This window comes from Cydia amplana, chromosome 8, assembly GCF_948474715.1.
Source record: "Cydia amplana chromosome 8, ilCydAmpl1.1, whole genome shotgun sequence".
Taxonomy (NCBI): Eukaryota; Metazoa; Arthropoda; class Insecta; order Lepidoptera; family Tortricidae; genus Cydia; species Cydia amplana.
The window spans coordinates 7,891,500-8,021,948 of NC_086076.1; the positions used below are offsets into that span (position 1 = coordinate 7,891,500).

A 130,449-nucleotide genomic window follows, 5' to 3' on the forward strand; every position below is an offset into this window, starting at 1 on the left:
TAAAAAATGATTTTTAAAATTCAGGTAACTTTGAATTTAATTCCCTTCCCGATGAATGAATCTTAAGATGTTATAGACAGTTAGACAGGTTCGACGCTCGAAATTATAATATAATTATTTCGTTGTAATTTAATTTGAAAGCTCTTGATGAGCTGCAAGAGTGGTCCCAAAAATAAAATATGAAATTTAATGAAAATTCAAATTATGAGGTGAAATTCAACAATAAGAAAAGCGCCCATTATCTGATATTAATCTCCTCAAGGGGATTAAATTAATTTTCGCGTTTTCACTCTTGTGAGTGGATGGTGCTTGAAAGAGTAAACCGTTTGGGCTCTGTATGAAAAGCAATTAGAATAATGATCTTCAAGGACCTAGGGCGGACCGCCAGTATACAAAGAACTTCAGAAGCATCTTAAGCCGTTGTTGTGCAAAGTCTTGTTAGAGCAGTCGGGCCAGGAGGTCCCGTTTTTTGCAGAGGCCCTCCCTTTAGCGAGTGTTAAGATTTTCGCGTCCGCAATCGTTTTAGCGGTGAAGTGTCTTTTGTAGTTATCTCTGGAGGTTTTTGGAAATACGTTTTTTGGACAGGTGGCATTGTTGGTGCGCACAATAGAGTGCTGTTGCATTTGACGTAGCTCTGAGGAGGGAAAATAGAGTTTTTCGGGAATGTTTTCCGTTCTATTGACGAAGGCGGAAAATAGGTATTTGTTTAATAAGAATAAAATGTTTACTGAAATGCCATTGATAAAGTGCTTCTATTTCTTTTCATTTTATTTTTGGTTTGAATGGTTGTACTTTTGATAATCTGGATAACTCGACGTAAGTATCTAATACTTAAAAAAGCCGTTCCGTCTCTCTAAATTTCTTTTTGGCGTCTACCTTTGTCCCAAATACACTAAGTATAATTTTAAATGATTTAGTCTTTTTTGTTTAATTTTGGTACGGAACCATAAAACCGACTAAAGCCTGTAAGAAACATGGCACCATCGAATCCTTAAAACTCTACAATGACATCGCCTAAACATGGTGTTTTCCCAATTAAGCCCGTGAATTGCTCTCCCGCCGAGGGTCGAACCAATTAGCAAAAGGTGACGGCCAATACACATCGAGAGCCCAGACCGGAGCACACCCGAATAGCCAATTAAAATGCTTTACTCTTGTTCTACTTGCTGTCGGAAATATCGTTAACTGGATCTATTCTCAAGACAGAATAATTTTTAGGTTGCTAGTTAAAAGTTAACAGATTTCTAGCCATTTTAAAAGTAGCCAGAAATAACACGGGGTGAGGCTAGAATCGATTGCTTGTTAATTCTACAATAAACGTAAAATCATTGATCAACATGATGGAATCAACAAAAAAATACCAAATTGCCAATGACTGTCGACAGTCATCCCCTACATTTATCTTCCTAATTACTTAAGCCAGACCAGACGGAAGCTGTCTAAAGTCCATTAAAAACCCAGTAACAATTACCAAACTCTTAACCAGACTCCCTGCGATCCGAAATCTCAATACCCCCCCATAAATTGATACAATTGATCCCACCGGCCCCCCCTATTAGCATAAATATCCGCTTACTAAGCCGAACGCATGCCATGTCCTCCGCTTAACGAAAGAAGGTTTTTTAAGCAGTTTCTGGGGTAGACTGCGAAAAAACGTTTAATTTGTTTTTGTACCCGCGCGAATGAGGCACTAGGGGAATATTCTTAAAAGGCAAAGGGTACGAATTTCTAAGAAATTTAATCTCAAGTAAATACAGTTACTTACCGTACTGCATCATTTCTAGAATCCCCATGCCGTAAGTAAGATACTTACCTGTGAAAAAAGTAAAAAAATATTAAATGAAATCGCTATGTAGGAAAAATTGTCCTGAAAATTGTTCTATGTACCTTGGATAGTTAACGAAGTTTTCAACTAACCAGAATGATTTTTTTCGATCTAGGAAATCGTTCAGTGTGACCTACAAGTACCTATTCATCATCCCAAAAAGACCAAAGTGCGTGTCGTGTTGGACCATAGACAATGGAAGGTTAGTGCTTGCACATACGTCCTTTTAATAAGGAGGTCATTTTCACAAGTCTAGAATGTTTTTGAGCTGTGCTGTATTTAGCCGAATTGTATGACAGAACCTTTTGACATTGATAAAATACTTAGCCGATTTGCCTTAATAGTACGGTAAGTATCCTAAATAATATTACATATTTTCACCATTGAAATTGATCGAATATATATATATATATGTAATATGTGTAACCATTTCCAACAGACTATTAAAATCGAAACGTAGTTAATGATATAGATTATATCCCTTTTTTCAAAATCATGTTCAAGTAAAGTAACATACCTACATACACGTCAGCCAAAGTTACGGGATAATCCGTAGGGCGGCGCGTAACGGTAAACCTCCGACCAATCTTTCCGGAAAATACATTTATCATGGACTCAGTAAAACTTCCATCATCGTAACGTTTACGGCGTACGTTTTATTATTTCATCTCGACATTGGCCTGGTATGGTGTTGCTGGTGTTAAAAACGTAAATTGAAATAAAATTGTAAAATATACCTACTTTTGTAATCTAAGTATCAAAATAATATGAGTGCCGTATCGCTTCAGGGCGGCCTATTGTCCTACACTACCAAAACGTAATATCTAGAATATCAGTGACATTGAATTTGAACTTTAATACTATGACGATACCGGTTGTTTTTCAATATGAATGTTGTACTGGCACGTGCTAAGTCGGGAGCTAGCGGCTTTGCGATAATAGAGACAATGGCCTTTGTTTGAAAGATTAAGGTTCGAAGCGAAAAGTTCACCTGAGAAGAGCCGTACTATACTCGTAGATATGTCGTTCATTTTTAATTATCTGCACAACCGCAAAATGCTAAAACGCAACCACGTAGACCGAAATTGAAATCTCTTTGTAGCGTATAGCAAATGAATCCCCAAAACTCCGGGAGTTTCGTGAGCGTGGCAACATCGCAGCGACATGGCCGGTAAGCCTGATCACTGGGCAATATAAGCTGATTTGATTGCTCCAAGCTGCTGCTGGCAACATGGCTAGCCAACATACGAGTAGGTATACAGGGTGTCTCATTTAAATCGGTCGGTGCGGGCAAATATGATAGCACGAAGGTTTGCGGGTTGCTCCGGGGGGGTAAAGATCACTCTCTTTAGAGCGTTCTGTACTTCCCTGTATACCTGCAGCCTTTGGGTTCAGTATTCGCAACGGACCTATAGGGCCCTTCGAGTCCAATATAATAACGCGTTCCGGGTGATGATGGGACTGCCTCGCTTCTGTAGCGCATCAGGGAAGTTTGCTGAGGCGGGCGTCGATAGTTTTCAGGCGACCTTGCGTGGGCGCGCCGCATCCCTGATGCGCCGGGTGAGGGACAGTCCCAACACCATCTTGAGAATGATAGCGGAGAAACCAGACTGTCCCATAATACTCCACTGTGAGGGACTACATTCCCCTACAAGTGTGATACAGTGGTAGCAAAAATTGAGAGTTTGGCTGCCACTGTATTACTTATATCTATGTGTCAATTCTAATGTGTATATGTTGTGTTTATGTGTAATTCTTGTATGTTTATTGTTGTATATAGCTATGTGTGTAAATCACATGAAATAAATAATTTTGTAATATGAATTTGAAATCGGTCAGTATGGGAAAGTCTGAAACTATAAGACTTACGAAGATCTTTTCTTAGGAACCATGTCATCGATTTTAATAACAAGAAAAACTGCATTCATACATTAAAAAAACCTGTACTCAAAATAATAAAATTACTAAAACAAATTTAAAAATATGAAAACAATGCATTTTATTCATTTTAGACATCATGTTTCATAGTAAAATTTACTGCTTAAGACCTACACAGTCGATATCTAAATAGAAATAGTTTTAGTTTTATTTTTCAAAACGGTCCGGGTTCGATTCCCGAGCTGAGTACAGGTTTTTTTTTTCAAATGTATGAATGCAGTTTTTCTTGTTATTAAAATCGATGACATGGTTCCTAAGAACAGATCTTGGTAAGTCTTATAGTTTCAGACTTTCCCATACTGACCGATTTAAATGAGACACCCTGTATTACGTACAAATGCAATCCTTGTAGATTTCAAGGGTATAGCCCCAAGCTTCTCTAAATGTTTTACTTTGGTAAATAATTTGTGAAGTTCTATGAGCTAGGCTTAGTGATAACTAAATTAACATAATGCGGGGCCTTAGAGCATTTAATAACCGGATTCGCCTTTAAGAGCTTACCCCTCTGCCGAAAACCTTGCACAATTTCATTGTGACTACTTTTGTATGAACTGACATTTATCTGACATGGCTATTTTACGTTACTGAGTTATTTATCAGTGCAACTGGCCGGGTTTTTTTTCCTATTTTTCTCCGTCACGTCGACCCAAAAACCAAATTACTTCCTTCAAAAACACTAACATAGTTGTGGGCGCCCATTGATCGCCAACCTTTTTTCGGGTTCCCGAAACCCGTGCGAACCCATTATCGCAGGGAACCCGCACGCTCGATTCGCCGGCTCATTTCCCCTATCTCGCACCTGCCTATTTACATGCGAAACACCGATATTTTCATATCAGAAGCTTTTTATATGAACACTCCAAAAACAACTAATATTCAACTTTATAGAGGTAGTCATTACAGCTTTTTTGCAATGACCAGACCGGCTGATCTGTAAAAGCAAGTGCAACTACCAAAAATAAACCGTAAAAATAAGAACGTTAGGTGGCTTTTGAAATGATAGGTCATGTGTAAATATTAAAGGCTCAGCTGAAACCAGTAAGTTGCATAGAAGGCAATCAGGAAAATAACTTGTGAAATAAATTGATCCGATCGGATAAATATAGGGTTTTAAAAGAGCATTTTGTTTTGGGGAAATGCTATTTTAAGCAATAAAATTAAGGTTAACCTTAAAAAAAACCACAATTCCATAGTTTATCGTTTAAACACTAAAACACCTCCGGAAATCAATTACCTAGTTAGTAAGCGTGGAATCAAATGCACACTCTTCTGTTTAGTAAATGTATGTGAAAACAATGAATAAGAAGCGCCTTTATTCAAGAACCCATTCCATCCCTCACCCCCATCTTAAAAGCCGGCAACGCACTTACAACCCCTTTGGTGTTACGGGTGTCTATAGGCGATGGTAATCGCTTACCATCAGGCGATTCCTCTACCCGTTTGCCTCCTATATTATAAAAAAATACAATATATCACAAAAAAACGTTAATCTTTTGTTGCATCCCTCTTTTAATCAAAAAGTTAATAAAACAGTTTAATCGAAACGCAGCAATAACTCTCCTACGTAGTGTTTTCTAAGATAAAACGTTTTATTACAAATTCAAGATTAATTTGATTAAGATATCCTACAGATAACCATATATGTAAGTTTAATCAGAACCTTCATTAGTTACCCAACCCAACAAACGTTCACAGATAAATTAAACAACACGTAACAAGTCCGTAGCGTTCATAATCGCCTGTCAATATGTCAGCGTCGACGCTACAAAGTGAATGCTTTAACCTGCCGAGTTGTCACGCCATTTTCGATCTAAAGTATCGGGCATTAAACTGATGCATGAGGTCCATCTACGTCCGCCGTGAATTGTGCTGGCTGCACTAACTGGATGGGTCGACAACATTTGGCGATTGTTTTTATTATTTTGTTTATTGCTCCCATTTATTCTGGCCTCTGCGCTCGCAATAAATATAAAGATCTATAAATAGAAGAATACAAAAACAAACAGTAAAATAAGACAAAAGAAACAGTTCCTAAAATTAAAAAGCAATAGTTTTTTTCGTATTTGAACATTAGCGTTAAGTAGTTGTTTTGTTTGCAAAGCATTTAAATATAATGTATGTAAATAGATCAAAGTACCTACCTATTTTGCTGACCAATCATGTCATTATTGTTCTATTAGATAGGTAATTAAATAAATTTATAAATAAATAAATATTTTTATTTATAGGATATTCTTACCCAGATTGACTCAGTCCCACGGTAAGCTCAAGAAGGCTTATGTTGTGGGACTTGTGGGTACTCAGACAACGATATATAATATACAAATACATAAATAGGTACTTAGAAAACACCCAAGACTCAGGAACAAATATCTGTGCTCACACAAATAAATGCCCTTACCGCCGATTCGAATCCATCAGGACCGCGGCTTCACAGGCAGGGTCACTACCCACTAGGCCAGACTAGTCGTCAGTCGTCGTAATTATGTAAATAGATGTCAAATACTAGGTGCACAATTTTATTTAAAAAAAATGCATTCGTCCCAAAGTTACCGACCCCTGCCATTCAGTATGCAGCTCAGTAATTCGCGCCATCGCTTACCCGCATTGCACGTCTTAACAGCTTAATAAAGTTCGCCTTATTAACTCTGGCCGGCGCTCGAATGCGCTAGCTTTCGTAAATACTCTATCGAATGTCAAATAACTGGTTCCAAATGTCGACTAACGTGTGACATTTGTGTGTACCTAAGTTATACTAAGATTTAGCCGGATTATGGCGATTTCGTACAGTTTATTACGTCTACACGAAGCAATTCCAACATAAACTCCGCAGACTTAGCGACATTAGACGAATCTCGGTCAAGCTATCACATTTCTTTCCGATTAGATGGTATTGAGATTCACACCTCTACTCTACACACGTATGATAACTGATAAAGGTAGTTAATCATTGTGAGGAAAAACGTCAACAATTTAATTTATATGTAAAAATGTTATTTATATATGTAATAAAAACTACCCAGGCTCCTTTTTTATTGCTAGCATTTAATTTTATAAGGATATAAGGTAACAGGCATTAATTACTTTTGACATACCTAAGTAGTGTCGAGGTGTCATCTGGATTAGGTACTACCTAGTTATCATGAAATGATTGAGTAGGTAGGTACTTTGTTCTACTAGTCCTGAAGAAAGTGAAAGCCAAAAATATACTCCGCCTAGTCTAGCGGAATAAGTAGGTGCCGATTCGCTACTGCTGCCTAAATAATGGATATTAATTTTCCTAAGAAAAATAGCGGCAAAATAAGCCAAGCGTACAGATACACAAGTTCGCACCCATACCCATAACCCACTTCCTAGATAACGCTGCTCGCACGTGACGAGATGTGACGTCATCAGTCACCGCCCACCCGCTCAGTATGTTCAAGGGGGCAATTTGCTCCCTTCCGCACTCCGCGTGATGGCTCTATTTTATAGTGACTCAGGATGGAATATGTTCAAAAATATATTTGAAGTTACACAAGGAATTGATATTGCGAGGCGATTTCGTCCGTCAAGTTTCGAAGGTTTTATGTCGATTTGCGATAATATTCTACATGCATTGGTTGGGATGATTTAGCTTTATAGGTTAGCACGAGTCGACTTTTGGCCGACAGTTTAGGGACTATTGGGCGTAAACCTGGCTACATTATTAGCCGAGCGAATTATTCGAGACACAGATCGATGTAGTAAAGTCACCAAGATTGAAGGCGACTCAGTTGCATGCGAATGCGAATAGTAAAAGTTATTTTTAAAGGTTGATTTTTGCAAAAGTCTTCAGACAAGAAAAGCCTTGTCAACCTTAGTTTGAAGGCTTCTCAGAGTTCTCAGTATGTACTTACAGTTGTACTAATTATAATGTTAATTTTATTACAGCCGGCACAGTCCCAAGTTTTCAGGAAATAATTAGAGGTATTCTAAATACTCAAGATAATTCTATATCTTCAGGCCATTAAAACTGTACAGCAATTAAAATAAATCTTTCGTTAATGGGGAAACAAAAGGAATCGCGTTGGTGTCCAATTAACAAGGAGATGGTTCAGATAGTCTGGACATCACGCGAGGCTACTGGGTGGGCACAGATTCGATGCTCGATATAATGTAAGAGCATATTTTGCACACTTGTAAAAATTGCACCCATTGTATTACTCCTGAGTTGTGACTTTGTGACTTAACATAAGTCTCACACCAAGGCGCTCTCCATTACTTTTTGCACTCTTCAAAATGTTTTGGGAAAATGGCGGACCAATACTCCTACTTCCAATCCTTTTCGTTTTAATTAATATTTATTTAAACCTCAAACTGAATTGATATCCTTGATAGAGTTCGCCAAATATTATAATTGTACACTGGAGTCATAGCCCTCTTTCTCACGACTTCGGTATCATAATTGCACAAGAACTGGTTGTATCACTTGTTAATGAAAAACATTAATGTTTCACGTCGTTACGAGTCAGTTTAACAACAATCATCAGTGAATTTTACATGACCAACTCAATCAAACTTTGTCAAATTATTGGCAAAAACTAATAAAAACAAGCCTAATTTCTCATTTTAATGCCAAAGCCGAAATTGATTGTGGCAAAACAGATGTTGTACGAAGTTGCCTAATTGCCCAACTTGCCGACATAACCGATAGGATTCGGAGCGATAAATGGATCGTTGTAAGGGCATTCGGTCACGAGGTATGATTAATAAATATTAATCAGATTTTAAGTCTCACTCAGTCGTTTACTACTAAGTTGATTCTCTGGTGAAATTTTATAAAGGCGTTACATTTCGTAGGCCACAGCCTATCCTACGCAATTTTTTTGTCATATTAATTTTGTATGTTTTGGAACTGGTTGATTCATAAGTATTTACAAACGTCAAAATATAATATTTGTACAGAAAGTTACTCGACATAATGCAATAATAAATGAAAATCGTTGAGGTCAATTTTAATCCCCTCTAAATTTGTAACACCGACATCGAAACTAAAATTTGATATTATAAATCACATAGGCACAGTTGAACAGAAGTTCAGAATTTTTTTGTTCAAACTTTGCAAAGTTATAATCAACTAAGCAATATTTCTAGAAATCCAACAGAATAGTTACTAGACATTTTCTACACAAGTCACACTTAGTAAGCGTAGTTTAGTGAAACTGCAAGCTGCGCAATATTTCTCGCATATAAATAACGAGGTACAGTCACCAGCAAAAATATATGACTGTGGGCAGCCGTGCAAAAATATCAGATGCTCCATTGGAGGCATAAGTATATGACGACACTACCGCTTGATGCCATACATATTTCATAATTTCGTGTCAGATATATAGGCGGCCCGTCTGCCATCCCATATATTTGCATTCACAGTGGAGAGATATTTATGCCAGATGAGAGTAATCACATAATTTTGATTTTTATGAGTCGTCAAATATTTTTAAGCGACCCGATCCGATATTTATGCGGATACAGACTAACGATATTTTTTCCGGCCACAAAGCATCACATATTTTTACCGAGGTAGTGTCGTCATATACTTATGCCTCCAATGGAGCATCAGACATTTTTGCACGGCTGCCCACAGTCATATATTTATGCTGGTGACTGTACGACTGCTACGAGTAACAATATGCACAATGCCGACCCAGTGGACGACAGCCCTAACAACGGAGTGCCGCGGGACACGGGAGTTTTCATATCTTTATTCGCATTGTTGAATAGATTGCTTTTGTTGAGCCAAATATTGAGTTTTAAATCTGATACCTATATTTAAGCTTACTATATTTGAGATTTGCGAAGTAGTATTCTAGTTATCTGATTGCTGTTTTTTGGCCATAGTTATATATTGACTAGCGTACATAATAACCAAATACCTTACATTTTCAAAAACAGTTTTTAGGGTTCCGTACCGAAAGGGTAAAAACGGGACTCTTTTACTAAGACTCCTCTGTTCGTCTGTCCGTATGTCTGTCCGTCCGTCTGTCTGTTGCAAGGCTGTATCTCATGAACTGTGATAGCTAGACAGTTTAAATTTTATTTCTGTTGCCGCTATAAAAACAAATACTAAAAAGTACGGAACCCTCGGTGGGCGAGTCCGACTGACGTCACTGACGTTGTGGCTCTTACTTACTCCATATCTCCGTCATTACTGGACCGATTTTGAAAATTCTTTTTTTGATTGTACGTATATGGATACAGATTGGTCCCATTTTTGTCAAAACTCAGTTCAGATGATGGGATCCACGAGGAATCGAGGGAACTCCTCAAATCTTAAAGGCATACATATAGTGATTATTGTGTTTTTATCAACAAATCAAGCATATACATTCAAAAAAGTGACATTTGATGAAATGGAACTGCTGATGATGATCAGAACGGAACTCTTCAACGCCGCATAGTACACGTTTGACGATTTGTCCTCTTCGTTATGTTTGTTAAGCAAGTTAAGTTTTTAAGCCACATTTTTGTCAAGCTCGAGTTCTGATGATGGGATCCATGAGGAATCGAGGGAACTCCTCAAATCTTAAAGGCATGCGTATAGAGATTTTGTATTTTCATCAAAAAATTAAGCATTTTCATTAAAAACTGTCGCATTTGATGCAGTGGAACTGCTGATGATGATCAGAACGGAACTCTTCAACGACGCATAATTCACGTTTGGCGATTTGTCCTCTTCGTTATGTTTGTTAAGCAAGTTAAGTTTTTAAGCCACATTTTTGTCAAGCTCGAGTTCTGATGATGGGATCTACGAGGAATCGAGGGAACTCCTCCAATCTTAAAGGCATGCGTATAGAGATTTTTGTATTTCCATCAGAAAATCGAGCATTTTCATTAAGAACTGTCGCATTTGATGAATTGTAACTGCTGATGATGATCATAAACGGAACTCTTCAACGATGCATAGCTCGCATTTGGCGATTTGTCCTTTTCGTTATGTTTGTTAAGCACGTTAGGTTTTTAGGCACATTTATGTCAATCTCAAGTCCTGAACATGGGATCCATAAGGAATCGAGGGAACTCCTCAAATATTAAAGGCATACGTATATAATTTTATATATTTTCATTAGAAAATCAAGCATTTACATTAAAAACTGTGGCATTTGATGAAGTGGAACTGCTGATGATGATCAGAACAGAACTCTTCAACGTGATTTTGAATTTCGATTTTGACTTGGACTGTACCCGTACTCGGACTCGGACCCGGACTCGGATCCGGACCCGAACCCGGACCTTGACCCGGAAAACCACTATGATACCTAAACTAAATAAACCACTATGATGACCATAAAATGTATAAGTACATATTACCAAATAAAGTATAAGCGCCGAAGTGGGTTATAGTTAGAGAAGTCGGGTTTTTTCTATTAAAAATTATTCTTTAGAACCTTAGAAGAGCTGTGAATAAGTAGTTAATTTAATTTAATCAGTAAATATTCACCGATATAAAGCTGCCACATCACCGGGCAGGTTATATGCAAATTCAGTACCATCTCTGTTCCCGTTTCACTCACCGCCTTGTTGCTTTGTTTCTCGCGGATGGACGTGTGAATGCGCGTCGCTCGCATTGTTCGGCCCAATTACAGGCTCCGAGTGAAGAAACGTCGGGCTGATGAATAAATTGTATGAGAATACTGCTTTATTATCATGTGTATGTATTATATAAGTTTTGCTTTTATATCAGCCAGGGTATTATGTAATTTATATATAAATGTGTATTTATGTACTTAATAAAATAGAGCACCTAAACAAAGTTTCATACAAAATCAACTAAAAATTTCCCAGCGCTTACTTTCGCCCACACATAACATAACATAACATCGCCTTTAGATGCCGATCCGGTGTATGGGAACCGCATCCATCAGGGGACATAGCCATATAATATAGAGCGCTATCTCGCTCAGATACCGGATCGGCATGCAGATCCGCATCAGTGTGTAAAACCACGTTAGTACGTAAAACGCGTGATCAATACGCTTTCGTAGGATAAAAAAGTAGTTAGAAGGTTAATGTTTGTATGGAAAATTTTGACTTTTTTTTCCTTTGCAAACGTAATGGCTTACACATACACAAATACTTGAACTTCGCTCGAAAGAAAATCGAATTACGAATTAAAAATATCGACCTTAAGTGGTCCTTTTTACATAAGACCTGATTTTGTGGTCAACACACATAAACCCAAGACTTTATTACTGTACAAAATAGCATCGTAAAGAACAAAGTTTGTCTCATAAAGTCTTGGTATATCCACTCTGCTACCTAATATCAAACTAGTATACAGTATCTAAGTTGTCTTTGCTCATCGTTCGACTGAATACTTGTTGACTATAACATTTATAGTACTGCTCACACATATATTTTTAGTATTGACAAATCTGTCGTTTGATCATCTTTTTTAAAAGATATTACATTCTTTTCAATGCTTTTCGAACTCTTACACAAACTTACAAATAGATAAAATGTGAAATAATGGTCCGAATCTAAAAACATTTAAACATGTTTTTCGTAGGCATATTCCTACTTACGGTTATTGTTTTACTTTCCCATCGCCACATATGCGTAATAATTGCCTTTGTCCACTTGGTCACGTCCTAATACAACCGTCTGAACCAGAGGGCGGAGTTCAGCCCTAATTTTGTTTGCAAAATCCGGAAAGGGTCCCTCGTGAAAAATTATAACACGAAAGCGCGTTTTGCTAAAAAATATGTTTCCCTTTGTGTTTGAGTCGCGATATTTTACCGTCACCCGACGCTTTTCAGAGTGAAACGGAATATTTATGTTTTTTTTTTTTCATATATTCAACTGTAATTGATGTGTTGTGATTTATACGAACTTATATGTACATATATATATACTTATTCGACGAGGGCACCGTAACGCTGATTTTGCCGCGGTCACTACGATTTTATGCAAGTAAAATGTCTTCACGAGACGTTCCATCTTTCCATACTTACTTATTTTAGGGCTGACAGCGTATATTTGCAGTCTAAGAATTCTTTGTTGAATTTGAGATGCACTGTATGGAATGTATGTGACTGGTAGAAAGACCGCGTCCGTTTGACATCTAACAACAAAGTAAAATTACTATTCTAGGGAGATCAAAATATTTATTTCTGAGAGTAAGATTGAGTAAAATTGCATGTCTTAGATGGATAGAATATAAAATATACTCAAAATGAAAATCTTTCCGTTCAAAATATTGTGAAAAATGGCAGGTAATGTCGGCATTTTTCCACAGCGGCGAGTTCTAAATGAATTATATTCGTTTCAAATCAAATAAGCCCCAAGTCGAGCCACAATGGGCTCATCAATGAAATTAAGCGACATAATTATTCTTTTCTGGAATAAAAGAAGTTCTGGCGGAGGAAAACAATAATTCAAGTTTCTTTTGCGGTCCGTGTGGAAAACGACTTTAAATTTCTACGTTGTCTTATGTTTTTAGCGCTTGGCTAGACGAGCATTCGTTTATCGGATTTTCTAAAGATCCGTGCAATCATTTATAACACTCAGGAGTGTTTCTTCTCATCATCATTTATTTATATATTTCGGGGATTTCGGAAACGGCTGTAACGATTTCGATGAAATTTACTATATGGGCGTTTTCGGGGGCCAAAAATCGATCTAGCTAGGTCTTGTCTCTGGGAAAACGCACGTTTTCGGGTTTTTATATGTTTTCCGAGCAAAGCTCGGTCTCCCAGATATTTTTATACTAAACTACAAAGATTCTTGTGTTATTGTTTCATTGTTGGTGCTAATTCGAGTTGTTTATCAATATTTGTAACTAGTAACCAGACAATTACACCAGAATATATAACTGAAATGTTTCGGTAAGTAATTAAACAATAGCATTAACAGGACAAAAATAGCTGCACTAAGAAAGTTTGCTCATGAAATCGGTCGTAACCCCAGAAGTCTACCTTCCCAGCCTCTAATAGTAATTTCTCCAGAAACATTCACTGGCCCAAGTTTTGATTAGTTTTTGTGGTTGTCTTTTCTTTTATTCTGATTTCATTGCTTACTATCCGTAGTAACTTAAATGATATTTTTTTAACTGGCCAATATAATACCTAATTAGAAATGACAGGGTTAAGTATGTAGCGTACGGTTTGTTAAATATGTAGTGATTTATTTAGCCAATGTATCTTGATAAATCATACATTCCACAGTTATTATAGTTCCCGCATCTAAGCAAAAAAAATCCAATGAAATGTCTCTATTTTCACGACAGTCCGATAAAATTCTTATTGTCTCCAGCGACGAACTCAACTCATTCCCGATTTAACTCAAATCTCTAAAATAAACAATTTTATTATTACAACGTACATAAAGAAATCTACTTTTCTCCAGCGCAATCTTGTCTCAGCTGCCCTAGGCTCCAATAGAAGCCTTAAATAGATCAGAAAGAGGAAAGTCGGGCAATTCAATATCTTACCTTCTGTTTGAGGGAGATACGTTAATCGTAAAACTTTGCAGTGGGAAATTGTGACAATACATCTGGAGGAACATTGTTATGAGTTTTCGGATTTTCACACAAATCACTGGGAAAGTGTTATTTATGAAAGACAGGTTATCGTCTTAAAATGTGTCTTTATTAGGAAAGCTGCGCAGATTTGATTAAAAAGACAGGAACTTTTTAACGATGATATGTAGGTATATTAATCCATCCTTTCTTTTACCTACTGTCCGAGAGAGAGAGAGAGGGTGATCGAGAATAAAAAGGCAGTATGTTGCAATTGTTGCATTAGTCTAATTTATTATGAGTCTAATTTAGTAAATAGTTGTTGCAACATGATTTAAAACTATGTACTAATACTATGAGTTACAAGTTACCTAACGAAATTAAGTTTACTAAGATTAATTAATGGCAAGAAAGACTTAATTTAAATTCAAATTAATACAAAATGTATTCTGATTTATTTATCAGCAGAACTATTTGCGTTGATTGCGCACCGCATAAAATTACAATTCGATTAGGGTTGGCATCTCTCATTTGCATCATTGATGTCTACGGCGTTCGGGAAAAACGAGCATCTTCCAACCCTACAGTAACAAGGACTATAATTCTAATAAGATGTGGCATATGCTTACATTGCTCATTATGTTTTTTCCAAATAACAGCGGATTAAATATTTGAGAAAAACACAAATTGCTAACCGAACAGCCATTTGAATTGAGGCAACTTTGAATTTATTAAAAATTAAGTATAAAAATGATATTTAATAAATATTTTTAAAATTGGTTTTTATTTAAAATAAAGGTTAGTGATGGTTTTATTCGAATTCATAAATTTAATCATGTACAGTGAAAAAAGTTATATAAATGGTTGTATTTGTTATATAAAAAAGTGTGCAAAGTTCATGCATGAAACATTAAACATATGTCATACAAATAGTTTAACCTTTAGGTAAGTATATTTTCTTTACATCCTTTACATTTATTACGTCATACAAGTGCCATATCCATTGCAGCGTACATCCTACATTCATACATATTCAAGGACAAGTCCTTTCCGTATAGTGTCGTACGTACCGACTTAATATCCCAAAATGTATATTTGATGATGTCCTCAAGTGTAGTCGTGTAAAAGGATCCTTGGGTACACTGGTGAGCCATACCTACATTTCTATGGAACTGGGTCAAAGGCTCAAGAATTCAACTAACAAGATGTTTGAAGTGGATGGGAAATGCGACTACCTAACATGATTTAATATGATAGAATTGAATTGTAAGTTTCTTACTAAAAGCAGGTTAATTTATTCTACCAGGAGTATTAAATATTGAAATACATATTTTATTTTAATTTTTACATTTACCAACTGTTAAAATTTAATAAAGACCGAAAATATGTCGAAAGCGTTTCACAATTATAAATTGAATTAAGAATGATGTGTAGGTACGCCACTACTAAGCTAAAACAAAGGAGTTTGTTATTTTATTCAGATCTGGCGACGAATCAGCGAAGACAGCGGAATTAGCCTTTTTACGGCGGCAGCCATTACCGCGCTCGATAAAACCATAACTTTCCTCATCTGGCTGCAGTTAAGAGCGAGTCGCATCTCATCTCAAAAACGAGTTCCGTACATGTGTCTGTTTTCATACTCACGGGCTTACGTTTCGTTTGACTTTCAGACCAGAATACACTGCATGCGTAATGCAGCAAGACTCCGACTCCCTCTGAGTAGGTAGGTATAGGTACTTAATACCTGAAATACTTGCATTGCGTACCTGCTCTTAAAGCCCCCTCCAGACTATGTGCGTGAATCGCGTCGCAAAGCCGCGAACGCGAGTGTGGAAGGGGCTTATGCGTGGGCATATCCATTCAATAGATTATAAACATTTCAACCATCATCGTAATATTTGTCTATTTGTATATTTTTAAATAGCCAGAGGCGTTTTTTTGTTATCGCTTATAAGCACCTTACACAATGAGTAGCAGTGGCGCGAAAATACTTGTTTTGTTTGCAGTGATAGAAAAAGAGCTCTTTATAATAATAAAATAACATGAAATTAGAGTTATAAATAAAATAAGTAAGTATTTACAAAACAAAAAGTTAAAATGTTTCCCATTAGCGTTAAACATTTTTGCTGATATTCTCTCCACCGTTTTTTGCCAATACTTTTTTCACTTCTCCCTTGCTAAAAAGGTTTTCCACTTAGACACTGAACCATAAACAAAAAAGTTTATTTTTAAAAATGGCGGCAACTCAGGCAACTGGGTCAATATGCGGGCGCGAGTGGGACCGTTTACCTATTGTGTTTCTTCTGAACTAGGGACGGGGGACTGGGGGCTGGTGATACTTTTTTATTTCCTTTACGAAGTTTGAGTTAGTGAAATTAAAATGATTGAAGTCTTGTTAAAAAGAAGTTAAACTGGTTGGAGATAGAAAATTACTGAAAATGCAGACTGTCGCATTGCAAGAAACAAAAATAAATAAGCTTATTCTTCTATAAGTATTCTATTTAAAACTTTAGAATTTGCAGTACCTATTTGTTTGCATTGCATCCCATGCTTTGTTTGTCATAACTTCTATATGTTGTACTAGTACTTATCGTCTATGTATTATTCACCGTTATTCGTGCGACTAAGTAAGGGGAGTTAGAAAAACAGTTAGAGAAACCTTTCACATCAAGATTTTTTAATCCTTTCCTTGCTTTCAAATAATATAATTGGCATAATAGGCAATGTAATATAATCAATATTAATATTATATTAGTATACCTTATTAAAGACCTACATACAGAACAGATAACGTTCATACTTTCTTTGTAACGGTTTTAGATTGATGTATAATGGAAGTTTTATTATTATCATCAAAATAACGGTTAATGTCCCTTAATATCTTTCGCATTTTCAATTTAAACGAAATTTCCACATGCTTCTTAAAATCACATACAACAACGTCGCAAAAACGCAATTTTTTAATTTCGACATCCAATCAGCGGACTTAAAAAGCATAATGGACACTTCGAACATCATTTAAGCAGTTACAATGAATTCAATTAGTAGTGCAAACAAGGGGACCCTGTCTAAAGTAGTATTGTTTAACGTAGGGCTGGACTGCGTTTGGAGATTAACGTGGTCATACATACATACATATTTTATGTACATACATTTATGTATACTGACGTTTGTGAAGTACTTACCTAATACAAAGCTCTCTAACAATATAGTATACTTTTTCTAAAAAACATTTAACGGCATTTTTCTTTTGTGTGAACAAGTGAAATTAATCAAATATGTGAAAGAGTTGTTTACATGATGATAAATTCTTATTTTTTATAAGCTCGACTCAATTGAATGATTTGTATTTCAGTTAGGTTCGCTATATACCTATTTAAAGTATAACAGTGACAAAAATAATAATATTTGAGCCAGTTTTGAGCACGAGTTTTATCATAAATGTATGACTAAAGTCTATTTTTTTATTCGGTAGACTAAAATGAGATTTCATAATATTAACATAAAATAACATTTCATAATATGAAATGTCATTTTAGTCTACCGAATAAAAAAATAGACTACGTAGAAATAAGGAGATAAGTACCTGCTTAAGGATAAACAACAACCAACGGGAGAAAGTTACCTACTTAATAACATAAAGTAATTGAAGAAATTCAAACACACATTATGCTAAAGTCGAGAACTGTTTCAGTCGAAGTATTCGAGGCTACATTCGAGTTATACTCGAATCGCGTGGAGTTCTGTTGCGGCTGCGAGTGTCACTCGGGTCTCCAGCATTTGGAACTTACTCGGACTTTGTATTGATTTTGAAAAATTTCCAGTCTTCTTTTTAAAAACATGATCACAATAGTCATTTGTAGACTTTATTATACTTAATAGGTATCGTAAATAATCGGTGGTAGTCGATGAGGCAATATTATGGCCAATCCAGTTATTTTTAGCAGGGATGTTACGGAGCTCCGTTTCCGCTTCCGTTAAGGCGGAACTTCCGTTTGGTATTCTGGTTCCGTTTCTGTTCCGGTTCCGTTACTTTTGAAACGGAAGTATATCGGATGTCAATGCTTAGCGCGGCGGCGGGACATGAGCGGCGTACATCAAAAACAAACAGGTTTATACCAGTCATTCGCTCATCACCCCGCTTGCCACGACGTGCTGCACTAATTTGTTTGTATTATTCGTGTTATTGAAATTAAAACTACCTATTCATATGTGTTGTGTAATGTGTACCTACGGACAGTACACTACAGACTACTAGACTGCACAACTTCGGCACCTTCATTGAATCTAAAGCACAGACTGCGGCCAGAAAGCTGGGCGTCCTAAATAAGGTGAAGCGATACTTCACACCTGGACAGCTTCTAACACTTTATAAAGCTCAAGTCCGATCGTGTATGGAGTATTGCAGCCACCTGTGGGACGGCTCAGCTAAATACCAACTCGCTGCTTTAGACTCAGTGGAGCGCAGAGCCAGGAGGATGATTGGTGACAAGAAGCTAACGGGTAAGCTTCAGTCTTTGGCCCATCGGCGGAAAGTCGCCAGTCTGTCGGTGTTCTACAGATTGCACTTCGGGGAGTGTGCTCAAGAGCTACACGAGCTTATTCCACCGTCCCCATTCTACCATCGGACTTTTAGACGCACGGCCGGTTTCCATCCTTACTTGGTAGATATTCCACGAATCCGCACGAAGCGCTTTGCTTCCTCTTTCCTTATGCGCACTGCCAAGGAATGGAATTCCTTGCCGGCGTCTATATTTCCGAGCTCATATAACCCGGCAACCTTCAAATCAAGGGTGAACAGGCACCTTCTGGGCAGACTCGCTCCATCGTAGGCCACGTCTTCGCCCCGGCTAGTCTGTGGCCATGAGTAAGCCCATTTTTAATAAAAAAAAAAAAAAAGAGTCTAGTACTATTATTTATTCTGTGATCTTAGTGAGGTTAAATATTTCGAGTTAACGAGGATTTCGCCTTATTTAGATCGACGCAACTAGGAACCAAAAAAACTTTTGTTTCTCTGAAATCCACGCTGCATGTACTGTAGAACGATCGCTAGTTGCATGGTCTCTCCGACCGCCAAGCGAGTACCGCTGAGCGATTTTATCGTTGATAGTTTTTATCGCTGCGAGTAAAGAGTGTAAAGAGAGTCCTCGCCGGCGGTGTGAACAGCCAGCGATCAACTATTAATATAGGTACCTCTCTCTTTTACCGACACGGAATCTCTATCTTTTGTTTATTTCTTGAGCGAAAAAATAGTCGATAGCTTATCGCTTACTCGCCCTTGGTGGACTAGTGCCTCAGGTTCCGATTCAGGGGGCCTAACGCTAAAACTGAAATTCGCAAATTGCGGGGATCTTTCTCTTTTACTCTCATTAAGACGTAATTAAAGTGACAGAGAAAAATGCCCGCAATAGACGGACTTCGATTTTCGCGGTTATAGCTCTGGTTCCGGTTCCGTTTTCGGTTCCGTTTCCGGTTCCGTTTCTGATTCCGTTAAACTAAATTGAAAACATCTGTTTCCGTTTCCGGTTCCGATAAACCCACATCCGTTACATCCCTGATTTTTAGTATGTTCAGTAGGTGAGGCTGATCTGGGTAAGATTATCGCCAAATATTTATGAATGATTTTTTGTTAATTCTCTTTTCTGATGTAAATATATATATAATAGAAGGCAACTCTCTCATCTGGTGTCAAATCGCGAGGTAACCCCAAGCGTGACGCTCGGCGTGAACAAGTTAGCGGCAACTTTAATGTTGTGAGGATTCTCAGGCACCTGTTCGCCGCGAGTTCCTAACTTCAGAAGGTAATAAATCTTCTATCGTTTATTTTAGTCTCGGTTCATTTAAATGAGTGACAAGCTTTACGCGGGCGGATTTTCTCGCGTTACAAATTCTCGGAGATCATATTATCGATCAATAACATAAGCCTCAGTTCATGTCGCGTGTCACATATGCAGTCGCCAAATTTAATATAATCTAAGATGAGTTGAATAAGATGGAATTGGTTATTGATGAGATGAGCAGAGTTGCAAACAAAATATGTACAAAGGTTTGTTTAAAAAATTGTACATCGGGGATAAGAACAAAACTTTCGTATTCCATCGATAATACTGCAGTAAAACGGTACCAATAAGTAAAAATATCTTTTAAAAACTTTTTCAACAAATAAAGTCTAGGGGACTTGTACTCTAATGTCCCAACCTCGTCATTCGAGGAATTACGGTACGATTCACAGCAAAACCTCGTAAAATTTTACTATTTATACCACTGGCGAAATCTTAGGGATTGTATTAAAAACTTTGAGGAAATATTACAATGTGTAAATATTACTAACCTTAGCACAGCACCAATATCGTTGAAACAACACCTTCTGGACTTGGTGACACGGTACAGCGGTCGAAAAATACAAGCGTTCCACGCAAACACTAATGATTGTCTCTCGAGTAGGTACCGACCTTACCTTCCTACTTGCTCGAACACAGCACTTTACACAATTTAATGTAACAAATAGCATTCTAGTTAATTAAAACACCACACACACTAGGGACACATTTTGTATTTAGGCTTTTCTCACAAATCAAAATCTTGTAGATTTTTATTCTGGTTTGACATTAAAGACATGTCATATCGTCATGTCATGTGGAATGCGTTCCAGTTTCGAGACACAAGTCACACAATTATTGTTAAATCCATTACATCCTTGGAGGATATAATCAAACGGAGACGCCATTTCTGTAATTTTCTGTACAAAACAGTTTGCCGATTTTTGCGGGGGAGGGGAACGTCAAATGTATGCGTAACGTAAAAATAGCCATGTCAGATAAACGTCAGTCCATACATTGTGTATGACCGTTGGCCGCCTATTTTCGACAGAGGGGAAAGCCTGTTAATGGCTACTCCGTTTAGTTGTATCCTCCAAGATTACATCAAATATATTAAAAATAAAAGCCAAATAAAAATAATTGGAGCGTCGTTAATAATAAGAGGGTAAGCACCAACCGCCATAAGGTACCTTTTTCGTGGAACGCCACATATTTTCTCATGATTTAAGATACTGATTTATAGTTGGTCAAACCAATTTGTCAGTAAATAACAACAAAAAAACTATACTCATCCTTTTCTTTCGGGTGCTAGTCCTAGTGTAAGACAAAGATAGTGTCTATGTTTGAAATGAGACAGTCCTTTGTCAAACTATAGCACTTAAACTACGTCGATGTTTTAATAAAGGTACCTACGCGAATTGGAATGCAGCTATAGAACGATTGCGTTTTTGACGGTTTTGACGCCCAAAATTGACGCTTTGAATTGACGTAAGGATATTTTATAATATATACATGTATGATTCTCTTTGATTTATCGATTATTTATTTTGTGCTGGCGGACAACTGAAAATATGCTATACATACCTACCTACGACGGGGAATCTGCATAACACTGCGACTGCGGCTGCGACACTGCAGCTAATAACTTGTTGCGAAATCCGGTATGATGAAATCCTCTTATTCTCTGTGACCTCCCCGTTTGGTTGATCTGCTTTGAAAAATATGGTCTAATGTTGAATATGATTTCTGACATGCCGCTTCCTACTTGTCTCGCCACTGTACTTACTCGTCAAGTATGATCCATCAGGCATGTACTATCAATATACAAATGGCGTTCCTTGTTGATATCAATTTAATAAAATAATAATATACCAATAGGTCAGATTCCATCTGAGAACTCCTCTTTACAATACATGAATATGTTGTCAGACTCGTTATTTGTTTGTCGGTTTGCACAAACAGGTGCTTCGGAAGTTTCGAGTTCCAACTCGGAACTTCGGCGAGTGCGAGGAGTTCAAAATTGAAATACCTACAGCTACACTTTGAGGTTTCAGGAGGAACTAATGAATTTAGAATGATTGTGTAATAACTAATAATGATGTAGATTGTAGACGATAGAAAACCGAACAAGTACGTGTCGGACCACGCTTGGTTCCATACATTCATACAAAGATAGGAACCAGCATAAAAGGGCGATTACGTTTGACAACCGACTAAACCAATAAAGCAGTTCATATTTGGTAACAAGTATAATAATTATGTATAACAAGTATTTATCTTATTTAATATTTTGATTTGTGTTTTTTAAGTACTTAGTCCTATAAAACTCGTCGCAGACAAAATAAGTCCTATTCTTGCCAGATTGATTAATTTATCTGTCAAACATCATAAATTCCCTAGTAAGCTAAAAGAAGCTATAATTCGTCCAATTTACAAAAAAGGAGATCGTAAATCTTTTTCTAATTATAGACCCATTGCAATATTATCCAGTATTGATAAAATTATGGAAAAATGTATAACCGACCAGCTTAGTACCTATCTTAGTAAAAATGATGTTTTAACTCCCAGTCAACACGGTTTTCAAAGAGGAAAAAGTACCTCAACTTTATTGTCAAATTTCACAGATGAAATTAATAACTACCTGAATGATAAAAAAATTGTATTAGCCGTATTCTTTGATTTCAAAAAGGCGTTCGATACTTTAGAATCGAACACCTTATTGAAGGCCATGCACGAGTGCGGAGTGAGCGAGCCGCTGAACACATGGTTCCGCGACTATCTCGCCTCGCGCTCCTACAAGGTCAGGGTCGGGAACTCCTATAGTCGTGAGTGCGCCGTGGAGTGTGGGGTGCCTCAAGGTTCGGGCTGTGGTCCTGTCTGCTACTTGATGCACGTTAACAGCTTGTGCGGTGTGCTGCAGCATTGCTCAGCGCACATGTTCGCAAACGACCTATGCGCCTTGCGCGCGGGCACTGACCTTGAGGACACTTTCCGTCTAGTTCAGCAAGACATTAACTCGGTCATTAAGTGGTCTCACGACAATGGAATAGTTCTCAACTCCAATAAAACCAAGTTCTTGCTAATTCATTCACCGTACTTACCAATTAAGAATATCCCTTCCAAACTATATGCCCATACTTTCCATTGCTTTCACCTTAACAACTATAACTGTAACTGTGAACCTATTCAACAAGTAGAATGTATTACTTACCTTGGAATCAAAGTAGACGAGCACCTATCCTGGTCGTATCATGTTAATTTTATTTATGAAAAACTTAGAGTCTTATTAGGTAAGTTCTATCACTTAAAATTCAAAGTTCCTATTAGCACACTTAGATGTATATACATGTCACTTGTAGATTCAATATTGAGTTATGCTCTTGACAGCTATGGGCTCACAACTAAGACCAATATCGATAAACTAGAGACTATGCAGATCAGATTTTTAAAATTACTTGTCAACCATAAAATTAAACTCAAATGTAAAGGTAACTACAGACTACTATTTAAAATTTGCAATATTTTACCAGTTAGTTTAAAACATAAATACTTACTCGCGATCAATAACCATAGCTACCAAGAGTCTAACTCAGCGGATTCCTTAACACCAGTTAATCATACATACATCACAAAGGCTGTGACTACAGGCAAACTATCCGTTCCTAGAATTAATAACTACTACGGGGATAGAACACTTAGAAAAAGAATTCCATACTTACTCAATAGTTTGCCTGAAGCTATAAGACGCGAAAACAAGAAGTCCAAATTTAAATCTATGTTAAAAAAACATTACCATGACACATTGTAGTAATTAATTTACCTACTTTAAGTTACATTAAGTTACATATTAACCAGAGACTGATGACCCCACAGTCAAACTCATTGTTGAGTTTTGCGGGGCTATGATTATAGTTAAGAATATCACTGTACTTTATTAATTAAATAAATAAATAAATATTATAAATTATAAACTGAAACATATGTCATATGCTACATAAAAAGTGACCAAGCCGTCCAGTGGCGGAGGCCGGATTAACCTCGTATCGTAAAAACGTTTGTCTCAATTACATCTTACAACGGAATAATCAACAAAAATGTTTCAGTGCCTAGAAGCGTGGCGTGAGCCGCGTGAGCTGACAAGGTCCAGGGTGTTATGTGACAACAACATACAATTCACCCTACAGTCATAAAAGGTAAAGCCAACTGTGTCGTAATACTTGCACTAGCTAGCTCTCATAAAGATTGACGGCTCAACATTCGTGTCTCAGGTTAGGTGCCTGTTTTACGAAAAGTTTATAAATGTAAAATATACCTATCATGAAACCTGTTTTTGTCCCGATTAAAAACTACAAATTTTATTAATTTTAGCGAAATTCCGAAAAAATATTAAAGACAAGCGAAAACAATTTCCCGTGGAGTACCGAAAAAGCCGTCACTTTTTTCCGTAAAACATTGTTATGACGTCCTCAGACAAAAACTAACCATAGCCGGCAGGTGGGGGCTTGAAATATGTAACAAAGTGCACCGCGTGCTGTGAGCAACGCGCTTGTCAAACTGTCTGCCGGACTTGTGCGGACACAGAGGCATAAAGACAGGCTAGCATAGCGATAAGTTTAGACCTACACGGCCTTGTAATAGAAATTTAAAGTTTTAATACTCTTGTTTTAATGCCAAGTGTAGGCGCCAGCGATAAACTCTCGGTTACATTAATGGTACTAATGCAATAAGGTAGAATATGTACTATTACGGATACAACAACCGGACTACTTTGTAGTTTCGGCAATAATACTAAACAAAGTCTCTGGGCCCGATTCGGATTTTGTAATAGATATCTATTAGACATCGCCAAGATACGATAACGATATGTTTAAGATCTAACCTGTCAAATTTGACATTTCCGCGATTCTGGAGATACTTTTGAACGATTTCCACAAGATATTACTTAGAGATCTAATTCACATCTAATAGATATCTAACACGATCTATCGTAAAAGTGACATTGGTTGCCCGAATTGCGCTCCAAAAGAGAACTAGTTGAAATCTAAACTATAACGTATCTAGAATGGATCTAGTACGTGTCGTCTCTTGTGAATATCTTGAAGTTCGAATACGGCAGTCTCTCTCTATCTAATGCATTTTAGCGGCAATCCCAGCAGCATCATTCATTAGTTATTGTTGTCGGGAATCGAGAATGAAATCTCATTAATATCTTACTAATTGAAAGGATGTTTTGAAATTAATTGACACAAAACCATCACACAACCTAGTTTGATTTTCTCCTAGAAATCCTTCGACACCTAGCATCTGCAATTGAAGCCCTCTTACCGTAGGTATTTTAGAGTTGAATGCTCGCCAGCAAGTTCAACAACACCCGTCGGCGTGTGTCGCTCGGGAGCACGTACTCGTACCTGCGCGTGACAGGTTCTCGTTGCAGCCGATATTTTTCTACCCCCACCTGGGGGTACCCGAACTGACGCTAGTCGGATACACTTCAAACTGTGATGGAATTTGAGCTGAACCATTTTTCTGGAAACTTCCGAGTCGGAATCGTCTGAGGTGTTAGGTTAGCTTTCCTATTGGTTTTGGCTGTACTTTTTTTTTTTTTGTTGTACGAAGTTTGTTCGAAAAGTATCTAAATCCAACTAGTAACAACTCCAGCCCAGGGGTCTAATGACAATGTTATTTATAACTTTTCTCTATTTTTTACACAGCTTTTGTAAGTTTCCTATTTATATTTTATAAAAAGTATTGTATTCTTATTTTTGGACGCTAATTATTCTTAGTTTCAATCAATATCAACTCATCAATCAATAGAACTGAACGAAAACGGACTAGAATGCATGGAATTTAGATGCATGTACTCGTAGTTATTGCTGTTCTAACAATTTTAACTCTAATTAAAAGCGTTTCTACTCTTGTGATGAATCTCGACTTTTTTATTTTAAAAATTTACAGAAATATCCGCCAAATCTTTAAAACTAAGTACCTACACATTTTGAGATTTCCACTCGCGAATTCTACTTGACCTCTTGATTTGGTAAAAATAAAGCCTAAAAACTTATGACTTTGATTTCCCATCTTGTACTGTCATGGCGCGCCGTTCTAATGCCTTTGCCATAAGTTGTATTTTCCTTCAAACTGTATTTGGAAGCCCAAAAGATTTTAGTTCAATACGTAGCCAAGTTATTAATGCGAGTGCATTTATCTTATTACCTTTGTATTAAGGTTAATAATCGGGTGTGTGGCGTATTGTCTCGACAGAGGCAGAAGCAGGGACAAGTGCCAAGCACGTAGATTCAGTTTCACGGCGTTTGTGGTCACGTGGTTTCGTCGTTGGAATTTATTTTCAACGGTGAACCATCTAGAGCCGGTGCCCTCTTGTTTGACGAGAATTTAGCCGAGAACTTTGTATCTCGGCGTGGTGGTTAGGAATTTCGTACAAGTACACTAAGATAATGGTTTTACTATACAGTAAGTGTGCAGGCTGTTGTTTTATAACATTCTGATGACTCCCAAAATATTATTGAATCGGGTGTCATGGTCATTGTATGTTGCACAATATCACAAGGTTTTTTTGTGTCCATCACCACCATCATATTAAGCTATCAATAAAAATCTTTAATTACGAGTATTTTCGTCCTGAAAAGGCATCGACCTAGAAGAAACGTCGCTTTATAAGTTCAGCAATTCAAACCTCAATGACTTAAAACTATCCAATTTGGACGATATTCAGTAGCTCTAAAGGAAGCACAAAATTTCTATCACGTTTTCGACCAAAACAACTTCGGTTAACCCTAGAGCCTAGACCAATGATTTGCTACAGATTCCACTGGCGGAAAAGCCCGCATTTATCTATTACACTTCCTGTTGCGAGTGCAGCAGGAAAACATCTAGCAGGAGGTATTTTATTCGTCGGAGACACGCGAAGCGCTCTGCTTTATGGCAGAAATGCGAAAGTAGCTTGACGCACGTATTAGCGGCCTCTGGCACGGATTTTGGAGAGCGTGAATATTGCAGTGTTTAGTGATAGGGACGGGTTGTCAATAAAACCTTTGAACTTTAGTAAAATTTCAATATTGTCAGGTATACCTATGACATAATAAGTATATGACATACTTTCTTCCAAGAATTGTTATAAAACATTATTTTTATGATTGTACGACGTAAGTGCTATCGAGGCACAGCTAATGTTAGATTGCGGTACCTTTATTTTGACGGTGTACACCTAGCTAGATAATGCTTCCTAAGTGCTCAACAAGACAAAGCTATATCAAGAATACATACCTACCATACGTAATACCTACACGTAGGTAACAATTCGTACCTATTTCCGTATGTGATACCTAACGCGATTAAAATTCTAAGCTTCAGCTATTTGCAATTGGTAGTCGGGAGTTGCGTGTTTACTATTACTAGTAACTCACGATAAGCTGTGCGTATATTAGGTACGTTTATTTGCAAAACGATTGCAAACAGTAGGGTGAGGCGATTGCAGTTTTATCCGAGACGGCTAATTGCATGTGCGAGGCAAAGTGCTACCTACTCTCCTCCTTTATTTACAATGTACTTTCTATCAAATTGCGCAATCTCGTATCTATACAAGCGTTTGCAGGTCCTGCTAATAGAAGCACGCATATTCCAGGGTGCCTGAGGGCCTACCGCGAACCACGTTCGACGTGTTGCCTCTCTGTCGCACTTGTAAATTCGTACGTAAGTGTGACAGGGAGGCAACACGTCGAACATGGTTCGCGGTAGGCGCTCTGGCCAAGTTGCCAATCGTTAGCGCTACGACAACGAAACGCTATCTGTCTCTGTGTGTTTATAATACATATGTATGCCAGATTTAAGGTATTTATGTATAGGCCACTAGTTATCTAAAATAAAGATTTCATTCATTCATTCTATCGCACTAATGTGTAAGAGTGATAGAGAGACAGAAAGCGTTTCGTTGTCGTAGACCTCTGCAAAAAAGTAAACTTCTTTTGTGTTTAACATCTGCTTCATCTTAATTTGTCAAGAGCGTTGCCTTTATTATCTCTAATTGTACATGTCTTATGTAATCGTCAGTAATTATATACTGTAACCTTCTTTTTACACCAATTCGCTTCTTCCGCGGGGGTCCCTTTGATAAATTCCCTATTGTACGTAGAGCATTTAACAGCCTCATCAAATTAACATTGTTTTTGTTAACCAACTTGTTTAAGCTGCCATTAAAAGATTCGGCCACATTATTAGTTCTATGACGTTCTCCAAAAACGGTTATAAACTTTTTTATTATTCTTTTGTTTAACCAAACGCGATTCATATATCTGACGAACTTCTTCATTTTCAAAAATTTTAAAGCAACTAGCTCACTTTTTATGTTTCCAAGCCTCAGTAATGTTTTCGGCTGGAAGTAGCGGCAGTACGGCACACATTCCTATAATTCTTTTTTCTGGTTTGGACTTGTTATGTCCTAATTTCTTAGCGGTTTTCCATATATTTTTGGAAAAATGCATATAGCAGCCCTTTATATCAACGTTCGGGAAATCTTCTAAAAATGCGTTGATAGCTGCGGCTTCATAAAAAATAAAAATAAATAAAAAATTTGTCATAGTCGCAATGATATTTTTTAAGCTGCCATGTTGGAAGTGCTGACTTGATGATATTAATCATTGTCAAATACGTGCTTTTCTTTTTACTAGTCAGTAACGCATATATTAAAGGAACAACATTTGTAGTTCCGTTGTCACTCCCAATGTCTCCGTGCAAGACAAATAATTGTACGAATGGATGCGGGCAACTTTTAAACGTTCCATTCCATCGGCCAAATATTCATCAATATTTTGAACCATATTTTTTACGTCTGGGGTGCAAAATATAATTATTCTTTTATCGCTATCACAATAATCACCCAGAATGAAATCAACATACTGGTCCGGAACGACCACTTCTTGTGCAGCTGAGTAAACAGATTTTGCTACTCCCATTGATTTAATGCCTTGCGTTATATAAAGAGTGTTTAATGTTGTCAAAATGTGTTATGCTATATCTATCAAATGAAAACCTTTATCTATTAATTTTGCCTCGTGTTTTTTGTAAAGTTGTGGAATCGGGATATCTATGCTTGATGCTTTGTTTTTCAAATCCATAAGAGTTTCAGCTACTTAATTTTTTTCGTAATTAGGTTGACAAGAGTGCTCTTTTCCTTGAATTATTTGCGTGTCCTGTAGCCAAAATTTTAGATAAATAGGATAAATTCATTTATAGGTTTAGGTAAGAAAAGTACGAACGATGTAATAAAGTTATTTTATTTACCAGTAATTAACAATTGTTAACTTGGCATATGACATTTTGTACCGAAAAGTTTATCGAGTGTATTACTGCCTTAAAAATGTCTTCGTTAAACTGACTAACATTATGCGAAGCTGCAGACAACGCCTTCCAATTTCCCTCTTTTAAATGCGTAGGACACACGTTACACCTTGGAGGTACATATTATAGGTAAAAAGGTGAATTAGGTACATATAAAATAACCACCAACATACCTTAATGGTAACGGATCCAGTACATTTTTCTTATAGAACACCGCCAATATGATCCGCGAGACTTTTCTTTTAAAGATTTCACTCTGTAGAACTGCCATCCGTAAAATAATAGAACACGTCCGCCTTTTCTCTGAATTATTATATAATCGCAATTTTCTGCCAATTCTTACATTTATCCGTATTCACAGCAAACTAACTAATGCAAGCTTTGACACCGGTGTCAATTTCTAATCGTCATCGAAACAAGGTTGCAATCAATTGCAGTTTTACACAATAATAGATAGGTAACTAAGATAACCTTTTTGCCTTTATGTGAGTTGGTCCATGGGTAAACGTGCGTTTCCGCGGTGCAACGACGGGTAAAAATTTTTTTTAGTGTTAGACTACCTATAAACTTAGTGTCCCGTGGTCCAACCGATTGGACCACAAAACAATTGGCATCTTATAGTTTGGTCTCCAGCCCCGAACACCAAACGGAGCATGCAATCGGGGCACTAGTTCTAAAATGTTACTATACCTATGTATACATTTTTTAAATAGTTAGGTACAGTCTGTGTATGGGCTCAGAGGGATTCCTCGTGCAAAGGAGCTTGCGCACAAATTATTTACAGATCAAAATCACTACATAGATCTAAAATTAATTCGACAGTTAATAGTTAGTATAAGAAGTGACATAAGGGTGACTAATGATACTGAAATCAACACAACCACCAGCCATGAGTCCCATGAGTCATGACCCACGAATACTTACATTTTTGGACATACAATAAAATGTTGTCTGCTCTTAGAATCTATAATACTTCATCTCAAATGATATTATAAATTTTTCCATTTCCAAAAACCCGTACTAAACAACCCATGAAGTATACCTACGAAGCAAGAAGTCCCGGGTTCGAATCCTGGTAAGAGCATGTTTGTTTATCAATGATATTTTTTCCTGTACATGGAACATTTTCTATGTAAGTATTTATCGGTATATAATATAGTCGTCTTATAGTTATACCTACCCACAACTCAAGCCTTATTGAGCTTGCTTCGGGACGAGGTCAATTTGCGTAAGATAGTCCCATAATATTTATTTATTTATATCACAGATTTGGCTTTTTCAGTGCTCAACTAAAAATGATTAGCTATGTTAGTCAATGGTGTGCGTCTAGCCAATGCTTCCGTAGCGCCGCCGGCTCGCGTGTCTCGACTGTCTCGTTAGCTACTTGTTGACAGCTCTCGCAATATTTATAGGAACCGTCAACGCTTCCAGCTACAACTTACTCATACCATATTTCGTGCCACTACTTTAATTTCTTCAAAGACCGGCTGTAAAAATATGTAAACTAAGTGCTTTATAAAGGTTCTTACGCCAGCAAGTACGCAATCTAATTATCTTTATCTAATTACACGGCTTCCCGTTTGTAAATCAGTTTTCAAAAACGGTTCCAACGTATTCAATTAAAATTATAATATACTTAGGCGCTATGGAGGCCAAATAATTTAAACAGGGGTAAATTTCCGGAAAAATTCATTTTCAGAAAGTTATAAATGCGTATTTATAAGATACGATATGATAGCGCTCAAATGATGTGCTTACAATAAATAAAATATAAAGATATTCTATATTTAGTAACTGGTTTGAATGGTAACATGAGCAAGAAAATAAGTTCTTATTTCATAACTCACCTAGGTATGTAGATTTATTCCCTGTTTTACATAACTACAACACTAAGTTTTGTTATTATTCTATTGACAACCTGTTACCAGGTCATAATTAGTTTCAGAATGGTAGTTGTTTTCTGTAAATGTCCATTAATAAAATCCCAATTAACTATAATGATGACTGTATTACCCTTCAATTTCAGTTACCTCACTACAAAAATCCAGAGTCAACCAAAAGGAAAAATCCTAATAGAAAATTAGAAAGAAAAGTGAATCATTACAGCAAAAACTATTATTGGGAACAGCATATAAATGAAAGCTGTCGGGCCTGATTGGTCACAATCAATCCGGAGGGAGGCCGGGCAAAAAATTAATGATGGGAAATCGGGGAGATAAGGGAAAGTGATCAGTCTCGGGCCGAGGGAGGCGCGGGTAATATTGATACTAAATTCAGTGGATAAGCGAGGCGGAACTGAATTTTTTCGAGCTTTTTAGAAATTGTATTTGATTTTTCTTTGATAGATGGGAAAAGTAGGTTAACGAAAGCGAAAAAATAATTGAAATGTTATCTGTAGGTATATAGGTATTATTAAGAATGCTAACTAGTTTATTCTGCTCACAACACTCTAGACTCACTGAGTCGGATGATGTAGTTTTAACGACACGACATTACATTTCATGTAGTTACATACATATTATAATTAAAATTGTACATAATGCTACAAAAGTTACAAAACTGCTTTAGCTTCATGAATTTCAAACTCCACTTACTTATTCCAAGTCCTTTAAATCCTTGTCGCATCGTAGTTACATTTAAAGTACATTATCGCACAACACATGTACGGCACTCGGGTGCATTGTAGCAAAGTTAGCGAAACGTCATAATGGCCTCGTAACTCAGGGATTACGGGAGTTTGCACGAGCAGCATATTCACACTCTGGAGCATATGAAAACGTTGATAGCTGACCTAATTGTTGGTAGTTATACCTAAGTAGTAATTGGTACCGCACCAAAAGGTACCAAGTTTAAAACCTGTTTTGAAAATTCCAAACAAATAAACGTTATTTCGAGATACAACTGGGTTGCATGCTGGTTTATGATATTTTAATATTATAATCGAAGGTGTCGAGCTGTATACTTAATAATACGGTATTGTGTGTACGATGTACCTACTAGGTATATCTATTTATGAACCTAGACTGCCCGATGACTCCGCAAAAGCTTTCTTTTATTCTCCCTCAACCTCCTCGAATGCCAATTTTTAGCAGTTTCGCCCCAGTATTTGTTAACCCTTAAATACATGATTTTTTCGTTTTGCCCGAAATTAATATATATATCAGATAATTGTTTGCCGTTTCTAGGAAAAATAGTAAAAAAAATTATATCATCGATTTTCACTGGGAAATCAGTGTTAAAAGTTGCATAGTCTAAATCATATTTTTGGAAATATATAGCTATTAGTAAGGGGTATAGGAAAAATCTTAACTGCCAACAGAAAGGTACACTATTTGTGATGTTCCTATGATAAAATTTGTAAATATAAAATAATTACAAACCCCGAAAAATCTGCCCAAAATCACATACTAAAAATCATCAACTTCCAGGTTTTTCCAAGTTTTCCAACATTTTGTCTATAAACAAATGTAACTTTTATAAATTAAAATACTGCGTAAATTTATGTAATAATTCGGAAAATTTATTAGTTTTACTATTGAAATAATATACAAGAACAAATAGAATTTGTTTAATAATGCATAACATTTGATGTTTATGTTGTGTGTATAAATGCATCACTATGCATTTAAGGGTTAAGAGTGCTATTACATTTCGGGGATGAGCGATTTTAGGTATTTTACGCGCTGCGGCAGGCCCCGCGAACTCAGGTCGCCGATCCCTTCCACCGCATTTTCCCTCGGTCGCACTACAATGATGGATTAAAGATTCTTGATCCGATCGTGAAGCATATTGAAATTGAAATATTGAAATCAATCAAGCTTCAAAATCGTACTGACTACGGGTACATTTTATGGGGCCTAATTACTGTCTGTCTATTACCTACAGGTCATCTGGAATGGCCACTATGATCTAAAATCTGGAAACAAACATTGCAGTAATATCTCTCTTATATAGTTTATAGTCACGTTATAGTTCAAGTAAATTAAACACACCAATAAGTATCATGTCCATGTTACATATTTCAACATGTTGAACAAGTTAAGCATTAAGCAAGTCATGCCGACTTGAAGAAACGAGTACCTAGTAGTATCCCTGAAAAGATGGTATACATAAGCAATGCCAGCATATCACTACATAGTATAAAACAAACTCGCTTTCCGTTGTCTGTCTGTCTGTATGTATGCTTAGATCTTTAAAACTACGCAACGGATTTTGATGCGGTTTTTTTTTAATACAGTAATTCAAGAGGAAGGTTTTTGTATAATTTGTTAACCCGTGCGAAGCCGGGGCGGGTCGCTAGTATTAAATAAATATACAATATATATATATACATTAGTAAGGTTTACAGGCACCGAAGCATATGTTTGTTTATCACTAGTCTCTCAGCTGGCGGACTTCCGGCGTGTCCCCTCGACGGCGCATCCGGCGTTTCCGGCCGTGACGTCACAATTAATCTTGCGCCCATCTTCCGGTTGCGGTTTTTTCAGTTAGCTTACCGCTACAGCAACAACAAACTTTAAAACATTTCATATACTATATCCTAGAGGATAACGTTCATGTAAAGTGTAACCTATAAAGGTTAGTATATGTTTTGTTACAACATATATACATAAGCGACAAACTAATTTTAACGCTATAACTGAGATAAGTTTGACAGGCGCTTATAAATTTTGTTTTAAGGCACAAAATCCCAAGATGTCGATTGAAAACCCCTGTTTACCTTCATGGCGTGGGGTGTCTGTGATCTTCTTCGCCTTAAAGTTATCTTTACAATTATGGGTCCGTTGGTGACAGATCAAGACCGCTTTTGGCATTTTGCCTATAAAGTTTAAAAACTGCTTTCAAATGAAGCCATCCGTTTGGAAAGTGCGATATACACAGCAGACATGGGCGTCAAACTCGTAGCACCCCATTTTCCCGTCGAGCTTTGGCTTTATGAATGGACCTAATGGAAGTCCCCGTCATTTCTCTAACAAGTGTTTGACATTCGGAAATAGAATCATGACGAACTTTAAAACTTGACGTAGACTTGAAGATGGATTTAATCATTTAAACCAAATTTTTAATCTAAGTATTGAACAATTAAGTACCTAGTCATAACGCTAAATAAAAATGGTTACAAAATAAATAAATAAAATCATTTATTAACATAGGCAATTAATTATACAGAGGTACTACAATACAAATACTAACTTAAATTAATAACTAGCTTAAGTCATTGTACTAGCTTGAGGCATTGTACCTACCAAGGATAATAAATAAAAAACATCTTTTAAATAAAGCTATGTTTCTATAGTCGCTTTTATGAAATCTACCTATTTATTCCAGTAACACCTTTGTGATGTTGCCATGTAAAATGCGAACAGTGAATTCCTAACTCCAAAACTTCCATTCGTCATAATTATCGTCCGGCTGGCTGCTCCCGCTCGTATCAACTGCAACTCTACTTTAAAATTACAAACAGTCCGAGAAGTTTTACAAAACTCATCCTTGTTCTGCGTGTGGGGTGCCGGGGATGTAGAACTGTCGTAGCTTGAAGTGGCTCGATTATGCAAGGTTTTGAAGTCGTCGCCCGCGATGTGAATATATAGGCAGGCCATATACTGCACAACTTAACTGTGAGATCAACCCTGATATCGCGTTGTCTGTCTGTTTTAAAAGAAGCGCCTTATTAAAGTACCACTTTTATCCGTAACTGGATAAAATAGTTTTAATTTGTTAATTCGCGTACCTATAACACGTCGAAAACATTAAAGCCAAATAGTTAATTTAACTTTTAACGAGCAAAGCGGTAGAAATTAGACAGGTTCCAGTGGAATATCAAAAATACTCCAAATTTTCTCAAATGTCCCGTGATTGGTGCCATTGCAATGCCGTTACCATAATCGTTCGCAGCTTTACTCCTGTTTACCATTTTCATAGCCAGGCAATAACTATAAAAGTTGTAATGCAACACTATCTAGTCTACAAGTTACTTTTAGGTACGTAGGGAAAATGTGTCATCTGTTGGAACCTAGCGTTCTTAGGTATTACAGTTACTGGTCTGAAACGCGACGAAGCCAATTGGCCGCACAGCGGGACAGGAGCTAAGTACTTGTAGACACGATCAAAGCCAACGACCAGAACGAATTTTCTCTTTTGCCGCCGTCCAATTTCATAACATTTTCTTGTGTTTAATTATAGGTAAATTGATATTGATTAATTTTCAAGGATCTTAATACCTAGAGTTTTAACCAAGTAGATGGAAATTCAAAATAAATAAAACAACCCTTCAATTGAAAGAAATCGCCTGAAACTATTGACTTTAAAAAACAAAAACCCATTAAAAATTAATCCTAAATTCATAATAAATGAAGACCAAACAACCATTAGCGCGAAGCAATCTCTTCTGAGCCAGTGAGCTATGGATGATAATGATAATGTTAATGAAATCACTTGGCTCCGCTTATCACCTGTCAATGTCACCGCTATCGGCGCCCCTCGACAAGCGCCACTCCGTGGTAAAAGCTTGTGTAAAGATTACTTGACTTTTTACTGCCCTTATTGTTTACCCATTTATTTGATAGTGTAATTGGGGACATAAGAAACTCAGCTGTCGTTAAATATTCAGGATACAGATACATATTAGGTTAGATACAGATTGAAAACAAACTGCCATGTGGATGGGTACATGTCTCGCGCAGGGGCGTAAAATAGCAAGCGGAGTAACATTTCGCTTCCTATATTCGTTTAACCAAGTTTGTTTTAAACAGTACCTACGTATTTCATAAGATATCATTCACATCCACCAATATTGCGTCTCTAGTCCGGCTTGTCGTAAACTCTACTCTACATGACTCTACTCAGCTGTCTACTAAGTCAGTATATTGTGTGGAATGTCTGATTAAATTATCTCGACTGAATAGGTAGTTAGATATTCATTTCCATCAAGTCCAAGATTCATTCCAGGCCCTTCCAGACATCTTCATCCATGTCCCTGCATTTTGTAGTACTTCGCACATGAAGTTTCGCGATTTAGATGCGAGTAATATGTGAAAACAATGGGGGAAGCACGGCGTATTAGACCAATGGCACGAAACGTAACGCTTTACGAATAGGTACTCGTAACGTGACTTGCGTCTGAAATTCTGTGAGTTGCTCCATGAAAATTAATAGGTACTACGATCTAATCAGAAATTAGATTTTTATAGCTACAAAAAAAAGCTACGTATTTATTGGTAAGTACATAAATTGGATTTGGTTTTCTTCGCTAAATGCATCCCCTTGTGTTATGCTTGATACAAAGTCTCAAACAAACTTAATATGTTATGTTATAAAATACCCCCGTTCACTACGTTAATCCAGTAACTGAATCCAGGCATGCACTGTAGTGCGAACCCACACCTCATAACTCATCTCCACTTCCGTCTTGGTGATGACCACAGCCCTCTCGCTCTGGCTCTACGAAAACATACACGCGAGAAAGAGAAAGTTGCAATTTTAATAACCCTGTACACGACGTCTGATAAGCCAGGCTTTGATTTATGCGGCTTAGACATGGACCGTTAGAAGGTTGAAATTGATATTTCTAGGCTACTACTAAGGCAGGTTTTCAACGAAATCATAAGCACTACTTACCTACTTATTCCAATATGTTGCTAAAAAAGTTGCGCGGTGATTTAGGTAGTAGCTGAATTTTGGGACTAAAACAAGTTTATATATACATGTATTACATTTTAACATAAATCAAAATAGTGTTATAATGTCTAATTATGATGTTAAACGGTAGACCTAGTAGATGTTATGCTATAATAAAAATCTCTTCTTAATTTGTGCGTTGTCAAATCAAAATCAAGTCAAGATGAGATTCTTATAAGTACGGTACCTACATATCTTTTCATTCATCCAAAACCCCCGAACCCCAAAAAGAGACCCGTTTTATGTCATTTTACGGGTAAACAATGATTGTTTAAACAAATGCGAGTGCGAATGATTGTTAAAACGAACACAAATCGGAATATGTAAAGCCTCGCAGAGAAAGAAATTCTTTGAAAAATTGCAACCTCCGACTGTGGAAAAACATTTTGTTCCGAGTCCGTAAGCTATGCACATAATTCCCTATGTAAATTGTATAAAGTTCTCAATCCTTTGCCAACTATTTAGAGTCTAAGTTGTTGGAGATCACAAGTTTTCCCATATAAATGGTAATGAGGAGGAATTTCGTTTTTATCGCGTGTTTTTTCAATCTTCCCGCACTGATTGTAGTCGGGAAGTTGGCTCGTTTAGATAGTCTGCACTCTGCGGGAATGCATTGGCCTTTCACTCGGCTAGCTTGAGTGGAAATTTAAAAGCGATTAAATGGCCTGTCCTCATAACGCTATTAATTTGTAGAGAATATTTTGAGTATATATACTGGTTATTAAATGTTCGTGTTTTTTTTAAGTCAATTTCTGCTATTGAATGAATGAATGAATGTTTCTTTATTCAGGCAATAGACCCATTACATAATTTTAAGATAAAAATACAATAAATTTAAAAATAAAAATATATAAAAATAAAAATAAAAAGGAAAGAAATGTAAAAATAAAATAAAACTAAAACTACTTACGGTTCGGTTGCTGATGCGCGGACAACGGACAACCAATGCAGGAAGAATACATTTTGGTAAATGTTATCATTTACAGTCGTAATTAGCCTATTATTATAAATGCGTACCCTGTCCCAGAATGACGCTATTCGATTTCTAATAATGGCAAAGAAGTCAGGTACCCTGGCTTCAACAAACATCGCTGACGCACTGCATTATATCTACCTATTATCTAATGTGTATAACACTATCAACTTAAACAATTTTGCACGAATTACGACAACATTTAGCCTTGTCTTCTTTCTTAGAGAAGTAGAGAAAAAAAGATAATTTTATTTAAATTACAAATAGGTACCTATTTAGGACATATAGTTAATTTTAGAAACGCTCATAGGCTAATCGTTGTCATAAATCGTTGTAAAAATTAATTGTACATATACCTACTGCGGGAAAATTATCAGAATCAGAGCTAGAAAATGAATGCGAAGAAAAGCCCTTAAACACATTCATTTGAACACAAACAGACCCAATTCGCAACAGATCTACCAATCTAACCCGAAGACAGCCCGATACAATCAAACGCATAACCCCCCATTTTTCATACGGACACGGAATAGCGTGCCGCACGCGAACCAACACGTACCCAGCTCACTTAGGAACGTCTTATGTGAATAATTAACCATACACTGTTACGTCATTTTTAATTTGTTACAATGGTTGGTGATAATGCTAATCTTCGCCGTTATGAAGTTATCCGTAAAGCGCGAACAACGGAAAGGAAGGTGATATTTGTAAACGAATCTTTTTGCAAGAAAATTTAATGCAGGCCAAAGAAAATACATTATAGTTTTCCTTGCATATATTATATGGAAAGCTAAATTCGTACAAAATAGAGTTCGACCAAGCTAAGTTGGCAGCGATTTTGCTAACCCAGATGGTGCAAGTGTTATTTAAACGTCTTAATCTCAAAGAAGTTTGACGTTTAAAATAACACTTGCACCGTCTGGGCTATCAAAATCACTGCCAACTTAGCTTGGTCTAACTCTATACGGCTTCCCTTAAACTGACGATTCATCGAAACAAATAACATCTTAATTCAAACTAGACAGCTTAACACAGCCATAACCTGGCGAATTATTCCAATTATTCATACAAATTCGGAGAAACTATGTGAAACCGAGCGTTAACGGGAGTTGCCAACTTACCCGCAAAACAAGACCATTATGGATATTCGCTGGGATTCTACGATTGAGAATATAATATATCGGGTTTGTCCGTCTAGTTGGTGGTAGAGTCTGTGCGGAAAGAGAAGAGTCGTGGAATGTATGGGGCCCAATACATTCCACGACTCTTCTCTTTCCGCTTTTAAATACCTACACAGATAAAAAAGATCTCTTGAAATATAGATATAGGGAACCTCGAATATGTCTTCGTCCAAGAAATAAAATGTCTTGTATTATAGATCCTGGGCCAGGAACTATTTTATTATATCAAATAACAAATTATCAAACAAAAAAGGTCAGTTGTTGATTCCATGTTTAACCTAAGCCCTGCAAATGAAGACTGCCAGTTTTCGGATATAACCGAGGGTAGGTACACGCCAGATCATGTATATAGCTTTTCTCGGAATATAAGTAAAATGATTCTGAGTGTACATATATAGGTACCCTACCTACTCCTCCACTCGAACATCTGCTAATTAGCAAAACTGCCCATTAATAGTTAATTATAAATCTAAAGTACCTAACATTTTACTTCCACCCTGCTAGGCTAGATTTGTAATCCCCTGAAAATATAAATTATATTTATTGTTTTGGAACTCCCAACTACCAGTTTTAACGAGGAAAGTTGTCACTAGTTCCGGAAACAATAGATGCAGCGCCGCAAGCTTCATGCGAATTTGAACCTTATCACATTTTGTTAAGGAATATTGAAATAGTTAAAAGTGAAAACAAAAATGAGGGCGTAATGGACTTTGCTAACTTTTATTAGAAAAGGCCACCAACAGTCCAACAAATAACAATAGAGCAACGGTTTTTAAAGTGAAACATTAATAAACATTTAAAAAATACATAGTTATAGTATTTTTTCTACTCCCGTACTTTCATTTGTCATTTAAATGGTCGTGTACACACCTTTATGGTGGTTCGATTTTCATACAAAATTCAATCGACTTTCATTAAGTAACTACACGCTATTACTACATAAATATTTCCGCGTTTATCTTCTTTCGAATATTCATTATCGCGAAATTAATAGGAAAACAATGTTTCATACAGAAATCATGCAAAAATCATGCAAAAATCATAGTTAATTTTTCATCAATTTTACGTACGTGTGCGTCACAAATGTCGTGTACGGATACATTTCCGCCGTTGCCGGGCTGACCACGGCGCGAATTTGAAGTGCCGTCATGTTTAGTGCAATTTTGTTGACACTGATACTTGACAGGTACTTAATTGACCGAAGCGAATTCTCGCTCAATTCAAGTACCCGAAGTTCGTCAGCTTAGCTAAGAAGTATCATAGTGTGTTTTGTAACCAGTCGCTTTTTTGCTTACAAACGGAAGGTTCCCGGTTCTATCCCCAGTCATTGTATGCTGGGACATAACTTTTTGTATTTTTTTTACACCTTTTCGTATTGTTTTTTTATTTTTATTTAATTTTTCTTATTTTCAATAATCGATTGATTAAGAGTATGGGCTAAGCGTATTCGTTCAATTTTTACAAAGATAATTAGAAATTATACTCTATTCTCTTTGATTTTTATAATCAGGAATCAGGACATCCTCACTGCAATAAAAAACCGGCCAAGAACGAGTCGGACTCGCGCACGGAGGGTTCCGCACCATCAACAAAAAATAGAGCAAAAAAATCGTGTTTGTTGTATGGGAGCCCCCCTTAAATATTTATTTTATTTTATTTCTAGTATTTGTTATTATAGTGGCAACAGAGATACATCATTTGTGAAAATTTCAACGTTCTAGCTATCGCGGTTCATGAGATACAGCCTGGTCAATCTATGCGTCCAAAGTTAAAACGGCCGTTTTGTTTTGAGTTTATAGATTGACGAATCCAGCAACATAGAAACTAGTTTGATGTATTCAAAAGGTACTTTAATACAAGATACAGTACGTAGCGGCCCCCTTTTTTTAAATGTCTTTCGTTAAATTAAAATAATCACGATTATTTAGCAGTGACGCTAGTGTGCACGTTGATGGGCTCTTAGAGGTGTGTGCACGACCCTTTAAATGACAATATAATAGTACGGGAGTAGAAAAAGGTCTTAATGGAATCTCAATATGTATGTCCAGATTTCATGGGACTACGAGAATCATTCATATATTGATACAATACAATATCGGATATTCAATATATGGATGATTGTCGTAGGCCCATGAAATCTCATTTATTACATAACACACCAGATACCTAAAATTTACCTACTTAAGTATTTCATTCTTGCCCAAACCAAACCAACCCAAATTGAAACAGAAACGCTTCGTGCTCGCTTGGTATATTAAGACTTTAGGAGTTAGGTATAACATAATTAATGCATTTATAAGTAAATTCTGCCAGCCAATATAAGAAAACAACTCAAATTTTGCATTTGATTACTTTGCCTCACATCACATGTGAATAAAATGCAACTAGGCTATAAGTTTTTGAACAATCAAAAGAGCCTTTACCAGTTGGTGTGGTGAAAAAATTATTATTTGAATCAAAATTGAATCTGAATCCATTCCTATTTTCATAATAAAGGTAAATGTAAAGGAAAATTAGCATTTGCGCCATCTATCTCAACGCTTGGACACCCCATGATACCGACCGCTACTTTCTATTTACCATGGAACGATAAACTTAGTACGTAAGGCTTCTTATAGATGGCGCAAAACGCAATGGCTGGTATCGTGTAAAATTAGCCTAATAACAAAGCAATTTAATTCAATTTTCGGCTACTCGGCGTGACAAATCACAATGAATTTAATTAAGATGGCTTAATAGATAATGATTACTTCCCGGACAATTAACGAATAAGACTTTTCCGTTAATCAATCTTAATCAAATTTCAAAACAAGTTCCTTTTAAATACCAAAAAAAATATATGGTATTATAATATCTATATATATATATATATATATACAATATACATATAGCTGGTCAACCAAATCTTGTCAGTAAAAAAAGGCGACAAATTCAAATTTTCTATGGGACGATATCCCTTCGCGCCTACAATTTTCAAATTTGCCGCCTTTTTCTACTGTCAAGATCTGGTTGACCAAGTATATAACTATTATAGCCGGTAAAACAACTTGGTCAGTAGAAAAAGGCGCGACATTCAAATTTTCTATGGGACGGTAACCCTTCGCGCCTACAATATTTATTACTGCTTTTTTTCTATTGACGGAACGGAAATGGCTTGTCAGACTTTAGATATATTATTCTGTCCAATTAAAATTATTAAATAAATAAGCCATAATTTAAAATAAAAAGTAAATTAGCAAAGCGAAAAAGCGATCGAATTTTAAATCAATTTTTATTTTCTGCAACAGATAGTGATGTGAAATTACTTATTTTCATAGTCGAAAATCGATTCAACGTTGATACGATTTATGAAGTGAAAACTTCTTTAGCGGCGCTGGGCACTTTTTGAGGTGGGGAAAAAATGATAAACTCGAGACAGCGTAAGGCGATCACGTGACCGTAAGGGGCGTAAGACGATCACGTAAGGTTTAGATGGCCACTCATAATATAGATGGCATTTAAATCAATAAAAAAAAATGTTATTTGACATTTATGTTGCGGACTCCTTTTCAAGACTCTTTACCTATGTTCAAATAATTTGACGTTGTCATGGCAGTATGTAAATAAACATGTCAATGAAAAAGTGTGATCTTATTTGAGAATGATAATAAGTAATATATAATAAATAAATAGAATACCTCCGCTAAACGTATGTATCGTGTTACCGGGTGTCGGTAATATAGTGAGGTGAGTTTTCACTTCTATCGGCACTCCCGGAGTGCAACCGTTGTTGCTTGTTTTTAATGTTATATTACTACAGCACATACTATTAACTGACTTCAGACCAATACGAGAACTAATAAAATTTTAAGCATTATTTATCATCAAAACCAATTTGTTCAAAGAGTTACTTACCCAATTTAATTCGAGGACTTATTCAATCAAAAAGCAACGGTCATATTGATCTCTAGTACCATTAACAAAGTAATTTAGATTGGATGGATTAGCGGAGATATAATAACTAAACCGAAGTCTTGTAATATAATTTCAGTTATTTAAGTTCTGCTGTTTAAGGGCGGCCAGATATGAGAAAGGGGCGGCTAGTGCTTACTACAGGGCCCGGGGCCTAGGGCGGCAAGCACTGTAAATCCGCCACTGAAGTTCTGAATAAGTTATTGGCAGCCCATCCGGATTCGAAACCAGTGTGGTAGCTGTACTAACCAAACTGAGCCACTGCTGCTCTGCTAGGTACGATTTTGTGTCATTAGCTCATTGACAAACTAGCATATTGATACGATTGTACCTAAGTATCTATACCATACTATACTACTACATACTAAGTAGGGTTTAAGTTTACTGATTCAGTATCTCTGACAAGAAAGCATAGTATCCCAGCTGGTTGACTTGACTGTTTCTGGCGCAGGGGCACTTTTTTGGAGCGAACATGCTTCAAATATGTGGACCCCGAGTTGAAGGCAGGTTGCCCGTGTCAGGCGAAGGCAACCTCGAAGATTCCTTTCATCGGACGCCGTAAATTAAAAACACCTACGAACAATGTTTACTTGAATTAAATGTTTGGTTGGACATTGTCGAATTGCAAAATTATTATATTTTATGGGTAACTTTATTTTTGTTTTCATTTAATAAGCAGATAAATAAGGTAAAATACACTGGAATTCGAGAATTTATCTAAATATTAAAATAAATCTTTCTTTATACCAAAATCAAACTGTATATATATATAAGATATCCTACTCTACATAAACCTTAATCCCCAGCTACTACGCTGATGCATTATTCAATTACCGTGATATCACTTAAGATGATTACTTCAATATTGTACCTAATGTCTTGTTTCCGAGACAGCGGCAGCGCGTGGGCACGCGAGAAATGACCGGTATGACTCTAACCGAACTGAGGTCAAACATTTAAAAAAATAAGTTTTTCAATACATAGTAGAAATTGTACCAATATTTAAATAAGAACTTACTCTCATAATATACTTCAAAAACTATAAGTAATTACCCGGATGGTTTATTCATTTTCAAGGATAGGAACTGGACAAGGATAGGGGTGGGGTATATAAAAATTATTTTGTGCTTTTCAGTGGGTTGGTTTTTTGAAGGCGGTTCCCTTTTTTTTAAAAGAAATAATATTACGTTATTTCGTTTTGTTTTTTTATTATTATTATTTATTCTTTTTTGCTTTTTATTTATTTTTTACTTTATAGTGATATTTTAGTAGATTTATTTTAGGTTGTGACCTAAAATACTAGTTCGTTTATAGTTAGTAGTCTCCATTTAGTTTTGTGCTAATAATAGTGTTGGCGACGGCAAACCTACACCCAGGGTTCAGCATCAGCTGTATCTTGGGTACTGCAAGTGCTCATCAAGATGTGTCGGATGACCAAAACAGCGTGTGCCTATGTTGGAACAAACCTGAGTTCCACTAGGTACAGCCAGGGAATCAGCTCTATCGCACATAATGCTTTACTCGTACCGTAATCGTAAATATAATAATACTCAAACTGCATGTGTTTAGCGTTATATTCAATTAAAATTATTTTTAATAGTTGACGATGATTCTTATGTCATTATCTCATTATGCAGCCGTGCGATGGCCAAGTCATTATACGTATTAAATTAATGATATCTTATTGATACGGTTTTAACTTTAACACCCCCCGAAACTGACTACAACAATCGACTCGGTTTCACGTTACATCTCAAACCTTTTTTGTACTTAGTAGAAAAATTGCGTTGCGAGACCTGCATATTTTTACATGTAATGTTTTTGATGGGATTAACTTTTACGTCAAGATAAATGTGATCAAATATCTTAAAATTGGCAAGACGATACAAATCGAGTTCATTGGACGCCCATTACCTATCGTATATTTAAGGAGTGTAAATTGCTTAAGATTCGACTTGCCCAATTGCGAAATCATAGTAGGTACTTAACCGGCAAGTGCTTGTCTTGTTCGGATGACACATATAAAGCGTTAGTCTGACGACAACTTATATACCTACCTTTAACGTTTTAACCCTGCCACCGCTGTCTGTCAATACATCTTAGATATGAGCGCCGATAGGCATATAGCCGGCGGCGGCGCGCCGGTCAAAATTGGTCGGCGGCGGCGGCGAATCGGCGGCGTGGCCTTGAAATACCTTCGATTAATGAAAAAAGAATTCAAAGCAAAATTTTACCGAAAAAACATGTTTTTGCTGTAAGAAAGTTACGAAATAAATGCATTTTTTATTTTCAAGGATAATTTATTGAATAATGGTACGAAAAAAATAGATATCGTATAAACTGTGGATAAGCGGTATCGCGCGGCATCAGAGGCGGTCTTAATCATGGCGAGGCTTTGGCCGGAAGATCTTAGCGAGGCCCTTATCTTTTGTACTAAGTTAAAAATTGCGGATTGACTGTATCAGGGAAACGTCTTGTCGACAGTAAAAAAAAAACGAGCTCCGTCATTAACCAATATCGACCAAACAAAACCGATTTATGTCAAAAAGTAAGGCCCAATGCCGAGCTTCATATAACACCGAAGACTTGATTTCGACGCCTCCCAATGCGAGGCCAGAGGATGAGCTGCAAGTAAGCATACAGCTAAGAATCGAACGCCAAGTGTAAGCTTGGCTGACGGCTGAACGCCTGGAGCATTGAGCTGCGAGAGAGCAAAGCTTGAAATTTCAACAGTGGCCAAGTTTAATTGAGACCCGATTCCGACGCCCTTCCGTGTGAAGCCAACGGCCCGGACATTTGGACGTGAAAACGCTTAAAATCTCAAAATTAACCCCATTTTATACCTTTTAAAGACGTTTAACCATGCTTGCAATGGTTAAATTCGCGGTAAATGACGGATGGTTAGCTGGCAAAATTAGTTATGCATTGGATCGGTAATCCAAAGATGTGGGTTCGAGTCTCACGTTAGCCAGAGTTGATCACAGTAAATTTTTTCATTGTGATTGACATGTCTAGTGTATATATACAATCTATAAATTGTAATGTGGAACGTTCCACAATAAAACTGGAAGGTAATCAGTATGTTTATTACAAGCATATTGATGTTAAAATTGATATTAAATAATTTCGTTTCCCCAAGACTAGTAGCGCGGTTACTAGACAGATAAGTTTGCATTTGCATTCGATATTTTTGAATTATATGGGCCTACAATACCTTTTCAATGCCTATAAACTATTCGAAGTGGCGCCGTTAATGATCTAAACTCGATTAAAAATATATTATCTGATTCTGAAAGTAGTAGTAACTACCAAGGTCACGCCGATGCCACGCCGATAGCGCAACGTCGGCGGCGGCGGCGCGAAAATTTTGTCGGCGGCGGCGGCGCGCCGGCGCGGCGCTCATATCTAATACATCTACATTTAGTATGTACTTGGAATTATTTTAGTTGAATAAAATTGAATAGAACAAAGAGTAAATACTAAAAATAAGTCGAACGGTTTTGCACCAATTAACCTTACCCATAATTTTACATAACTACCTATTCCGTATATGAGATCTGGTTCAGTCCAGTATTAAGATATTTTACTTAAACTTTAACAAAGTGCAACATAATTGAAAAACGGGAGCCGAAGGGTCGGGAGCTAGTCCATTAGTTTAATTAGACAAATAACTATAATTATCATCCCCAGCACATGCTATTTATTAATAATCACCCCAGTAATTTCCAACTACCAATTTAAATTTTGTCTATCCATTGAAAGCGACAAAAAATATATCCTAATACTCGAAGGGATACGGCAGTTGAGTGTTAGCTTAATAAACGATTTAATTAAGAGAGCGTTGGGCTCGGCGAGGGCGCAGTGTGATGTTCGCGCGCGTCCAGGCACCATGCTGACGCTCGCGCTTGCGGTGCTCATGATCGCGGCCGCGGAGGCACAACCCTTCAATATCACTCACTTCATCGTACCACACAACGTCCCTCCGGGCCAAGACGAAGTCATCATCGAATGCAGATACGATGCCAACTTTACCATGCTTAGCTGGTTTAAAGGGCCGACGGAGTTTTTCCGCTACAAACCTGGCAAAACACCAAGCACCATGTCATTTCCAATCCTCGGAGTTGGTAAAGTGGATTTGGTTTCCTGTGGACCGACAGTCTGCAGTCTCAAGCTTGGCGCTTTGACCGAAGACGCATCCGGTTTATATAGATGTGACATTGAAAGGAGTTCCCCGCCGTACTTATTCGAAACTCGATCCTCTTACATGGAGGTCCATGGTCACAAGCACAAAAGACCTTTGCTGGAAGGTCTTGCAGAAGAGTTTGGTGAAGGAGATGAGATACTAGCGTATTGCAGAGGTGCAAGGGATTCAGAATTTCGCTGGTACATTAACGGGCGAGAGGTGGAGGAAATGAAGGGATCGCAAACTTTGAGAAAAACCAGTTCTAGACTGATATTTTCAGGAGTGCCGCCAACAGTGACAGTGCAGTGCGCAGAGTTCCGTCACGGAAAACTGCTCGGCTCTAAAGAAGTAAAAGCTCGCTGGCGAAAATCCGTCCATCAAGATCAAAAACCTCTAGAACAAAGAAATAATGGTTCATCCGTTAATAAAAATATTGCTTTTCTGACTATCCTACTGTTACTTTCAATTTTCAATGAAAAATAATAAGGCATCTATTACTTTTAAAGCTAAAAATTACCTGTTATTTTTTTGCCAAAGACATTGTTCCTCATAGTTTATTTAAATAAAGATATATGGATTGGAGATGTTTTATATGTATAAATAGAAAGGTAGTACGTCCAATAAGTATTAGTTTACATATATATTTATAATAGGTACTTACCTACATTTATGTTACACAATTTACAAGTAGGTACCTATATACACATGGACTTTCGTTCGCTGCCATAATTACTTATTCACTCTTCATTTAAATTATTTTCCTAAATGTGTATAAAAACAAAATGCATGTTAGTTAAATCGAAAACATTTTTGAGCATGGAACTAACAGATAGATTATATATTATAATCAGTATTATAATACAGTGGAACCTCGTTAAGGCGAAATCCTTGTTAACACGAAATAAAATGCCATTCCCTTCCCTTCAAAGCCCAAAACATACATAACTCGAAATGCTTAAGGCTTCGTCACACAAGCGCATTATCCGGCCGCGGCGTGAGCGGGGCGTGACTCACGCCGCGTGAGCGTTTTATATGTACAAGCGGCACGTCCCGCTCACGCTCCGCCCGGAAATAGCGCCTGTGTGACGAAGCCTTTAACCTTAATGAGGTAATCAACGATTCCCTTCACCGTTATCCAGTACAATTTCTACCTCTAAGACTCGAAAAATGAAATTTTACTTTGTTAGTTTGAATAATTGACAAAATATTGTTTTATCACCTCTACAACCCGAATTCCATGCTCATTAAACAGTTTCTGATCGTCTTATATTTTGTTTCTCGAGAACACAATACATGCCTCAACTTGCCTTTATTTATGTATGTAGGTACTTAATTATATGTGTGTATTATAAGTATAATTCTTATGTACTTACATTCCCAGAAAGTATTTGTTGATTATATTTTAATAATATTCTCCCTAATCTCATATCGGGCCTACCCGTTCACTGTTGTGTGTTATTAGTTTCCTGCTACCCAAAGGTTGACTACGTTTTTAGCGTTGTTACTTAAGAATATTATAAAGAATATTTTCTTACTTAATACACTCGCAAATTTTGACCCAAAATAACCCATCTCGTTTGTTGTAGGTAAGTAATTGTCAGTAACTAAAGTCTATTTTTTTTATTCGGTAGACTAAAATGACATTTCATAATATGAAATGACACATGATGTTCATACTATGAAACGTCATTTTAGTCTACCGAATAAAAAAATAGACTATAGGTACCTACCGTCATATTTATGTAGTTAAAAACTATATAGGTAATAGGTATATAGGTATATAGGTAATTTAATTACAATATTAGCTTGAAATAGAGTTTTATTGTACTGGGGAGTTTAAATCAGAAAAACCTTAGGTACATCTCGTTTATATTATATCCATTCTCTAGAACATCTTATATTTATTACCATCATCATCATACACTCCATCAATGTTATTTAAGAAATCGTACAAACCCTACGGATTCAACCGCCTGTAGGTACCTAGTACCTACCTAGATATCCTTCGCGGGAACGCGGTCTAGCTAAGGTGACGATCGTTTGCGCTTCGCCATCGAATCGCTTTGTTTATCTCTATTACGCTATTCACTCTTCCACATTAGTGCGACAGTGACAGTTGCGTTTCGATCGCTACGGAGCGTTAGCGATTGGCACGTTGGCTACGCCGGGCGGCTGGCCAGGAGCATCATCGTCAATCATCGCCTCCCGACTGACACTTTGTCAGATGATAGTTTAGATCAGCGGTTCTTAACCTTTTTCCATCCACGGACCCCTAGGAAATCAAGCACAAGTCCAAGGACCCTTAGTAAGCGTAGCGATTACGAGACTTGGTGGCTTTTATTTATTATTGTTAAGTGGTCCATAATAGGTGAGACTGCGGCGGACCCTTAACCTGTGGACCGCGGACCACAGGTTAAGTAACACTGGTTTAGATGCTAGTATCATGAATTTAAAAAATAGTTAGCCCGTTGTATCGCGGTTCAAAGACCGTCCTGAAGTCCACGAGGGTTCATCATACACCACTATACCTCTATACCGAGTTATCGCCCGGGAGCTGATTGGTCATGGAAATCTGTTCCAGGCTCGTGGTCTAGAACCTTACATTACCTTACCATTATAAATAAATACACCTACCTACCCACGCAACGTTTACAACAAACCATTGCACAAATAATATAAATAACGTGCTATGAGTGTCTGACTCACGCATTCTCATTCATCGTCATCGTCAAGAATGATAAACGAATTACAAAATGTTGTTTTAATTATGAAATAGGTTTTTTTTTAACATCACGTTTTTAAATGAAGTATAAACGTTGTACAATAGGTATAGACGGTCAACCAAATCTTGTCAGTAGAAAAAGGCGCGAAATTCAAATTTTCTATGGGACGATATCCCTTCGCGCCTACATTTTTCAAATTTGCCTCCTTTTTCTAGAAAATTTGAATTTCGCGCCTTTTTTTACTGACAAGATTTGGTTGACCAGCTATATATATATATATACCTATTTCCAAATCGCATAAAAGGGGTTAAAAATAGACTAATAAGTATAATACAAACACATTCTGAAGATTAAAGTATAAGTGTATTTTACCCACCGGCGCGCTCTTTCTGTTTTCTGTGATTTTACCATTAGGTTAATAAAATATTTCACCACGTTATTTAAATCCAGTCGTTTAGTCGAAATTGTCGATTTTCTTTTGAAGGAGGACGTCACTGGCTGATGTCAGAATTCGCAGAAAATGTTACCATACATAAAAGAATATCAAAATAAGCGGGAAAATGACCTGTGTCTTCAACTCGTAGACATTTCTACAACAAAAAGAATCCCAAAATGCAGATGACATGTTAAATTCCCAAAAAATGTGTTTAGCATATACATATTAAAGACAGAAGCAATAGTTCGTGATGACTGGTGATATCGTAAGTATGTTATTAATTAAAATTTGTTGTTAATAATCTGATTTTGATTTATTATTCTGGCAACACTTAAATCCAAAATGGTGGCTTTAAATGACAGCTAGCCAACCAGACAGCGCATTGCGCAAAGCAGTGGAGTTGAGTGTGCATGTTACACGGTTAAACATGTTAAAAAGTTTTTCTGAAATTTTAGTTTTATGTTGCATTCGGTGCCCGAATCATTCTATAAGAACTGATATATTGAACTGTTCTCCGTCTTGATTAAGTGGGAAAGTTAGAAAATTATTTAGTGAATATAATTTAGTTTCATTTTAAGTCAGACAACAGCTTTGTGTAAAACCTACACCATGCCGAAAGGAAAGAAAAAAGGCAAATACGGTGAGTCTATCCCGTTGGTTCTCAAATATGTGTGGAAGCTTATTGTTAAAATAACATATGGAGCAGGAAATTAGCTCGGGAATGCAATCACGCGGTGACCTTGTGCTCGCGGACTTTCCGCACCGCGTCCACGTATTTGACTTCGGTCGTTATACTTGAGGCATTACCTTTTAGTCAGGTAGCATATGTTACGCAGACACAAAAGCTTGGCACTAGCAAAAGCCACTAATTTCGCAAGCCAAGTGCCTGCGCGGATTGGTTGGCGCAAGAATTACTTTCACGATTTCATAACATGTGCCAATCTCAATGTTTTTATTCACACGTTCATTGTAATCTAAACAACAACATCAATACAAAACACTTCGCATACAAACAACCGAAACAAATCTTGGTTTATTTAGCTTTTTACAATCAAAATATATGACCTTGTAGGCTAAAAACCTCAATTATGTAATTCGAGATGATAATTTTCATATTTGTAACGCAACAGTGGCAGTAACTGCTTACATTCTTTAAGATAAACTTGATTACATCAGTAGGTAACCCACATAGTAGTATGTATTACAATGAAATAGCAACTTTACGCTATGAGAGTATTAAATAAAGGTAACTGGAATAGTAATACAACTATTGTTCTAGCTTAGAAAGTGAATCTTTATTGTTAGTACTAATACCTGTAATGGTATACTAAGCAAGTATAAATGACTGCCTATCTTATGAATCTGCTATGACCTTTAACATTCTTGAAAATGTTCCAGAATATGACATAACTGTACAATGTCACACAGGAATATTTAGCTGCCTACCTAAATAATCCTGTTTGACATTATGGCTTTTAAAAGATTGGACGGAGTAAACAGCCTTTGTACTGGACCTAGTATGGTTTTGAATTTAGGGAATTTCTCATACTTTCCATTATTGAGATCTACACCAAGCGTAATGTATCTAGTTGAGTTAATGATCAGTCTACTTTGGCAATCTCTAATTATAGGCCCTAGCCCCTCAAACATGAATTTATGATTTGATATTTGTAAGAATGACTTAGGGTGGTATTCCATCTGTCCAATATCTTGGTCCAATGTGCATTGTGTCTCACTCTCTCACTAAGCAAAATGTGAGATGCAAATACACATTGGACCAAGATATTGGACAGATGGAATACAATCCTAAGGAAGGTACATACATATAATGTTGCACAACATTGTTCAAGGGACATTGACTGGGTTTTTCCCTGGGTGTGGATATTATAGCTTATGCTGTTATTAAAGAACACTCAGTACTTTGTTGATACCTACTTATATTACTTATACAGGTTGCTTCCTGTAACAGGAACAATAATTTAAACTAAAGGCTGTACTCCTCAAACTGACCAACATTTGTTCAGCAACTTTTAAAAATTATGAATCTTTTAGACTTCCTTTTTTTCATACAAAATAAATATTGCCTTCAATATACGCTGACATCAGTGTGTTTGACGTTGCTTATCACGCTTTAAACATAATGAAATTTTGCAATACATTGAATCTTAGAATAAACTTAAAAGTGTAATAAAAATCAAAACATGAGTTATTTTCAAAAGTTGCTGAACAAATGTTGGTCAGTTTGAGGAGTACAGCTTACAGTTTAATTTATTGCTCCTGTTACAGGAAGCACCCTGTATATGAGTATAATATTTTTAATGTATACAAAAGATTAGCAATTTGGAATTATACTACTTATTTAGTTTGGTGTTTGTGGGTGAATCAACTCTTTCTTCCCACTTGTTGCCATAGTTACATTCACTTTTAAAATCCGGGTTATATGGTAATTATATATATATATAATCTATAAACATGCTTTTTTGTGGTAGTTAAAAGCCATTTCCATAATAGGCCATCTACTAAGCATGTAAGTAAAATGTGGTACAGCTAGTGATGTGCCGCCGAGAAATTACGCACTTACCGTAATTCTCATTAGTGAAAATTACCGTAAATTACCGAGAATTTACGGTAACTTACCCATGAAGTATATTAAATTAGGATTGAATTTTGCGTACAAGTTTTGTGGTTTTAAAGTATTTAAATGTTTTTTACATTATTATTATTCTGTGTTATTATTATTTTTATGTTATCTGACATCTGGTTGATTGGTATAATAATTTCTAGTCTTATTTCTCCTTATATTAGTCCCACCTCTATCTGGGTTTATATGTACGGCGGCGGAGACAAACCGCTTTATTCTGGGTTACCAATGTTACCATAGGGTTTAAGTTCTGGGCTTTCATCTCCCTCTTGATATTGAACTACCATGTGCCGGGAGGTCTTCGTCTTCCCAGGAATGTTGTGAGGATATTGTATTGTATTGTAGCACGGGCAGATTTCCGTAACTCGACGACGGGCGCCTTTTTTTCATGACGGGGGGTGGGGGCTAGTCCAGCCAACCCAACCCCTCAAGAGGAATGGTCACCCTTCCTCCTGCTGGATCCTGAAAGAGCGACTTCGTGAGTCTTTCATTGATACCAGGCATGGCCTTTCGGCCTCCAGCCTGGTTTAGCCAGTGTGCTGTTTCTTTGTACGTTCTAGCAGCAGTGAGCGTACCTTGCTAAAGTGGATCGGGAGAATCGTTTCCGGGCCAATCGCCTCCGCACCTAATGCGGTTTGATGTAATTATATGGCTCAGGGCGATTAAGAGTGCTCTACTGTCGGATAGCATGTGGATGGAGGATCCTTCTACCCTCCTTGCAGTGATGGCAGCCGCCGCATTGATGATGCCCATTCACTCAGCTTGGAATATGAGTTATGGGCTCCTAGCGGATTGGTAATGGACACGTTCAGGTCTTCTGAGAAGGTTCCAGAGTCCGACTCACTGTCTGTTTGGGGATGTCCGCTGAGGGTGATGGCCTCTTGCTGTATGTGTAGGTGAAGCGATGGAAGGTTTAGCATGCCCTGAAGGGCATGAATGGCTGCAGACTGTGAGGACTTCGTGTTTTGTAGGGATGTTTAAGAGATTTAACTGGCAAACTATCAAACGTTTCATGTGGCCGGACCGGACCATCCTAAGCCTTCTTTTAGTTTGTCATAAATAAAGGACCACTCTGAAAGATCCTCTTACGTGCTCATTGCGCTATCGAGACAAGTAACAGGACATAGAAAAGTCGAGCGCTATAAATGCAGGATCTTGAGGGCCATCAGGAACTATTTTAATCCGTTAGTACCCACACAGTACAAAAATGCACTTTCCACGTGTTTTATTTTTACTGCGGTAACTGGGTACATTAAATAAATATATAAGAATTGCTCGTTTAAAGGTATAAGATATGTTTTTTTAGATTACACAACATTTTGAATTAGGTATTTAAAATCACTGTCATAACTATGAGATGAATTTTATACATTTAAGCTATAATAATAAAGAACTCACTTTATTTTTCGTTATGCAAGTTTGATTCAACCTACTTTCATTAAAAACACTTAATTCGCACATCAAATGAAACTTATTAAACATTAGTAAAATAATGTAATATTATTGTGTATTTAATCTCTAACATCTAATTACATACATCATTGAATTCATTGATAAAAGTTAAAATTTCTCTTAGAAAAATTACCCGAGAACATTCGCGGGGAAGATTGCCTGTAATTTACGGCGGTAATTTACGGTAATTTTGGTAATAAACTAGTTCCTCTTGCCAGATTATTTTGAAAATTTCTATACAGATTGTATTACCTAAATAAGAATCAATTCTGTAAAAAAAAGTTAAAAAAAATTTAAACTTAGACCACTTTCTCGATAATTACCCGTACGGAGAACGTTACCGCGAAAGTTACCCGACGATTCTCTCTGTTCTCGTAATTTACGGTAACGGCACATCACTAGGTACAGCATTTATTCTAACAAACTGTGCTACTATTTCTGTGCGACTAGACTGCCTGTTTACCTCTGCTTGTGTTTCTGTTTTCTTTTTGTATTGTTTTCTTTTATTGAGGTGTGCAATAAAGAGTATTTGTATTGTATTGTACTATTGTATCCAGCAGAATAACAACAAAAAATAGTTGATCCACCCAACAGACAATCAAATACATCTTTTTTGTTTGTTTTTTTATGTATTGGTATGACTGGGATTATTATTGCTATCTATCTATTGTATAGTCAGCATCAAGCTGCTATAAATAGTATGTTTGTCATAGACATATAACCCTATAACAGGACAGCCTTCACTGCAGTAAAGCTGTGTGCAAGGTTTATTGATTATTTGCCTTTTCTGGTATTTCTTAGCGTAATTACATTGTTATTTGGCACAGAATGGCACTGGCACAGAATGTTTATGGGTCACTATTCCAGCTATATCGTTGCGTTCTCACATTAATGACCCATCTTTACAGTATTGCCGCGATCTACACTTGTGTTCAATCTACGCGCCACCGGGCCCCTCATTGGCAAATAGTATTACTAACATAAATTCTATGCTCGAAAAGGTGTTCTCTGAATCACCAAACGCGTATTTATTTGTAGCAGGAGATTTTAATTTGCCTCATATTAAATGGAGTAGCGATACACTGCCAGTGTTTGAGAGACGTGGAGCTGTAGAAGTCCAAAATGCCGCATCCTTATTGGTTGAAAGTCTGCTTTTTGCTAACGTAGAACAACATAATTTCACACTTAACTGCAGTAATAATACTTTAGATCTAGTCTTTGCCAATTTCTCGTCAGAGGTTTTAATTTCTGATTTTCCTCTAGTCACCGCAGATAAATACCATCCTCCTCTTGAAATAACTATAAGCGACATTTTTTGCGGCCCTTTAAAAGACACTCCAGTACCAAAATTTAAATTTCGAAAAGGTAATTATACTCACATCAATAATAGCCTTAATGACATTGACTGGCACGCTTACCTTTCTTCAGATTCAATGGATCATGGGCTGTCCAAGTTTTATAATGCGCTTAATGAGGTAATTGCTAAGCATGTACCGCTTGATTCCCGCCCTAATAAACGTAAGTATCCCGTTTGGTACAGCGCCTGCTTAATAAAGGTTATAAAGGAAAAGAATAACATGCACACTAAATGGAAAAAATATAGCAATCCTCTTGATTACGATAGTTTTGCAATATTACGCAAACGTCAAAAACAGCTGCAAGAATTGTGCTGGAAGCGTTATCTCCTCTCTGTCCAAAATGGGATAAAAAGTAATCCGAAGCAGCTCTGGTCTTTTATAAAAGCTCGACGGGGCGGTTCTGCATATCCTAAATCCTTTGAATACCAAGGTCAAACTTTAGATGATAACGCTCAGATTTGTGAAGGTTTTAATAATTTTTTTCACTCCGTATTCAGCTTGCCTCTCACGGTTTATCCTGACACGCATCTTGCGCCACCGTATTGTAACAGTGAGCAGATTGTCTCGGCAGTAAATATTTCGCCTGTTGAAATAGAAAATTTACTATCTAAATTAAATCCCAATGGCGGTGCTGGCAGCGATGGGATCCCCCCCTTTTTTATTAAACAATGTGCATCGAGCCTGAGTCATCCACTTGCTATATTATTTAAAAAGTCTTTATCTGAGGGTTTATTTCCGGAAAAATGGAAAGAGGCTTTAATTGTTCCTATTCACAAGAAAGGACCCAAATCTAAAATAATAAATTATCGCCCTATATCAATTTTAAATCAATTCGCTAAAACGTTTGAGAAAATTATATTAAATAATATTTACGATGTAGTTAACAAAGGTATTCCCCCTCAGCAACATGGGTTTCTCAGGAATCGCTCTACGATATCGAATTTGATAGATTTTACAAACTTCGTGATTAAAAATATGGATAAAAGAAAGCAGGTTGACGTGATCTACACAGATTTCGAAAAAGCATTTGACAGAGTGGATCACGTCATCTTGCTTCGCAAGCTACACTGGCTGGGTCTCCGTGGTGATGTCTTCAGATGGGTTACGTCATACGTGTCGAACAGGCGGCAAGCGGTTGTACTCGGTGGATGCAGGTCAAACTTTGTGAATGTCCCTTCTGGTGTCCCCCAGGGGTCGCACCTCGGTCCGTTGCTTTACAACGCATATCTCTTTGATATTTACTCTGTATTTGGATCTTCGAAGTTTCTTATGTATGCTGATGACAAAAAAATCTTCGCGGATGTTAGTAGTTTGAGTGACTGTCAACAGCTGCAGGGGGATCTGGACCGTTTATCTCAGTATTACATTAACAATCGTATAACTGTTAACATTACAAAATGCGCCCAGATCTCCTTCACCCGTAGTCCGTGTCCAATTAAATTTCAGTATAGCATCGGAGGTGAAGCTATTGAGCGTGTATACTCAGTGAGGGACCTTGGGGTGACCCTTGATTCTAAATTAACATATGTTCAACATATCGACGATATTGTGAACCGTGCTTATAAAAATCTGGGTTTCGTGTTACGCGTCTGTGGTGACTTTGAAGATGTCGGATGCATCAAAGTAGTATACTATGCCTATGTCCGTAGCGTCCTTGAATACGCTAGCTGCGTTTGGTCTCCCCAGTATATTATCCATAAAGAAAAAATAGAAAAAATTCAGCGCTCCTTCTTGCGCCACCTGGGCTTCCGTATCAGACAATGGGATTCCGATTACGAGTCCAGATGTATTCGTCACCGCTTACTAAGTCTCCAGGACAGAAGAGTTTTATTAGACATTTCTGTATTGTACGATATACTCTCGGGGCGCATTGACAGTTCTCCTTTGCTATCGGAGATCAAATTATCAGTGCCGTCAATCAGAACGCGGAATGCAGAGCGTTGCCTGTTTAGTCTACCCAGAACTCATACCAATTATGCTCAAAATTCGTCTATCAATCGTATCCTTAAACTATATAATAAACAATTTAGTAGCATCGACTTGTTCGACTGCACAAAATCAACCTTAAAAAATCGTGTTCGATCACTGTTACTGAAATCAAAAAGAGCGACAACTTGAATAAATATAACTAGGTAAGTAAATCATACACCTCATTCGTCTCACATCATACACACTATCACAGACACATACACACATACACAAACACAATCACACAAAGTAAACACACACACACACACACACACACACGTTACGCAAGCCCACACCTTCTTTGTATATTTTTTTTTTCTCTCCCTTCATTTTTCCTAAAGATGTTTATATTATTGCCACTTGTTATTGCATGTTAGCTGTATTATTGTGGGCATCTGTTACTGGCTTTGTTTTCTGTTCATTGTGCTATGTATCATGTACTTTTTGTATTGCTGTTGATGCCCCAAATAAATAAAATAATAAAAAAAAAAAAAATTTGTTACTACTGCAGCAATTTCACATGCAGATGATGTAAACATGACCTTACCTGACCAATAATGGCATCTAGTACAAGGAGCTCAGCAAATTCACTGCTTAATAGTCCTAACTAAGTTCTGTGTATATACTGTATATATCCTCTAGCCGCCCAGAGACCTATAAAAAGGTCTCCTGTTCCATTCTAATTTGAACTTTGTGATGACAAAATAAAATTTCATTTTACTTGGCAAGGTTTGACGTATGACGTGACGGCTAGAGGATATTCCTAACTATCATCATACTAAAATGACAAATCAGTTGTCCAAATTGAAGCAATCCAACTGTAAGTTTAATATGTACATAAAATACTAAAACCAGTTTTATATAGCTGAACTTATTATAGCTCTACCAATAATTGTAACATTTTTCAATATTTCCTTTTGCAGAGCACAAGAGGACAGAGCAGGCCTACTCCTCAGATGAGGATGCCGGCATCGACATGACTATCGACAACATGTCTGAGACCTCAGGGCAGTCCGACCTGAGGAGCATTCACGATGAAGCAGGTATGTAAACTATGTAACTATCCAGGGATGATGTGATATACCCGCAGACAAGACATCCTCTAGACTGAGCATAGTAACGCTACCCCTCTGCCACTATATACGGTAGTTTTACTCCATCTTCGAGTCAAAGTGTCAGAATCCCGTCAGGGGGGTTTCACTCCGCAGTTTAGGTACATTTGGCCGGCGCGCCCACCGGACAGGCGTATAGCAGTGGGCTGCCGCTCGGCGCGCACGATAGTCGTGTCACATGGCGCTCGCGCAAAATTGAAAATACACAATGGCTTCGAAACTTACTTCCACGAGAATCAGACATGCTTTCTCGGATAAAAAATGTATGTTTACATAATCAACGTTTGTAATTCCTACATATTTATCTTAAAAACAATAAATCAGTGGGTATAGGTATAAAAACTTGTCAAGTGATAACCCCGTGCCGACACTCACAGCTCGGTCATAAAACTGCGGCGCGCAAAGGAGATTCACGGTTCGTGCGCGGTTATAAGTTTAAATTTTGCTTGCAGGCGGCGATATAGGTGTAATTTTATACCTAAACCTGACTTTTGTGAAGGAGTGAATTTTCTGTACGGTAGTACTATTAGTTATTCTGTGATCCCGTGCCGTGATTGGTCCGTGTCTTTGAACGGACCAATCACGGCACGGGATTCGCTCACCTCGTCCCCCCGCACCCCCTGTATTTTTGGCAGCATCGGTTTCATGAAATAATTGCTCTAAACTCCGTCTAGAGGAGTAGTCTATGGATATACCTTACTTTCAGTGGCAGGATGTGTCGAACATAACTGTTGGGTAAGCATAAGCAAGGCCAGAGCTCATTGAAATATTTGTGTCGATTGTTTACAATAACAGTCTAGATAAAATTAGTCAGCTTTGTGACCACTCAGATTACACCATGGCAGGAATGTAGTTGGCAATTGCTATGAAATCTGATGTTATCTTCCTGTTTATACAGCAGCATTTGTTCTGTTACCTTACATATACTTACCTTAGGGAAAGTTACTAACGAGATATGTCTGTAGAGTCGAGTCTAAGCCATATTGAATGAGTACTAGGTAATTATTCAACTGATAAAGTCATAAATTATGCAAACCAATTAAACGTCATATGGAAAATTGAACATCGCCGCATTTGTTCAGGTGGTTACCTAAATGAAAAGTGATATTTTTACCTAGCCTTATAAATTTGACGTCACCAGACCCATTTTCTTTCTAGTCAATGTGCGGTGCAACCGCCTTAGGAGCTCCCAAGTTGGTCTGTGATTTGTCACCGTCACAAAGTACTTATATTCCAACGAAGGTTAAAGCGTAAGATCTCATAGTCCATCAAAATAGAAAAAAAAAAAACGAAGGTGCCCCCATGTTGACAAAAACAGTGTGCATTTACCCATTATCACAATAACACCGTGGAACACCCGTTCTTAGATATACATAAGCATTTAAATAGTTTGACAGATCGAGTCTGATAAAAAACAATAATTGAGGAAGTGAACTTTGTGGCGTGACTGCAAAAACACTCGCACTAGCTAGGCACTAACTAATTCCACGTAGAATATCATTATGTAGATAAGTAGCTACATACAATATGCCTATTGTTGTGGTACTTGTGGTTAGCCAAAATGCGCCTAATGATAATGGTCGGCAGTTATTAAATGTATAATTATTTAGGAATGTGTGATGTAGAGTCCTTAGGTTCCGTTAAATTTTGCCACATACGAATACAAGTGTTTATTTCTTAGAATATGGTACAAAGATGATATAATTACAAAAGGTAGTGTATACGTGCGACTGATCCCCGTTTGGCCAGACACCCGGACACGCCTACTGAGCAAAATTCGCATCATGCTAACAGTCATCGGCGAAGTATCCTGCTATGAACACAAGGAGGTCCAATCAGGTCCAATGTCATCTCCTGTAAATCCTACGAATGAAATAGGGCGTCTGATCTTTTTAGAAATTAGGACACTAAATGATGATTCAACATGAGTCACTAACTATATATAAACCAAACGTGACGGTACCCATGGTATTGTATTGCTATTGTGGTTTAATATAATCTTCCCAAAATAAATGATAAGTATTAAGTAGTTAATATTCGATTAGATCAAGAAGATAATAAAGGTAGATTAACGTCATCACAAGGTTATTTTAATGATAAGCTATTTGGTAAGGTTAAGGTTGTATCGACCTTGACGAATATTCCGAGACGCCTAACTGATACGTACCGACACCAAATATGTGCATGGTGACATAATATAACACCTATATCCAGCGGGCTCAGCACGGTTCCATTTTTATTGACTATCACTATGCCCGTCACTTTCGCACTTACATACTTGTTAGAACGTGACAGACATGGTGACAAACGATAAAAATGCGACCGTGCTACTAGGGCTGGTGCAGTTTATACATAGTTTTAATATCGACCATATCTTACATCACGAAGATTCTAATTCTACTGAAGTAACGTTTATTATCTCGAATATTTCTGCCATAATGCCATAAACTGCAAGTGTAAACTATTAAACCCTATAAATTATAATCACATTTTAAAATTATAGGATTTGAGAAAAACACTGCTGGTAGTTATACAAAGTTCACTATGCCCTTTGACTTGTGTCTCTAACTATTAATTAACAACTGACAGAAACTCATTATCATTACCTAAGATAAGATGATAGGTAAAAGATCAGCTCTAATGGCTAGTTAGTTTCTTAATAGGTATTTAATCACAGGCTTGTGTTATTCAATAATACTCTAATGCAATTTACTGAGATTAATTACGAAACCGTTCCGCACGTTTGAAATATCTCACGATAAGAGAAGTAGGTTGGTATAAATGTTATCCTAGTGGGTGTATATTCTCTAAACTGTCTTATTTACTACGTATAGTACTCCTAGCGAAATGTTTTGCTTCAACTCTGTAGGTAACCTACAATGTTTTTGCTTCTTTATGTGGTAGCATTGATAAATATCTTCATTTTTATCCCTATGCTGCTATGTTGGATGCTATATTTATGTTAAATATTGTCTCAGTAATGCAGTTGTACAACAATAGTAGTGCCCTGAGCACCATCGAGTATTATAGTGATAAGATTACGTTCTAACAAGTATGTAAGTGCGAAAGTGACATGCGATAAAAATGGAACCATGCTGCGCCCGCAGATGCATACAGTAAGAAACGTCTTATCTATTTTAATATAACCTTAATTTAAACTTCACTTTATCTACATAAAAAAAACTTAGCATTCCTCGTCACGACTGTATTTGTCAAGTAATGTATTGTACGGTACGATGTCCAAAAGATTAAGCAAAGAAACTTGCCAAACGATACTATATGACACCGCACTAGTAACCGTTTACCTTGGCAGTACCTCCTTAAATAATCTGGATTAATTAAATACGTACGAAATGTCAGTCATTTAACTGCACTTGGTCGGAACACTGAACCCGCGCCAAGTGTTCATATAAGTTTAAATCGTATGAGTCACGACAGCTTTCCTGTGACAGGGCAAACCTACGTATTGTCGGTATCCCCCCAATTACTTGCACGCTCTGCCTTATTTAAAGACAAACAATTCTACTAAAACTCAGTTCCAATCAATGAGTGTTTTACCTTTAAATCGTGCACCATTACTTTACATACATTGCCAAAGTTTAGCGAATCTATATTTAGATGATCTTGAATACTAAAAGGAAGACTCGTTCACCTCCGTTTACAAATAATCGAATTAATCATCAATTGGCAGCTTTTTACAAATTATGTTTATTAGCGTGTGTTCTTTGACGATGCCATGATATACGAAAACTGTTGTTATGCCAACTCTAGTTATTTCATACTGATGTTAAAGTCGCTTCCCCCTGCCTGTCTGTCCCTATGTAGAAACTTTGCTTTAATGCTGAATTTTGCTATGTATTAATCCGGGATACACTAATCGATATTTTTTTTATTATCAGACGCAGAAATCCAAGAGAAGTTCGAAGAGAAAGTGATGGAGACCATCGACGGACTAGGTGCCCGTGCGAACGCTGCGCGCGCCGCCGCCTTCGTGTCACTGCGGGCGGCCCTCCAACGGAGATATCTGGCGCCGTTGCTGGCCAACCACAGAGCGACACTGGCGGATCATCTCACCAAGGCCATTCGCCGAGGCAGGGACGGGGAGAGGAAGGCAGCTGCATCTCTTGCGCCTCTGTTGGCGCTACAGGTTAGTGGCAAACTGCTTGGAATCGCTACTGGTGGACCAGTTGAACTTCTGGAGATGCTGCAAGTGACATTCATCTCCAACTAACTTCGCACAGGCGGGCGATATCTAAGTTAACTGTCAATCTTTAATTCAATTTACGAATGGAACATCACAGGATATAATAAGGTTAATTGTACTTAGTTGTCCAAACGTATTCAACCAGGATGCAGGTGTACAAATCAAACATTTATTTATTTGCTAGAAATAAATAAACAACGAAACAAACGAGTCTGACAAATACATAAATTAATGTAAACATTTACAGATTGGGGAAGACGGCACAGAGGAGTTCATAAAGGAAGTGCGGCCCGCGCTGGCCGCCTGCGCCGTGGACAAGACCGCCTCCATCGAGACTCGCACAGAGGTTGGTTACATGGATCATACTACTAGTTATTCACATTAGCTTACCAAGGCAACTGTCCCACCAGGCAGTGTTAAAAACTAGATATAAAACGTATATTTGATTTCGTCGACGGTGGAACAGTGATTGGTTTATAAGTTGCGTCCAGATCCTGATCTGAAGTATGCGCCACTGGCACGCTATTGGCGAATCGCTCGCGTACTGCACGCGTGTAGTATGTAAGCACGCGAACAGTTAGCGAGGCTTTCGCTAACAGGCGCATTGTTTAGATCCGGACGCATCTGTACCTACCTAGTTGTAAACTATTTTTCGACCAACTCTCCTTTTATTAAGTACTTTGTTAGTAATGTTATACTTCTAAATTTCAGTGTTGCCTGTCTTTATCCGTGGTATGCTATTTGCTCGAGGAAGACATCTCCGAAATCCTGGAGGTCATGCGGATGTACGAAACCATCTTCAGTGGCAGTTATCTGAAGGTACTACAACCACCATGATATTTATCTAAACTCATTAAGCCATTATTTATAAATTTAGATATAGATAATTTATTATTAAGTTTGCCAATGATAACAAACAATCATTTATACTTTTGATTTGATTGATCTTAAAACAATTCATTTTATCTGACTACATGAAAGACGTAGGTACACTGATTTAGGTAAATAACCAATTGTTTCAGCTTTGCTATTGGAGGCGCCGACCGCTATACATCTGTGAAAAACAGATGATTAGCGGTCCTCTCTTTCAGCGTCTAGCGAACTCGTTCGCAGCCACTCGCAGCTATATTTAGTGCTGATTTAGACGGCGTGCGAACTTGCATGCGATTTTAGTTACATTGCGGACTGTTGGTTACGTCCAATTCAACCGACCGATCAAAACCCGCAATGTAATGAAACTCGCATGCGAGTTCTCGCATCGTCTAAATGGGCCCTTATGGTGGTGATTGCATAACATTATGGTGTTTCGCAGGGCGACGGTTCCGTGAAAGTGTCGGGGCTAGCCGTGGAGCAGGGCGCGCTGCACGCGGCCGCGCTGGACGGCTGGGCGCTGCTGCTGTCGCTACCGCCCGCCGAGCACACCGCCGCGCTGCTGCGGACCACGCCGCCCGGCCTGCCGAGACTCGCTGATCTGCTCACCGCTGCTAGTCTAGAGGTGGGTCATTAATGCCACCCGGCCCATCCCTTGACCCTTGATGCGCTGGACGGCTGGGCGCTGCTGCTGTCGCTGCCGCCCGCCGAGCACACCGCCGCGCTGCTGCGGACCACGCCGCCCGGCCTGCCGAGGCTCGCTGATCTGCTCACCGCTGCTAGTCTAGAGGTGGGTCATTAATGCCACCCGGCCCATCCCTTGACCCTTGATGCGCTGGACGGCTGGGCGCTGCTGCTGTCGCTGCCGCCCGCTGAGCACACCGCCGCGCTGCTGCGGACCACGCCGCCCGGCCTGCCGAGGCTCGCTGATCTCCTCACCGCTGCTAGTCTAGAGGTGGGTCATTAATGCCACCCGGCCCATCCCTTGACCCTTGATGCGCTGGACGGCTGGGCGCTGCTGCTGTCGCTGCCGCCCGCTGAGCACACCGCCGCGCTGCTGCGGACCACGCCGCCCGGCCTGCCGAGGCTCGCTGATCTCCTCACCGCTGCTAGTCTAGAGGTGGGTCATTAATGCCACCCGGCCCATCCCTTGACCCTTGATGCGCTGGACGGCTGGGCGCTGCTGCTGTCGCTGCCGCCCGCCGAGCACACCGCCGCGCTGCTGCGGACCACGCCGCCCGGCCTGCCGAGACTCGCTGATCTGCTCACCGCTGCTAGTCTAGAGGTGGGTCATTAATGCCACCCGGCCCATCCCTTGACCCTTGATGCGCTGGACGGCTGGGCGCTGCTGCTGTCGCTGCCGCCCGCTGAGCACACCGCCGCGCTGCTGCGGACCACGCCGCCCGGCCTGCCGAGGCTCGCTGATCTGCTCACCGCTGCTAGTCTAGAGGTGGGTCATTAATGTCAGCCGGCCCATCCCTTGATGCGCTGGCCGGCTTGGCGCTGCTGCTGTCGCTACCGTCCGTCCAGTATACCGCGGATTTGTTTTATATTGAACTACTCTGTTATTTTTTTTTAACACTTGGATAATAAATTCGAATACCGAATATTCGGCCCCTCTCTCGGCCGAATACCGAATATTCGGCATGACATGCGAACATTTTGAGTTACAATTATTATGAAAACTGATCGCCAACAAAGCTCAACGTTAGATAAGATATATTTTTGTTGAACAAAATTAATGAATAGACTCAAACAAATCAGACTCATGATAAAAATAAAATGTTTTTTAACCAATAAATGCTCAAAAAATGGTCTTCGTATTTAACAACTTTCCAAGAACACATTCTAAATATACCTATATAGTTTTTGGTTATTTTTATTGTGCAATTTTTCTTTTTAAGTAGGTGCAACAGATATTCGGTATTCGGCCGAATACCGAATAGTTGCCGAATATTCGTGGCATCTCTATTCGAAAACGTCCCCAATCTGCTTCTAGCCCTACTGTTAGTTGAGGCTTGATTGTCGAAAAAATATTAAAGAAATACTCATCGACCGCGTCACGTTCCAGGTGCGCATGGCCGCGGGCGGCGCGCTCGCCATCGCGTACGAGTGCATCGCGGACACGGAGGCGGGCGACGACGCGTCGGACTACGTGGGCAGCCTGCTGCCGCGGCTCGACGAGCTGGCGCGCGACTCGCACAAGTTCCGCGCCAAGAAGGAGCGCAAGCTGCAGCGCGCCACCTTCCGCGACATACTCAAGTACTTCGAGGTGAGTACGGGCATAGAGAAAAAAATACATAGAGTGCTCACTCCATACATCAGTTCAGACTATTAATTTCAGTATCTACATCTAGCATCGAGTAGCGGAACTATCAGTACTGCTACTTGACAATAGATGTAGCACTGACCGGAAAGTCTTATCTCAACAGCATAAGACTTTCCGGTCGGTGGCGACATCTATTGTCAAGTAGCAGTACTGATAGTTCCGCTACTCGATGCTAGATGCTAATAGTCTTTTTAACCGCCTTCAAAAAAAAAAAGGAGGTTCTCAGTTTGACCCGTATGTATGTATGTATGTATATTTGTTCGCGATTATCTCGCGTTTGGCTGAACCGATTTTGATGCGGTTTTCAGAAAAGTGTTTCTTACATTCTGGAGACGGTTTTAGTATACATAGATCTGAGCTGATGCTGAACCCTGACTGTACCTAGTGGAACTCAAGTTTGGTGCAACATAGGCTCACGCTGTTTTGGCCATCCGACACGCCTTGATGAGCACTTGGGAGAGCAGCACCCAAGATAGAGCTGATGCTGAACCCTGGATGTACCTAGTGGAACTCGGGATGTACCTAGTGGAACTCAGGTTTGGTGCAACATAGGCCCACGCTATTTTGGTCATCCGTCTCATCTTGATGAGCACTTGGGAGAGCAGTACCCAAGATAGAGCTGATGCTGAACCCTGGCTGTACCTAGTGGAACTCAGGTTTGGTGCAACATAGGCCAACGCTATTTTGGCCATCCGTCACATCTTGATGAGCACTTGGGAGAGCAGTACCCAAGATAGAGCTGATGCACCAAACCACCCTGGCTGGCAGGGTTCACCCTGGCTGTACCTAGTGGAACTCAGGTTTGGTGCAACATAGGCCCACGCTATTTTGGTCATCCGTCACATCTTGATGAGCACTTGGGAGAGCAGTACCCAAGATAGAGCTGATGCTGAACCCTGGCTGTACTTAGTGGAACTCAGGTTTGGTGCAACAGAGGCCCACGCTATTTTGGTCATCCATCACATCATGATCAGCACTTGGGAGAGCAGTACCCAAGATTGAGCTGATGATGAACCCTGGCTGTACCTAGTGGAACTCAGGTTTGGTGCAACATAGGCCAACGCTATTTTGGCCATCTGTCACATCTTGATGAGCACTTGGGAGAGCAGTACCCAAGATAGAGCTGATGCTGTACCCTGGCTGTACCTAGTGGAACTCAGGTTCGGTGCAACATAGGCCCACGCTATTTTGGTCATCCTTCACATCTTGATGAGCACTTGGGAGAGCAGTACCCAAGATAGAGCTGATGCTGAACCCTTGCTGTACCTAGTGGAACTCAGGTTTGGTGCAACATAGGCCCACGCTATTTTGGTAATCTGTCACATCTTGATGAGGACTTGGGAGAGCAGTACCCAAGATAGAGCTGATGCTGAACCCTGGCTGTACCTAGTGGAACTCAGGTTTGGTGCAACATAGGCCCACGCTATTTTGGTCATCCGTCACATCTTGATGAGCACTTGGGAGAGCAGTACCCAAGATAGAGCTGATGCTGAACCCTTGCTGTACCTAGTGGAACTTAGGTTTGGTGCAACATAGGCACACTTTGTTTTGGTTAACCGACTTGTCGTCGTGTGCCTATGTTGCAGAGTTTCCCTAGGTGGGTCGATGAACTTTTTTCTAACTGCCTTTAAAAAAAGGGCGTTCTCAGTTTGACCCGTATGTATGTATGTACGTATGTATCTGTGTATGTTTGTTCGTGATTATCTCGCGTTTGGCTGAACCGATTTTGATGCGGTTTTCAGAAAAGTGTTTGTTACATTCTGGAGAAGTTTTTAGTGTACAGTGCATAGATGGTTTGAAAAACCAATTGGACCCGGTAGGTGGCCATGCTATCGGTATACTTACCAACAAATTTATGTTGCTGAAACCGATTTAGATAAAATAGTGGGAGTGGGAGTCGGACTCGGACTGGGACTGGGAATGGGAGTGGAAGTGGGAGCAATATACATACAAATCGTTTAGCACCAAAACGTCATATTATGTTGTGTCGCGATTATCATCGAGTTAGGCCATCACCAACATTAATAGGTAGTTACTAGCCCAAAACTAAATGGAGAGCCTAACAAACTAGTATTTTAGCCCAAAACCTAAAATAAATGAAGTACCTACCTATCACTAAAAAGTAAAAAATAAAATAAAATAAATAAAAAATAATTAAAAAATTAAAAATAAACAAAAATAAAACCAAAATAAAATAACTTAATATAAAAACTTTTTTTAAAAAAAGGGAACCGCCTTCAAAAAACCAACCCACTGAAAAGTACAAAATAATTTTTATATGGCACCCCTTTACGTGTCCAGTCCCTATCCCGTCGTAAAGCGAATTTCTGCCAAAAAGTAATTAATACCTAATAATAAGAAAATTAATAATCATCCGGGTAATTACTTAGTTTTTGAAGGCGGTGCCAAACCAACAAAAACAGTCTTTAATACCAATCAGAAAATAAATACGAGAACGTAGTACCTACAAAAACTAAATTACTGAGTAAACTAAGTATGTCTTTATAATGCAAGTAAGTGCAGCGTTCTTCGTTGTCTAAAATATCGGTTCTCAAAAAATTTGGTTTGGCACCGACTTCAAAAACTAAGTCATTACCCGGATGATTATTAATTTTCTTATTATTAGGTATTAATTACTTTTTGGCAGAAATTCGCTTTACGACGGGATAGGGACTGGACACGTAAAGGGGTGCCATATAAAAATTATTTTGTACTTTTCAGTGGGTTGGTTTTTTGAAGGCGGTTCCCTTTTTTTAAAAAAAGTTTTTATATTAAGTTATTTTATTTTGGTTTTATTTTTGTTTATTTTTAATTTTTTAATTATTTTTTATTTATTGGTACTAAAACTGATGTATGGAGTCAGCACTCTATGTATTTTTTTCTCTATGGTACGGGACGGGTGCAGCGCGGGCCCGAGGCCATTCCAAATTAAAAACTGCAAAAAATATTCTGCGACTTTAGGAGGTCGCAGGTCAAGTGATAACTATGCTCCAGACCCTCATCAACTTATACAGTGGAAACTGGATAAGTGGAACCTGGGTTAGTGGAAAACCTCTTTAAGTGGACCCAAGTTCTCGGTTCCAGTACCTTGGCAACGAATTACCTCTATAAGTGGAATTTTGGAAGCGGAATCCATTTTATCGAAAATTTCTTATTTTTACCTCTGTAACTGGGAGCAGCCGTCTCCGAAACCTCTATGAGTGGAATGTGTTCGATAATGTCCTCGATATTGAAAGAAATGTGGTAATATGTGACTCAGGTCGAAAACCAAAATGACGGATTTTTTCACTAAAGTAAATTTTGAAAATTGTATATGAGTATTGTGGATTATTCACAGTATTGCTTTTTTTTAAAGTCAGGATTACATACCTATTTTTTGTTAATACATACAAATCTACATACATATTTAATAAAAGATGATTATTTAAGTCTTCATCTTTTATTTGACCATACTGTACGTGACCTCTATAAGCGACATTACTAGCATTCACAACCTCTGTTAGCGAGAGCCTCTGTAAGTGAGAAAACGTTTTATTTGAACCTGGTTAAGTGGAAAACCTGGATAAGCGGAACTAAACAGCCGGTCCCTTGCGATTCCACTTACCCAGTTTCCACTGTATATTTGTTTGTATATGACACCGTAAGATTGTGAACCCGTTAGTTTATAATCTAACGTAGGTTAGGTTAGGTTAGATTATAATCTCCCTACCGTCAGTTTATAATGTAACTAGCGAGATTATGTGCACGTTGGCCGACCGGTGGGACTCACCGTCGCTGAAGCACTGGGTGCAGCTCATGCCCCAGTGTGTCAGAATTTGTTTTAAGATTATGTTTGTACTAACCCTAGCTTTAAGAATTAGTATTTATGTTACTAACACATTATGGACTTTTGTTCGAAATAAAGATAGATAGCTGATAGATGATTTATTTCATGAAAGACAATTACATAATAAGTTTGCATTGATGTCAAAAATATAAGAATTTCTATCATGATCGTCAAAATAAAAATAAAAAATAAAAATGAAAATAATAACAATACTAATGAAATAAAATTATAGCTCCAATAAGGATTGTCAAACAATTAAAATAAGAGTAAGTAGGTAAATACTTACAAATCCAAAATATAAATTTACAATGTCAGAACTTACGAGAATACAAATGATGATGTAATGTAAATGATTTCAATTTCAATTTCAATATAATATGACGAGTGTTTACAATTTTACGGTGACATATATATTCCAGGAGGACACGGTCCCGGAGCTGTCGGTGCGCGTGGGCGCGGAGAAGGTGTCGTGCGGCACTTGGTGGGCGCGCGCGGCGTACGGCGCGCTGGCCGCCACGCTGGGCGCCGGGCTGCAGGCGCTGGCGCCGCACTCGCCGGCCCTGCGCGCCGCGCTCGGCCTGCCCGACACCTTCGCTACCCCACTGCCCAGGCAGAAGCTCAACAAACTGCATCGGGTGAGTTCACTTGTCTTGTTCAGTGTCTATTATTACCTACTTTAAATAGAGATCTTTGTAGTGGTTTTTTGTTTAGAATTTTTTTTTTTTTAACCCGCCTAATGTCAATGTGGTTCAGTGAAGGGGACGGACTGAAAATCAGCGCTGCGCAGGCAATTTGTAATGAAATGACTGACGCAGCGTATGCTGAGCCCGTTCCTTTTGCCGCACAATTATTCTTATTTTTTCAATCCTTATGTTTTGTAACCTGTATGCTTTTTGTGTTGCAATAAATGGTTTCTTATTCTTATTCTTTATTCTTATTCAGGGCTCGGAACCGGCTTTTTTGTAAAACCCAAAATAGCCGAATGTTTTTAGTTATTTTATGCTCTTTACGTAGGACTGAATCATGTATTTAAGGTAAGAACTTCTTATTATTAGATTGTCCCATTAAAAATGAAATAATTAACCAAAGAACGGAATAATACCGGTATTTTTTGTATGAAGAAAAAACCGGTTCCGAGCCTTGGTCTTGTTGTCCCGGGGCATCCGGGTGCAGGATTCTCGTTCCGGGTCAGCTCGACTGACCATAGCTCGGTCCGTCGGGAGTAGATTTTACTATTGTTAGTAGCATAATTTTATCGGAAGGTAGAGTGAGCAAATTTATTTACTATTTATTTTATTTGTAACTAACCGATATTTTATCATATCCTAATTGCGACAGTCAGCCACAATTTAAATAGAACTCGAGCTATTTGTTAAGACTGTATTCGTGCAGAATCCGCAAGACCCAATGTTAAGGCGCTCTTCACATTGTAAACGGATTCGCGTCAATGTAAAAAATATTTTACTTATTATTTTTTATTCAAATTTTGAATTAGTTACGATCTCCCTACAAATTAATATTCCGCCTGTAATCATGTAAATAAATAAAGCTCTGTCTCCATTGCAGCATCTCGCCAACAACGCCGCAGACAAGGCGCGGACGGTGGCGCGTGGTAAGAACCGCGACAAGCGCTCGGCGGCCCTCGCCATGTGAACCCGCCCCTGCGCGTGCGCGTGCGTGTGCGCATGCGCGGCGCACGACCCCACCGCGGCCCGACCCCGCCCGACTGCATCGCACGCACTGGTATCCGGGTTACACGATCCGCCTGCCCTATCACTACAGGGTGTAATCTAAAACGTGATACAAAATAATCAAACCTGAATCTTTTCATGATTTTGAACAACTTTTACTATGGGGTCAACTTTGTAAATTAACAATAAAAAAAATCTTTGCCATACATTTTTGTCTACCTCTCCTTGACTATTTCTATGGAACAGCTCAATTTTTTTTTAATATTACAAAATTGACCCCATAGTAAAAGTTGTGCAAAATCATGAAAAGATTCAGGTTTGATTATCTTGTATCACGTTTTAGATTACACCCTGTATATTTTTGTCTGTGAATCCTACTTTGAGACGAATTAAGAGAACACCCATAGTCGATCGATAGGACGCCGCTGTAACCGTTTATACCATGTGCTTATTTATCTCTCAAATTGTCGATTTGTTGTTAAGTTAGGTTTAGATTATTGCGGTTGTTTTAAATTTTGAAACTATTGTGATTAAAATGTTAAATTACAGTCGTTGTTGATTTGATATTGAGTTTGGTTGTATGTTAGAAAGAAAATCATTTTTGTAGTTAAAAATAGTGTTAACGTGTAACCCAATTACCGCTCGGCGGTATAGGTAAATTATCCCAGTTATGATCAGGAATATATTTATTTCTGGCTTATTTTAGGTTCCAACTGCTAAAAGGTATTTTTGTTTTCTTGAAATAAAGCTAGAGTAGTACTGTAGTGTAGAACCAAAGATATTCGTCGTATTGGATTTTTGTATGAAAATTGAAAAACAAAAATTGTTGGAACCTATTTGCATCGTCTGATATGTCTGGTGCTGATCTTGTCACTGTTCTGTCTAATGAAATTATCAAGTAGATTAGTTACACTGCTGACTATATTCGAATGTGACTCAATCACTCGTTCTAGACCTTGCTGAATATCAGGTCACCATCAGCACTATAAAGCAACATCGACAATTGTCATTTATTTATTATTTGTTTCGTTGTTTTATTGTATATTTGTCTTTAATAATCATCCATTAGGTTTAGATCTTGATGAAATGAACATCCAAACTTGTTTTTTAACATATTGATTTGCATTAAGGTGTTGTCATTATATCATATCATGTTGTATTATAATTTCATTGCTTACTCCTCGACTTGAGGCCGTGCTAAAGGCAAGCGCCAACCAAGACGAGACGCACCGCTACCGTGCTACGCTATTCGGCAGTTTGCGCTGGCCCTAACTAGCTCCACTGCCAAATGATGCAATATTAAGCGGGATACGTTACGTACTCTAATTATTTACATTATTTTATATCATAGTTTAAGGTTTTGATTTGTTATTAACAATACTATAAAATAGCCAATTTTAATATATGAAATGCTTTGGATATGGTGTAAACGTCAAGTTGTGGAGTAAGGAGCGTTATTCAGCTCTTTAATCGCTTTATGCTTTTTCACCACAGTATATTGGCGAATTGAGACAAGCCTAAGAGTGGAATCAATTATTTTACCAAGAAATAGAAAGAATACCAGAAGCATGGAAATTAAAAAGCTGGATAACACCAGTTTTATTTTAAAGTTCACAATGTAATTATTATTTACGACTTGTACAGTGCATTGCACGAGTGATAAATTATCAAATGATGTATAGTGCAAGTATATAAACTTTCTCTGTAAATATTATTTTGATTGATAGTATGTAGGAAGTTGAAATAATATTTATGCAGAACAAACATGTTTTTATTGCCTATTGAGGCCTCCCCCTGATCCTCCTATAGTACCTGACGTCAGCGAAGCTAAAGATCAGGTTAACCCCCGATTATAAAAGTTAAATGATGAGTACACTAAATTCTCTCGTCTATTGATGATGTATCATTTATTTTATTGGTGTTAGTTATCTTACGTGTTGTCAACGCCATGAATCATGTTAACCTTTTCGACGCCGTGTCAAACACAAAAGCTGTCTCTCAGACGCCACGTCACCGAAGTGTCAAAACTGAAATTGAACTTTATGCATATGCACCTAGGTCTATATTGCTCTGTGGTCTATGACCGATTAATACGTCTTTAGCGTTGGACCTGCGGTGCGTATATATCGGTCATTGGCGTCCAAAAGGTTAATATTAGGAATCAAATATATTGGAGTACTGGTAGAGACAGAGAAGATCGGTCGTGGTAAATTAGTACTCATATGAAGTGTCTGTGCAGAAAGAGTCGTGGAATGTATGGGGCCCAATACGTTCCACGACTCTTCTCTTTCCGAACAGACATCATAGTAATTCTAATTATCCAGGCAACAAAACAAAAGTACCTAATTATTCGGGGCGTTGAAATGTCAATTATATTTATTTAAAATGGACATTTCGTTGTGATTCAAATACAGGGTGGTCCAAACCTTGACGTCCAAAATTTTTTTTTAGATTCCTCACATCGTGGGCTATCAAAATATACCTCATGTATGTTAGTCGATTTTTCGTAGTTTTTGAGTTATGATTTTTTAAACTTTTAACTTTTGTTATGAAATTCCGGGGTTCCCATACAGGGTGGCTAAAAAATAACTGCATTCCCGTTGCCAGGGAGGTTTTGGGATTATACTGAGCAAATTTTACTATGGGACCATCCCCGAAATCGCGAAAAAAAATTTACCCTTCCATAGAAAATGGACCACAGCCAAAATGTATGAAAGCCAAATTTTTTTTTTCGCGATTTCGGGGTTGGTCCCATAGTAGAATTTGCGCAGTATAATCCCAAACCCTCCCTGGCAACGGGAATGCAGTTATTTTTTAGCCACCCTGTATGGGAACCCCGGAATTTCATAACAAAAATTAAAAGTTTAAAAAATCATAACTCGAAAACTACGAAAAATCGGCTAACATACATGGGGTATATTCTGATAGCCCACGGCGTGAGGAATCTAAAAAAAAATTTTTGGACGTCAAGGTTTGGACCACCCTGTATAACATTGAACGACGCCACATTGGAATTGTCATCTCTTCTGTCGATTCCCTGGAAAATCCTTCTCGCAAAATACTTTCCTCGGGACGTTGATCCCTGGCGTCCCGTTAGTGTTTAGTCACCAATTTTTCACGCTAAATGGCGCCGTTCCGTGTAGTGGTATAGTGAATGCCTATCAAGAAAGACCTAACTCAGGATTTTTTTCATCAATCAAAGTAGGGTTTTTTAAGGTCAGATTGTAGAAAGAAGTAACATAAAATAATAATTATATGGACATTAAAAAAAATCAAATATGATGAGTGGTGTATGACAGCCGACAGGTGATGAAGGAAAATAATAAAAGAGCATAAACACATGACTAGCTTTATTCTCAGACATAGTACATAGTCTCCCTGCATACAAAACATAGTTTTCGCTCATATCATATACAACAGTTAAACATGTCACTTACTCTACGCGTCACCCGCGGTAATGGACCACATTCCTGCCAGGGAATGACTAGATTTACAGTTGCTCTACCATAAAATATTAGAACAGAAACAAAAAAAATATGAAATTACCGGCATGTGTCAATAGAAAAAAAGTTCGATGTTAAAACGAATGATAAAGGAGGCGCCGCACTCAGAAACTAGGAATAATTGGACCTTATTGTACATACGTTGTGCTGCTTCTATTAATTGAAAGTCCTCGGTCCTAAGACTCCTAATTCACGAGGCTCATAAGATACCTATCCATATTAAATAAGAATCACATTTTACTTTGCTGAATACGCCGCCATTACTTTTTTATAAATAACATTCTGTATAAAATTTAATCGAAGCATTTGAATTTTTGGTTATCGTAATAAAAGGAGTTGCTCAAAGTATAGAATAAGAAAATTAAATTAACCTGTCATTACAGTATACCACCTAGTTCAGCTGTCAAAACAAAAATCTTTTCGACACATTTCTTGTCTATACTTAAAAGAAATCTTACATAAATAATAGTTTTTTTAATATGTTTACAGTACACACAGGAATGCAGTCCAATTCGTTGCTCATCTGACATCGGAACAAATATACACTTACCTACTTGGTACAAAGTTTAAGCTCATGTATCAGACCTAGTACTGTAGCTAAAGGGTATGGAAGTTCTACATAATTTGCAAAACATTGCTTTTAAAATAGGTAGGGATAAATCAATATTACATAATACGCAGTTTGTACTTTGCCCATAACCAGCACGAAGGCGTTTGGATCACGGCCCACTCTGCTCGGAGGGGTTACCGCGAAAATTGCAGGGATCTATCTCTTTTACTCCAATGAAGGCGTAATTAGTGACAGAGAAAAACGCCCGCAATTTGCGAACTTCGATTTTCGCGGTTATAGCCCTGACTACCGTGACAAAATGTAAATTACGTATCAGAAATTCCTTGTGCTTATCGGCCGCTTTTTTCAGATCACCTAGCAGACAAATATTTCTACTAATAAAGGTGTTAAAAAAAAATTACAAGCCATACTAATTCTTTCTAAATCTAATAAAATATGAAGTTAATAGTTAATCAAATACTGCATAAACAGTGCAGGTAAATTTATAAAAACTCTTATGGCATTTGAAATATGAGGTCAAGGAATTCAATTTCAGTGCCATTTCGTACCTTGTCACAATGAGAATAGCAGGTATGAGGTCCCTAGCGACTTTTATATTGGAAAGCATTAACGAGTAAAATTGTAAACATATGATAATATGTTTACAATTTTACTCGTTATGAGAGATCTCATGTCGATCTTTACATTTATATATTAAATAAATCTCAGGTTGAACAGAAAGCCTACTTTTAGCTACAGTCCGTCTAAACGAATAAGACACCTATTACTTACAGACTCTTAGTTACTATATCAAGATAACTTTAAGATAATTAAGAATGGTCTCGACTTCTCAAGAATTATAAGACTCCCATTGAAGAACATTCAAGATTAGTAATGACATTTATTAACCACTAGTTACTACAAGTTGCGAATTTATATTATATGTACATTTAAAACTATTATACGTAATACGTAAACATATATATTAATAAATAAAAATAATTCTTAGTGCGATTCCTAATACGTAAAGGCTTTCACGTTTTTTTCTATGAATAAGTTAATTCTAGGCACTGGCAAGCCCATTTTTGGACATTTCTGAGGAATAGATAAATCAGAAAAGCAAAATTATCTCTTCTGATTCAGCTTTTCCTTTACATTCAAACTCCCAAGCACGCTGCTATTGTCAATTATGATTAACTATACTCGATTTTATTACTAACAGTCAGTATCAACGCGGAAATAATGTACAAAAACGCGAACCATGTAAAAAAACATTGAATTTTTTTTCCCGTTTAGACATAATAATTGATACTCACTGATCATATATTTATTACTAATGTAACGCACACAAATGGACAGTAATGTTTATTATCAATGGAAACAAATCACAACTTTTGAAACATTATTTGCATTCACACACAACCTGTGTCCGAATTCTTCCCGATCCGAGGTACAGTGTATAAGGCATCTGTAAAGGCTATCTGTCATCACATACTCGATTTATAAAAATATGTGCCATTCTTTATTTAAAAATCTGTTTTAGACTTCGGTATCTTAGCTTTTAGGCGTAGAAATGGAGATTCTATTTTTTATACGAAATTAATTTGAATATTTTTTATTACGATGCGTCTTCATAAGGATCAATGTATGTAATGTATTTTATGTAGCATCGTTGCAATAAACGGTATATTTTACATTTTATTAGTGTGCACTGTGCAATAACGCAAAACTTGCCATTAAAGGATGTCCAGTCAATGTCACGTACTAAACGGGCACTTATATACGAGTATAACCGTTACTTTTATCCATACCCCTAGACAGAATACCGATAATTTCCTCGTATACTCGTTTATCTATATAATAATTTACTTTAACGTAATATATAAGTATGATCAAATTGCAAATAATCCCATAAAAGCAATAACCACTAAAATATATAATCCAACCAGAAAGAAAAGATTCACAAAATAACAAATAATTTGAATATTTATAATTGCAAACTATATTTCTTTTATCAACCTCTCAACTGATAGACGGCCCAAATTCGGACGATGAGCTTCAATGCCATTTAGAAATATGTAATTGACAATTTATCATTCAAATAACACAACAACTTTTTCCAGCTAAGAAGAGAAAATCATATTTATTTTATTACGACGGGGATTTCTATCGACAATTTGGAAAGGAAAATAAACTCAATTTCTGATTTACCTCGCTTCGTATATTTGTTATTGGTTGGTGGGATCTAAAACCTTAGAATTCTAGCGTAATGGTTTTAACTGTTAATGACTAAAGTAATGAGCAATGGACACGGAAATTCTTTGGCAATCAAAAAATATATTAACTCGTGCATTCTACAAGCTACTGTGCTTATATACAATACTTTTTGCTATTTACAAATGGTTTGACTTAGGGCAAGTTTTGCAGAACTTTAGTTAAATATTTGTACAGTTTGGTCAAACATTGGTTCGTGCCAATGCGTGTGCTGCAAGCTCCTTTAATTTATTGAAGCCTTATAAGTATTTACACAACCTTTAGTGTTCCAGCACGAATACGTATTTCAATTTCAAATATATTTAATAACGATTTCTATTTGACAGTCAATAGTGATATCTAAAAATACACACTTATTAGATGCCAACAATTTGAGAATGTTAAGAAATTATTTTAAAAAAAAAAAGAAAAAAAAAATTCTACAAGTGATAACACTTACACATCCCAGAATAAGAGGCTTTTTAGTACAATTTCGGAACTTTTTACAGGTTTTTGAAATATAGATCTAACAGGCGTGTCTCACTCCGCGATTTCGTCGCTTTGCTACAGGTAGCTAAAAGTACATCCGTTCGGCCCCAATTTTGGGGAAAGCCATAAGCCGCGCGTGGCGCTGTCGCCACCTAGCGGCCATATCTGTGCTGATCGTAACAGACGCGTTTTGTTAGAGAGTGAGTCTTCTGTACTTAGTACTATTATTTATTCTGTGATCTAGGCGAGATTTTGATAGCAACTACCCTTTATATTTGCTATTATCAACGTATCCACAGTTAAGACGAGTAAATGATAACACTCTACATTAATGTACGGTGAAGGGACTTCATTTATGTTACAACGCCACCTACGAGTGAACACACCCAGTTTCACTAAATGATAAGTGATTCAATGTTTAATACTAGGTATATATGATACACCTATATATCTTGTACACATGTAACACACCAAGTTCGTACGTACTAATATATACAGTTTGTGTTGGACGACTCGTAAGGGCATTCATAGATGTACAGTTTACTTAATAATAACATTCAAGTCTTATAACACCTTACTGTACATTATGTATGGTCTTAAAAGAAATCGCGATAGCTGCGTTTTCTTTCATTTCGATAATGTAGTCGTATTTCTAACACTCAGCCAGCCTATTATGGATAGCTTTATCCATCTTTATCCACGTGATAAAATAACTGTCACTGTTTAACACCGTGGGAAAGAAAGTGACGGACACCGTTTTATCACGCTGTCACGTAGACAAGAACGACCATCATATCCGTACAGAACACAAACTAATATCTTACAAACTGTGTTCATACTTTATGTATAAACCGTTACGTGTATTAGAACTACAAATTTTGTATTGAAGTTGACTTGCCAAATGAAAGCAAACAGTATAAAAAACCAGCCACCAATCCTAGAACCAACGACAAAACTGCTAATGAACCAGTTAAGAGGAAAGTGCACGACCGCTTCTCCATTCAAACGTAGTCCCCATTTTCCTTTGGATCGTCCACTCCACTTAAAGCGGGATTTACATTACAAAATTAGTGGCGTGAAATTAATTTCGTGACATTAATTTTAGTATTTTCGTAATGCATGCACTTATTTCACGAAAGCAAATCAATTTCGTGTCCTGCGCGATTTTTTGGTGAAAATAGTGTCATGCAACTAATTTCGTAGTGTAAAGCGACGTGAAAACTTAGTGTCGCGAAAGTGCCTGCGCTGTGCGGACGTGTAGCTTTGATGCTGATGGGGCCATGATCACTGCGATACTGACGATTTGACGACACTAATTTTTTCACGAAATTACTTACGCATATATATCGAAACTGCTTTCGTGAAACTGAATTTAAAATGCATGACACTACGGTCGTAATGTAAACCCCGCTTTAGGGTCGGTTGCACCAAACTTTAGTCTTCGCTAAAGAGTTCGCTAGATTTGTATGTATGGGAAGTTTCATAGCAAAGCGCCGGGGCACAAAACAGATACAGTACAGAAGTCAATCACATGTATGTACTTCACTTTTCATACCTACGCTCGGCGGTCGCTCTAGGGTTGTCAACTATGATTTATGCACAAAAAACTATCGTGGTAGTGGCACTCGTATCTAGTAGTGGCCGGGGCGGGGTGCTTACCTACCTACCTAACTGTTCTGTTTAACGTTAAAACGAACCATCTAAATACAAGCAGATACCTACTTACCTCTGAAACCACTGGTAGCTTAAAAAACGACAATTCACCATTTAATGTTGAATTTAAACAACCGTCCACTGAACAGTTATAATAACTTTATTTTTGTTTCTCCATTATTGCACAAAAAAGTTCACAGACGCGTGTCTCAAGCGGATGGCACTCGCGCTCAAACTGGTCCCAACCGGTCCGAGATATCGTGTCCGTGAGCAGTGTCTATGTGTGTGTTGCTCGAGCGCACTTTGTATGTAGATTGATTTCTGTACTGTATCTGTTTTGTGGCCGGGGCGCGCCGGCTGAGGTTGATCAGTCTGTCAAATGTGGTTGGTGCAACCGGTCCTTAGTTTTAAGGTTGAAAGGTATACTTGCCCCACCGGCTAGGGTTGCCAACCGTACTATATTATATAGTATTGTACTATATTTTGGCTCTCTGTACTATATACTTTTGGAAAAATATATAGTACGCTAAAGTACTATATTTCCGATTAAACGTATATTACACTTATGTTTAGTATTTTATCTAAAAGTACTATATTTTTTTGAAATGTACTATATTTTTGATGCCTTATTCTGGAGAATACTATATTCCACCAAAAAATAGTTGGCAACCCTACCACCGGCCCGTACCACTGCCCGTGGCTTGGAGGATACAACTAAACGGAGTAGCCATTAACAGGCTTTCCCCTCTGTCGAAAATAGGCGGCCAACGGTCATACACAATGTATGGACTGACGTTTATCTGACATGGCTATTTTTACGTTACGCATACATTTGACGTTCCCCTCCCCCGCGAAAATCGGCAGACTGTTTTTGTACAGAAAATTACAGACATGGCGTCTCCGTTTGATTATATCCTCCAAGGCCCGTGGCAGTGACAGGCCTTACTCCGGCAGCTTGGCCTTCTTGCAGGGCAGCGGGTCGTCATCCTCCTCGTCGTCGTCGCCCCAGTCCCAGTCGCCCTCGCCCTCTTCCTCTTCGTCCCGGGGCGCCTCTTCGGCTACTTCTTCCTCTTCCTCCTATAATGTGCAAATTATAGGTTTATTTTTTAACCAAGAAGCTTATCTAAGCTTCTTGGTTAAAAAAATCACCCGGGGCAGAGGCAGACCAAAAAAAAGCGGCCAAGTGCGAGTCGGACTCGCCCATGAAGGGTTCCGTATTTAGGCGATTTATGACGTATAAAAAAAATAACTACTTACTAGATCTCGTTCAAACCAATTTTCGGTGGAAGTTTACATGGTAATGTACATCATATATTTTTTTTACTTTTATCATTCTCTTATTTTAGAAGTTACAGGGGGGGGGACACACATTTTACCACTTTGGAAGTGTCTCTCGCGCAAACTATTCAGTTTAGAAAAAAATGATATTAGAAACCTCAATATCATTTTTGAAGACCTATCCATAGATACCCCACACGTATGGGTTTGATGAAAAAAAAATTTTTGAGTTTCAGTTCGAAGTATGGGGAACCCCAAAAATTTATTGTTTTTTTTCTATTTTTGTGTGAAAATCTTAATGCGGTTCACAGAATACATCTACTTACCAAGTTTCAACAGTATAGTTCTTATAGTTTCGGAGAAAAGTGGCTGTGACATACGGACGGACAGACAGACGGACAGACGGACAGACAGACAGACAGACAGACATGACGAATCTATAAGGGTTCCGTTTTTTGCCATTTGGCTACGGAACCCTAATAAGATGGCGAAACGACCTGGACTCATTCTGTGGCGACTGGCGAGAGCATGCATAAAGCCGTGACGAGTGGCGAAAGACAGGGGAGGCGTTTGCCCAGCAGTGTAACACAATATAGGCTATAAAAAAAAACAAGAAGCTAGACTGACAACATAATTTTTTGTCAAGTGGACTATTTTATGTTATGTATCTAAAGAAAATTAGATTCTAAGTTATACGTGTTTCTTTTTATTTCACCTGAAAACCAACTTTTCCTTTAAAAATATCAAATCTAAAAGTAGCTAATTCCAATCTCATTACTATGGCTGAAAAGCTAAAATAATACATATTTTACTGATAGAAAGAGCCCGCGAAGAAACGTGACAACTGATGACATGTGAAATTTATGAGAGTCTAACACCAGCATTTTATAAGTACCTAAATAATCGCCATCCAATTCCCTTAACGCGCTATAAAAAACACTCTTTATATATTAGCTGTTTCTAAACCTACTGCTAGAATGATCTAGCCCAGCGGTTGGCAACCCGCCGGCCGCATGCGGCCCGTGAACCTGGCACTTGCGGCCCGCGAGCCTCCCTGGCTATTTTGTATGTAATATTGACAAACGACAATGTCTACTCTAGTCATAAATATTAACAAAGTGCGGCCCGCGTCAACTTCGTTACCTACTATGTGGCCCTCGGCTGCTAAAAGGTTGCCGAGCGCTGATCTAGCCAGGTAACTTCTATTCTAGTGTATACTGACCGGCGCGCGCTGCATGACGGCGATGGGCGGCGCGCGGTGGTGCTGCGCCACGCGCCGCTCGATCAGGTACGACACGTACTCGTCGTACAGCAGCCGGATCAGGTGGAACGAGCCGAACGACGCCGCCGATCTAAGGACAATACATTATCGATAAGTAAAAGCGGCCTTAGACGTTACGATTATGTAAAAAAATGTATTAGAAAGACTTTCTCATTTGTGAATTCTAGTGCCCCCATGCCGTGCCGATCGTAGGCAAAAATGGAATAGATTGGCATCGCAGTTTTTTTTTACAAATTTAACTATTATGCGGCTTCCGCACATTTTTTCCTGTCGAGCAGCAATAGTCATCCGTGAGCCGTGTAACGCCTTTTAACCACGATGCCTTTAATATTGTTTAAGTTTTGCGTTGCGCTCTGGCAGCCTAGCCAAGGTGACAATCGCTATCGCCACGCCATCGAATCGCTTTGCGTCTCCCTGTCACTCTTCCACATTAGTGTGACAGTGACAGTTGCGTTTCGTTCGCTAAAGAGCGTTAGCGACTGGCATGTTGTCTACGTGGCCTGGTCTGGTATAGAAGGAAGACTATATGTGTACAACAGTGTACATACCGTAGTGTGAGCTCTCGTATGACCAGCGACGAGTAGAACGACCAGTCGAGCAACAAGCGTCGCGCTCGAGCCGTGTAGTCCGGCCGGCGCTCGTGGGCCGCCAACGCGCCGCGCACGCAGCCTTCCAGCCACGCCGCCCATTGCTCTAGCGTCGCCCCGCGGCCTAGTGTCGCCTGGAAGTAACATGTGTACAACAGTGTACATACCGTAGCGTGAGCTCTCGTATGACCAGCGACGAGTAGAACGACCAGTCGAGCAACAAGCGTCGCGCTCGAGCCGTGTAGTCCGGCCGACGCTCGTGGGCCGCCAACGCGCCGCGCACGCAGCCTTCCAGCCACGCCGCCCATTGCTCGAGCGTCGCCCCGCGGCCCAGTGTCGCCTGGAAGGAAGACTACTTATATTAATATACCCAATCTTAACTACAGTGCGAAGTTAGTTACTAAAGTGCGTCACGCTTTACAAATACAAATTAAAGTTGCCATCAATAGAACTTGCGAACTATGTAAACAAACAATGTAACTTTGTTTTGAGACTGTTTCTCCTTGAATTTTCACACTACCCCATCAAACACAATTCACACTATACACATATACACTATTGAAACGGTCCGTTCCGTAAAATACATAAATATATAACTGTATCTTGGATATTTAATTAAAAGTTTAAAATGGTTTCATAAGTTAGGTTATTAGGACCTGATGGAATGACGTTTTTGTTTCTTTTAAATTCTACAATTGTCCATGATGGGTAGTGTTGTGACTAAAGTTTGTGATATAACCCCGCTACACACTACCCAACTCACGCTCTGTACCTACCGCCGCGGTTGTAAAATACATCAATACCTACATCATTCTTAAGTAGTGTTGAGTCGCTCACTCGTGAGGCACCTCATTTGTACCACTCATTTTGTTAATTTGTCGCAGTACTTCGTACCGCAAAAATGTCTTACTTCACTCCTCTATTCATTTTACTTGATTCTAAAATTATCTTTCTCCTAAAAGTTCTATTCTTAACCTCCAGAATTGCACTCCAATTAAATGTTACTATTTATTTATTTATAAAGGAAGTGATGAATACATAAATATGTACATACATTAAATATTTTTGTCGCCGTTGGAATTAATGGAATAGTCGACGCTGAAAATATGCTAGTACCTCACCTCATTTGAAGTAAGACATTGTAACACCTCATTTTAGAAAATGAGGTACTCATACAAACTTATTTTAAATTGATGTCCTACCCATCACTATTCTTAAGTACCAATTTGTCTTCTGATCGTGATTAAACAAATTAAAAATAAGTAACTACTTGTTTTTTAATTTTGGTATTTTATTATTCGATATGGTTTGACATTAGTAAAGTAGTAAGTAAGAGTCTTGCCCATCACTAGTAAATTCATCATTCAGAGACAATTTCAATATGGCGGTTTGTTTACATAGTTCGCAAGTTCTAATGACGGCTACTTTATGTCGCGATATGCGAGCTAAAAAAATATAAGTAGAAGTGATTGCCACGCACGCCCCAGTCACGTGTCACCCAGCGAAGAAAAAGCTTACATGGCGACCTTGACGGGCGGGACTCCCTTCCTATTCAACTAAAGGTTCCGTCACTCAGGCGCATTTTCCGGGCGGGGAGTGAGCGGGGCGCGCCGCTTTTACATATAAAACGCTCACGCCCCACCCGGAAAACGCGCCTGTGTGACGGAACCTTAAGTATTAACTCACATTTATAGACGGGTCTAACGCGAAATTTATTCACCTTAAGTGTAGCACAGAGCGAGTAAACAAAGCTGGATGGGATGTGTAGCGACACTCGCCACTGGTCGTACACTTGCGTAGCTAAACACGCATTACTTCACTATGGTTATGCTTTTGGGTTTAGTGTGTAATATCTCGTCAAGTCACCTTGAAGTCGGCCTCGAGGCGGTGCGCGGTGGCGGCGCTGCCGCACGAGCACGCCCAGGCCGCCTGCTCGCGCACCACGCGGAAGTCCACGCGGTTCAGGTCCGACAGCATCTGTAACAACATGCGGATAAACGTACGTACACTCGGAATACATACAGATATCCGAAGGCCTTTCACGTATATTGCTACATCCGTCCGGAGTTCTATGCGGCTATTAATACTCGCAAAATATAGTAGTTTCGACACTTTATAATATTGCAGCCTGTGATCATGGATGGTGGATGATTTTAGCCAAGATTCGTTGTTCACTGGCATAAGTGCTAAACATTCGCCATCCAAAAAAGGTATCAACTGTCAAATGAGTAATGTCCCAAAGCCTTCAGAGAGGCTCTACTGTCACGTACACGGCCAATAACCGGCACGGTATTAGCATTATTAATCGATTTAGCATAGCTCGTGTTTGTGTTACTGCATGCCAGTTGCTGGTGAAGTATGCATGTGCTTCTTAATTGCTAAGTTCATCTTTTGTACCATATTGTATGCAAAATAAAGATATTTGATATTTGTGTGTACCTATTACCCTGTATTTAATTAGAATACCTGTTGTATCTGGTGCTGGTTGGCGAGCACGGCGCGCGCTGCCTGCGCGAGATGGTTGAGCGAGGTGTAGCGGCGCAGCGCGGCCGCCAGCGCCGCCGCCGCCGACGCCTGCGCGCGGCTCGCCGCCGCCGGCGCGCAGCCCGACCCCGCCGCTAGCGCCGACTCCAGGCTCTTTGCGAAGTTGCGGATTGCCTGACGACAAACGTGTTCAAACTTGTAAGTGTAAGTGTAAGGCCTGAGTGGACGCTCGAGTTGGGCGTGCAGCGGGGCGGGGCGTGCGGCGTGCATGTTAAACAAATGCAAACGTATAGGAGCGGCCTTAGTGCACGCTGCTCAAATTACTTGTGAGCCCGACGCCACGCTGCACGCCCCGCCGAACGCTCCGCTTCGAGCTTCCACTAAGGCTTGAGTGGACGTTCGAGTTGGGCGTGCAGCGGGGCGGGGCGTGCGGCGTGCATGTTAAACAAATGCAAGCGTATAGGAGCGGCCTTAGTGCACGCCGCTCAAATCACTTGTGAGCCCGACGCCACGCTGCACGCCCCGCCGAACGCTCCGCTTCGAGCGTCCACTCAGGCCTTACACTAAATGTATATACAAGTGATTTTAAAAACTTCGTGGTTTGCTACCGCGATATATGTCAAGGATAGATATGAAATATAACGACTTCATATTTAGGGAAAATAGATACGCCCCGTATTCCTGGCATTAAACACCTTATGTCTCATTGACGCAATATCAGATCAGCAAAGAAAATCAAAATTATTCTAAATTTAACACTTTCAAGTCATTATTTGGCTGGCAAAACCCCTGGCTGTTGAGAAGTTACACGACGACGAGCTAATAAAACTAGGTTAATTCAGACCAAAAGGGATAACGCTACAGAACAATCTGTCTCTTTCTCATAGTAACAAATAAAGAGAGAAGGATAATGCACATACCTGTGTAAGCTGCGGCGGTATGGGGCGTAGCACGTCGGGCAGTAGCAGCTCCACGGCCCGCTGGTACAGCTCCAAGTCGGCTCGGCGCAACCAAGCGGCCACGTCCTTCATCAAACAATAGGCTACATTCCTACTAGTCAAATCAGCTTCTTTTTTAGAACTGTCAAAACGATTCGCTAATATTATATGACGTTCCACGGCAAAAGGTACCTTATGGCAGTTGGCGCTTACGTCGCATAGCGCCGCAATAATAATAACGCGCGGCGGCGGAGCGGCGTTAATAATAGCCTTTACCCGTGGGACGTCACATATGGAATTTATATGAAAACGAATGTAGTGACGTCACGGTAAACTCACCTACTTTTTATATTTACACTGTACTATACTTTTCTCAATAAATTATTTGTATTTGTATTTTGTATTTGTATATTTCAATCCGATTTATTAAATACAAACTGTGTTTAAAATAGCTGCTGTCTATGTTTTTCTAATAATTATCTGATGCTTTATTTCGTGCACGGTTTGAAATAATTTATTTTAAGTACAGGAAACATCCCTATTCCATAAGAATTTGAAATACGGTGCAGTCTAGTCTAGTGGTTAACTATGGCGGGCAATATATTGTACACCTAATCATTCTAATTACGTTTCGGATTGTCTAAAGATATATTTGTAGCAGACAACGGCGATGAAACGCAATGGAAACAGGAAGTAACTTTAAAAAAAGCACGCCGTCGCCGTTGGAATTTGTTGCAACGCCGCCGCCGCCAACAAATGATCGGCGCGCAAAATTTATAACTAGTTTTTTTTTCCTAATAAAAATATGGAATATATTTATTGGTCATATAGTGTTCATAATAATTTACTAATAAAAAAAATGTAACCCTTAACTTCAACTTCAACATTTATTAAGCAAATAGGCCACAAGGGCACTTTTACACGTCAACATTGAATTTACATACAAGCAATCGGCAAAGCTTATCTTAGATTACTACAATTACCTTTCGTGCTGCTAGCCGGTACAGCACGCGGCGGCACAGAGCGGGCGGGGGCCTCCGCCAGAAGTTGCGGCGCGAGCGCTCCACGGCAGCTATGTCTAGCGCCGCCACCGCCTCAAGGAATTCAACGCCGTGCTCACTAAAGACAAAATTGTAGACCAGCCCTAGTAGCACGGTCGCATTTTTATCGTTTATCACCATGCCTGTCACGTTCTAACAAGTATGTAAGTGCGAAAGTGACGGGCATAGTGATAGTCGATAAAAATGGAACCGTGCTGAGCCCGCTTCTTCTTTAATGTTATACAGGATGTTCCAGGACTACCACGTCACAGTGACACTGGAGGTAGGTCAACTCAAGACGAACCTCGGAATCCGTGCAACTTTTACTGAGGTCAGGTTAGGCTGGTTAGGTTCCTCTTGAGTTCACCTACCTCCGGTGTCACTGTGACGTGTTAGTTCTGGGACAATCTGTATATGCAAAAGTAACTCAGACTATCTTTTACTTCTTCATACTTAAGATGAAATTTGGTATGACGTATATGGAGATATTTGAGTACATAAGATACTTTTTAATAGGAATTCACCCTTAACAAGGTGTAAACAAACTAGTAAGAAATAACTAAAAGTGGCTCCTCAAAGTTAAACGTCTTGCTTTCCAATGACTATGAAAATTTAATAGTACATTATTGTCGAGGTTCGGAAGTAGCTACTTGCTGGCTGAGGATTCGTTTTAAACGGACGACCTTGGGAGTCCGTTTAATTGAATCCGAAGCCAGCAAGTAGCCTTCCAGCCTAGTCATATATAGTGCTTTTCTCAAAAATGGTGCAAGAAATAGAAATATTTTACAGAAGCAACGTTCTAATTTTCACAAAAGTAAAACCATTAAAAAGATTTGCTTGCCGCCTTTAAAAAAAAAGTGTATTTTCTGCTGAAAATACGCCAACGTATTTGAGACACCTAAATAGTCGCGGTACCAACATTATAATAATAACTGCTGATCATTTGTTTGGCTGTTTAATGGACCTATGCCTTCATTTGATATGGCCATTTAAAGTTTTAAAAGGTTTGGAACTCGTTAAATAATGGAATTTGTATGCAACATTGCAGTCTCGATTTCGGGACAATGTTTTTAACTTTTTACCGGCAACGTCGACTTTGCCGTCCATTTTTGAGAAATAGTACATTACTGCAGACGCCGGGAAAGAAGGGCTTGCCGGGTGAGTAGGTATAGCCGGCCGACCGTAGGGAGGCCGGATAGTGATACGAAGCCGGCAAGACCTTTTCACGGCTAGGCATGTATAGTGCTTTTCTCAAACATGCAATGAAATAAAAAAATACACCACTCAAAAAACAAATTTATAATCTTTATAATAAAAATCCAACTTCACAACAAAAGTTTTTTAATTTTCCTTCCAATCCCGCCATAATTGTTTTTTTTTTACGGAAGTCGTCCGTATTTCGCGTGTGTAGTGTTCGAATAGACCTTATTAGGGCCATTATACACAATCTGATAATAAGAATCTCAATTTCTATAAATAAAATAAATGCAGAGGATTTTAAATATTATCTATGGTCTCTGGTGACTTCCGTGTAGACAAAATTTTAAATTTATTCATCAACACATTGAATCATACAGATTCGTATTGTTAATATCAGTACGTTCGTGTATAACAGGCGTTAACACGGATATTTTGGTCGATAACCATTCATTCACTAAAAATATTTAAAAAAATATATATAATTCGGCTGTTTAGCCTGTTCATAGACATAGACACCAACCATGTTTACATTAGAAATAAAAAAAAAAATTACTTCCCGGCCTAGGCCTTCAATTTCGTATGAAATTCCTTTACAGTTATCTGGAGTTGCTCCGCCCTAAACGTGATACTTCGAAGCCTGATATAACGCCCGGAGCGACGACATTTCATTGCATGTTTGAGAAAGTGTAGTTTATTTTATTTATTTTTATTTTATTAATTCATAAAATTTACACAGCATTACAGCGGACTAATACGCTATGAAATTTATAATAGACAGTATTATACAAACAAGGTACATGATACAGTCTAGAAAGGAAAAACAGAACAAAATGTCAGAAATCAAAACTAATAAAAGACAGAAGATTCACGCTTATCCATCGCCTCACAGAACTTCATACATTCTTTACACAGATCCATCCAACTACTTGTAGTTACCGGTGGTGGTCCTGTAGCGCGGTGAGGGAGTCGGGCGGCAGGTCGTCGGCGGCGGCGGCGGGCAGCTGCGGCGGCGAGCCCGCCACCACGGCGCCGAGGTACTGCCGGTGCGCCAGCCCCGGCACGCCGCCCGCCGCCGCCGGCTCGGCCGAGCGCGACCGCGCCTCCTGGACACACATATCGAACATGGAGGATCGAATAGCGGGGCTAACGCAGTCGATATTGTGCGCCCAACATAAATATACTGCCAATATACTGTATGTAAATTTGTAAATTTAATTTAATCTAACTTAATTTAATCTAATGTAATTTAATTTAATCTAATTTAATCTCATTTAATTTAATTTAATTTAAATTTAATTTAAATGTATAATTATGGACCTGGTCTGAAATAAAGAATATTATTATTATTCACTCTATTTATTTTTCATCACAAGTTAGGTTGTTTATAATATGGATATAAAAATAAAATACAAAAGCATTTACAAAAACAATACAAAAACTTATAAACATATTATAAAAAACCTAACCTATTAATATTATTATTATAAAAAAGCGGCCAAGTGCGAGTTGGACTCGCTCATGAAGGCTTCCGTATTTAGGCGATTTATGACGTATAAAAAAAAACTACTTACTAGATCTCGTTCAAACCAATTTTCGGTGGAAGTTTACATGGTAATGTACATCATATATTTTTTTTAGTTTTATCATTCTCTTATTTTAGAAGTTACAGGGGGGGGACACACATTTTACCACTTTGGAAGTGTCCCTCGCGCAAACTATTCAGTTTAGAAAAAAATGATATTAGAAACCTTAATATCATTTTTGAAGACCTGTCCATAGATACCCCACACGTATTGGTTTGATGAAAAAAAAATTTTTGAGTTTCAGTTCGAAGTATGGGGAACCCCAAAAATTTATTGTTTTTTTTTCTATTTTTGTATGAAAATCTTAATGCGGTTCACAGAATACATCTACTTACCAAGTTTCAACAGTATAGTTCTTATAGTTTCGGAGAAAAGTGGCTGTGACATACGGACGGACGGACAGACAGACGGACAGACGGACAGACAGACAGACAGACATGACGAATCTATAAGGGTTCCGTTTTTTGCCATTTGGCTACGGAACCCTAAAAAAACCGCTCGTGCCACGTGCCACAACCACCTGCATAAAAAATCGGTACTTCGGTTACTGAGTGCCGGCGAGTCGAACGCTACAGAACCAGTCTAAAATGTGTCATCGAGATGCGTGACAAAGGCGCGTTATCGGAGAGCGCACCTACACTGGTTTTTTGAGCGTTGGACTAGCCCGCGCTCAGGTGCCAAATAGAATAATTAGGACCCTTTTTTGCAGGTAAGTAGCACGTGCGGTTTTACTGAACAATAGACAATAGGATAAGCCTTCGGGGTCTACTAGAAAGCTACAAACTACCGAACCTGAACACTGGAATATCGATAGCGGGGCTAACGCAGTCGATGTTGTGCGCCCAACATAAAAAACCGGCCGAGTGCGAGTCGGACTCGCGTTCCAAGGGTTCCGTACATAAGTCCGACTCACGCTTGACTGCACATTTCTAATAGGTTTTCTTGTCATCTATAGGTAAAGAACTATTTTGTGTATTTTTTTCAAAATTGTAGACCCAATAGTTTCGGAGATAAAGGGGGGGAATGGTCATTTTTTGCCTTTTTTCTTGAATAACTGCTAAACTATTTATCCTAAAATTATACAAAAAATATATTTGAGATGCTTACAATGAGCTCTTTCATTTGATATGTAACACGATATAGTTTGAAAAACTTTATTTTTTAATTTTCTCATTTACCCCCCAAAAATGGCCTCCATATTTAAAATTCATTGATTTACGTTACACGTCCATCTTTGAGTCACAAATTTACTTATGTGTGCCAAATTTCAACTTAACTGATCCAGTACTTTCGGAGAAAATAGGCTGTGACAGACGGACGGACAGACAGACGCACGAGTGATCCTATTAGGGTTCCGTTTTTTCCTTTTGAGGTACGGAACCCTAAAAAGTGTAAAGATAAAACGGGCCTCAAAATTGAAAAGATCGCGATAGCCTCAGAGGTTAATTACTAATAAGTCTAATAACTATGGTTCCGTCACCTATTTCTACCACAACCGTAATAGGTACCTAGTTATTAACGATACAAGTGTGGAAAAGAGGAAATTGTGTACGATACAAGTGCGAATTATCTATTCGCACGTGTATTGTACAACGTTTTACAGTACAGTCAGGTGACAAGCGAAAGTCACCAATTACTATAAAATATTTAAACAAAAATCAACCTTGTTTTCGTACTAATATGGTTTACTATGGCTATGAACTTGTGGTGGTACTTAGTGACTTTTGCTTGTCACCTGACGATATGGCACTTTAAACTTTCGACATACGCACGGAAAGTGCTGTTTCCCGCACTAGTTCGGGAAAGTAGCTCCATATGTACCTACTGTAAAAAATTTTTTAGCTTATAGCTTAGCTAACCTTTAACGTTTTAAATACAACAATAGTAAATACTGTTAAAGTAAAACAGTTTACATTAACAGTTTCAATTATCTTTTATTAACAGTAAGGTTAATTAAAAAGTCTGAGTATCTGACTATAATATCTAACCTGCATATCTTGAATATCGGCCTTCTCATCATTAGGATCGGGCGGCGGCGAATCGGGAACGCTGGCTTTCGCCCTAAAACAAACACAAAATTATTATTTGGAACTACATAGTTACTTTAGGCCGTGGTACAAAGTGATAAGACCGTGTAATACGTATGGCGAATACTGAGCTGTCTCATCGGTAGGCCAATAAAGCCGAACTTATGAGCTAGCCAATCGTAAACCATATTGCAACCAGGTAAGGCCCACTATTGTTCACATACATCTTGGTTATCACTGTTATCAGAATTAGCACTGGCGCAAAACAGTATCAGCTTTTCGAACGACGCCCAGTTCACTGGGTCCAGTCGTTGGACAATCGATCTTATTGTAACGAGATAAGGTACACTATTGCAGTTGTAGGTAATCACCTGATACCGTAGTAGTGATACTTGGAGTTGCCGCGCGTGCCGAGCCTCCTCGTCCGCAGACCGACGAACACGGACCGGATCAGCTTGCCGAACGAAGCCGCGTTCACTGGGTCCAGTAGTTGGACAACCGATCTTATTGTAACGAGATAAGGTACACTATTGCAGTTGTAGGTAATCACCTGATACCGTAGTAGTGATACTTGGAGTTGCCGCGCGTGCCGAGCCTCCTCGTCCGCAGACCGACGAACACGGACCGGATCAGCTTGCCGAACGAAGTCGCGTTCACTGGGTCCAAACGTTGGACAAGCGATCTTATTGTAACGAGATAAGGTACACTATTGCAGTTGTAGGTAATCACCTGATACCGTAGTAGTGATACTTGGAGTTGCCGCGCGTGCCGAGCCTCCTCGTCCGCAGACCGACGAACACGGACCGGATCAGCTTGCCGAACGAAGTCGCGTTCACTGGGTCCAAACGTTGGACAAGCGATCTTATTGTAACGAGATAAGGTACACTATTGCAGTTGTAGGTAATCACCTGATACCGTAGTAGTGATACTTGGAGTTGCCGCGCGTGCCGAGCCTCCTCGTCCGCAGACCGACGAACACGGACCGGATCAGCTTGCCGAACGAAGCCGCGTTCACTGAGTCCAGTAGTTGGACAACCGATCTTATTGTAACGAGATAAGGTACACTATTGCAGTTGTAGGTAATCACCTGATACCGTAGTAGTGATACTTGGAGTTGCCGCGCGTGTCGAGCCTCCTCGTCCGCAGACCGACGAACACGGACCGGATCAGCTTGCCGAACGAAGTCGCGTTCACTGGGTCCAAACGTTGGACAAGCGATCTTATTGTAACGAGATAAGGTACACTATTGCAGTTGTAAGTAATCACCTGATACCGTAGTAGTGATACTTGGAGTTGCCGCGCGTGCCGAGCCTCCTCGTCCGCAGACCGACGAACACGGACCGGATCAGCTTGCCGAACGAAGCCGCGTTCACTGGGTCCAGTAGTTGGACAACCGATCTTATTGTAACGAGATAAGGTACACTATTGCAGTTGTAATCACCTGATGCCGTAGTAGTGATACTTGGAGTTGCCTCGCGTGCCGAGCCTCCTCGTCCGCAGGCCGACGAACACGGACCGGATCAGCTTGCCGAACGAAGTCGCGTTCACTGGGTCCAAACGTTGGACAAGCGATCTTATTGTAACGAGATAAGGTACACTATTGCAGTTGTAGGTAATCACCTGATACCGTAGTAGTGATACTTGGAGTTGCCTCGCGTGCCGAGCCTCCTCGTCCGCAGGCCGACGAACACGGACCGGATCAGCTTGCCGAACGAAGCCGCGTTCACTGGGTCCAGTCGATGGGCCGAGCAGTGTCGGAGGTAGTGCGCGTAGAGAGTCGATCGGGGCAGAGACACGCCTGCAGACAGTCATTTATTTTAGTACAAGATAATGGTGCAAGAGGGGAAGCTGAGAAGTAAAACACTCCAAAGTTATAAAAAACTATTGTTAAACATTTTTACGCAACTTACATTAAATAAAAATACATTGACCGTCCGCTCAAGTGTTTGTTCATTTGACAGACCAATATTACGATAGATCTCCATAGAAAAGTATGTAGTAAAATTTGGCACCCAATCCATCCCCGCACGAACGACTACTGGTACAGAATCACTCACCATCGGCAGTCTCATAGTTGTCGAGCAGCCACTGCACGGTGGCGGGCGGCATGCGCGGCTGCGGCGGTGTAGTGGGAGCGGGCGCGGGTGACGTGGCCTCGTCCGTGCCCGCGACCACGCTGTATGAGAACTCATCGGCGCTCCACGACTCGGTCGGCTGCTCGGCCGCGTTGACCGTTGCGACGCCATACACGGGGTAGGAGCGAAGGGTTTCCCTGGTACAATAAGTTGTACATTCAGATAATACTTCGTACGGTCCACCCAAAAGGATGTTGCAGGCACATACCCTACTTTGCATCATGGACACCTTCTTTTCTTTTAAAAGTAATTAGGTAGGTATTTACATTATGATTATTTTAAATTTTCTTTATTCATTAGTAAATTTATTTAACTAAAAAAATCATAATTATCAATGTTAGGCAAATCTAATCTCCAAATAATATGGCTGATATTGAATAATATTTAAAAACACAACAATTATATTCAAATTAACATTATATGTACCTAATTTACGTCACCGGTACACAAAATACACAAAATTAAACAAAAATCCGCATCAAAAGGAAACTTCGGGCTGCAGTCATATGTTTTCGTTCAACCGAAATTAACCCATGACGAGGAGTTACGCAATAAAGCCGGCGACTATTAGGAACCTAAGATGGTGTACGCATGTTTAGTTTTAAATTGAACGAAACGAAACATGCAACTCTATTCCAATTTGAAAAAGTCAGTTACCGTGTGAATTATTAGACATGCATATAGTAAATCATTTAACAGCAAATGCTCGCCTGTGAAGAAATGACTCGCCAATTGCTGGTCGCTGCCGCTCATACCGCTGCCCTATACTGATCCTAATAGATTTGGGTTACATTATGTAACTTACATATGAGTCTCATGGCCCTGGGTGTAGATCTCTTGAGGCTCCACGTATTGCACATGATAGTTGACCCCATTACTGCCCTCGCCTGTTAAAATAACATCGAATTAATATAAAGTAGGCATATCAAAATATCTCTAAGCACCGCCCAGGAAATGATAAAGCCCGCCCATATACACTCAGCATCAAGGTCGAAGTCGTGTTGTCCCTTTCTAACTTGGAATCCTTTAAATAAGTTTAAAAGGGATAGCACGAGTTGCTCGGTGTCTCGCCAAAGGCAATGTTAATTTGTAAGTCGCAAAAGCGTAGATAGAGTCTCAAGTTAAAGCAGTTATTTGTGAGACAGAGATATGAATTATGATAATTATTTACATCACTTTAAAGTCTTATAGCAACTAGATATGGTTCAATATTAGTCAGCTAAATGTATCAAGGTTCCGAAAATTTTATCAATAAACCCGTTTCAAAGAAATACCCCAATTCGTAAGCACGATGAAATAGTATAAGTTACCTACTTCTTATTTATTATGAATATCAATTCAATAGTAACTTGCACCCTTTCAATACCAAATGTTTCAGCCTAATAGGTATTTCAATATTAAATCGATTATAAAAGAGGCTTATCTACTGTCTTATTTAGGTAACCACACGCCATCAGAAACCTTATCGGAACGCACGAATGTTAACATTATTCTGTAAAATCTAACAACTTGTTGAATGGATTAAAAATATGTATAATTATACATTTTCACGATGATGGGCACTCTTTTATCGTCTAGAGTATCATGCGTCAGTCTCGCACTTGTTAGAGTGTCGGTCACGATGATACACGATAAAAGAGCGACCATCTTAGACCCGCTGTGGACGCAATATAGTTTTCGCACTACATAATTGGACTTTTCACATTTGAAAAATTCTAAATTAAATGTAGGACTTTATTACAAGTGCACTTCTCAATGTCAAAAACTGCCATAATTTCTAACCTACACCAACACCACAACCCTGAGAAGATACCGGTCAAAACTAAAATCCCACGGCGTTTATAAAAGCCTGGCTAATTGTTGCCTGATTTAAATTTCTAAATAAATAAAATAAATAATTTAACTATTCATTAAATTATTAATTAATTAATTTCATTTAAAATGATGCATGCGACACACATGACATCACACAATATTTGTCTCTATGACCAAACATGTAGCTCTATTGTATTAGTATTTAAGACCTGTATATACCATGTTTAAGTAAATAAAACTCTGAATCTGAAATAAATAAAAGTCCCTATTAATACGCGAAGTAGCTTAAATATGAAGAAGTTAAAAGCTAAACCATGAAAATCGTTTTCACCAATACTAATTGGTGATTATCAAACACACCCTTAGCTACGCAGTTCAGCTCTCTATCAGAAAACTAGCCCAATCTGACCGAAAATGAAAATAGATCAATTTTCAAAATTTAAAATAGAACCGAGCCGGCGACCGTTCCAAATTACACTGAAACCGTAAACCACAGTCCAGGGTGGCACTCACAGGGGTAGTACGAGCGGTAGCGCACCTCCATGCCGCGAGAGGTCTCCCAGGCAACTCGACTCGACTCCGACTTCCCAGAAGAATATCCGATAAACCGTCTCGCTTAGGCGCAGCTGTCCCGCTCGCACGTGTGAGGTAAGGCGGTGGTGGTGCCTCACCCCACCTGTTTTGGCTATATTATTGCGAAGCCCCTCCTGGTAGTCCTGGTAGGTAGGATGCTGGGTGTGCTACAGGTTGATGATGTCGAAATCGAAATTAATTGTCAAGATTTTATTTTAAGACGCCAATTTCGTAACCAGTTACCCAAACTCAATAACGTCAGAATATAAGATGACTTTTTTTAGGAATCATTGTCTCTGACGTTTTTCATCAAATGCAAAAATTTCAAGCTTTCCAGTCAAATATTCTATAAGATTTTGCACTTTATAGAGTATTTGAAAGTTAAGGTTTAAATAAATCGGTACCTACTTACCTAAAATGAATTCAAGGAAATCTTTCAAGAATTTTTTATACGCAATTAGTAATGAATAATTATTATAGGTATACCTAGGTTTTAACCCTTAAATGCATGATTTTTTTCTTTTTGCCCGAAATTAATATATGTATCACATAATTGTTTGCCGTTTCTAGGAAAAATAGTAAAAAAAAATTATATCATCGATTTTCACTGCGAAATCACTGTTAAAAGTTGCATAGGCTAAATCATATTTTTGGAAATATATAGCTACTAGCTGTTGCCCGCGACTTCGTACGCGTGGATTTGTATATTGGTGGTTATATATGGCTGCTATTTAACTGATCACCAGATTTAGTAAAATTTAATACCAAAAAAAATTATTTTATCACCCTAAAATAATAAATGATCATCAAAATTATAACTACATTTTAATGTGAAATGATTACCAATTTTATTACATTTTACTATCCTATTAAAGGAAATGACACCAAACTAATCATTATTAACCCAAAAATAGTAAATGATTACCAAATTTCAAATCCCATTTTAATGTGAAATGATAACCAAATTTTTACATCTTGCTATCTTATTAAAGAAAATGACACCAAAATAATCATTGTAAACCCAAAAATATTAAATGACCACCAAAATTAGAACCCCATTTTAATGTAAAATTATAACCAAATTTTTAAATCTTGGTATACTATTAAAGCAAATGACTCCGAAATAATAATTTTAAACCCAAAAATAGTAAATGACCACCAAAATTGTAACCACATTTTAATTAAAAATGTGCAAATATTTAATATATATTACCGTTATCCTATTAAATTAATTAATCCACTTCGTCACCTTTTTCTAGTAGCATTTTATTTCTGTAACAGTCGTAGTTCTAACAACCTAACCTAACCCACTTTTCTAGTAGCATTTCGTTTCTGTAAGGGTCACAGTTCAAACCTAACCTAACCCACTTTTCTAGTATCATTTCTTTTCTGTAAGGGTCGCAGTTCAAACGTAACCTAACCCACTTTTCTAGTAGCATTTCTTTTCAGTAAGGGTCGCAGTTCAAACCTAACCTAACCCACTTTTCTAGTAGCATTTCTTTTCTGTAAGGGTCGCAGTTCAAACCTAACCTAACCCACTTTTCTAGTAGCATTTCTTTTCTGTAAGACCAAGACAGCCAGACAGACAGACAGGGGCTAGTAATTTTGGCATCATTTTACTTTATTTGGTAATATGTATACATTTTTTGGTACCTAATCATAGTGGTTTAATTAGGTGAAAATATCGCATTAATTTGGTCTTCAAGATTTGGTGTTCATTAATGATTTTAGGTAATCGTTCAATATATTTGGTATTTGAATACAATTTGAAGTGCAGTCGTAATTAAAACGGTGGTACTTTTGTAATTTTAGGCCTTATTTTTTTGGTGTTCAGTAATTTTTTTTGGTAAGCATGATTTTTTTATTTGTAGCCGTTAGCCGTTAGATATTCTACATTAGCTTAGAACATTATGCAGCAAAAGTTCGCAGTAGGACGGTTAATCATTTGTTAATTATTAATATTATACAACGCATGAGACTCTTTCACAACCTACGAAGTTTTAAGCCCCTAACTGAATAAAACTGTTCTCGATATAATCCCTCTCAACCCCCTTAGAAGATTATCATGTCCTCTATTTAATAAAACCTACTACCTAACTACCTGTTTACGAAGTTTGAAGTTCCTAGCTTTAGGTAAATAAAATTTGAACCCTATACAAACTTTCAACCCCCTTTTAACCATTTTAGGAGATGAATTTTTAAAAACGCTGAAATTACTTTTCTTGTATTCTAATACTAATATGCCTTTATACAACGATTCAAGTCCCGCACTCAAATAAATGTTTGACCTCCATACAAATTTTCAATCCCTTTTTCACCACCATGGGGATGAATTATCAAAAACTCTGAAATTAGTTTTCTTCTCTTTTGATAAAATACCTTTTTACGAAGTTTCAAGTTTGTAGCTTTAAATAAAATTTGAACCCTTTACAAACTTTGAACCCCCTTTCGACCCTTTAAGAGATGAATTTTAAAAACGCTGAATTTACTTTTCTCGTATTTTAATAATATGCCATTTTACATAGATTAAAGCCCCGCACTCACAAAAATGTTTGATCTCCATACAAACTTTTAATCCTTTTTCACCACCTTGAGGGATGAATTTTCAAAAACGCTGAAATTAGTTTTCTTCTCTTTTAATAAAATACCTTTTTACGAAGTCTCGAGTTCCTAACTTAAAATAAAATTAGAACCCCATACAAACTTTCAACCCCTTTTTAACCCTTTTAAGGGATTCATTTTTAAAAACGCTGAAATTACTTTTCTTGTATTCGAATAATATGCCTCTGTACAAAAATTCAAGCCCCGCACTCACAAAAATGTTTGATCTCCATACAAATTTTCAACCCCTTTTTTACCATCTTGAGATATGAATTTTCAAAAAGGCTGAAATTAGTTTTCTTGTATTTTAATTTAATATCTTTTTGCAAAGTTTCAAGTTCCTAGCTTAAAATAAAATTTGAACCCCATACTAACTTTGAACCCTTTTTTAACCCTGTTAGGGGATGAATTTTACAAAACGCTGAAATTACTTTTCCGTTCTTCTAATAATATCCCCAAATACAAAGATTCAAGTCCCGCGCTCGAAAAAATGTTTGATATCCATACAAACTTTGAACCCCTTTTCACCACCTTAGGAGATGAATTTTCAAAAACGCTGAAATTAGTTTTCTTGTATTTTAATTTAATATATTTTTGCAAAGTTTCAAGTTCCTAGCTTAAAATAAAATTTTAACCCTATACGTTCTTTCCACCCCTTTTTAACCCTGTTAGGGGATGAATTTTACAAAACGCTGAAATTATTTATCCTGTCTTCTAATAATATCCCCAAATACAAAGATTTAAGTCCCGTGCTCGAAAAAATGTTTGATATCCATACAAACTTTCAACCTCTTTTTCACCACCTTAGGGGATGAATTTTCAAAAACGCTGAAATTAGTTTTCTTGTATTTTAATAATATATTTTTTTACCAAGTTTCAAGTTCCTAGCTTAAAATAAAATTTGAACCCTATACGAAACCTCAACCCCTTTTTAACCCTGTTAGGGGATGAATTTTACAAAACGCTGAAATTATTTTTCCCGTCTTCTAATAATATCCCCAAATACAAAGAATCAAGTCCCGCGCTCGAAAAAATGTTTGATATCCATACAAATTTTAAACCCCTTTTTCACCACCTTAGGGGATGAATTTTCAAAAACGCAAAAATTACTTTTCTTGTATTTTAATTTAATACCTTTTTGCAAAGTTTGAAGTTCCTAGCTTAAAATAAAATTTGCATCCCAAGACGAACTTTCATCCCCTTTTTAACCCCCTTAGGGGTTGAATTTCCAAAAACGTTGCAATTACTTTTTTTGTAATCGGCTATTATGCCTTTCTAAGAAGTTTCAAAGCATTTGTAATGGATTCAAACTTTCAACCCCTTTTTAACCCTGTTAGGGGATGAATTTTCAAAAACGCTGAAATTACTTTTCCCATCTTATAATAATATCCCCATATACAAAGTTTCAAGTCCAACACTCACAAAAATATTTGATCTCCATACAAACTTTCAACCCTTTTTTCACCACCTTGGGGGATGAATTTTCGAAAACGCAGAAATTAGTTTTCTTGTTTTTTAATATAGTACATTTTTACAAAGTTTCAAATTCCTAGCTTAAAATAAAACTTACACCCCATACAACCTTTCATCCCCTTTTTAACCCCCTTAGGGGTTGAATTTTTCAAAATCGCTTCTTATCTCTTGTACACTTTATAAATTCAACCTAGTGTGCAAATTTCAACTTTCTAGCTTTTGTAGTTTCGGCTCTGCGTTGATGAATCAGTCAGTCAGTCAGTCAGTCAGTCAGTCAGTCAGGACACTTGCATTTATATATATAGATTAGTAAAGGGTATAGGAAAAAATCTTAACTGCCATCAGAAAGGTACACTATTTATGATGTACCTTTGATAAAGTTTGTAAATATAAAAAATTACAAACCCCGAAAAATCTGCCCAAAATCACATACTAAAAATCATCAACTTCCAGGTTTTTCCAAGTTTTCCGACATTTCGTCTATAAACAAATGTAATTTTAATAAATTAAAATACTGCGTAAATTTATGTAATAATTCGGATACTTAATTAGTTTTACTATTGAAATAATATACAGGAACAAATAGAATTTGTTTAACCCTTAATCTGTGAGCTGTCTAATGCTTTGTAGACATTTGGCAACACTATGCATTTAAGGGTTAAACCCACTTGCAATTGTTATAGTGAAGAGAAGTGACAAAAATAGTGTCGATGTTAAACTATGCGCGCGCGCATTTCTTTGGGCATTATAAATAGTAATCATTCTAAGTCTTAGTTTAAGTAACTTCTTCAAGTAACACGGATTTACTAGTTTGGTGCCATTCTAAGAAGCCGACAATTCAAGAAACATTTCATCAAACGTGGATGTTATTAGTATGTCAAAAATCAACCCTTTGATTTCTCAATGAGCAACGCAAAAACCGATTTAAATAATAATTTATAACTTAAAACAAAAACACACTATATCACAGCAATATCATATCACGAAATAAAATACGACATCAAATGTACAATAAACGTCCGCACAAATTGAGACGGCACGCGTCATATCAAAGGTAACCAGCAGGTGTATCGCATGACAACGAGATGGACCCCTCGCTGAACGCATTCACGATTTGCACCCAGGTAGATAATCTGAAGGGGCATCAACAATTATCTACTATTACCATTTTTTTAATACACCCCTATTAATCCTTAACAAGCAATTGTAAACTTTATGCATGGTACTTAGAGTAGATTTTATTTTTAATTGCTTGCGTTTAATAAGGTATCTGTTTGACGGGTATGGATAATCAGATTGAGTCTGTTTGGTGCATCAAAGGTTTCCTGAGAAATTAAATGTGCACTGGATTATTTGTTATAAATGTTTTGAGGTATATTGTGACAAAGATGATCATGAAGAGCTTATAGAAAGCTCAGCCCAGGAAAATATAAAACATTAAATTTACGTTATAAATATTAAAGATAGGTAAAAATAGAGTGCGTTTACAATAGTTATTTTCGATTCAAGTGCGAAAAAGAGGAAATTCGAAACGAGTGGCGATAAATTAAAACACGACCGAAGGGAGTGTTTTAAATCGACACGAGTTGCGAATTACCTATTCGCACGTGTATCGAACAACGTTTTACAGTACATATGGCACTTTAAAGTTTCGACATACGCACGAAAATGCTATTTTACGCACTAGTGCGGAAAAGTAGCCCCATATGTACTGTAAATTAATATTAATAGAAAATTACAGAAAAATAAAAGTATGTACCCATTTACTACTAAGTAACGGGTGCTTCAATATAAAAACGTTAACAAAAAAGAAAGCAGTACAGCTACCATGAGTTGACACTTAGTTTACGCTAGCGACTGCGTGAACTTGATCGCAGTCTATCTCGCTCTCACTGATTTATTCGTGCGATCGATGCGTGCCTAACGTAAATTTCAAATGCCAACTCACGGTAGCCATGCAGAGGAATAATTCGTATTAGTTGATATTATTAGGTTTGAAACGAAAGGACACTTAGAGAACAGCACACGAAACCTACAAGATATAGGTAAATTATATGCATTATTTAGACGGATGCATTATTTTGTCTCATGATTTATCTCGCTCATAAACAAGATAATATGGATAGATAATGCTTTTCTACAACACTTTTATTTTTGTTTTTCAACCCAACGTGTTAGTAACAAGTAACCTACTAATGTGGCTACCACCAGTTTGGCACTGACATAAACGCTATCGAGAACGTAACTTACTTTCGATGCATCTCACTCGTACTCGCATATTAGTGCGAGCGAGATGTATAGAAAGTAAATTACGTAGACTTTAGCGTATATGTCAGTTTCGAAACTGTCAGTAACTCATGGTACGGGTTTAGTTATATACAAACGACATGTTTAGCCGGGAAATAAGACGTTCACATGTTAATGACAATGAATAGAGTAAGGAGAAGTTGTCAGAATAAAACGAAGTTCTTCGTAAGTCTAGCTTCGTAGCTTATATAATCGCCATCAGATATATCGGAGCGGCCAAGGCGCTCACAAATATCTGAACACGACTATTTTGCCAGGCCGTTAGAGCGCGTGTTCAGATATTGTGAACACCTTGGCCGCTCCGATATATCTGACGGCGATTGTACGCTATCGTGCTCCGATCAGTACGAATGCGATGCTGATCCAATTTTTGATCCGAAAATGGTTTGTAAAGTTTAAGAAACGCTCTGACGTCATCTTATTTTTTGGGCGTACAGTAAGCGCCACTTGCACCATTTCACTAACCCGGAGTTAACCCGTTAAACCGGGAAACCGTGGTAACTCTAGATTTAACCGGTTAACCCCGGATTAGTGAATGATGCACGACCCTTAAACGTAATTAGCATTTAGACTACTAAGATTTTCTAATCGAAATATTTTTTTGGCTTAAATCAGGCGGACCGGGCGATTCGGTCAAATGGAGTCCCTGTCGTAATAGCCAGTGCCTAATTCTTAGGATTAGTTTACCAAAAGCGGATACCAGATTCCTTTAGAATACAACCGAGAAAGCCCTAAGATGTGGAGGAATATTTGACCGATGATTCTGAATAGGTACATGACGAAAGCGTGCATTCGAAAAAAGCAGTAGGTATTCTTACAAGAACCAAATAAGAAGAAGAAGATAAGCGTTTTTTTATTCTGACATAACATCGCCTACACTGTTTACTGTCCATCAGTGGACCTTATGTATTTTGTAATAAGGTCCACCGATGTACAGTCAGGAGTGTTACTGTTTGTACAAGCACGTGCAACCATAACCATTAACATAACTATAACACTTGCTTTCTTGGTCACTGTGTATCTCAGCCTTGACGGGCAACGGGCCGATCTCGTTCTGCCATTCGTCCTGCACTGTGCCGTGGACACGCACAAAATAAAAATAAAATAGTGCAAATAAACAATACAAATAAAATTAAACGATTAGAGTTAACCAATCTTAAAGTGAACATCAGCACGTTCCTCTACAATAGTTATTAGTTCAGGGCGGACACGCCATACATCAAAAATCATTTGCGTTTATATGTGTGCACGGCACGTCTGTACACGCGTCATTGTGTATGTGTGGGTAAGTCGCTTTACTGAGAGTACGCCAGAAGTCCGCCAGATTCATGTCGCGGGGCGAGGTAATGCGAGTCGGGGCGGGGCGGTGCGTGGCCATTCTATATGATAATACATTACTTATTCTGTGTTATTAGTTCCGAATCCAATGAAAGAAACGTTGATAGACTTGAATAGTTACATAACCCGAAAGTGCTAGAATAATTTTTGTTATGGCGTTCATTTTAAGATTGGACCAACTCAACATGCTGACAACGTACGAAAATAAATTGATAGGGTAGAATACCCATTCTTTGGCATGCAAAATACACAATACTTAAAAATATTATAAACCAATTATTGTAAAAGTAAAAATGTAGCTGATATAGTAAGTCTGACTAAACAAAAGACCTAAAATCCATTGATTGTATAAGACGAGCAAGATCTAAAGGGGCCCACATATTACCAGTTCGCCGGACGATATCAGCCTGTCAGATAAACGCAAAAAGTGACAGTTCCGAACCACTGACACTGGCTGATATCATCCGGCGAACTGTTAATCTGTGGGCCCCTCAAGATGAGTATGTGCTCTTTATTTGACAGCGAATGTAGATGGAACTTTGCGGCTACTTTTGACAACTCAGTTACCACAAAACCTGACGCCGTACAGCGCCATATCTTTGATAGATACGAGTATTAACATCTCGAAAGCCAATTTAAATCATACATGTTATACCGACACTTCCATACAACGTGTGTAGGTATTAGAAGTAAGTACTAAAAGGCGGTATCGTAATTTAGCGGTCTTCACATCACTATAATAACCGGGAATGCGACAGCACTATGACGTCTGTCATCTAGAGATCGGTTTGGTTGCCTAGACGGCGTCGCGTATTACCTAAGTCCAAAAGTCTGATTATTATTGTGATTCCCTAATAAATATTGTTTAAAATGGTGCTCTGGTGTTTTTACTCTTACAGTACTTACTGGCTACAGTGATGTATGTGTGCCGGGCCTCGGTCGTAGGGCTCGAGTGACCGGAGCTGTCGCCGTTCACCTCCACCACCGTGCTTGACACCTGGGGACGAGAGAATGTTGCGTTGGAAACTTTTAAAATTAAGGAAAAATATAATAAAGGTTATCTGGAAGAGACCGCCTGTTGTTTAACCTCTTTTCTCCTCTGTATTCTTTGTATTGTTTTCTGTAATGAGGTGTGTATTTCTATTGTATTGTAATATGTACTTCACCGGTTCCGGACGTGATCCCATTTGGAGTCCAAATCCCAAACGCGAGTATTCTTTCGTGCTAGTTGAATAATAGATATACATAATGAATGATAAAGAATGGGAAGAGCTGAAAGCCGACTTGCTAAAGAGCTACTGAATACAGACAAAAAAATCCCTCTAGCAACATAAGATATAGTTTAGAATAAGTTCAGTGCCTAGAAAAATCATGTTTTAGCCCAAGGTTCGATTTCGGCCAAAAAACTGCCTAACTGTATTTTCGGTAGTGTCGTCGAAGGTTCGGTTTGGGTTTCAGCAGGTTTCGCTGTGCATGGTAGGTAAAAGACTACGTAAATAAACAAGCCTAAGAGGCAGGATATAAATAGAGGCAATAGAACTACCTGTGGTTTCAGCACTGCGTGATCCTTAGGCACAGTTGATGGACTGATCAACACCACTCAACAATTAACTATGGATTTCCCATAATATAACATTTTGCGAACGTCTTAACGGTGAGACGGTTTGGTGCAGCCGACCTTTAGACTATTTAGCTTGCATTTATTTAAGTGGAAAAAGGGCTCACTGCAGAGCTGCCTTCGTAATATACCAACCTGTTGTATGGCCTGCTGTAAGCTGATGGTGTTAGAGATCTCCGGTATGACGATGAGCTCTCGCACGGCGCTCGGCGACGCGCCGCCGCCCGCGCCCGCTCCCTACAATACAAAATTACAGATAAGGGTTCTGCGAGACGGAATGCAGCAAAAGGATCTAATAAGGTGTCCCGAAGATCTGGTAAAAATTGCAAAGAACGGCAAGAAGGAGATTTGATTCCTTACATGGGAGAGGCCTATGGCTAAGTACATGCCTCTTTCGCCTGATGTAATGACGCCAAAATGGAGTTAATAAATACAATTTATGTGCCGATGGGATGGACGTAAGGACGTAAGGTCACGTCAGGTTTCACTGTTCATTCCACTAAACCAGGTTATCCTGGTTGATACGGGCTAGTACTGCCCTTTTGGCGTATAAGTTTCGTCACTTGCTTTTACGCGCACCCCTCGCGCATGTTTGATGATGAACGTTATATACATCTACTCTGCTCCGAAAACCCTAAAAACGACTACTTGAAGAATAACCTGCGTTCCATCATATATTAAAAAGCTTGAAGCCCAGGGTGCTCCTCCTGTGGGGGTGTGGTATATGAAGAATTATGTTCTACTTATATATGAAAGTGAATACTGAATATATCATACACTGTATGAAGTTACCTGCGCAGGCTGAGCGAGCCGCGCCGCCATGACAGGCGAGGCGGGCGGCGACGACTCCACTAGCACCTCGTCGCCACAGCACTCAAAGCCTGGAACATTCCACATGCAATCATTTTAACCAATGAAGTTTTGAGTTGCCTGCCCAATACAAAGTACCCAATGTATGCTGGGTATATTTTTAAGGTTGAAGGTTTGACTATGTTGGACTTATGTCACAGAATAAATAATAGTACTAAGTACAGAAGACTCACTCTCTAACAAAATGCGTTTGTTGCGATCAGCACAGATATGGCCGCTAAGTGGCGACAGCGCCACGCGCGGCTTATGGCTTTCCCCAAAATTGGGGCGGAACGGATGTACTTTTAGCTACCGTAGCAAAGCGACGAAATCGCGGAGTGAGCCACGCCTGCTTATGTGTATTAAATTCTTAGACTTCATCTCAAACTTCGCCACCTTTTATTAGACAACCGCCGCGCCTTTGAACCTTGCGGTTCTCAGGAGCCGTCAGATTAAGTTGGTAGCTCTACTATACTTATGTCTGTAATTCGAACACTGACTGGTGTTTTATTCCAAGCAAATGGTCAGAGACGCCCTCTACATTGAACTCTTATTTTACTTAGAAGGAAATACCCCGGATACCGCAGTGTTTACCAGACCGTAGCTTTACGATCTGCACCGTAAGTACGGCACAGAACAGTGGCACACGCAACGTTACGCATGAAAGGATCCAATGTACATTGTACATATCCACGTGGCGCGCAATCGTGCGAAGTGTGCGTCTGGCTTAAAACCTTTCTAACTAGCAATTCTAAATATTACATAACAGCTTATCTGCCACTATAATGTGGAACATAAATTAATTAAAAATTAAAAAACACGACTGCAATTTAAAAGCGAACTGAAAAGCTAAAAATAATTTTTAGTTATGTTAGGTACTCCAACTTAATGAATGTAAAATATAATATATAGGTAAGTGTTCTGTCAGGGTCGTAAACAGCAAACGGAAAAGTTTAGGCTCGTCTAGGATCGTGACTGTACCTGTATATTTTATTTCGATTGCAGTCGGGGACCTTGATATATTGAATTTTTCCCATTCACAGGTCCCCGACTGCATCGAAACAAAATATACAGGTACAGTCACGATCCTAAATGAGCCTAAACTTTTCCGTTTGCTGTTTACGACCCTGACAGAACACTTACCTATATATTATATTTTACATTCATTAAGTTGGAGTACCTAACATAACTAAAAATTATTTTTAGCTTTTCAGTTCGCTTTTAAATTGCAGTCGTGTTTTTTAATTTTTAATTAATTTATTTTATTTTATACATTTTAGTGACCATACAAACCAACCACATCTTTTATATGATTTAAGGCACTTAAGTTACTTCAAGGAGCTTTCATCATGTTGATATTTTGATATGTTAGCATAAAACGTGCTTAAAAACCTAAATAGGTCGGACCCAAAAACCAGACGTATTGAAAAGTACTATGGCTTAATATCTCTGCAACTACATAATTATAAATTGGCTTTCGGCCTTCGCAATTAAGATACTTAGGGAAGCTGCAGAAAGCATGCACCTTTCTTACGTTCCGGGCCTTCGGCCCTACGCGAAGCTCGGCCTCCGGCCTTTGTAATTAAGAATCTTGAGGAAGCTACAGAAAACGTACACCTTTCTTACGCTCTGGGCCGTCTGCCCTACGCGAAGGTCGGCCTTCGGCCTTCGCAATTAAGAAACTTGGAAAAGCTGCAGAAAGCGTGCACCTTTCTTATGCTCCGGGCCTTCGGCCCTACGCGAAGCTCGGCCTTCGGCCGTCGCAATTAAGATACTTCGAGCTGCAGAAAGCGTGCACCTTTCTTACGCTCCGGGCCTTCAGCCATACGCGAAGCTCGGCCTTCGGCCTTCGCAATTAAGATACTTCGAGCTGCAGAAAGCGTGCACCTTTCTTACGCTCCGGGCCTTCGGCCCTATGCGAAGCTCGGCATTCGGCCTTCGCAATTAAGATACTTCGAGCTGCAGAAAGAGTGCACCTTTCTTACGCTCCGGGCCTTCGGCCCTATGCGAAGCTCGGCATTCGGCCTTCGCAATTAAGATTCTTGGGGAAGCTGCAAAAAACGTGCACCTTTCTTACGCTCCGGGCCTTCGGCCCTACGCGAACCTTCGGCCTTCGCAATTAAGATAGTTGGGGAAGCTGCAGGAAGCATGCACCTCTCTTACGCTCCGAGCCTTCGGCCCTACGCGAAGCTCGGCCTTCGGTATTTACAATTAAGAAACTTGGGGAAACTGCAAAAAGCGTGCACCTTTCTTACGCTTCGGGCCTTCGGCCCTACGCGGAGCTCGGCCTTCGGCCTTCGCAATTAAGATACTTGGGGAATTTACAGGAAGCACGCACCTGCCTTACGCTTCGGAGCGTCGACCCTATGCGGAGTTCGGCCTTCGGCTTTCGTTATTAAAATACTCGTGGAAGTTGCAGGAAGAGCCCATCTATCTTAAGCTCCCAGTCTTTGCTTCTCGTAAAATATTGTTTCACAACAGTAGCACGTGTGCTCCGGGATTTGCAAAATTTGTCGTGCAAAATTAAAATCATCATCAAAGACCTGCCTTCTACAGTCATGATAATAGTGTCTTCTATTCAAAGTCTCAAGTTAAATCTTATAATAAACAGCACAATATGTTTATTCAGAGTACCTGAGCATTTCTCAAATAATTTGTACATTTCGATCACATCTTAGATTTCTATAAAAATTGGTATGCTGGTAAAGTACATGAAGCTGAACAATTTCCACCATATTTCCCAAAATGTCCAAGAAAGTTTGTATGAAACATTCCTTTTTTGTTACCAAATGTGTAAGGAAATCTGGTAACAAAAAAGGATGTTTCATACAAACTTTCTTGGACATTTTGGGAAATATGGTGGAAATTGTTCAGCTTCATGTACTTTACCAGCATACCAATTTTATAGAAATCTAAGATGTGATCGAAATGTACAACTTTTTTTTGAGAAATGCTTACCTAGTCAATCGTTCAAACCGTTCCTTTCGTATTTGACACTTTCGCAATTGAAAATAACGTTAGCGCCACGTATGACGTTGTCGTATATATCTGCAAAGAGAAATGTCATTAGCGCGATGTAGAACATTTCGTATTTTCTCTCCAACGATACAATTAAACATATAACTTATATATATTCGTATGATCGCCTTAAAAAATCCTTTCTTTTAATACCCCATTCAATAGATTTAGACAATTCATTTATCTTTGCGTTATACTTATATTTTATAAAATCTTGTCCTACTAAATGAATAGTTTAAACCATATTTTGTGTACAGTTTTAGAATCGTCTTTCAAAATCCTTTATTTTAATACCCAACTCGATAGGTTTATAAGTTTTATTTTTGTTTCGGTTGCACAATTTGCAGTGCCTAATCCGCCATATTGGTTTTGTGATGACGTCACATAGCCTATGTTACTCGGGATGACGTAAGGATTCCAATGATATCTCAAACACCTAAATCGGTTCAGGCACTTAGCTGTTACGGTGTAACAAAGAAACTTACATACCCACATACAAACATGAACCCTGAAAACAATACACTCTTTTTTTGGGGCAGTCGTGTAAAAAACGGGCCGTACTAGCACAACTGTAGTTATATATGTCACAGTATCTATTAAGTTGAAACATCATCCTTACGAAAAATCAACCTTTTAAATACCTACATGCGACTAGATTGTAACAAGGGTCCAATTTAAAAATGACACGAAATTAAAACTGTGACCATTTTAATATGTGTTATTGTAGATTTAGAGAACAATTTAAACAATTATAAATTTGGCTAAATAATTTAAAAAAAATTGGTAGTATAGCATTTTCAAGACCACAAAGATTCTCCTTTAATTTTTACCATAAGAATAAAAAAATATACTAAAAAGTGTTTAATTTTAATGGGTAAATTTGATCTTATAAAGCACATTGTTTTAAATTACTGTTAACTAAGTTAATTTGTCGTTGTCTGCCACTTCAATGAAAAATAGTCTATAGTTTATCAAACAAAAGACAAAAGAATAGGACATTGACATTACATAATGTTGTGTAGTTCTATTTTAATCTAGTCATTACATAATTTTCCTAGTGAATGATCAATTTCTAATACAAAGATCTCATTATAAAAACTAAAATAATTATCATTCTAAATATTCTGATACCTAGTTTCAAAAATACCTGCTAGTAATTTTACTAAAAACTGTAATAACAATAGTGCAGCTTAACTTTACCCCCTCGAGCAATTAATTAGTACAAGGGCATCACCCCTTCAGTAAAGCTACCTGCATTGAGATTAGATATCAATATTGGGGAATGAAACAGGTACATAATACAACACCTGATTACTTTGAATAATACAAGCCTAGAATAAATAGGAAACATAAATAAGTTATGTAAATAAAACATAGTTTTTATAAAAATATGAATAGCAAAAAAAACTTTGATAAAAAATATTAATATTGGAACCAGGGATGTTGCGGATGCCGATTTTTTGACATCCGCGGATGCGGATGCGGATTTTTAAAGGCTCACATCCGCGGATGCGGATGCGGATGCGGATGTCAAGATAGTACCATAAAAAACGTCAAATATTACATTTTAGTAATTTTTATTTCAAAAAACCGGCCAAGTGCGAGTCGGACTCGCGTTCCAAGGGTTCCGTACATTAAGTCCCACTCACGCTTGACTGCTCATTTCTAATAGGTTTTTTTTGGTTAATGACTAAATTACCTAGCAGTCTAGCACTTACGCCGATGCTAAGACGTTCCTGTACCGACCTGTTCCACATCCGCATCCGCATTAAATCCGCATCGATTTTATGCGGATGCGGATGCGGATGTTGAATATAATGCGGAAGTTCCGCGGTTGCGGATGCGGATGCGGATATTCGCAACATCCCTGATTGGAACTATTCAATTAATGAAATTTGCAAAGAAAGCATAACTAAGTTTGTTAAAGTAGATAAAGTGTTATGACATTATTGATATATTTTGAAAACCACTGATAGGATACATCACCATATGTAGTTAAAAATTAAAGAATGTCTGAAGTAAATTGAGAATTAAAATATGAAAGTCCATTTTTGTTTTAAGATCATGTTATAAAATTCAGTCTCAGAGAAGTGTTAATAATAACAAAGAATTAGAATTAAAATGTAAAAAAATGTTCAGACTTCATCACAATTATGAAAGATAAAATCTTAAAGTATAATGAAAACATGGATAGCAGCTATGTTTGCAAAACAATTGCATAACACCATCCCGGGTGATGGAGATGTTATTGATCTGGCGGGACGGGTGGAGGATTCACGGAGTGTTACCAGGCAACACCTCTCCGTCCCGACTTTGGCCCTCTCAACATAACAATAGCACAAAACACTCACTCTCCAGGTAAAACACATTCTCAAAGCCCATCTCAGACATTTTATATAATAACTTCAATTTCAAATTAAGAACAGAGCAGCCACTGAACACAAACACATTATTATGACATGACACTGGCTGATAAAGTATCTTGTATTGATCAAACAAGCGTTGCTATGCTTGTCTGATAAAAGACCTTGCTCCTCTTGTGTTTTTAGGTGTTTTACAGTGCAAGCTTGGGAACTCTGTGTGATATTGATAGTGTGGGGTGGAGGGGGCATGCAGGTGCTCTATTGTTGCGCTTGGGTGACCCCACCTGTCCTGTAATGCATGGGTGGACAATATTACCCCATTATTAGTGATAATGTAATGGTGCATTGTTTATGTGTAATATTCCAATTTACTAGATATCTTTTTTGTGTTTTATGCCAAAAATAATTCTATACATGCAAAGTATTAATGTTGTACTTTTACTATGTTGATAAGATTTTATGTGTGAGTACTGCTTCAAAAATCCTTATGTAAAACCGCCTATGACATATTTACAAACAATAGGGACTTAAGTGTCTAAAGTTAAAAGTTACTAAGCAAAGTAGCTACACTTGCTACCTTATGTGTTGATGTTGATGTTACGGTTTTTAATGCAGGGAAATGAACAGGCGCGTGCCGTGCCTGGCGACGCCGTCGCGGCCCTCCCGCTCTCCGAGTATTATAGATACGTAACCAGAGCGCGAACAAGGGGACCTCACTCCCAACGTCTCCCGCCTTCCGACGCCACGCACATCACTCTGGCATTTTATTAGAACGAGTAATAAGCTTATAACAAACCAAATATTCTAAATATATTACTAATAATTACGAAAATATACCTTACCCACCTGCCAGCCATACATTTAACTGTCAAAATCATCATAGCTTCCGACACCTCTAACGTATAAATAACTTAGCAAAAAAATCCTTTTAACGTATTTTAACTATCAGGGTGAAATGTCTACTGGTGTTTTTTGAATATATTTTATATAACACGGTTTTAAATCACTCGGCAAAGTTGTTGTATTGTAGCTACACCCGTTTCCTAGGCTACGGGTTCCAGGCAGACATCGGTCGTATGACAAGCGAAAATGGCGCTAGTGTCGCACAGCGCACAGATGATCTAGGCGCAGACAAAGAGTTCCAAATCGAACTAAAGTACTAACTATTATATTATTATACAGGCTGTTCCATCTCTTCTACTATGCCATGGCTAATTCAATTCAAAAAATTCTAAAGTTAAATGTAAAAATAAAAGATTTTTCACCACACCAACTGGTAAATGGCTCTCTTGATTGTTCAAAAACTGATAGCAAAGTTGCATTTTATTCACATGTGAGGCAAAGTAATCAAATTCAATTCAAATTTTGAGTTGTTTTCTTATGTTTGCTGGTAGAATTGACTTTCAAATGATGATTTTGAATGATAAATATTTAATAACATTCATTTGGATTTGATTTCGTACAGTTAATATTTTCTTCGGGTTAGTATATATGCTGAAAAATGTTGTGTTTCACTCGGGGAAAATTTTGTTTAACCCTCGTGCTTTGAAACCCTCGCAACGCTCAAGATTCCATTATTCGAACCACTCGCTACGCGCGTAATTCAATTTTGCAATCTATCGCTTACTCGGGTATCAATACCACCACTGATCACAGTAAAATATACCTAACACTTAACCCAGGATAACTAGTAGGTTCGTAGATACTAGATACGTTATTTTATTTTTAAATAAAATGAGGTGAGGTATAACTACAGTATTAATTTAACATTATGCTGTTCTTTTGTTTGACAATTACATTCATACGTAATATTTATTTTAGTTTATTTTTATAAAATGCATAGGGTGCCTATAAAATAAGATATCCACTAAGGTGTTCAGTGTCAGGCATGCTCTTCGGTTCCAGAGCTACAGGTAGATATTTTATTTTTAGATGCGTATCGAATTGAATTCCCAGACGACAAAAGGCCCGGGAAAACAAGTTATACGCATGCGTAAGCAGGCCTCACAAAAGCTTCCTAAGTTCCTACGCGTTCTACTCATAGTAAATACCTACTTAATTTTAATAAATATTATAAATGCATATATGTAGTGTGTAATGGTATTCACCATTACACAAATTTAATAAGCCCCCACAGTAAGCTCAATAATTACGCTTGAAAACTTCAACGAAGGGCGCCAAAACCCGATTTCGCTCTACCCTGATCAAGGGCTCGGGCCGGCACTGGATGGACCATACGAACAGTAAAGTGGCCTGGGCTGGGCCGCAGGGCTCAAGAGGCAAAGGCCGACCACGTCAACCACGTGGCAGATGGTCAGACGAGCTAGTAGAAACGGCGGGTCCAAAATGGCTAGAGACAGCCCAAAATAGAGAGGAGTGGAACTCCTTGGGGGAGGCTTTTACCCGAAAGGGGCCCACAAATTTTTTAAGTTACCTATCTTTTACTTTAATGTTATATATTTATTTTGTTTTAAGTATGTGTGGAAGGATTAAATCTTTTTTATTTATTTATTATGCTTGACCGCACAATAACCGTTATTTATAGATTATTATTATTATTATTTCTGCAAGATTTCTGCATCATTATATTTACAAGCAGAAACGTCTGCGACCGATGCTATTAAGCTTAGAATAAGTAAATTTAAAAGTGGAAAAATAAAAATAAAAAAATAGTATGGGTATAGCACATCGTAAGGTGAGTTCGACTAAGATCGGACATCGGGTAAGATCGTATGATTCAAATTTCCGCCTATTGTGGGGATATTTATTAATGCTGGCAAGGTGATGCGATGCGCCATTTTGTTCCGCACCCCTCTTCAGTCCGCACTTGTTGCTGTGACAGACCAGACCAGAAAAATGTGTTTTTATTTCGCATCCGGATATACCCTCCGCTAGTTTTTTTGGAATAACTGGTAAGTTTGAGCATTATTTGTTTCTTTTATAAATTGTATGTTATTTTTATTAAATTTGTGACAAATCTGTATATTTGGAATTTTGATACGATGCCTGTAGGCCGAGATCCGGTCTTACTCGAAGTGGTCAAAGATCGGATGCAATTCATCCGATCTTATTTTCTCAGGGATACTCAAACTTTAATACGTGTCACCACGATGCTTGATTAAATTTCTCTAACGTATATATAATGGCGTTTTTTGTACATAACCGCAAATTTAAATGAGAAGAAGGTTTAAGTGCTATGAAACGAATTTTAAACATAGTTAATTAATTATACAACTGCCTAAAATATGAGTGTATTGATTTCAACGTTCAGGGTTGCATGTATGTATGAGAGTTTCTTTATTTTAAATTTTCTTAATCTATCTTAATAATAGCAGACTGATTAAAATTTGGTTGATTAAGATTTGGTCGTATTAATTCCTCCATTTTCATATTATTTTATCCGTATGTCCTCTTTCATCACCTTCTTTCAACCTACCGCGCTTATGGTGTCAATGAACCCACGTGGTTCATTGACCCCACATGGGTTCATTGACCCCACATCTAAAAGTTTGACAACCATAATTTCTTGAATATTGAGCGCATGGTGTAAGATCGGACGGAAAAAATACAAAAAAATAAAAATCGGGTCGGATATGATAGCCCGAGTTACTGCTAGGCCAATTCTTCTATGTATTAGTCAGCGGATAAAACCGGTTATTTTGCAGTAGTAAACTCTATGGTACGGGCAATAGGGCCGAAGTTATATGCCCGTCCGTTCTTACACCACCAGGCAAAAAAATAATGCTGTCAATTTATTTTGTTTCCTATATTTAAACAGTCATTAAACGCTTACTATGACGTCTATAAAGATAATAAAATTCAATCATATAGAAAATTTTATTATTATCAATTCTGTACTTGAATCATGTCCGTACCCTATCTACAAGCTGAGAAAAAAAAAATCCAACATCATCTTAACCCACCTAAAAACGTCCGAAACTTACCCGAACTCACCTTAACTGGTGAATTTCCAATATGACTTGGAACTCCGGTAGCCGTTTAAGAAGTGTAACGCTCTTACGGTAGATGTCGCTAGGGTCCCCTAGACCCATAATATGGTGGAAAGATTTGCTAGCTATGGATGAGGTCTTGGTGGCTCAGATGGCAGAGCGCTGGAATATCGATCCAGAGGCCGTGAGTTCAAGTCTCACCCAAGACAGTAATATTTCCACTTTTAAATTCATTCTAAGATTTATAGATTATGTTTTCTTTTAGAATCAGGAGTGCTGTTTTTTTTTTGTTATTAAGAATTTATTTTAGTCACAGGATTTTTCTAAACATCCTGTATCTGTAACGGGTACCTAGGTCCAAAACTATAATAAAGTATACTTAGTATACTTTATTATATTTTTTTTTATAGGCATTTTCGAACTAACGATTACACGAACGGAATCTAGAAATACCATGTTACTAAAATACCTTCAAATTTAGCTTCTTCACAAATATACACTGAACATGTATTCAGGTTATCATATGTGTCGTCATCAGGATCATCCATACTTTTCAAATAAATTTTTTTGAACTTCATAAAAGTTTTATGGTCCATCGCGAAAGAAGTAGCGGCAAATATTCAAATATCTCCTAGGTAATTGTTTATATCTTCTCCTTGGCAATTATTGTTTATTAACGACGAGTTAACGACAGTTAAAATTCTTGAAGCAACATGACATTTTGCTATTCTTAAAATAATTTGAAGTCATTTTGATTACGATCTAGATGGCCATGTGGAGTTGATGTGGAGTATTAGTAAGAGAAGGACACGATGATTTAAAGTTCATCTTAAATATAAACTAAACTATATCAAATGAAGTATTTATTTTTTGATAATTTAACTATATTAATATCGCGCTTTAATAAACACGTTGATAAGTTCTTTTTTACAAACATAATTATATTTTTACAAAAACATCTAATGGCAACATTATATGACGTCACCATGAGGGATTGGATAGGGATGTCCACAAGCTATCGATCAATAGATACCAAAAATAAAGAAAAGAAAATTAATTGAGGGCCACTGATCGTAAGATTCGTAAGATAAAGGCTGAAGCGTAATTTACTATAGCTGGTCAACCAAATCTTGGCAGTAAAAAAAGGCGCGAAATTCAAATTTTCTATGGGACGATATCCCTTCGCGCCTACATTTTTCAAATTTGCCGCCTTTTTCTATTCTCAAGATCTGGTTGACCAAGTATATTATACATTATTTCTTATTTCGAATTCCAATTAAATCTATTATCTGTACATATATTTCTGTAACCACTTTTTAAAATTTTTAAATCATTTCATTTTCATTTACCATTATTGGAATATCTTAGGTTTTATTTTTCAATTTTGTAATAAAATAGCCCTACTGGTAGGGGGTACCTAAGTATAAATATTTGAGATACCTTTGGACATCACTTTAACTGTCAATGTCACTGTCCACAACTTTACTTGTCATTGTCAGTATTTCAGTATTGTCACTTAAAACTCATCCATCACCGTGGGGTTCGTGGGCTGCAATCAATAATTTTATTATCAATAAAAATAATTTCCGTTTTCTTGGTTGCACATGCTTTAATCATATTCCTTTCAATAAACCGCATGTTACAATGAAATTAACAGTTAAGAAGTTGCAAGGTGGGGAGTGTTGTATTGAGGTAAGGGTCCAAAAATCTCAAATTAACTTGAAGCAACTGTGTACGTATTACAATATTGTTTTAAGGTTTTGCTGGATAGAAGCCACAATGTTTAGAATTTACGAGCTTTTTTAAACATTTACACGTAATAAGTTCAAAGGTTTATGCCAAGAATTCGTCCAGATGTTTCACCTCGCATGTATTTGCATAGGTCATTTAGTTATATTAAACTTTTTAGTTAGTTTTTTTTATTGACGTATAATATCTAAGGACGGGCTAATGGGACACTAAACATCGTACTAGTTCAGCGGTGCTACCCACGAATTCCAGCCAATCGTGCAGTCTAACGCGACTAGTTGCGACCAATAGCGCGCGTAATGCGAACTCGTCAACCAATCGCGCGCGTGATGCGAACTCATCAACCAATCGCGTTGTAGCGATTTCACACCGCTGTACTGGCCCCTGTCATGCCTCATTATTATTGCCCGTAAAGCCAGTCCCTAGATATCTATGTCAATGGTGTTTTTGTTGTTTACAGGTGCTACCAACAACATCTATATTTGAAATAAAACGAGAAGTTGCTGGAAAATTAGCCATACCTGTTGAAGAACAAAAGCTTCTGTTACTTGGGCGCACCTTAGCCGATGAACAGACTATTGAGTCATACCCAACCATAAAAGACGGCACCAAACTCAACCTTGTTGTGAAAAAACCTGATGGTCTACTTGAAGCTTCAATGAAATACTTTAAAAAGTTAGGTATGGCAGATAAAGAAGCCACAAATGCAGCTAATAAACTTCTTAAAATTGTGGAGGATAAGTTTAATAAGTTGTCTTGGGATGATATAGACCGGTTGTCTATGGATTGTCTGTTAGAGGAATGTGGCCAAAGCCGGCCAGTGGTTGAGAATGAGCCAGAAAATGATGACATGTATGGTTTGTGACCCTTCCGGAGTGAATTGATTTACATTTTAAATCAAATGTTATAATGTTTATGGCTTTAAAAGACTACATTGATATTCATTGAAAGTACATTCTCTAATGTGTTTATTTAACCTTTTCAACGCTTTTCGTCCCATGCTAAAATGTGGCTTATACGCCAAATGGTTGCAATATGAAGAGCGAAAATAAACCTTATCTGTCAGCAGGAAAATTGCTTTGACAGTGTCCGTCATAGCCTTTTTAGTGGCTGTTGGCGTCATGGGCACGACAGCACTCAACCACTTTAGTGGCTCTTGGCGTTGAAAAGGTTAACAATGTTCATAAATCCTTATTGGTATTTCTTGAAGATGTGTTTCTTTGCTTTATAATTTTATGCAACATTCGTAAGGCCTGATATCCTTGATATTTATAAGCACAGCTGGACAGGTTTTGCTCTTAATTTTTTATTCTATACAATTCAAATGAATTTGTAAACTAGGTGTCATACTAGTTTTTTTTTTGTAAATGTGTTTTATACAATTCCGTCATAGCCTGTAGCCTAATTCCCTCCGTTTGCCAATTTTAAGACTTGTATGACTTATGTTTAACAAATTATACATAATAAATATAATAATTATTATATTATTGGCTAGTGTACATGCATATTATTTGCATCCTTGTCCTTGTTAAAAACACTATTATTATTAATAAAAAATCATACTGGAAGATGATGCAACATAACTAACATAAGACACAGAGAAGTCTTACATCAACATACGAGGGGCGTTCAAAATATTCTCGGTATTGATATCTTACGACCTCTTCTAAAATTTCTTTCGTTACTGGCCGCTAAGGTTTATTCATTGACATTAAAAAAAAGTATAATTCGAACCGAGATAGTCTTTTGTTTTTCTGCAATTGCTGAACAAACATGAACATCCTGTGCGAATTGACAATGTTAACTAAATTAGAACATCGATGCGTGATAAAATTCTTGACAAAACAGGGTAAAAATCAAAAAACCATAAAAGAGGAAATGGATTGTGTTTACCGTGAGTCTGCTCCTTCTTTATCTACCATTCAAAAGTGGTCAAGCGAGTTTAAACGCGGAAGGGAGAGTATTGAAGATGACCCTAGACCTGGCCGGCCTGTAGTAGCTACTTCACAAGAAAATATTGATAAAGTGGAAAAACTTATATTGGAAGATGGTCGAGTGAAGGTAAAATCTATAGCACAAGTAACCAATCTCTCTATTGGTACCGTACATGATATTATACATGACCATCTTAATATGTCAAAAGTAAGTGCAAGATGGGTTCCGCGAATGCTGACTCGGCTTCAAAAAGACATGCGTGTAGCTTGTTGTTCCGATTTTATTGACCTGTGCGGTGAAAATCCTGATGAGGTGCTGCAAAGAATAGTTACTGGAGATGAAACCTGGGTTCATCATTATGACCCAGAGAGTAAACAAGAGTCCATGCAGTGGCACATTAAGGGTTCAGCTCATCCCAAGAAGTTGAAGGTCATCCCTTCAGCTGGCAAGGTCATGGCCACGATATTTTGGGATTGTGAAGGAGTATTACTAATCGATTATAAAGAAAAAGGTGTAAATATCACAGGACAGTACTACGCTAACATTCTACGTCAATTAAAAGATGTAATTAAAGAAAAGAGGCGAGGAAAGTTAACCAAAGGTATTCTGCTTCTGCATGACAACGCCCCCGTCCATACTGCTCATATTGCCAAGGCAGCTATTGTTGAACGTGGGTTTAAAACTGTTACTCACCCACCGTATAGTCCGGACTTAGCCCCCAGCGACTTCTTTTTGCTCCCCAATCTTAAAAAGGATCTGCGTGGAAATAAATTTTCTGACGATGAAGCATTGAAGGCGGCAGTGGAGGAGTATTTTTACACGAAAGATAAAAAATATTTTTACGAGGGATTAAAAAAAATAATTGATCGATCTTTTAAGTGTATGAACATAGGGGGGGAGTATATTGAAAAATAAAAATATCAAACTTTTCGTACTTGTTTGTTTTCATTCTCATACCGAGAATATTTTGAATACCCCTCGTATATGGGGCATTTCACGTGAAGCGGACAGGGTAAAATGGTTGAGGTTTCCGATTTCGGTTATATTCGAGTATGTTACACATGTATGAGTTCTCGACACAACCACAAAATATTTTTACAATTGGAAGCCTATTTCATAAATTATGGGTCTTAGAAGATTTGACTTAAGGCGAGATTTACATTTCTTTAAATGCCACGACTCAGTTAGAGGAAGTATAGTGAACCAAACTAACTGCTACATTTAATTAACCCTTAAATTGCCTTTATTGCCTCATATTTCGATTTCGTTTAAAACTTTTTTTTATGAAAAAAAAAGTGTAAAATATTTTATTTTTTACTTTTTTACAAAGTTCGCATTTTTTCAAAAAATTTTTTGCTTGTTATTTTGAAAGCCTATATTATGTTTATACTCTACGCAAAATTTCATAGTGGGCCGCAAAGTAGTTTAGGAGCTATACGAATAACAATACCAAAGTGCGGCGTCAGCCCCATACACTCCGTCCATAGTTACGACGACACATTTTCGTTTCACATACATTTTAAATACTGTTATTAATGGTTGTGTCTGATTAATTCGGTGATTTCCCACTAGTTACCACCAAATAGTCACCAGCGGTAACAACTGGGATTTTTTCCCCACCTGTTCCCACTGGAAACAATTGAAAAAAAAAAAATCCTGTACTAAAATACTAGTGGCATTTTTTCTCAGGGGTCACCCATTAATAAAATTTCATAACACGTTTAGGGGGAGGGAGAGGTCAAGAAATGTGACATGTTGTGACTTTGTGACGTCACTTAAACTTCACCTGTAACCGAACATTGTTTTTATTTTTGAGTATTTGCTGTATAGTTAGATAATATAGGTTTTTGCAATGAAACATAGTTTTTCTGCATTATATTTTTATTCCTAATCCGTTTCGTGTCATAAAATATCTAATATTAAAATAATAATACCTACGTAATTCGAATTCCTGATTTAGTTGAAAACAAAATTGCAAAATATGTGACGTCACACTATGGGGTAGGGGGTTAGGGTTGTCAAATGTGACAAGCAGGGGGGGGGGGCGCTGTTGTGACGTAATTTATGGATGACCCCCTCAGTAGTTACCACCAAAACTTTTTTAGTGTTCAATACTAATTAAAATACCTAGAATAATACACAATAAAAATGAAAACAATGTTCGGTTACAGGCGAAGTTGAAGTGACGTCACAAAGTCACAACATGTCACATTTTCTTGACCTCTCCCTCCCCCTAAACGTGTGATGAAATTTTATTAATGGGTGACCCCTGAGAAAAAATTCCACTAGTATTTTAGTACAGGATTTTTTTTTTCAATTATTTCCAGTGGGAACAGGTGGGGAAAAAAATCCCAGTTGTTACCACTGGTGACTATTTGGTGGTAACTAGTGGGAAATCACCGAATTAATCAGACACAACCATTAATAACAGTATTTAAAATGTATGTGAAACGAAAATGTGTCGTCGTAACTATGGACGGAGTGATGCTACTATGGGGCTGACGCCGCACTTTGGTATTGTTATTCGTATAGCTCCTAAACTACTTTGCGGCCCACTATGAAATTTTGCGTAGAGTATAAACATAATATAGGCTTTCAAAATAACAAGCAAAAAAATTTTTGAAAAAATGCGAACTTTGTAGAAAAGTAAAAAATAAAATATTTTACACTTTTTTTTTCATAAAAAAAAGTTTTAAACGAAATCGAAATATGAGGCAATAAAGGCAATTTAAGGGTTAATTAAATGTAGCAGTTAGTTTGGCTCACTATACTTCCTCTAACTGAGTCGTGGCATTTAAAGAAATGTAAATCTCGCCTTAAGTCAAATCTTCTAAGACCCATAATTTATGAAATAGGCTTCCAATTGTAAAAATATTTTGTGGTTGTGTCGAGAACTCATACATGTGTAACATACTCGAATATAACCGAAATCGGAAACCTCTACCATTTTACCCTGTCCGCTTCACGTGAAATGCCCCATATTTTAAGCTGTGATGTTGTTGATCCCTTTAATACTTATGGAATACCTTTATTCTGAATGTAGTCAATTTTAGTCTTATATACTTTTTTTGCACTTGCATTGCCACATTGCTATGTGGCATCAAAATGAAGCTTTGTGTTGTTGATGATCTTGAGTGGTGACAAGTCAGTTTCCATACAACCTAACACTCATAACTCTTCATATAAAAAATGTTACTACTTACTATAAAGCAAAAAGTTACCAGTGGTAGATTTGTAGTCTTTGCTGCCCTAGGCCCCAGGCCTTGTAGTCTCTACTAGCTGCCCCTTTCTGCAGCATCATATAGCATATAGACTGCCTGTCGCCCCTTATGTCTTTCTGCCCTAGGCCCGAACCTACTCGGCCTTAGTTCAAATCCGCCACCATTTTCGGCTTTGTAATGGTTAAAAATAGTACAAGATATTTTGTTGAAAAAACTCAAATAATAATAAACAAGTTTGTATGGAAACTGCAGTTAACTGTAACATTGTGTTGTGATACTCTATTATTTTATTTGAATGGACTGTAAATATTTTTTTACTGATACCTAAGCTTTGATCATTCATATAATATATTGAAAAGATAAGTTTAATCTGATTTTTTTTAACTGGAGACTGCTACCCCTGGGAGCTCAATTGTATTTGATGTAAGGTAAAGATGCCAATGATTGAAACCAGAAATTAAATAATTTACATGCTATATTTCTATGAATGTAAGGTTGAAGGTATACTAACATGTTAGTGTCAAATTCAAGCACATTTATGTTAATTTAATAACATTAATAATAAACTCTGCGAGTAACAATGGATTTTTGATTTGCTAAAAATAATGAATTATATAGTATTTTGAGTTCGATTGAACTGAAATTGTAAACAAATTGCCCAATTTAATTTAAATATTTCATATAAAATTACATATTGCAATATGTTAGTGCACATATGTATTTAGTTTTAAACCATTAAGTAAGTTTTCTTTCTATGTAACATATTTCTGTTAATTAATTTGTACCTGGTTCCCCGCGATACAGGCAAAGCCTAGTGCGGAGACCCCTGACATAATCTGCAACTTGTATTCTTGAAAATAAATACTTTTTACTTTACTTTAAAAAAAATTAGAAATGTTTTCATTGGCGGGCCTGTAAAAAATAGTTTTTCAATTCAATGAGATGGCAGCAATTTTTAATTGATGATTTATGTAGAATTCAGGTTGAATTAGATGTAATTATATCAGAATCTGTACTGATGATGTAAATGTCCTTATTGCTCAACACTTCCCTAAGTTGGCCCTTTTAATATTTAATTCATAGTGTCAATTATGTATATAGGATGTCACACATTGGGTCGCTTACCTTATATACATACTTAAAATAAATAAAATTGGTGAACTAAACGTTAAATGTTAGTGTTAATCAAAAACTTGTAATAGGTTTGAGTAAATAAAAAAAACTATTTTCGTTCGATTAATTTATTTTTTATTTTCATACTTTATAAAGTACAATTTCATGGCAAGTAAATCATAACCAGTGCCTATTTCAATGTATAATTTGTTGGTATAAGTCGTTCGCGTTGATACTAATTTAAATCATTTATTTCAAGTCGTTCACACACAAAATAAAGTACCTACAGATCTTACATTTCACGAGGGTATATAAATATCTGGATTCTAACGATTAATATTGTGAATAAGAGTTATGATAAACTAAGGGCTCATTTAGACGATGCGAGAACTCGCATGAGAGTTTCATTACATTGCGGCGTAAGGTTTGATCGGTCGGCTGAATTGTTGTAATCTCAATGGTCCGCAATGTAACTAAAATCGCATGCGAGTTCGCGCGCCGTCTAAATGAGCCTTAAACGTTTTCGTTAAATGCAAGAAGTGTATAAAAACCACGCAAATAAAATAACAACGCGAACTTCGCGGCTTACACGGCACCCATGAGTTCATTGTGTCAATATGGCAAATCATTTTTTGCAATAAGATTTTGTCTTATTTATGGTAGGTACTGTAGGTAGTGACTTAGAAAGTTTTACTCATATTTACGCATAGACTAGGAATCCTCTAGTCTAGACGGAGTTTAGAGCAATTATTTGATGAAACCGATGCTGCCAAAAATACTGGGGTGCGGGGGACGAGGTGAGCGAGTTCCGTGCCGTGATTGGTCCGTTCAAAGACACGGACGTCACACAATAAAAACTTTGACTCGAAAATGGAGTAAAACTACCGTATATTTGTGGCAGAGGGGGTAGCGCTACTATGCTCAGTCTAGCTAGAGGATGTCTTGTCTGTGTATTTACGTATATCAGGTGAGTGAATATTTTGCTTGATGTCAATAGTACAAACAGCAATATTCTTATTTTAACTGTACATCGATGTACCTTATTACAAAAAGGATAAGGTCCACCAATGGACAGAACAGTGTGCGTGATGGTACTTGCGGCTACTTTTCAGTTAAGCGGCAGAGGTGTCCAAAATGATCTCTAGCTACATGCTCTTAATAATAATAGAGTTGTTCTAATCACTTTGAATACCTTTACCCGCTTAGCTTCTTCTGCTGCTGACTGTACTTCAGAGACGTTATCGTATTGGACTTATAGAAATTAGAAAGTTTGAGATCTTTTGTCGCATCGTGTTAAAGAAATATTTTACTGTTAGACAATTGTTTTCGTATGACGGCAAAATAAGCAGTGCAGTTTAAGAGCCCATCAACGTGCACACTAGCGCCACTGCTAAATAAACGTAATTATTTGAATTTAACGAAAGATATTAAAAAAGGGGGCCGCTACGTACTGTATCTTGTATTAAAGTACCTTTTGAATACATCAAACTAGTTTCTATGTTGCTGGATTCGTCAATCTATGCGTCCAAAGTTAAAACGGCCGTTTTTGTTTTGAGTTCATAGATTGACGAATCTAGCAACATACAAACTAGTTTGATGTATTCAAAAGGTACTTTAATACAAGATAGAGTATGTAGCGGCCCCTTTTTTTTAAATATCTTTCGTAAAATTGAAATAATCACGATTATTTAGCAGTGACGCTAGTGTGCACGTTGATGGGCTCTTAATACAAATAAATTAAACATGACATGTGTGAGGCACTTCATTTAAACACAACTACAGTCAAACGATCACAACCTTACAATGAGCTTAGATTCATTTTCAAACCACAATTATTACGTACAAGAGCGCAGTGCGTCACTTAAAAAGTACTATAATGTATGTTAGGATCATCAGCCTGAAAAATATGACTGGTAATAGCAGACAAGTTAATAATAGAGACTGTCAACCTCTGTACAAATACAAGGTTGCGTTCCTCATCGTTGCTTTAGATGGCGCTACTTAAACTACTCTTCTCTTGCTTTTGCTCTTGCAAAATAAAAAACCAACAACCCTTTTAATTAGCGTCAGTGAAATTGCTGCTTTATTTTGTTTCTTAGGAATAAATATGTTGATTGTTGAAGGTCGCCGCGAAGGTCAAAGCCCAATAAAATATAAAATACTAGCGACCCGTTTAAATTATGCATAAACCTTTTGAATCACTCTATCTATTAAAAAAAAAACCGCATCAAAATCCGTTGCGTAGTTTTAAAGATCTAAGCATACAGACAGACAGCGGGAAGCGACTTTGTTTTATACTATGTAGTGATATGAGACCTTGTGATGATGGCGACAGAACGCAAGATTAGATTTCTATTATTTATTTGTCTCTGGCTATATGTCGATTTTTTAAATATACAATTATAATACTTTTGTTTAGCAGGTAAGTAGTTGAATGACACAATAATGCGCTTGATTTCGTTATGTTCCTTAGGATTACGATTACTTCATAAGTCGTTGATTATTAATACAAGTAGTTTACTTATAATAGCTACGTCCATACTTACCATTAGTCTTTACGAGTAAAATAAATGCATGTAGTAGAGTAGGATATATTTAAAATTATTTGAGATGAACTATCGTAACAATAAAACTTATTCAAATATCGACCATACTTTATAAGCATGAAGAATCAAAATTTAATAACGATGCAGTCAATTATAGTCCGCCTCAAATAATTTAAAGCATAAACTTAGATTTTTTTAACTAGTTGGTACTTCAGGGCGCCTGTTTCAGATATTTTCGGTTTAAAACAAAGCGAACGTGCCAATAGCATGACCGCCTATCTCAAAAACATTAAACATATCACCCAATCCAGAAATTCCAGAAGAAATCATGTAACTTGGCATGAGCCGAGAATAGGCCAAAGGTTATGGCGCCATCGTTCGAAAAGATTGCACCATACCTTTGGCCTAAGCTCGGCTAGATGGCGTTAATTTCAATATTTACAAATTAACACATATCAGTGAAAGAATAAGGATCAAAATCAAATGGCGTACTAACAGTTTTAATTTTCTGTCAAAAGATGGCGGTAAATTTATTGTGGCTACATAATTTGCCATGACAGAAACTTTCTATAAAATCTATTCTCTTTGCATATCAGTTGAAATACCGATATTGTTACATTATGACTTAGAACAATTGTGTTTTCATTTCATACATTTAGGATGGATTTTAAATAATTCACTAACGCTACATGAAAGGAAAGGATCTACATAGTTTGATCCTTTTGTTGTAAACGCTATATGTATTGAGAGCGCATGAAGTATAATAATTTTAATACAATTGAGCCTTTTCAAACTTTTCATTACACAATTAAAATAAAACAAGCACCTCGACATATAAAAAACTTACATATATCTTGTGTTAAATTACCCTCGTTGTTATCTCAAACGAATATAGGAAAAAAGACAAAATTATGAATGTACTTACTCAATAACTATTTACACTTTATACAACTTAATAACATGGCGTCACTTTATTAGCGGATACAGGGCTATATCACACGGGATCTAATTAGTATCTATGATCTCTGATTTTTTATTATAAATATTTCAGTGACCATGGACAATAATCAAGAGCCCATATACATTCTGAATCTTTATTTAAGGCCCATATGGGATATCATATAGGGTAAAACACTTTTAAACTGAAGTATATGTCATATACTTAAGAATAAGTGACCCTGCGGTGGCCGAGGCCGAAATCGAACCAGCGTCTTTAGCTTACGCGAGTTACGCGACTAACGTCCTGACTAGAGATGCACCGGATATCCGGTTACTATCCGGTATCCGGCCGTTATTTAAGTATCCGGCCAGATACCGGATAGTGACCTACTATCCGGCCGGATACCGGATAGTAAAATTAACACATTTTGGGGTAAAAAATGGAATCTAAAAAATAGTCACGGTCATAATCGAATCAGTTTACTCTTTTAAAACAATATTAACTAACGACACGGTAGATAGAAATAAATACGTAACCAATGTCACACAATACACTTATTTGTTTACACAAAAATACCCGCGCGCACTTATAACTATAAACGAACTTACTACGTAATGACATGATAAAACTCGTTACGATCCTAGAAATGTGTCCGCGCGAACGTTCACTACGAAACAGGTCGAAACCTGCACGACGCACACCTGCTAAACTCAAAATATAGGTATAGTTCCGACGGCCGAATATCCGGCGGCCGGATACCGGATATTCGGCCAGTGTCCAGGCCGGATTTTCGGTATCCGGCCAAACAATTATCCGTTGCATCTCTAGTCCTGACCACTAGACCACCCGGTCACGGCCGTAGCCGTCCCGAATTCTCTAGTATAAGCAATAATTGAAAGTATTGAGATTGTATTAAAGTACCTTTCGAATATACCAAACTAGTTTCCATGTTGCTGGATTCGTCAATCCATGCGTTCAAAGTTAAAACGGCCGTTTTTGTTTCGAGTTTATAGATTCACGAATCCAGCAACATAGAAACTAGTTTGATGTATTCAAAAGGTACTTTAATACAAGATACAGTCCGTAGCGGCCCCCTTTTTTTAAATATCTTTCGTTAAATTGAAATAATCGCGATTATTTAGCAGTGGCGCTAGTGTGCACGTTGATGGGCTCTTAAATTTTGTCTCTTTCAAACCAAGACAAATATCAAAATGATAGAAAGAAACAAACGAATATCAATGGCTTCTTCGATTTGATAGTCGTTTATGAATAACGCCAGTAATGTTACAGAGCCATTTACATAATCTGTAAAAAAATCTTACACTTTACAACTCTGCAATACTCTTTGCCCATAACCAGTGATCGGGGATTTCTATGCCACTTGGGGTGAATGACCTCAATCATTATGCTAGTATGGCTATGCCGCGGGATTCCGGGATTCGTGTGCGATATAGGAGAGTGTTTTGGCATGTTACTGTTAATCAATTAATCATGCATTGCATATATTATTAATATTAATAATTGAAAATTTGATTACAGATCAATTGAATATATCAATAAAACCACTAAGCTCGCATTACCTTATCAGTTTTGCATTGCCTTTCAACGACCGAGTCGAGACCCATGTTTTTTACAGTCCTTTATTTTATAAACGAATTACCAACACCGAAATAGCGTTTACTTTTCGAACAGTTTTGTTCCTATCGCGGGCCAAGTGGCGTATCCATATTACCATTTCGACTTGATATCCCGCGGTGTGGCATAGAAATCCCCGATCACTGCCCATAACTGACCATTTTATAAATAATTTCTCGTTGCCAAAAGCTACATGTGTAGTTACTAAATAGCTGCAATACACAATAAATGTAATAACACTAATAACGTCATTGCAATGTGCGTGTGACCTACCTTCTTAGTTTTACTGACAATTTAAATAATCCTAATATCTTAACCAACCGAAGAGGACGCAATGACAATTATTTCTATCTTACTCATACCATACAACTGTCTCTTTTGGTCAGACTGGTCGTGGAAACATAAACAGCTG

At 37.9% G+C, this 130,449-nt stretch overlaps 4 protein-coding genes across 4 annotated transcripts; 3 read left to right on the forward strand and 1 right to left on the reverse strand.

The window, feature by feature from the left end:
- The first annotated feature begins 47,042 nt into the window (after nucleotides 1-47,042).
- Nucleotides 47,043-47,864, forward strand: LOC134650535 (uncharacterized). The gene has a single exon (XM_063505490.1). The coding sequence runs from the start codon at nucleotides 47,088-47,090 to the stop codon at nucleotides 47,862-47,864; it is 777 nt and encodes a 258-aa protein (XP_063361560.1). The 5' UTR covers nucleotides 47,043-47,087.
- A 3,043-nt stretch (nucleotides 47,865-50,907) lies between these two features.
- Nucleotides 50,908-71,962, forward strand: LOC134650347 (interferon-related developmental regulator 2). The gene is made up of 9 exons (XM_063505307.1): nucleotides 50,908-51,180; nucleotides 58,883-59,002; nucleotides 62,971-63,218; nucleotides 63,523-63,621; nucleotides 63,987-64,094; nucleotides 64,588-64,770; nucleotides 66,217-66,417; nucleotides 70,720-70,935; nucleotides 71,867-71,962. Exons 1-9 carry the CDS (start codon nucleotides 51,150-51,152, stop codon nucleotides 71,951-71,953), a joined length of 1,293 nt encoding a protein of 430 aa, XP_063361377.1. The 5' UTR covers nucleotides 50,908-51,149; the 3' UTR covers nucleotides 71,954-71,962.
- A 9,419-nt stretch (nucleotides 71,963-81,381) lies between these two features.
- On the reverse strand, nucleotides 81,382-114,113 carry LOC134650432 (DNA-binding protein RFX2). Its single transcript, XM_063505387.1, has 24 exons — nucleotides 113,795-114,113; nucleotides 107,511-107,599; nucleotides 106,854-106,955; nucleotides 106,007-106,097; nucleotides 104,765-104,833; nucleotides 95,799-95,880; nucleotides 94,916-95,130; nucleotides 94,479-94,656; nucleotides 94,300-94,431; nucleotides 94,125-94,256; nucleotides 93,946-94,077; nucleotides 93,767-93,898; nucleotides 93,588-93,719; nucleotides 93,409-93,540; nucleotides 93,230-93,361; nucleotides 92,820-92,892; nucleotides 90,185-90,351; nucleotides 87,992-88,127; nucleotides 86,991-87,095; nucleotides 86,053-86,244; nucleotides 85,453-85,563; nucleotides 83,754-83,926; nucleotides 82,940-83,069; nucleotides 81,382-81,516 (listed from the first exon to the last, which is right to left on the reverse strand). Exons 2-24 carry the CDS (start codon nucleotides 107,538-107,540, stop codon nucleotides 81,382-81,384), a joined length of 2,913 nt encoding a protein of 970 aa, XP_063361457.1. The 5' UTR covers nucleotides 107,541-107,599; nucleotides 113,795-114,113.
- Nucleotides 114,114-118,442: 4,329 nt separating this feature from the next.
- On the forward strand, nucleotides 118,443-119,591 carry LOC134650536 (ubiquitin-like protein 4A). The gene is made up of 2 exons (XM_063505491.1): nucleotides 118,443-118,590; nucleotides 119,108-119,591. Exons 1-2 carry the CDS (start codon nucleotides 118,543-118,545, stop codon nucleotides 119,510-119,512), a joined length of 453 nt encoding a protein of 150 aa, XP_063361561.1. The 5' UTR covers nucleotides 118,443-118,542; the 3' UTR covers nucleotides 119,513-119,591.
- The last annotated feature ends 10,858 nt before the right edge of the window (nucleotides 119,592-130,449 follow it).

Coding starts and splice junctions, on each gene's coding strand:
- LOC134650535 (XM_063505490.1), top strand. CDS start 47,088: ATGCTGACGCTCGCGCTTGCGGTGCTCATGATCGCGGCCGCGGAGGCA.
- LOC134650347 (XM_063505307.1), top strand. CDS start 51,150: ATGCCGAAAGGAAAGAAAAAAGGCAAATACG. Junction 51,181..58,882: donor AAAGAAAAAAGGCAAATACG/GTGAGTCTATCC, acceptor TTCCTTTTGCAG/AGCACAAGAGGACAGAGCAG. Junction 64,771..66,216: donor TCACCGCTGCTAGTCTAGAG/GTGGGTCATTAA, acceptor GTCACGTTCCAG/GTGCGCATGGCCGCGGGCGG.
- LOC134650432 (XM_063505387.1), bottom strand. CDS start 107,540: ATGGCGGCGCGGCTCGCTCAGCCTGCGCAG. Junction 93,362..93,408: donor TATCACTACTACGGTATCAG/GTGATTACCTAC, acceptor CGTTACAATAAG/ATCGGTTGTCCAACTACTGG. Junction 92,893..93,229: donor TATCACTACTACGGTATCAG/GTGATTACCTAC, acceptor TGTTTGTTTTAG/GGCGAAAGCCAGCGTTCCCG.
- LOC134650536 (XM_063505491.1), top strand. CDS start 118,543: ATGAAATTAACAGTTAAGAAGTTGCAAGGTGGGGAGTGTTGTATTGAG. Junction 118,591..119,107: donor GTGGGGAGTGTTGTATTGAG/GTAAGGGTCCAA, acceptor TGTTGTTTACAG/GTGCTACCAACAACATCTAT.